This window comes from Capra hircus, chromosome 24 (assembly GCF_001704415.2).
Source record: "Capra hircus breed San Clemente chromosome 24, ASM170441v1, whole genome shotgun sequence".
NCBI classification, from domain to species: domain Eukaryota; kingdom Metazoa; phylum Chordata; class Mammalia; order Artiodactyla; family Bovidae; genus Capra; species Capra hircus.
In genome coordinates, this window is record NC_030831.1 from 177,105 (window position 1) to 301,450 (window position 124,346).

General features: G+C 47.1%; 1 protein-coding gene and 1 pseudogene across 1 annotated transcript; both read left to right on the plus strand.

Annotated features, from left to right (window-relative positions):
- On the plus strand, nucleotides 25,985-27,399 carry LOC102183025 (annotated as a pseudogene).
- Nucleotides 45,057-121,589, plus strand: PARD6G (par-6 family cell polarity regulator gamma). Its single transcript, XM_018039768.1, has 3 exons — nucleotides 45,057-45,375; nucleotides 85,517-85,739; nucleotides 118,740-121,589. The coding sequence occupies exons 1-3, from the start codon at nucleotides 45,304-45,306 to the stop codon at nucleotides 119,558-119,560; spliced, it is 1,116 nt and encodes a 371-aa protein (XP_017895257.1). The 5' UTR covers nucleotides 45,057-45,303; the 3' UTR covers nucleotides 119,561-121,589.

A 124,346-nucleotide genomic window follows, 5' to 3' on the forward strand; every position in this document is an offset into this window, starting at 1 on the left:
TTGCTGTTTGTGTTTTGTTCCTCTTATACATATATTTTCTCATACATATATATTTTCATTGATTTTCTTATTATTTTTTTGTGATTTTAATATACTTTTAGTATTTATGTATCACTTAGCCATCATATTAAAAAGAAGAGACATTACTTTGCCAACAAAGGCCCATCTAGTCAAAGCTATGGTTTTTCCTGTAGTCATGTATGGGTGTGAGAGCCGGACTATAAACAAATCTGAGCACCAAAGAATTGATGCTTTTGAACTATAGTGTTGGAGAAGACTCTTGAGAGTCACTTGCACTGCAAGGAGATCCAACTAATCCATCCTAAAGAAGATCAGTCCTGAACATTCATTGGAAGGACTGATGCTGAAGTTGAAACTCTAATATTTTGGCCACCTGATGCAAAGAACTGACTCATTTGAAAAGACCCTGATGCTGGGAAAGATTGAAGGTGGGAGGAGAAGGGGACAACAGAGGATGAGCTGGTTGGATGGCATCACCGATTCAATGGACATTAGTTTCAGTAAACTCTAGGAGCTGGTGATGGACAGGGAGGCCTGGCATGCTTCAGAACATGGGGTTGCAAAGAATCAGATACAACTGAGCGACTGAACCGAACCATTTTTTTAATCCAATGTTCCTTATTAATTTTTAGCTGTAACTGTAGAGTTTGCAAAATAAATATCTGCCTAATACAATCTGTCATTAAATAAAGTATATACTTTCATATGCAAAATGTTGAGATCCTGAAAATAAAATACTCCTATTTGGACAATCTTATCTTTTGTTTTGTATTATTGCTTTACACTTACTTTTTTAAAATTAATTTTTATGAGAATACAGTTGATTTCCAATGTTATATAGCTTCTGCTACACAGTAGAGTGAATCAGTGATGCATAAGCATACTTTGACTCTTTGTAAGATTATATTTCCATATAGATTATTGCAAAGTATTGAGGAGGGTTCCTGTGCTCTACAGTAGGTTCTTAGTTAGTTAGTTAATGAAGCCGTTCATTTGTGTCCAACTCTTTGCGACCCCATGGACTGTAGCCTACCAGGCTCCTCTGTCCATGGGATTTTCCAGCAAGAGTACTAGAGTGGATTTCCTTTTCCTTCTTCACACAGTAGATTCTTACTAGCTATCTACTTAGGCAGGTTAGTTTGTACATTTCAACCCCAGTCTCTTAGTTTACCCCTCCCTTCCATCTTTCCCTCTTTGTAACTTCAAGTTTGTTTGCAACGTGTGTGATTCTATTTTTGCTTTGTTCCAGTTCCAATTCAGTTGCTCAGTCATGTCCTACTCTTTGCAACCCCATGAATCACAGCACACGAGGTCTCCCTGTCCCTCACCAGTTCCCAGAGTTAACCCAAACCCATGTCCAGTCAGTCGGTGGTGCCATCCAACCATCTCATCCTCTGTCGTCCCCTTCTCCTCCTGCCCTCAATCTTTCCCAGCATCAGGGTCTTTTCAAATGAGTCAGCTCTTCGCATGAGGTGGCCAAAGTATTGGAGTTTCAGCTTCAGCATCAGTCTATCCAATGAATATTCAGGAGTGATTTCCTTTAGGATGGACTGATTGGATCTCCTTGCAGTCCAAGGGACTCTCAAGAGGCTTCTCCAACACCACAGTTCAAAAACATCAATTCTTCGACACTCAGCTTTCTTTATAGTCCAACTCTCACAACCATACATGACGACTGGAAAAACCATAGCCTTGACTAGGTGGACCTTTGTTGGCAAAGTAATGTCTCTGCTTTTTAATATGCTAAGTTGGTCGTATTTTCTTCCAAGAGTAAGTCTCTTATTTTCATGGCTGCAATCACCATCTGCAGTGATTTTGGAACCCCAAAAAATAAAGTCTGACACTGTTTCCACTGTTTTCCCATCTTTTTCCCATGAAGTGAAGGAGCCAGAAGACATGATCTTAGCTTTCTGAATGTTGAGCTTTAAGCCAACTTTTTCACACTCCTCTTTCACTTCCATCAAGATGCTCTTTAGTTCTTCTTCACTTTCTGCCATAAGGATGGTGTCATTTGCATATCTGAGGTTATTGATAATCTTCCCGGCAATCTTAATTCCAGATTGTGCTTCTTCCAGCCCAGCGTTTCTCATGATGTACTCTGCATATAAGTTAAATAATCAGGGTGACAATATACAGCCTTGACATACTCCTTTTCCTATTTGGAACCAGTCTGTTTTTCCATGTCCTGTTCTAACTGTTGCTTTCTGACCTGCATATATGTTTCTCAAGAGGCAGGTCAGGTGGTCTGGTATTCCCATCTCTTTCAGAATATTCCACAGTTTATTGTGATCCACACAGTCAAAAGCTTTGGCATAGTTGATAAATCAAAAACAGATGTTTTTCTGGAACTCTCTTGCTTTCTCGATGACTCAACGAATGTTGGCATTTTGATTTCTGGTTCCTCTGGCTTTTCTAAAACCAGCTTGAACATCTGGAAGTTCACAGTTCACATATTATTGAAGCCTGGCTTGGAGAATTTTGATCCTTACTTTACTAGCACATGAGACGTCTGAGATGAGTGCAATTGTGCAGTAGTTAGAGCATTCTTTGGCATTGCATTTCTTTGGGATTGGAATGAAAACTGACCTTTCCAGTCCTGTGGCCACTGTGGAGTTTTCCATATATGTTGGCATACTGAATGCAGCACTTTTGCAGCATCATCTTTCAGGATCTGAAAGAGCTCAACTGGAATTTCATCACCTCCCGTAGCTTTGTTCATACTGATGCTTCCTAAGGCCCACTTGACTTCGCATTCCAGGATGTTTGGCTCTAGGTGAGTAATGACACCATCGTAATTATCTGGGTCATGAAGATCTTTTTTATATAGTTCTTCTGTGTGTTCTTGCCACCTTTTCTTAATATCTTCTGCTTCTGTTAGGTCCATACCATTTCTGTCCTTTATTGAGCCCATCTTTGCATGAAATGCTCCCTTGGTATCTCTAATTTTCTTGAAGAGATTTCTAGTCTTTCCCATTCTACTCTTTTTCGCTGTTTCTTTGCACTGATCACTGAGGAAGGCTTTCAAGTCCCCTTGTTATTCTTTGGAACTTTGCATTCAAATGGGTATAGCTTTCCTTCTCTCCTTTGCTTTTTGCTTCTCTTCTTTTCACAGCTATTTTTAAGAGCTCTTCTGACAGCCATTTTCCTTTTTTTGCATTTCTTTTTCTTGGGGATGGTCTTGATTCCTGTCTCCTGTACAGTGTCATGAACCTTTGTCCATAGTTCATCAGGCATCCTGTCTATCAGATCTAGTCCCTTAAATCTATTTCTCACTTCCACTGTATAATCGTAAAGGATTTGATTTAGGTCATATTTGGGTCATACCTGAATGGTTTAGTGGTTTTCCATGCTTTCTTCAATTTAAGTCTGAATTTGGCAATAAAGAGTTCATGATCTGAGCCACAGTCAGCTCCTGGTCTTGTTTTTGCTGACTCTATAGAGCTTCTCCATCTTTGGCTGCAAAGACTATAATCAATCTGATTTCAGTGTTGACCATCTGGTGATGTCCATGTGTAGAGTCTTCTCTTGTGTTGTTGGAAGAGGGTGTTTGCTATGACCAGTGCATTCTCTTGGCAAAACTCTATGAGCCTTTGCCCTGCTTCATTCTGTACTCCAAGGCCAAATTTGCTGTTACTCCAGGTGTTTCTTGACTTCCTACTTTTGCATTCCAGTCCCCTATAATGAAAAGGACATCTTTTTTAGTGTTAGTTCTAAAAGGTCTTGTAGGTCTTCATAGAACCATTGAACTTTAGCTTCTTCAGCATTACTGGTCATGGCATAGACTTGGATTACCATGATATTGAATGGATTGCCTTGGAAATGAACAGAGATCATTGTGTCATTTTTGAGATTGCATCCAAGTTCTGCATTTTGGACTCTTGTTGACGATGATGGCTACTCCATTTCTTCTAAGGGAATCTTGCCCATGGTAGTAGATATAATGGTCATCTCAGTTAAATTCCCCCATTCTAGTCCATTTTAGTTTGCTGATACCTAAAATGTCAACGTTCACTCTTACCATCTGCTGTTTAACCACTTCCAATTTGCCTTGATTCAAGGACTTAACATATCAGGTTCCTATGTAATATTGCTCTTTACAGCTTCAGACCTTACTTCCATCACCAGTCACTTCCATACCTGAGTGTTGTTGTTGCTTTGGCTCTGTCTCTTCATTTTTTCTGGAGTTGCATCTCCACTGATCTCCAGTAGCATATTGGGCACCTACTGACCTAAGTCGACCAAAATCAAACTAAAATTATTAAAATAGATAGTCATGGCTCCTCATCGCTTTTTGGAATTGAGCCACTTTACAGCCCCAGAAACCTTTCAAGGAAGGGATAAGAGAGTCTTCCTCCGTGATCAATGAAAAGAAATAGAGGAAAACAACAGAATGGAAAGACTAGAGATCTCCACATTAATTACATCAAAGTTAAAAAAAATAATAATAAAAATTAAAATTAAAAAAAAAGAAAATTAGAGATACCAAGGGAACATTTCATGCAAAGATGGGCTCGATAAAGGACAGAAATGGTATGGACCTAACAGAAGCAGAAGATAGTAAGAAGAGGTGTCAAGAATACACAGAAGAACAGTACAAAAAACAGCTTCATGACCTAGATAATCACGATGGTGTGATCACTCACTGAGAGCCAGACATCCTGGAATGTGAAGTCAAGTGGGCCTTGGAAAGCATCACTACAAACAAAGCTAGTGGAGGTGATGAAAACCCAGTTGAGCTATTTCAAATCCAAAAAGATGATGCTGTGAAAGTGCTGCACTCAATATGCCAGCAAATTTGGAAAACTCTCCGTTGGCCACAGGACTGGAAGAGGGCAGTTTCATTCCAATCCCAAAGAAGAAAAATGTCAAATCACACTCAAACTACCACACAATTGCACTCATCTCACACGCTAGTAAAGTAATGCTCAAATTCTCCAAGCCAAGCTTCAGCAGTACATGAAACGTGAACTTCCAGATATTCAAGCTGGTTTTAGTAAAGGCAGAGGAACCAGAGATCAAATTGCCAACATCCACTGGATCATGGAAAAAGCAAGAGAGTTCCAGAAAAACATATATTTCTGCTTTATTGACTATGCCAAAGCCTTTGACTGTGGAAAATTCTGAAAGAGATGGGAATCCCAGACCACCTGACCTGCCTCTTGAGAAACATATATGCAGGTCAGGAAGCAACAGTTAGAACTGGACATGGAACAACAGACTGGTTCCAAATAGGAAAATGAGTACGTCAAGGCTATATACTGTCAACCTGCTTATTTAACTTCTATGCAGAGTAAATCATGAGAAACGCTGGGCTGGAAGAAGCACAAGCTGGAAATAAGATTGCCAGGAGAAATATCAGTAACCTCAGATATGCAGATGACACCACCCTTATGGCAGAAAGTGAAGAGAAACTAAAAAGCCTCTTGATGAAAGTGAAGGAGGAGAGTGAAAAAGTTCGCTTAAAGCTCAACATTCAGAAAACGAATATCATAGCATCTGGTCCCATCACTTCATGGCAAATAGATGGAGAAACAGTGGAAACAGTGTCAGACTTTATTTTTTGGGGCTCCAAAATCACTGCAGATGGTGATTGCAGCCACGAAATTAAAAGACGCTTACTTCTTGGAAGAAAAGCTATAATAAACCTAGACAGCATATTAAAAAGCAGAGACATTACTTTGCCACCTAAGGTCCATCTAGTCAAGGCTATGGTTTTTCCAGTGGTCATGTATGGATGTGAGAGTTGGACTGTGAAGAAAGCTGAGCGCCGAAGAATTGATGTTTTTGAACTGTGGTGTTGGAGAAGACTCTTGAGAGTCCCTTGGACTGCAAGGAGATCCAACCAGTCCATTCTAAAGGAGATCAGCCCTGGGATTTCTTTGGAGGGAATGATGCTGAAACTGAAACTCCAGTACTTTGGCCACCTCATGCGAGGAGATGACTCATTGGAAAAATTCTGATGCTGGGAGGAATTAGGGGCAGGAGGAGAAGGGGACGACAGAGGATGAGATGGCTGGATGGCATCACTGACTCGATGAAAATGAGTCTGAGTGAACTCCGGGAGCTGGTGATGGACAGGGAGGCCTGGCGTGCTGCGATTCATGGGGTCGCAAAGAGTCAGAAACGACTGAGCTACTGAACTAGACTGAAAGAAGGACTTGCAACAATAGCCAGAATTTTTGTTTGCAATATTTATCCCACCCTCCCAAGAGGGACACAATGATTTTATCAATGTAAATGCATTTGGGTAAGGAAATAATCATAATTTTCTAAAACTACTGGACACTTTATTTTGAGGGCTCCAAAAACACGGCAGATGGAGAATGCAGCCATGAAATTAAAAGACACTTACTCCTTTGAAGGAAAGTTATGACCAACCTAGATAGATATTAAAAAGCAGAGACATTACCCTGCCAACAAAGTCCATCTAGTCAAGGCTATGGTTTTTCTAGTAGTCATGTATGGATATGAAATTTGTACTATAAAGAAACTAGAACACTGAAGAATTGATGGTTCTGAACTGTGGTGTTAGAGAAGACTCTTGAGAGTCCTTTGGACTGCAAGGAAATCCCACCAGTCAATCCTAAAGGAAATCAATCCTGAATATTCATTGGAAGGACTGATGCTGAAGCTGAAACTCCAGTACTTTGCTTATCTGGTGTGAAGAGCTGACCATTGGAAAAGACCCTGATGGGAAAGTTTGAAGGCGGGAGTAGAAGGGGACAACATAGGATGAGTTGGTTGGATGGAATCACTGACTTGATGGACATGAGTTTGAGTAAGCTCTGGGTTGGTGATGAACAGAGAAGCCTGTTGTGCTTCAATCCTTGGGGTCACAAAGAGTTGGACACAACTGATCCACTGAACTGAACTGAACAGTGGTTGTGAAATGACATTGATTCCAAGAGACCCAAATTGTCACTGTGGTCATCAGTCAAAGCAGAACCTTATGGGGGTCAACTTATCAACAACTTTAGCTCAGGTTCACCTCATAGTGAGTCCAGGGTGTTCCTGAGCTCATTCTATAGCTATTTTCCAAGTTCCAAAATGTATAATTAGAATAGATATTCTTAGCAGTTGGCAGCACCCCAACATAGGTTCCCTAAACTGTGGAGTGGTGTTATGGTGAGAAAGTCCAAATGGAAGCCATTAAAACTGACCATTTCCTGGAAAATTTTACAGTAACACTACTTTCCTGGAGGTACAGAGATGGATGCTCTCTGGGTGCATGCATTTGTGCTGAGTCACTTCATTTGTATCCTACTCTTTGAGACCCTTCTGAACTCAATAGGAGGCCTGACAGCCTTGTTACAACTTGAGAGAAAAGCGGAGTTCCATGCATCAAAACGAGACAAGGCCTGACTCCCGTGTTGAAACTCGATAAGAATCCCGAGATGCCTGTCGCAACTGGAGAGGAACCCTGAGTTTCCCACTTCAACTCAAGATGAGGCCCTATTCCCCTGCAGCGACTCAAGAGGAATCCTGAGGTGCCCCTCGAAACTTGAAAGGAGGCCTGACTTCCCTGAGGCAACATGAGAGGTTCCCTGAGGTCCCTGTCGCAACTGGAGAGGAACCCAAAGCTTCCCGAATCAACTCAAGAAACAACACGAGATTCCCCCCTCAATGCGAGATGAGACCCAATTCCCCTGCAGTGATTCAAGAAAAATCCCGCGCTTCCCCTCACAACTTGAAAGGAGACTTGGCTTCCCTGAGGCAACACAAGAGGTTCCCTAGGAGCCCCGTTGCAACTCAAGAGGAACCACAAGCTTCCCGCCGCAACTTGAGAAAAAACACGAGATTCCCCCCTCAACGAGAGATGAGGCCCTGTTCCCCAGCTGCACCTTGAGAGCAATCCTGAGTTCCCTCTCGAAACTTAAAAGGAGGTTGGACTCCTTTTATGCAACTCAAGAGGTTTCACGAGATACACATTGCAACTGGAGAGGAAACCCGAATTTCCCGCCACAACTTGAAAAGAGCCCCATGTTCCCCAACTCATCTCAAGATGAAGGCCAATTCCCCTGCTTCAACTCGAGAGGAATAAAGACTTTCCCCTCGAACGTCAGGAGGAGGTCTGTCTCACCTATTGAAACTCAAGGGGAACCCCATGGTTCGTGCCACAATGACAGGACACTGGGTTCCCCCTCAAATCGAGGTAAGGCCTGACTCCCCTGCACTGACTCGAATGGAACAATGAGTAACATGAAAGAAGGTCTGACTCTCGTGTTGCACCTCTATATAAAAAGCCTAAATACCCGACCTGAACTCGACAGGCAGCCTCAAACCCCTTTAAAAACTCAAGAGAAAAGCGGAGTTCCATGCCTCAACACGAGACGAGGACTGACTCCCCTGTTGAAACTCGGTAAGAACCTCAAGATCTCTGTCACAACTGGAGAGGAACCCTGAGTTTCCTGCCTCAACTCGACATGAGGCCCTATTCCCCTGCAGCACCTCGAGAGCAATCCTGAGGTGCCCATCACAACTGGAAAGGAGGCCTGACTTCCCTGAGGCACCACGAGAGGTTCCCTGAGGTCCCCGTCACAACTCAAGAGGAACCCCAATATTCTCGCCACAACTTGAGAAACACCACGAGATTCCCCTCACAAATCAAGATGAGGCCCAATTCCCCTGCAGTGACTCAAGACCAATCCCGCGCTCCCCCTCGCAGCTTGAAAGGAGACTTGACTTCCCTGAGGCAACACCAGAGGTTCCCTGAGGTCCCCATCACAACTCAAGAGGAACTACAGCTTCCTGCCGCAACTCCAGAAAAACCACGAGATTTCCCCCCTCAGTGCGAGACGAGGTCTTTTTCTCATGCAGTGCCTAGAAAGCAATCCCAAGTTCCCTCTCAAAACTCGAAAGGAGGCTTGACTCCCTTTATGCAACTCAAAAGCTTCCCCAAGATACCCGTCGCAACTCAATAGGAACCCCGAGTTTCCCGCCAAAACTTGAAAAGAGTCCCATGTTCCCCACCTCATCTCGAGATGAGGGCTGATTCCCCTGCTTCAGTTTGAGAGGAATCCCGACTTTCCCCTCGAATATCAAGAAGCCCCTCTCACGTATTGAAAATCGAGAGGAACCCCGTGTTTCCTGCCACAAGATGAAAGGACACTGTGTACCCATTCAACTTGAGATAAGGCCTGATTCCCCTGCACCAACTCTATGGAACCCCGACTGTCCCCTCACACACGAACGGAAGTCTGACTCCCCTGTTGCACCTCTTGAAAAAGCCCAATCTCCCCACCCCCTCCGCCCAACCTGAACTCAACAGGAGGCCAAACACCCATTTCACAACTCCAGAGGAAAGCGGAGTTCCATGCCTCAACACGAGACGAGGACTGACTCCCCTGTTGAAACTCGGTAGGAACCCTGAGATCCATGTCGCAACCAGAAAGGAACCCTGAGTTTCCCGCCTCAACTCGAGATGAGGCCCCACTGTCCTGCAGCCAGAGGTAACACAAGAGGTTCCCTGTGGCCCCCGTCGCAAATTGAGAGGAACCATAAGCTCCCGCCGCGACTCGTGAAAAAACACGAGACTCTCCCCTCAACGCGAGACCCATTTCCCCTGCAACGACTCCAGAGCAATCCTGAGTTCCGATTCAAAACTTGAAAGCAGGCTTGACTCCCTTTATGCAATTCAAGAGGTTCCCCGAAATACCTATCAAATCTCGAGAGAAACCCTGAGTTCCCTGCAAAAACTCGAGAAGAGCCCCGTGTTCCTCACCTCATCTGGAGATGAAGGTCGACTCCCCTGCTTCAACTCGAAAGGAATCCCGACTTTCCCCTCACACCTCAAGAAGAGGCCTGTCTCACCTATTGAAACTCTAGAAGAACCTCACAGTTCCTGCCACAATTCGAAAGGACACCGAGTTCCCCCTCAACTCGAGATAAGGCCTGATTCCACTTCACCGACTCAAATGGGACCCCGAGTATCCTCTCAAAAAATGAAGGGAGGTCTGACTCTCCTGTTGCAACTCTAGAAAAAACCCAAGTTCCCCACCTGAACTCTACAGGAGGCCTGAAAAACCCTTTTACAAATCGAGAGGAAAGTGGGGTTCCATGCCTCAACACAAGACAAGGCCTGACTCCCCTGTTGAAACTCGATAGGAACCCGAAGATGCCTTTTGCAACTGGAGAGGAACCCTGAGTTCCTGACAACTCCAGATGAGGCCCTATTCCCCTGCAGCAACTCGAAAGGAATCCGAGGTGTGCCCTTGCAACTTAGAAGGAGGCCTGACTTCCCAGAGGCAACACGAGAGGGTCCCTGAGATCCACATCACAATTAGAGAGGAACACAAGCTTCCCACCGCAAGTCGAGAAACACCACGAGATTACCCTCTCAATGAGAGATGAGGTCCAATTCCCCTGCAGTTACAGGAGAGAAATCATACACTCACCCTCGCCACACAAAAGGAGACTTGACTTCCCTGAGTCAACACGAGGTTCCCTGAGGTCCCCATCTCAACTTGAGAGAAACCCCAAGCTTCCCTCCACAACTTGACAAAAGACAACAGATTCCCCGCCTTAATGCGAGATGAGGCCCTTTTCCCCTGCAGCGCCTTGAGAGCAATCCTGGTTCCCTCTCAAAACTCGAAAGGAGGCTTGAGTCCCTTTTTGCACCTCAAGAGGTTCCCCGAATACTTATCACAACTCAAGTGGAACATGGATTTTGTGCAACAACTCGAGAAGTGCCCCATGTTCCCCATCTCATCTCGAGGTGAAAGCCAATTCCCCTGCTTCGACTCAAGAGGAATCCCAACTTTCCCCTCGCACCTGAAGAGGAGGCTTGTCTCACCAATTGAAACTCGAGAGGAACCCCACGGTTTCTGCCACAAGTAGAAAGGACACTGAGTTCCCCCTCAACTTGAGATAATGCCTGATTCCATGTCATCGAGTTGAATGTAACCCCAAGTATCCCCTCACAACACAAGGGAGGTCTGACTCCCGTGTTGCAGCTCCAGAAAAATCCCAAGTTCCCCACCTCAACCCCTCAGGAGGCCTGACACCCCTTTTACACCCTGAACGGAAAGTGGAGTTCCATGCCTCAACACAAGACGAAGCCTGACTCCCCTGTTGAAACTTGATAGGAACCCAAAGATCCCTGGAGAGGAACCCTGAGTTTCCTGCCTCAACCTGAGATGAGGCCCTATTCCCCTGCATCGACTCAAGAGGAATCCCGAGGTGCCCCTCGCATCTTGAAAGGAGGCCTGGCTTCCCTGAAGTAACACGAGAGGTTCGCTGAAGTCCCTGTCACAACTCGAGAGGAACCCAAAGCTTCCCGCTTCAACTAGAGAAACACTATGAGACTGCCCCCTCAAAGAGAGATGAGCCCTGATTCCCCTGCAGTAACTCAAGAGCAATCACAAACTCCCCCTTCCAACTTGAAAGGAGACTGGATATCCCTGAGGCAACACAAGAGGTTCCCTGAGGTCCTCTTCGCAACTCAAGAGGAACCACAAGCTTCCCGCTGCAACCCAAGAAAACCCAGGAGATTCCCCCCTCAATGCTAGATGAGGCCCATTTCCCCTGCAGTGCCCCAAGAGCAATTTTGATTCCCATGAAACTCAAAAGGAGGTTTGACTCCCCTTATGCACCTCAAGAGCTTCCCCGAGATGTGTCACAACTCAAAGGAATCCCGAGTTTCCCATCACAACTCGAGAAGAGCCCTGTGTTCCCCACCTCATCTCGGGTTGAGGACTGATTTCCCTGCTTCAACTTGAGAGGAATCCCGACTTTATCCTTGGACCTCAAGAGGAGGCTTGTCTCACCTACTGCAACGTGAGAGGGACCCCGAGTTTCCTGACACCAGTTGCAAGGACACACAGTTGCCCTTCAACCCCAGATAAGGCCTGATTCTCCTGTAGTGACTCAAATGGAACCCCGAGATTGCCCTCACAACATGAAGGGAGGTTTGACTCCCCAGTTGCTCCTCTAGAGAGAGCCCAAGTTCCCAATCTTAACATGACAAGAGGCCTGACACCCCTTTAAAAAAAGGACAGGAATGCGGAGGTCAATGTCTCAACACAAGACGAGGCCTGACTCCCCTGTTGAAACTTGATAGGAACCCCGAGATCCCTGTCGCAACTGGAGAGGAACCGGGAGTTTCCCACGTCAACTCAGAATGAGGCCCTATTCCCCTGCAGCGACTCAAGAGGAATCCTGAAGTGCCCTTTGCAACACGAAAGCAGGCCTGACTCCACTGTGTCAATACAAGAGGTTCCCTGAGGTCCCCATCGCACTTCGAGAGGAACCCCGATTTCCCACCGCAACTCGAGAAAAACCACAAGATTCCTCCTCAACCAAACATGAGGCCCAATTCCCCTGAAGTGGCTCAAGAGCAATCCCGAGTTCCCTCTTGAAACTGAAAGCAGGCTTGACTTCCTTTATCCAACTCCAGAGATTACCTGAAATACCCATCACAACTTGAGAGCAACCCTGAGCTTCCAGCCGCAACTCGAGAAGAGCCCCGTGTTCCCCGCCTCATCTTGAGATGAGGGCGGATTCCCCAGCTTCGACTCAAGAGGAATGCTGACTTTCCCCTCACTCCTCAAGAGGAGGCCTGTCTCACATTTTTCAATGTGGGAGGAACACCAAATTTTCTTCCTCAAGTCGAAAGAACACCGAGTTTCCCCCCAACTCGAATAAAGGCCTGATTTCCCTGCCGCAAGTCCTATGGAACACTGAGTTTCCCCACACAACATGAAGGGAGATCTGACTCCCCTGCTGCACCTATTTTAAAAATCCCTTGTTCCCCGCCTCAACTCAACAGGAGGCCTGACACCCCTTTCTCAACTTGAGAGGAAAATGGAGTTCCATGCCTAAACACAAGATGAGGCCTGACTCCCCAGTTGAAACTCCATAGGAACCCCGAGATCCCTGTCACAACTGGAGAAGAACCCTGATTTCCCCACTTCAGCTCGAGAGGAGGCCCTATTTCCCTCAGTGACTCGAAAGGAACCAGAGGTGCCCCTTGCAACTCTAGAAGATGCCTGACCCCACTGTCGCAACATGAGAGGTTCCCTGAGGTCCCTGTCGCAACTCGAGAAAGACCACGAAGGTTACCTGCTCCACATGAGAGGAGGCCCATTTGCCCTGCAGCACCTTGAGAGCAGTTCTGAGTTCCCTCTCAAAACTGAAAAGGAGGCTTTACTCCCTTTATGCAACTTCAGAGGTTCCCCGAGATATCCATCACAACTCGAGAGGAACCCCGAGTTTCCTGCTGAATCTCGAAAGGAATCCTGAGTTTCCTGAACAACTCTAGAAAAGCCCTGATTTCCCACCTCTTCTCGAGATGAGGCCCGATTCCCCTGCAGTGACTCAAGAGCAATCCCGGGTTCCCCCTCCCAACTCGAAAGGCTTGACCCCCTTTATGCAACTCCAGAGGTTTCCTGAGGTTCCCGCCACAACTCGAGAAAAACCACGAGATTCCCCCCTCAAAGTGAGTTGACTTCTTTTCCCCTACAGCGCCTCAAGAGCAATCTCGACTTTCACCTTGCACCTCAAGAGGAGGCCTGTCTCAACAACTGCAACTCGAGAGGAATCCCGAGGTTCCTGCCACAAGTCAAAAGGACACCAAGTACCCCCTCAACTCAAGATAAGGCCTGATTTCCCTACAGTGGGGACTCCAATGGAACCCTGAGATTTCCCTAACAACAGGAAGGGAGTTCTGACTCCCCTGTTGCACCTCTAGAAAAAGCCCATGTTCCCCGACTCAACTTAACAGGAGGCATGACCCCTTTTACAATTTGAAGGAAAGTGGAGTTCCATGCCTCAACACAAGATGAGGCCTGACTCCTGTGTTGAAACTTGATAGGAACCCCAAGATCCCTGATGCAACTGGAGAGGCAACCTGAGTTTCCAGCCTCACTCGAGATTAGGTCCTATGACCCTGTAGTGACTGGAGAGGAATCCTAAGCTGCCCCTCACACCTCGAAAAGAGGTCTGACTTCCATGAGGCAACACGAGAGGTGCACTGAGGTTCCCATTGCAAAAACAGAGGAATGCCAAACTTCCTGCCTCAACTTGAGAAAAAACACGAGATTTCCCCCTCAATACAAGACGAGGCCCTTTTCCCCTGCAGCCCCTCGAGAGCAATCACAAGTTCCCTCTCGCAACTTGAAAGGAGGCTTGACTCCCTTTATGCCACCTCAAAGGTTCCTCAAAATACCCACAGCAACTCGAGATGGATCCTGTGTTGCCTGCCACAACTCAAAAAGAACCCTGTGTTCTGCTCCTCATCTTGAGATGAGGGCTGATTCGCCTGCTTCGACTTGAGAAGAATCCCAACTTTACCCTTGCACCTCAAGAGGAGGTCTGTCTCACCTGTTACAACATGAGAGGAACACCAAGCTTCCTGCCACCTCTAGAAAAAGACCTGTTCCCCGCCTCAACTCAACAGGAGCCCGGACACGCCTTTTACAACTCGAGAGAAAAGCATAGTTCTCTGCCTCAACACAAGATGAGGCCTTACTCCTCTGTTGCAACTCAATAGGAACCCCGAGATCCCTGTCACAGCTGAGCCCTGAGTTTCCCACCTTAAAACGAGATGAGGCCCTATTCCCCTACAGTGACTCACAAGGAATCCCGAGGAGCCCCTTGCAATTTGAAAGGAGGTGTGACTCCTCTCTGGAAACACCAGGTGTTCCCTAAGGTCCCCAACACAACTCAAGAGGAATCGCGAGCTTCCCACCACAATTCGAGAAAAACCACGAGATTCTCCCTTCCCCTGCAGTGCCTCAAGAGCAATCCCGAGTTCCCTCTCACAACTTGAAAGGAGGTTTGACTTCCTTTATGCAACTCCAGAGGTTTCCTGAGATACCTGTCACAACTCACGTGGAATTCCGTGTTTCCCGCCGCAACTTGAGAAGAGCCCTGTGTTCCCCACCTCATCTCTAGATGAAGGCTGATTGCCCTGCTTCAACTCGAGAGTAATCCCGAGTTTCCCTTCGCACCTCAAAAGGAGGCCTGTCTCAACTCTTGAAATGTGAGAGGAACCCCGAGGTCCCTGACGCAAGTCCAAAGAACACCAAGTTGCCCCTCAACTCAAGATAAAGCCTGATTCCCTGGCAGCAACAGGAATGGAACCCCGAGTTCCCCCTCACAACATGAAGAGAGGTCTGCCTCCCCTGTTGCACCTCTAGAATAAGCCCGACTTCCCCCCCCCCACCCCACTCAACTCAGCAGGAGTCCTGACACCCCTTTTACAACTTGAGAGGAAAGCGGAGTTCCATGCCTCAACACGAGACGAGGCCTGATTCCCCTGTTGAAACTCCATAGGAACCCTGAGATCCCTGTCTCAATGGAGAGGAACCCTGAGTTTCCTGCTTCAACTCAAGATGAGGACCTATTCCCCTTCAAAGACTAGAGAGGAATCCCGAGGTACCCCTCACAACTCGAAAGGGGCCTGACAACCCTGAGGCATCATGAGAGGTTTCCTTAGGTCCCTGTCACAACTTGAGAGGAACCCCCACATTAGCCCCGCAACTCAAAAGAGCCCCTTGTTCACCACCTCATCTTGAGATGAGGGCCCATTCCCCTGATTTGAATCTAGAGGAATCCCAAATTTCCCCTCACACCTCAAGAGGAGGCCTGTCTCACCTATTGAAACTCGAGAGGAACCCCAAGGTCCCTGCCACAAGTCGAAAGGACACAGAGTTCCCCTTAAACTCTAATAAGGCCTGATTCCCCTTAAGCAACTCGAATGGAACATTGAGTTTCCCCTGACAACACGAAAGGAGGTCTCACTCCCCTGTTGAAACTCAATAGGAACTCCGAAATCCCTCTCACAACTGGAGAGGAACCCTGAGTGTCCCGCAACAACTCGAAATGAGGCCTATTCCCCTGAAGCGACTTGAGAGGAATCCTGCGGTGCCCCTTGCAATTCCAAAGGAGGTCTGACTCCACTGTGGCCACATGAGAGGTTCCCTGAGGTCCCAGTCACAACTCAAGAGGAACCGCGAGCTTCCCACCACAACAGGAGAAAAACCACAAGATGCCCATGCAACGCGAGATGAAGCCTGATTCCCCTGCAGTGACTCATGTGTAATCCCACACTCCTTGCAAATTGAAAGGAGGCTTGACTCCCTTTACACAACTCCAGAAGTTCCCCGAGATACCCGTCGCAACTCAACAGGAACCCCAAGTTTCACACTGCAACACAGAAGAGCCCCATGTTCCCCACCTAATCTCAAGATGAGGGATGATTACCCTGTTCTGACTGGAGAGGAATCGCGACTTTCCCCTCACACCTCAGGAGGAGGTCTGTCTCACCTATTGCAACTTGAGAGGTACCCAGAGGTTCCTGCCACAGGTCGAAATGACACCAAGTTCCCCCTCAACTCGAGATGAGGCCCGATTTCCCTGCAGTGACTCGAGAGCAATCCCGCGTTCTGTCTCGCAACTCGAAAGGAGGGGTGACTCCCTTAATGCACCTCGAGAGGTTCCCCGAGATACTCATCGCAACTCAAGAGGAACACTGAGTTTCCCGCCTCAACTTAGAAGAGCCCCATGTTACCCACCTCATCGCAAGATAAGGGCCGATTCCCCCGCATCAACCCCAGAGGAATTTTGAATTTCCCCTTGGACCTCAAGAGGAGGACTATCTCACCTTTACAACTCAAGAGGAATCCCGAGGTTCCCGTCAAAACTCCAAAGGAGGCCTGACTCCCCTAAGGCAACAGAAGTGGTTCACTGACATCCCCATTGCAACTCGAGAGGAACCCTGAGATACCTGTCACAATTCGAGAGGAATCCCGAATTTCCCACCTCACTCGAGATGAGGCTGGATTCCCCTGCAGCGACTCGAGAGTGATTGCAAGTTCCCCCTCGCTACTCAAAAGGAGGCTTGACTCCCTTTGGCAACTCAGGAGGTTCTCCGAGATTACTGTCACAACTCAAGAGGAACCCCAAGTTTCCTGCCACAACTCTAGAAGAACCTTGTGGTCCACACTTCATCTCAAGATGAGGGCTGATTCCCCTGCTTTAACTTGAGAGGAATCCTGACTTCCCATGGCACCACAAGAGGAGACCTGTCTCACCTATGGCAACTCTAGAGGATCCCCAAGTTCCCCATCACAATGCAAGTAAAGCTCCAAGTTTCCCACCACAACTCCAGAAGAACCCCACGATCCCCGCCTCAATTCGAGATGTGGCCCAATTCTCGAGTTCTCCCTCATAGCTAGAAAGGAGGCCTGACTACCCTGAGGCAACATGAGAGGTTCCTGATGTCCCCGTTGAAACTGGAGTGGAACCCCGAGCTTCCCATCATATCTCAAGAAAAACCACGAGATTCTCCCCTCAATGTGAGATGCATCTCAATTCCCCTGCAGTGACTCGAGAGCAATCACGAGTTCCCCCTCCCAACTCAAAAGGACCCTTGACTTGCTTTTGGCAACTCGAGAGGTTCCCCAAGATTCCCATTGCAACTCAAGAGGAACCCCGAGTTTTCAGCCACAAGTCGAGAAGAATCCTGTGTTCCCCACCTCATCTTGAATGAGGGCCGATTCCCCTGCTTCAACTCGAGAGGAACCCTGACTTCCCCCTCACACCACAAGAGAAGGCCTGTCTCACCTAAGGCAACTCCAGAAGATCCCCGAGTTCCCCGTCGAACTCAAGAGAAACCCCGAGTTTCCCGCCAGAACTCAAGATGAATCCCAAGTTCCCCACGTCAGTTTCAGATGTGGCCCAATTCCCCTGCACTGACTTGAGAGTAACCCCGAGTACGCCATCCCAATTCAACAAGGACCCCAAGACCATAATGCAACTGCAGAGGATTCCCAAGAGGAACTTCAGTTTAGTTCAGTTCAGTTCAGTCACTCAGTCGGGTCCGACTTTTTGCGACCCCACGAATCGCAGAACGCCAGGCCTCCCTGTCCATCACCAACTCCCGGAGTTCACTCAAACTCACGTCCATCGAGTCAGTGATGCCAGCCAGCCATCTCATCCTCTGTCATCCCCTTCTCCTCCTGCCCCCAGTCCTTCCCAGAATCAGGGTATTTTCCAGTGAGTCAACTCTTCCCATGAGGTGGCCAAAGTACTGGAGTTTCAGCTTTAGCATCATTCCTTCCAAAGAAATCTCAGGGCTGATCTCATTCAGAATTGACTGGTTGGATCTCCTTGCAGTCCAAGGGACCCCCAAGACTCTTCTCCAACACCACAGTTCAAAAGCATGGATTTTTCAAAACTCAGCTTTCTTCACAGTCCAACTCTCACATCCATACGTGACCACTGGAAAAACGATAACCTTGACTGGATGGACATTTGTTGGCAAGGTAATGTCACTGCTTTTCAATATGCTATCAAGGTTGGTCATAACTTTCCTTCCAAGGAGTAAGCGTCTTTTAATTTCATGGCTGTAGTCAATATCTGCCATGATTTTGGAGCCCAAAATAAAATAAAGTATGACACTGTTTCCACTGTTTCCCCATCTATTTGCCATGAAGTGATGGGACCAGATGCCATGATATTCGTTTTCTGAATGTTGAGCTTTAAGCCAACTTTTTCACTCTCCACTTTCACTTTCATCAAGAGGCTATTTAGTTCCTCCTCACTTGCTGCTGTTATAGGAGACTGGTATGCAAAAGTAGGAAGTCAAGAAACACCTGGAGTAACAGACAAATTTGGCCTTGGAATGCAGAATGAAGCAGGGCAAAGACTAATAGAGTTTTGCCAAGAAAATGCACTGGTCATAGCAAACACCCTCTTCCAACAACACAAGAGAAGACTCTACACATGCACATCACCAGATGATCAACACCGAAATCAGACTGATTATATTCTTTGCAGCCAAAGATGGAAAAGCTCTATACAGTCAACAAAAACAAGACCAGGAGATGACTGTGGCTCAGATCATCAACTCTTTATTACCAAATTCAGACTCAAATTGAGGAAAGTAGGGAAAACCGCTAGACCATTCAGGTATGACCTAAATCAAATCCCTTATGGTTATACAGTGGAAGTGAGAAATAGATTTAAGGGCCTAGATCTGATAGATAGAGTGCCTGATGAACTATGGAATGAGGTTCGTGACATTGTACAGGAGACAGGGATCAAGACCATCCCCATGGAAAAGAAATGCAAAAAACCAAAATGGCTGTCTGGGGAGGCCTTACAAATAGCTGTGAAAAGAAGAGAGGCGAAAAGCAAAGGAGAAAAGGAAAGATATAAGCATCTGAATGCAGAGTTCCAAAGAATAGCAAGAAGAGATAAGAAAGCCTTCCTCAGTGATCAATGCAAAGAAATTGAGGACAAGAAAAGAATGGGAAAGACTAGAGATCTCTTCAAGGAAATTAGAGATACCAAGGGAACATTTCATGCAAAGATGGGCTCGATAAAGGAAAGAAATGGTATGGACCTAACAGAAGCAGAGGATAGTAAGAAGAGGTGGCAAGAATACACAGAAGAACTGTACAAAAAACATCTCCACAACCCAGATAATCATGATGGTGTAATCACTCATCTAGAGCCAGACATCCTGGAATGTGAAGTCAAGTAGGCCTTGGAAAGCATCACTACGAACAAAGCTAGTGGAGGTGATGGAATTCCAGTGGAGCTATTTCAAATCCTGAAAGATGATGCTGTGAAAGTGCTGCACTCAATATGCCAGCACATTTGGAAAACTCAGCAGTGGCCACAGGACTGGAAAATGTCAGTTTTCATTCCAATCCCAAAGAAAGGCAACGCCAAAGAATGCTCAAACTACTGCACAATTGCACTCATCTCACATGCTAGTAAAGTAGTGCTCAAAATTCTCCAAGCCAGGCTTCAGCAATACGTGAACCGTGAACTTCCTGATGTTCAAGCTGGTTTTAGAAAAGGCAGGAGAACCAGAGATCAAATTGCCAACATCTACTGGATCATGGAAAAAGCAAGAGAGTTCCAGAAAAACATCCATTTCTGCTTTATTGACTATGCCAAAGCCCTTGACATTGTGGACGACTATAAACTATGGAAAATTCTGAGAGAGATGGGAATACCAGACCACCTGACCTGTCTCTTGAGAAATCTATATGCAGCTCAAGAAGCAACAGTTAGAACTGGACATGGAACAACAGACTGGTTCCAAATAGGAACGGGAGTATGTCAAGGCTGTATGTTATCACCCTGCTTATTTAACTTATGTGCAGAGTACATCATGAGAAACGCTGAGCTAGAAGAAACACAAGCTGGAATCAAGATTGCCAGGAGAAATATCAATAACCTCAGATATGCAGATGACACCACCCTTATGGCAGAAAGTGAAAAGGAACTAAAAAGCCTCTTGATGAAAGTGAAAGTGGAGAGTGACACAGTTGGCTTAAAGCTCAACATTCAGAAAACGAAGATCGTGGCATCTGGTCCCATCACTTCCTGAGAAATAGATGGGGAAACAGTGGAAACAGTGTCAGACTTTATTTTGGGGGGGCTCCAAAATCACTGCAGATGGTGATTGCAACCATGACATTAAAAGACGTTTACTCCTTGGAAGAAAAGTTATGACCAACCTAGATAGCATATTCAAAAGCAGAGACATTACTTTGCCACCTAAGGTCCATCTAGTCAAGGCTATGGTTTTTCCAGTAGTCATGTATGGATGTGAGAATTAGACTGTGAAGAAGGCTGAGCGCCGAAGAATTGATGCTTTTGAACTGTGGTGTTGGAGAAGACTCTTGAGAGTCTCTTGGACTGCAAGGAGATCCAACCAGTCCATTCTGAAGGAGATCAGCCCTGGGATTTCTTTGGAAGGAATGATGCTAAAGCTGAAACTCCAGTACTTTGGCCACATCATGTGAAGAGTTGACTCATTGGAAAAGACTCTGATGCTGGGAGGGATTGGGGGAAGGAGGAGAAGGGGATGACAGAGGATGAGATGGCTGGATGGCATCACGGACTCGATGGACGTGAGTCTGAGTGAACTCCGGGAGTTGGTGATGGACAGGGAGGCCTGGCGTGCTGCGATTCATGGGGGTCACAAAGAGTCGGACCCGACTGAGTGACTGAACTCACTTTCTGCCATAAGGGTGGTGTCATCTGCATATCTTGGTCTTGAAGATATTTTTTGTGCAGTTCTTCTGTATATTCTTGCCATCTCTTCTTAAAATCTTCTGCTTCTGTTCAGTTCAGTCGTGTCTGACTCTTTACGACCCCATGAATCACAGCACACCAGGCCTCCCTATCCATCGCCATTTCCCGGAGTTCACTCAGACTCACGTCCATCGAGTCCGTGATGCCATCCAGCCATCTCATCCTCTGTCGTCCCCTTCTCCTCCTGCCCCCAATCCCTCACAGCATCAGAGTCTTTTCCAATGAGTCAACTCTGTATGAGGTGGCCAAAGTACTGGAGCTTCAGCTTTAGCATCATTCCTTCCAAAGAAATCCCAGGGCTGATCTCCTTCAGAATGGATTAGTTGGATATCCCTGCAGTCGAACACCACAGTTCAAAAGCATCAATTCTTCGGCGCTCAGCCTTCTTCACAGTCCAACTCTCACATCCATACATGACCACAGGAAAAACCATAGCCTTGACTAGACTGACCTTAGTCGGCATAGTAATGTCTCTGCTTTTGAATATGCTATCTAGGTTGGTCATAACTTTCCTTCCAAGGAGTAAGCGTCTTTTAATTTCATGGCTGCAGTCACCATCTGCAGTGATTTTGGAGCCCCCCAAAATAAAGTCTGACACTGTTTCCACTGTTTCCCCATCTTCTGTTAGGTCCATACCATTTCTGTCCTTTATCGAGCATATCTTTGCATGAAATGTTCCCTTGGTGTCTCTAATTTTCTTGAAAAGATCTCAAGTCTTTCCCATTCTGTTGTTTTCCTCTATTTCTTTGCATTGATCGCTGAGGAAGGCTTTCTTTTCTCTTCTTGCTATTCTTTGAAATTCCAGATGCTTATATCTTTCCTTTTCTCCTTTGCTTTTTGCTTCTCTTCTTTTCATAGCTATTTGTAAGGCCTCCCCAGCCAGCCAGCCAACTAGTAGGGGTATAAACTGGATGGCTCTTTTTGACTGCGTATGTGCTGTGAGAGGTACAGTGAGAGTCTGGTTGTTAGGGACAATACTCATCTGGGGAGTGAGGAAGGCTAAGGTGCAGATACCCATCTAATTGACAGGTAGACATAAGTAAGCATCTGCCTCACAAAGAAAAGGCCTTGATGAGGGTGGCACCTTCTGTTACAGCACAGGACACCAAAAGGCTGCACAGCAGCCTGCACATAACAGATAACTGAACACTAGCGAAAGCTTTCCTCCCCATCTTTTGTGCTGGAGGCCAACTCCAGCAGCCAGGGATTCAACCTGAAGAGGTGAACAGTGTCAGTGATGAGACAGCCTCTCATTTTTCTTTTGGACTGCCTGTTTATTCCAAGTTTAAGATTCTCTTTTATACTTTTACAAAAACATTAGGCCAGAGGTTTGACATTTTCAGATCCCCCTCTGGCAGACTTATTATCTCCATAAATCATTGTTGCTCTTCAGAGTTCCTGCTTCAGTGATTCTCTTGGAATCAGCCTTATCATCTATTATCTACCTCTTCTATGTGTCCTATAGTTAACTTGTGATTACATTGTAACTCATGCAACATTCTTCAGTTTATTTCTTATCTTTCTAAATCCTGTTTGACCCTAAAGTCCTGAGCTCACTATCTCTTAAAAAGGCTTCTAGCTATCATTTCAGTTCAGTCACTCAGTCGTGTCTGACTCTTTGCGACCCCATGAATCGCAGCACGCCAGGCCTCCCTGTCCATCACCAACTCCCGGAATTCACTCAGATTCACGTCCATCGAGTCCGTGATGCCATCCAGCCATCTCATCCTCTGTCATCCCCTTCTCCTCCTGCCCCCAATCCCTCGCAGCATCAGAGTCTTTTCCAATGAGTCAACTCTTCACACGAGGTGGCCAAAGTACTGGAGTTTCAGCTTTAGCATCATTCCTTCCAAAGAAATCCCAGGGCTGATCTCCTTTAGAATGGACTGGTTGGATCTCCTTGCAGTCCAAGAGACTCTCAAGAGTCTTCTCCAACACCACAGTTCAAAAGCATCAGTTCTTCAGTGCTCAGCTTTCTTCACAGTCCAACTCTCACATCCATACATAACCACTGGAAAAACCATAGCCTTGACTAGACAGATCTTTGTTGGCAAAGTAATGTCTCTGCTTTTGAATATACTATCTAGGTTGGTCATAACTTTTCTTCCAAGGAGTAAGCGTCTCTTAATTTCATGGCTGCAGTCACCATCTGCAGTGATTTTGGAGCCCAAAAAAATAAAGTCTGACACTGTTTCCACTGTTTCCCCATCTATTTCCCATGAAGTGATGGGACCAGATGCCATGATCTTCGTTTTCTGAATGTTGAGCTTTAAGCGAACTTTTTCACTCTTCTCTTTCACTCTCATCAAGAGGCTTTTTAGTTCCTTTTCACTTTCTGCCATAAGGGTGGTGTCATCTGTATATCTGAGGTTATTGATATTTCTCCTGGCAATCTTGATTCCAGCTTGTGTTTCTTCCAGCTCAGCGTTTCTCATGATGTACTTTGCATAGAAGTTAAATAAGCAGGGTGACAACATACAGCCTTGACGCACTCCTTTTCCTATTTGGAACCAGTCTGTTGTTCCATGTCCAGTTCTAACCATTGCTTCCTGACCTGCATATAGATTTCTCAGGCAAGTCAGGTGGTCTGGTATTCCGATCTCTTTCAGAATTTTCCACAGTTTATTGTGATCCACACAGTCAAAGGCTTTAGCATAGTCAAGAAAGCAGAAATAGATGTTTTTCTGGAACTCTCTTGCTTTTTCCATGATCCAGTGGGTGTTGGCAATTTGATCTCTCGTTCCTCTGCCTTTTTGAAAACCAGCTTGAACATCAGGAAGTTCACGGTTCACGTATTGCTGAAGCCTGGCTTGGAGAATTTTGAGCATTACTTTTCTAGCGTGTGAGATGAGTGCAATTGTGCAGTAGTTTGAGCATTCTTTGGCATTGCCTTTCTTTGGGATTGGAATGAAAAGTGACCTTTTCCAGTCCTGTGGCCACTGCTGAGTTTTCCAAATGTGCTGGCATATTGAGTGCAGCACTTTCACAGCATCATCTTTCAGGATTTGAAATAGCTCCACTGGAATTCCATCACCTCCACTAGCTTTGTTCGTAGTGATGCTTTCCAAGGCCCACTTGACTTCGCATTCCAGGATGTCTGGCTCTAGGTGAGTGACCATACCATCATGATTATCCTGGTCTTAAAGCTCTTTTATGTACAGTTCTTCTGTGTATTCTTGCCACCTCTTCTTAATATCTTCTGCTTCTGTTAGGTCCATACAATTTCTGTCCTTTATTGAGCCCATCTTTGCATGAAATGTTCCCTTGGTATCTCTAATTTTCTTGAAGAGATCTCTAGTCTTTCCCATTCTGTTGTTTTCCTCTATTTCTATAAATGATTACAGCCAAGTGTTAATCTCCTGGTTGTACATCATGGAGCATCTGACCTTTAATCCAAAGACTAGTTATTGATTTAAGCTTTGGAAACAATCTTAGAGTGTCCTTTTGAATAACTTAATTAAAACTTTTAGCAATATAACATAACAAGGAACTATCTCAGAAGTGAGTCTTAGTAAGCACACACCTTAATTAACAAAACTAGAACTTAATACTTAGTGACACATAATTTTTTCTTTTTTTTTTTTTGCAGAACTCATTGTGAGGGCATTAACGATGTAGCCATGTAAGGCTTTAACCCATCAAATAAAACTAAGGACTGTCAGAGAACTGGGAAAAGCCAAGCAGCCATCTTAGATTTCCCATAGCCCTGGCTGTTGATTTTCAGTTGTTGTTTATCTATTTTTAATTTCCTGATTTAAGAGCAGACTATCACCACGTTTTAAAGATATCAAGATAGTAAAAGTCTAACCATGAGGGGTTATTTTTTACAGAATTTAAGTTTTTCCATCAGCTTAAACTCATTTAGGTAAACTTAATTAAATTTATTTTAAATTTAGTCAGTCCTAACCATGCACAAAACTTTTTCAGGGTCCACCTTCCACAAACCATTTAATCACTTTCTGTAACAGCTACCTGTAAATCAGACTTACTTTCTTTTCCCTTTATAAAATGTAATTTTATTTTTTACATTTTCTTTATTAAAAACATACATCCTACTTTCTTATTAGATTACCAAACAAACATTAATACTAGATATTTAACACTGAATATTTCCCAGTTCACTTGAATCTGAAATTTATTTAGATTAATTTTTCTTGTATTTAGAATTGTTTAATTTGTAAGGGCTTACTTTTCTTTAGGCCAATTAAATTATAACTCGTTTACAACTTCAATGATATTATCAGAAAAAAGATACATAGTGAGACATACATAAATCCAGACAGACTGATTGACTGAGATCTTATTGTTTTTTGCTTGAGATTTAAAATATATCTTTGGGTCCCAGGAAAGGTCCATCTAGTCAAGGCTATGGTTTTTCCAGTGGTCATGTATGGATGTGAGAGTTGGACTGTGAAGAAAGCTGAGCACTGAAGAATTGATGCTTTTGAACTGTGGTGTTGGGAGAAGACTCTTGAGAGTCCCTTGGACTGCAAGGAGATCCAACCAGTCCATTCTGAAGGAGATCAGCCCTGGGATTTCTTTGGAAGGAATGATGCTAAAGCTGAAACTCCAAAAATAATAAATAAAAAAAGACAAAAAATAAAATAAAATAAAATAAAATAATAAAGCTGAAACTCCAGCACTTTGGCCACCTCATGTGAAGAGGTGACTCATTGGAAAAGACTTTGATGCTGGGAGGGATTGGGGGCAGGAGGAGAAGGGGATGACAGAGGATGAGATGGCTGGATGGCATCACTGACTCGATGGACGTGAGTCTGAGTGAACTCTTAGAGTTGGTGATGGACCAGGAGGCCTGGTGTGTTGCAATTCATGGGGTCGCAAAGAATCGGACACAACTGAGCTACTGAACTGAACTGAACTGAACTGAACTTGGGCCCCAGCCAAGATGTCTGACATGGAGGGTGATTTCACATGCAATGAGGAGGAGGACTACGACCTGGAATACTCTAAAGATAGTAATTCTGAGCCAAATGTGGGTTGGGAAAATCAGTACTATAATTCCAAAGCATTAAAAGAAGATGACCCAAAAGCAGCATTAAGCAGTTTCCAAAAGATTTTGGAACTTGAAGGTGAAAAAGGAGAATGGGGATTTAAACACTGAAACAAATGATTAACTTCAAGTTGACAAACTTTCCAGAAATGATGAACAGATATAAACAACTATTGACCTATATTCAGAGTGCTGTCACAAGAAATTATTCTGAAAAATCCATTAATTCTATTCTTGATTATATCTCTACTTCTAAGCAGAATTCTGGTTTTTTATGTCAGATGAATTTACTGCAGGAATTCTATGAAACAACACTGGAAGCTTTGAAAGATGCTAAGAATGACAGACTGTGGTTTAAGACAGACACAAAACTGGGGAAATTATATTTAGAATGAGAGGAATATGGAAAGCTTCAAAAAAATTTTATGCCAGTTACATCAGTCCTGCCAGACTGATGATGGAGAAGATGACTTGAAAAAAGGCACACAGTTATTAGAAATATATGCTTTGGAAATTCAAACATACACGGCACAGAAATAACAAAAAACTTAAAGCACTCTATGAACAGTCACTTCACATCAAGTCTGCCATCCCTCATCCATCGATCATGAGAGTTATCAGAGAATGTGGTGGTAAAATGCACTTGAGAGAAAGTGAATTCGAAAAAGTACATGCTGATTTTTTTGAAGTCGTTAAGAATTATGATGAATTGGGAAGTCCAAGATGAACCACTTGCTTAAAATATTTAGTCTTAGCAAATATGCTAATGAAATTGGGAATAAATCCATTTGATTCACAGGAGGTCAAACCTTACAAAAATGATCCAGAAATTCTAGCAATGATGAATTTAGTAAGTGCCTATCAGAATAATGACATCATTGAATTTGAAAAGATTCTAAAAACAAATCACAGCAACATCATGGATGATCCTTTCATAAGGGAACACATTGAAGAGTTTTTGTGAAATATCAGAACACAAGTGCGTATAAAATTAATTAAGCTTTACACAAGAATACGTATTCCTTCATTTCTAAGGAGCTAAACATAGATGTAGCTGATGTGGACAGCCTGCTGGTGCGGTGCATATTGGATGACACTGTACATGGCCAAACTGATCAAGTCAACCAACGCCTTGAACTGGATCATCAGAAGAGGCGTGGTGCCCGATATATTGCACTAGATACATGGACCAACCAACTAAATTCTCTCAACCAGGCTGTAGTCAGTAAACTGGTTTAACAGAGAACAAGCTTTTACAGACATGCTTAAGGCAACAGTGCAGAGATGTAACCCTTGAAAGAACTGGGAATGGCAAAACTGCTGTCGGCTGATGTGTCCTGAAAGCTATGGAGCCGTGGCAGAAGGGCTTTTTTTGATCAACTGGTTTGTGTTTTGCTGCTGCATTAACCCAAAAGGGGGGGAAAAAAACAGCTTTAATCTCCAGAAGAAAACCAAAATGCCATGGGATTTATGCTGTATTGACATCTTGCCCTAAAACATACGACATCATAGTAATTTGTCATGGGCAACATGACCAGAGAGATTTTTGTCATGATTTTAAATACACTGACATGCTACTGTTGGTTAAATTTAAACATGTTTTACCTGCAGAAATTCTCTCGCAAATAACCTGCAATAACTTGAAATGCATACCCTTTTGAACACTTTCTTTTCTCATGTATAAATTAAAATGTTTGCTGCATTTTGCAAAAATAAAATAAAATATATCTTTGACCCCTTTTTTTCTTCGCTTGAAGTTTTAATTTGCCCAAGGCTGAGGTCTCAGGCAAAGCTGGCTGTGTATTTCAAGGATATGGCAAGGGTTAACTTCAAGCTTTCCCCTGGGCAGGTCTTTTTACAAGTCCATTGTTTTTAATTGCATATGCAAAAAGAATTGGTTTTGCAGTTTCCAAAAAGAAAAATTTCTCTCACTCTGTTTAATCAGCAATCACACACTCACAATCATCAGAGGCTATCACAATGCTTTCCCTACCCTGAGTCCCCAGGTCTCCCAATCTGTTGCTCCCTTCCTGGGAGCCCAAGGAGGTGATCAGTCTCTTCTTCCACCCGCTGGGGTAGGTTCCTGCCTGGGGATTGGCCCTAGGGCCTTACCTTATCCTGTGGCCATTCCTGGTGAGTGGGTCCATCCCTCCAATGAGTACAGTTGGGGCCTGGCCGTCTGGAGAGTCGGAAAGCCGGTTCAAAAGAGAACCCGGAATACCGTCAGGTGGCGCGCCTCCTCCTTCGTCTCCGGGTTCCTTCACTCCAGCCTGGCCGAATCACCAGTGTGGTGCCTCAAGGGGCTGGTGTGGTTGGAATCTTGCTGGGGCCTCAAGAAATGTTGCAGAAACCAGTAATCAAGAAACCAAGCACCACACTTGGAGAGTTGGAGAACTCAGGTTTATTATGCCAGCGGGCCCAGAGGAGTTAACACTCCACGCTCTGAGCCCGGAACAAAGGGATTACAGAGCTTTAATAGACAGACTGTAGTGGGCAACACTAGCTGTTAATAGGCTGGTTTAAACTAAGGAAAGGGTGTGTGAGATAAACTCCAGTTCCTAGTATTGCAAATACCCACTTTCTGAGACTACGTGATCCAGACTTTTCAAGGGGCAAGGTGAGTTACAGAGGCAGAAGGAGGTAAAATTTTAACTTTTCCTCTTCAGGAGGAGAAGGGTATGACAGAGGATAAGATGGTTGGATGGCATTGCGAATTCTATGGACATGAGTTTGAGCAAGCTCCAGCAGTTGGTGGTGGACAGGAAAGCCCAACGTGCTGCAGTCCATGGCGTTGCAAAGAATCAGACACATCTGAGTGACTGAACTGAATGGAACTGGACAGCAAAGAGATCAAACCAGTCAATCCTAAAGGAAATCAACCCTGAATATTCATTGGAAGGACTGATGCTGAAGCCAAAGCTCCAATACTTTGGCATCAGATTTGAAGAGCTGACTCATTGAAAAAGACCCTGACGTGGGGAAGATTGAGGTAGGAAGAGAAGGGGGCAAGATGGTTGGATGACATCACCAACTCAATGGACATGAGTTTGTGCAAACTCTTGGATTTAGTGAAGGACAGGGAAGCCTAGTGTGCTGCAGTCCATGGGGTTGCAAAGAATAGATGCAACTTAGCCACTGAACAACAATAAAAATGAAATTACCAAAGAAAAAAAAATTGGGGAGTGAAGAAATGCTGCCATCTTGTAGCCGTTCACTGTAACAGCAACTTTAAGGTGTGTTTGTGGCTCAGTCATGTCTGATTCTTTGCAACCCCATTGATTGTAGACTGCCAGGCTCCTGTGTCCATGGAATTTCTCAGGCAAGAATACTGGAGTGGGTACACATTCTCTTCTCCAGGGGATCTTCCCGACCTGAGGATCGAACCCAGGCCTCCTGCACTGCAGGCAGCTTCTTTGCCATCTGAACCACTAGGGAAGCCCTTAAAAGGTGTGCTGATGGGCATTTAATGTTCACACAGCCTGTGGGGCTGTAAGTAAAACTCACCTGCCCTCAAGAAATGTCATAGGCATGGTCATCAATTTTTAAAAATCCAATACACAGCAGAAGTTCAAGAAGCCAATTTCAAAAGATATATTTCACTCACACCCTTTTAAAAAATCACATGAAAAGAAAGATGTCAGCATTGCTAAATATTAGAGAAATGCAAACTAAAGCTACACCGAGGTATCACCATAGAGTAGTCAGAATGGCCACTGGCAGAAACCCTACAAAGGATAAATGCTGGAGACAGTATGGAGAAAAAGGAACCCTCCCACACTGATGCTGGCTATGCAAATTGCAAACAGCCACTCTGGAGGACAGAGTGGCGCTTTCTCAAACAATGAAAAGGCCAGTGAAATTAGAATACTCCCTAACACCACACACAAAATTAAACTCCCAACAGTTTAAAAATCTAAACCTAAGGATGGGAACTATAAAACTCCTGAGGAAAATATAGGGAGATGTAAACCACAGCAAGTTCTTTTGGGATCTACTTCTTACAATAATCAAAACAAAACAAGAATAAACAAGCTGTGCCTAATTAATCTTAACAGCATTAATCTACACAGCAGAGGAAATCCTAAAATAAATTCATTTCTTCTTCTCCAGAAAATAATTTAGGATGCACTGTAAATATAACCACAAACTGAGTCAAATATTACAGTAATGCTTTCTTATTATCCAGACAAAACATATCTTGGAGATGTTTTCTTAGGAAACGTATATATATATATATATATTCTTAGGAAATATATATATATATATATATATGTAACAGATATTCAACCATAAAAGAGTCACCCACTTGATTTTCTCCTAACCCCCACCTTTACAGATTAAAGTCTTGGTGACCAGTGACTATTTAATAAATACATTTAAGAAATTGTTGGCAGAGATGGCTCTTTTAAACAATAAATTGTAGTTATATCTCTGAACATAATTTACCTACAAAAAACACTTTAAGTATAGGGAAAGATTGCTTCTGTTTCCCTCAGCTGCAGGGATGACTGCAGTGGGGCGCAGTTTCCCCTCACGTATCACCCTGGGCAGGCCTAACCCTCGGTCGCTCACTGGAGCTCAGCTGCAGGGCTGGCCCAAGGAGCCTCTTCTGTCGAGGGGGATTCAGACTCGTGCTCCCCTAAGAGCCCACAGCACGTGGAGCTAGGAGTGCTCACTGCAGCCCCCAGGCTACATGGTCTCCTGAGCAGCTACTGTGGGAACAGAGGCAGTGCAGGCCTACACTCCATATCAGTTCGATTTGCCAACTCTGATTTGTGTCCTGAACTGCTTTTCTTTTCTTCTTCTTCTTTCAGAAAGCTATTTTTCTGGTTTTATTTATATTTGTGTCACAGTGTGGTTTTCGGGATCTTAGTTCCCTGACCACATTGGTGCCCCCTTGCAGGGGAGGCCGGGGAAAAACCACAAGGGAACTCCCTGGAACTGCTGTTCTTGGGGTGGTTCTGCTGTGTTTGTCTTTCACCCTTTAATTTTACATAATAACCATTAGAACCAGTTTTTAGTTGAAGACAAAAGGATGATTTTTCACTGGGAATTAGCCAGTTATTTCACAAATCCCTTGGAAATTCAAACATTGGTGGGTATTCCTATTTGCAAACAGTTATTATACAAGACCAAATGCCATGTTACATGGTTAGATGAGCAGAATCCACTTGCATACAACAACTTGCACCTGGAAGGACCCAGAAATCCCAGGCCTCACTTTGTCCCATGCCCTGCACCCACCAAGGCTGGGGGCACATGGAGAGAAAGGTTTGCCCTGCGCATCCTGTTCTAGGACCACCGGTCCAGGATCCAGGCAGCTGCCATCAGTCAGCCAGCACACGCAATGGAAATTCACATCCAGTGGAAAGGACAGACAGAGAAACAGAAAATGACAATGTGGTGTGGCACGTGCTACGAGAGGAGACATTCAGGGGAACAACTCAGACAACAGGAGGGCCAAGGGGGTGTGCAGGGCCGGCCAGACCAGGGTGGAGCTGTAGAGGCTCGAGGAGGTGGACACAAAGGTTTCCTTGAACAGCACAGGGGTCGGTGTGACCAGGAAACAACCAGCAGGGGATGCTGAGGAGCTGCCCAGGCACCAGGAAGTGATGGTGGCTGGCCCAGCTCAAGACAAACAGCCAGCACCTTGGGTCACCCAGGCCTGCTCTGGCCTTCTGTTTCCCTGGACACAGACTACCGAGACAGCTCTGGGCAAAACTGTATCTTCACCCACCTCCACTCACTCCCTCCTCACCCACCTCAGGTCTTGCTGAGCCCAGAGCACCAGGGATGCCCACCGTCCTCCCAGTTGAAGCCCACCAGCCAGCCCTTCGAGGTCCTGCCAACACACTCACATGGGTGGTCACGAGATGCAACTGGAGTCCAAATCGCACAACCACTCATTTCACCTTGAGTTACTAGGAAACACTTTACCCATGAATCATACTTTGCATTTGTACTTCCATGCATTTCTGGTCCTTTACAAAACACATTTTCTTACGGACTTTTACACTGAAGTGTCTTTTGCAAAGCAACCATTCAGTTATAACATTTATTTTGGTACAGTTTTTTTATGTGCATAGATGTGTAAAGAGGGCCATGTTTAAAATGAGCTGCTTAGTTTTCCATTTGTTTGAAGTCTGAGGCACCTGAGGGTGAGCTCGCCTGGTGTTTAGGATTGTTTTCTTAGAGTACTGTTTTCCCACTTTCATCTCCAGACACAAGGGAGATGACAAAACAGGTCCGCAAGCTAAAAAATGTCTTCAGGAATCTTCAAACCCAGCTTCTTCCAGGAGTTCAAGGTTAGGGACCAGGACAGTGAGAGGGTGTGTGGGGTAGGAAACAGCAAGTCACCAAAACCAAGTGTCTGTGACCAGCCCACCTTCAGTCAGGAGCACCACCTGGAGCTGGTCTCTGCATGGGCCAGCCCTTGTGCTGAGACGGGGGGAGCAGCTGACCCCAGAAACCACCAGCTAAGTGCTTGTGAGACCAACTGTCAGCCCCGAGCTAAGGTTAAACCGTAACTACGTTTACCTGCATATTTACTGTTACAGGCAGTATGCTCAGTACCCTGAGTGACTGTATTCTCCCCTATTCTATTTCCTATAAACCCACTTTATGAAGGTACAATTGACATACAGAAAGCTGAGTTTGGGGAAAGGTTACATCCATGAAGCCATGACCACAGTCTACACCATAAACATTTATTTGTAATTACCAGTATCATCATCATTTATGTGTACGGTAAGAATACTTAAAATAGGATCCATCCTATCATAAATTTTAAGTACACGGTGCAGTATTGTGAAGTACAGGGGCCATATTTCACAGCCAACCTCCAGGACTTATTCATCTGGCGTCACTGAAATTTGTGCCCTTGCACCAGCACCTCCCAACTTCTCAGGGACTCAGGAGGGTGAAGTATTGCCTTGGGCCTTTATAGCTGGGATTGTAGCAGCAGAGACTTGGTGTCTTCCTGCTCTGTCCAGACCTACTTGAGGTCGGTAAATGCTCTGCTTCCGACCCCAGCCCCTTGCTCACACACTGTGGTATAGAGCCCCGAGTTTGGACCCCACGCCCACCCATTCACTAGCAACAGAAGCCCTTGCTCCCTGGACCACTCTGCTCCTCTTTTCTGGTCTTCTCTCCCCCTAACAGGCCCCTCCTTGCTTTCCACCAGAGAAGGAGCTGGTGGAGAAAAGGGAAGCCATCAAGCTACAACAATAGGTGTTTCCTGGCGTGAGGGGCTGCTCTGTGTGTCCTGTGGGGTCACACGTTAATCTTCATGACAACCTCATGAGGGGAGTTCCCATCACTACGTCCACTTCACGGATGAGGGCCTGAGGAGGGGCAGTGCAGGAATAGAGCACCCTCACACACAATGAGACCCAGACATCCTTAACCTGTGGCTCACCTGGCTTCAGCCACTGCATCCTCGCATTCTTGGAGACTCTGCTAGGTCCTTTCCACAAATCCCCTCAAGACTTATAGGCTTTTAACTAATCTATATGGGCAAGTTACTTCAAGTTTTCCTGAAAAACAACCCCAAGCAGGTTTCTACCCAGCTATGAGCACATGGGTGGCTACAACCGGTGCACATAGCACAGCTGAGAGGAGCTACCCCACATCCGAGGTCAGGGGCAGAAGCCAGGAGGACCTCATGCCCGAGGGACGGTGGCCAAGAGGAGTTACCCAACGTCCGAGGTCAGGGGCAGCAGCCAAGAGTGCCAGTCTGCGATGGCACAGGAACAGCCGAGAGGAGCTACCCCAGTCCGAGGTCAGGGGCGGCGGCTGGGAGGAGCAACCCCACGTCCAAGGAGCAGTGGCTGCACGAGCGCAGGAGGGCCTAGAGGAGCTATTCCACGTTCAAGGTCAGGAGGGGCGGGGGTGAGGAGATACCCCTCATCCAAGGTAAGAGAAACCCAAAAGACGGTAGGTGTTGCAAGAGGGCGTCAGAGGGCAGACACACTGAAACCATAATCACAGAAAACTAATCAATCTAATCACTCTAGGACCACAGCCTTGTCTAACTCAATGAAACTAAGCCATGCCCTGTGGGGCCACCCAAGATGGGTGGGTCATGGTGGAGAGGTCTGACAGAAGGTGGTCCACTGGAGAAGGGAATGGCAAACCACTTCAGTATTCTTGCCTTGAGAACCCCATGAACAGTATGAAAAGGCAAAATGATAGGATACTGAAAGAGGAACTCCCCAGGTCAGTAGGTGCCCAATATGCTCCCAATCAGTGGAGAAATAACTCCACAAGAATGAAGGGATGGAGCCAAAGCAAAAACAATACCCAGCTGTGGATGTGACTGGTGATAGAAGCAAGGTCCGATGCTGTAAAGAGCAATATTGCAAAGGAACCTGGAATGTCAGGTCCATGAATCAAGGCAAATTGAAAGTGGTCAAACAAGAGATGGCAAGCGTGAATATCGACATTCTAGGAATCAGTGAACTAAAATGGACTGGAATGGGTGAATTTAACTCAGATGACCATTATATCTACTACTGCAGACAGGAATCCCTTAGAAGAAATGGAGTAGCCATCATGGTCAACAGAGTCCGAAATGCAGTACTTGGATGCAGTCTCTAAAATGACAGAATGATCTCTATTCGTTTCCAAGGCAAACCATTCAATATCACAGTAATCCGAGTCTATGCCCCAACCGGTAATGCTGAAGAAGCTGAAGGTGAACGGTTCTGTCACGCGAGTGTACGTTCCTCGATTCTTTGTCTCGTCACAACAAAGATTTGGAGTGACAGACATTAAAGCCCCCTCGGCGTGTCACAGCTCTCAGGTCTTGGATAGACCATGTTATAGCTCTCAGGGCTCGAATGGACCGTGTTATAGCTCTTAGACAAATCAGTGCTACAGCTCAGCGTTACAGCTCTATTTTATTTAGAAGATAGCAGGAAAATCCATCTTTCAGGTGTGAGCACGTCGATCTAAAGAGACGAGGAGAAGAGCGCCCCAGCGCGCTGGAGAGAGAGAGAGAGCTGGCTCTGGCTCTTCTATTTATATGCTTATCTCTCCCTGGGCCTGTCCTATGTAAATTGGGCCAGCCAGGAGTGTTGTTTCTTTTACCTGAGGTGCTCACTCCGGTCCTCGGACCTTCTTTTCTTTCATTTTCGCGGGCTTTTCCCTTCCTTGTCTGTAGCCACCGCCATTTTGGACTCCTTTTCCCTGTTCTACCTACCGAAAGGTTCTGTGAAGACCTACGAGAACTTTTAGAACTAATACCCCAAAACGATGTCCTTTTCATTATAGGGGACTGGAATGCAAAAGTAGGAAGTCAAGAAACACCTGGAGTAACAGGCAAATTTGGCCTTGGAATGCGGAATGAAGCAGGGAAAAGACTAATAGAGATTTGCCAAGAAAATGAACTGGTCATAGCAAACACCCTCTTCCAACAACACAAGAGAAGACTCTACACATTGCACATCACCAGATGGTCAACAATGAAATCAGATTGATTATATTCTTTGCAGCCAAAGATGGGGAAACTCTATACAGGCAACAAAAACAAGACCAGGAGCTGACTGTGACTCAGATCATGAACTCCTTATTACCAAATTCAGACTTAAGTAGAAGAAAGCAGGGAAAACCTCTAGACCATTCAGGTATGACCTAAATCAAATCCCTTATGATTATACAGTAGAAGTGAGAAATAGATTTAAGGGATGAGATCTGATAGATAGAGTGCCTGATGAACTATGGACTGAGGTTCGTGACATTGTACAAGAGACAGGGATTAAGACCATCCCCATGGAAAAGAAATGCAAAAAAGCAAAATGGCTGTCTGGGGAGGCCTTACAAATAGCTGTGAAAAGAAGAGAAGCAAAAAGCAAAGGAGGAAAGGAAAGATATAAGCATCTGAATGCAGAGTTTCAAAGAATAGCAAGAAGAGATAAGAAAGTCTTCCTCAGCAATCAATGCAAAGAAATAGAGGACAAGAACAGACTGGGAAAGACTAGAGATCTTTCAAGAAAATTAGAGATAACAAGGGAACATTTCATGCAAAGATGGGCTCAATAAAGGACAGAAATGGTATGGACCTAACAGAAGCAGAAGATATTAAGAAGAGGTGGCAAGAATATACAGAAGAACTGTACAAAAAAGAGCTTCACAACCCAGATAATCACGATGGTGTGATCGCTCACCTAGAGCCAGACATCCTGGAATGTGAAGTCAAGTGGGCCTTAGAAAGCATCACTACGAACAAAGCTAGTGGAGGTGATGGAATTCCAGTTGAGCTATTTCAAATCCTGAAAGATGATGCTGTGAAAGTGCTGCATGCAATATGCCAGCAAATTCGGAAAACTCCGCAGTGGCCACAGGACAGGAAAATGTCCGTTTTCATTCCAATCCCAAAGAAAGGCAATGCCAAAGAATGCTCAAACTACTGCACAATTGCACTCATCTCACACGCTAGTAAAGTAATGCTCAAAATTCTCCAAGCCAGGCTTCAGCAATACACGAACCGTGAACTTCCAGATTTTCAAGCTGGTTTTCAAAAAGGCAGAGGAACCAGAGATCAAATTGCCAACACCCACTGGATCATGGAAAAAGCAAGAGAGTTCCAGAAAAACACCTATTTCTGCTTTATTGACTATGCCAAATCCCTTGACTGTGTGGATCACAATAAACTGTGGAAAATTCTGAGAGAGATGGGAATACCAGACCACCTGACTTGCCTCTTGAGAAATCTGTATGCAGGTCAGGAAGCAACAGTTCGAACTGGACATGGAACAACAGACTGGTTCCAAATAGGAAAAGGAGTATGTTAAGACTGTATATTGTCACCCTGCTTATTTAACTTCTATGCAGAGTACATCATGAGAAACGCTGGGCTGGAAGAAACACAAGCTAGAATCAAGATTACCGGGAGAAATATCAATAACCTCAGATATGCAGATGACACGACCCTTATGGCAGAAAGTGAAGAGGAACTAAAAAGCCTCTTGATGAGAGTGAAAGAGGAGAGTGAAAAAGTTGGCTTAAAGCTCAACATTCAGATAATGAAGATCATGGCTTCTGGTCCCATCACTTCATGGGAAATAGATGAGGAAACAGTGGAAACAGTGTCAGACTTTATTTTTCTGGGCTCCAAAATCACTGCAGATGGTGACTGCAGCCATGAAATTAAAAGATGCTTACTCATGGAAGAAAAGCTATGACCAACCTAGATAGCATATCCAAAAGCAGAGACATTACTTTGCCAACAAAGTTCTGTCTAGTCAAAGCTATGGTTTTTCCTGTGGTCCTGTGTGGATGTGAGAGTTGGACTGTGAAGAGAGCTGAGTGCTGAAGAATGGACGCTTTTGAACTGTGGTGTTGGAGAAGACTCTTGAGAGCCCCTTGGACTGCAAGGATATCCAACCAGTCCATTCTGAAGGAGATCAGCCCTTGGATTTCTTTGGAGGGAATAATGCTAAAGCTGAAGCTCCAGTACTTTGGCCACTTCAGGCAAACAGTTGACTCATTGGAAAAGACCCTGATGCTAGGAGGGATTGGGGGCAGGAGGAGAAGGGGACGACAGAGGATGAGATGGCTGCATGGCATCACTGACTCGATGGACATGAGTCTGAGTGAACTCCGGGAGTTGGTGATGGACAGGGAGGCCTGGCGTGCTGCGATTCATGGGGTCGCAAAGAGTCGGACACGACTGAGAGAATGAACTGAACTGAACTGATGAGCACATGGAAAACTGAGGACAGACGGGAGAGCCCAGGTCCCAGCAGACAGGAAACAGCTGCTTTCACTGGAAAAGCAGAGGCAGACCTTGGGACTGGACAAGAGGAAGTGGGCCTGGGAAGGAGGGGCCGTGATACCCCCTCACAGCCCCGTCCTCCACTCAAGCACAAGTCCTCAGCAGTGTGCTGGCGCTGCAGTCAATACACTGAAGATGACATGCCCTGTGGGCCAAGGCCAAGTGCCAGCCAACATCCACAGAAGCGAAGAAAAATGTAAAACAAAGAGCTGTGCTCTGAGTTTTTGAGATTGAACTGTGATGGGCAACAGCAGCATCACCCCTCTCTAGCACGTGTCTGTGCCCAGAGTAGCCTTTTCCAAGGGCAATTGTTGACATTTGTGAAACACTGTTGTTGTTGTTGTTGTTGTTGTTCAGTTGCTCAGTCGTGTCCAACTCTTTGTGACCCCATAGACTGCAGCATGCCAGGCCTCCCTGTCCCTCACCACCTCCCGGAATTTGTCCAAGTTCATGTTCATTGCATCTGTGATACTGTCCAGCCATGTCATCCTTTGCCGTCCTCTTCTCCTGCCCTTAATCTTTCCCAGCATCAGCGACTTCTCTAGTGAGTCGTCTGTTCGCATCAGAGGACCAAAATCCTGGAGCTTCACCTTCAGCATCAGTCCTTCCAGTGAATATCCAGTGCTGATCTCCCTTAAGATTGATTTGTTTGCTCTCCTTGCTCTCCAGGGGACTTTCAGGAATCTTCTCCAGCCTTCTTCGAACCACGGTTCAAAGGCATCAATTCTTTGGTGTTCTGCCTACTTTTCGGTCCAGCTTTCACACCCATACATGACCACTGGGAAGACTGTAACCTTGACTATATGAACCTTTGGCGACAGAGTAACGCCTCTATTTTTCAACACACTGTGTAGGTTTGTCATCACTTTCCTGCCAAGAAGCAATCATCTTCTGATTTCATGGCTGCAGTCACTGTCCACAGTGATTTGAGGAAGCTGAGAATCATAGAACTCAAGTTCCCAGAAAGGAGCATGACCTGTCTACTGGTTTTAAGTTGTTTCAGAAGGTCAGCACTGCTGGCCAGGCCCCAGCTTCACACAGAGGGTCAAGAATCGGGCAGGATCCTTTTGCAAAGCTGCCCCACTAAGCTTCCACTCTAACAAGGTCTTGATTACAGAAATGTATACTCATGCAGATGTTTTCACAATGCAGAAAATAATGGAGAGGAAGTCAAAACTCCCTGTGATTCCATCCCAAGAGATACTTGCCACTAACCTATGGATCCATGTCCTCTCCGCCTCGCGCTGACCTCTCTGACCTGGACTTTGGTCTGGGATGAACATCACATCCCACACTACCCCTAGATGTCCAGGGCGGAGCTGGCAACACACTGAGGGTCGAGGTGGGGGTGTCTGGCTGGAAGAGCCATCTGAAGAGGCACACTCTGAAGGGCCTGGGCTGCAGACTTGGTGTGAGTCTGTGTCCTTGTCAGACCTCTGTTTATCAGCTGACCCCAGAGCCATGTGACTAAAGGGTCCTCCACAGAGCAGCCACGACCTCACTTCTAACTGGCCCAGTCTGTCTCTTTCTACCCCAAACTCCACATTGTGTATTACCAGTGAGACCAAGACCAAGCCTGCTAGCACCAAGCCCATCAGCACCCCCTGACTTTTCAGACCCTGCTCCACAGCAGAGGGGAGGGCAGGGAATTGGGGGGTTAAACAGGCCCTTGATTTCCAACTCCTGAGGCCAGGCCACCAGGTCATTCACAAACACTGGACAACAGAATGTCCTTGAGCCTCACCAAGCTACAGGAGAGGCTCTTCCCTGACTCGTGGGCAGAGAGAGCGATGGGCTGTCCTCCTTCTCTGCAGGCCGGCATTACCACATGCCTAGGCTTCTCCCCCTTGGCATTGCTGACATTCTGGACTGAACTGCTCTGTGTAGGGCTGTCCTGGGCACTGAGTGTCCCGGCAGGGAGGGCCACATGGTTCTGCTCTGGAGCCCCACACTTGCCGCCCTGCTCTGGTCAGCCCAGGGCACCCACAGGCAGGACTCACCAGGCACTCTGGAGTCGGGGGTGGGACTGGAGTCTCTTCTCCAGTGCAGTTGGAATCCAAAAATCCTAACTGCTGATTCAGTAACTCATGTGAGGTTGACATTTCTCCTCTCTGTTATCAGGGTCTTAAAAACAATGTATCTCTTTTCATTATTAAATCCCCTTTCATTCTGATGAAACACCTTTGGTCTTCAAATACCTAGAAGTTTTGGGGTTTTTAAGATATTCTTTTTTCCACTTATTTATTTGGCTGTGCTGGTTCTTAGATGCAGCATGCAGGACCTTTAGTTGCAGGATACTATCTCTGGGTTACAGCCTGTGGGATCTAGTTCCCTGACTAGGGATCAAACCTGGGCCCCCGCACAGGACCACAGGACCACCAGAGAAGTCCCTGGAGGTTAAGACTTTGTCTACTGCTACTTCCATCTTGGATGCTGATGACTGTGAGGCATACCCAGGACTTTGGGGAAACCTATTCCCTGGGTCTGTGGCACATTTCCCTCGACACTGGGGAGACGGGGTACCAGTTTCAGATGGACTATTTGAAGCCATAGACATGAGGAGGACTGCACCCTTACACCTGCCCGTTTTCCTTCTTGGTCTCTGTCTGTAACTAGTCTGTAGCCGTGTACACATAGGGAGTGTGCACCTCTGCAGCTGGGCCTTCTGTGCAGACACACCTCTGCTGGGCGGTGCACACTCCCAACACCCTCTCCACGAGACCCAGCTGTGGCTCAGGGAAGGTGCAGCCACTCTGACTGACAGACCTCTTTAAAGACTTCAGAGTGGGGCCACATGGTGTCCTTTTGCTGCCAGGATACGGCCACGAAGTGGGTGAGGGAAGAGCCGCGGTGCCCACCTCACAAATAGAGAAGGCCGAGGCTCAGCTGAGAGGACAGTCCAAGCTTGCCTAGACCCAGGCCCCTCGTGGGTGCCTGCAGGATGCACGACTGAAGTAAAAGGCCTCCCCATGTTCCCAGCCCTCTGCTGAGGGCCTTATTTAATTGCACTCACAGCTCTGGACACCTCACTGAGGCAGCCAGCTCAGTGATAATTAACAGAACCGCATCTTATGTCGGGATTGTGAGGCAAGCGTGTACCTTGCGTCTGCCAGCCGCAGACAGCCTCCCAGTGAGGCCTCCCAAGGCTCCATGACCCCACGGGCCAGTCAGGTCAGGATGCACGGGGAGGTTTTCAATCAAGCTTCTGGACTTTGAAGAGATTTTCCCATTGGAAGACTTTGCTAGGCAAGTTGATTGTCTACACTGAACCCACCCACAGGCTTGAAGACCTCAAGGACCTTGTTCAAGTCTCAGCTGGATGCTCAGCCTCCACACACAACCAGCCAGTGTTCCCAGCCTTTCCTCCTGCTGACCACACCAACCGACAAGAGCCTGCAACAGAGGAGAGGAGAGGAGAGGAGAAGAGAGGAGAGGAGAGGAGAGGAGAGGAGAGGAGAGGAGAGGAGAGGAGAGGAGAGGAGAGGAGAAGAGTGGAGAGGAGAGGAGAGGAGAAGAGTGGAGAGGAGAGGAGAGGAGAGGAGAGGAGAGGAGAGGAGAGGAGAGGAGAGAAGAGTGGAGAGGAGAGGAGAGGAGAGACAGGCAGGAAAGGCTGCAGAAGGCCGGGGGTCGCTGACAGCACTGAGCAGACACGCGGCGGGGCTCTGACCATAGGCCACCAGCGTGGCAGAGGTGACCGCTGCTCCACCAAGTCCTGTGGCCTCAGCCTCCTCTCTCCCCCACCCAGAGAGCGGCTCATCTACCCTCAGCCTCTTTCCCTCCTTCTCAGAACGTTTGGGCAGGAGCACCCTGTGAGCATGCCCGGAGCTGCTCCTACCCCCGGGAGACAAGCGGCAGCAGCAACCCGGGACTGTCCTGGGGGCCGAAAACCTGCATTCAGCTTAGGAAACTTCCCTTTGAGAGAAAGTCAGCACTTCTGTACACAGTTTGCTCTGCTACTTCCCCAGTGTGTATCTTTGACATTTTTTGGTTCTACCTGGAATGTATGAGACTTCGTGTAGAAGGCAGGTTGATCCCAGTCCTTTCTAGCTATCAGAACAACGCTGGGGCTCAGTGTGCTGTCTGGAATAGTCTCCTCTTGACTCTGCGGAAATCTCTCAGCATTTCTTCTGTCTGCCTGCTTACTCCACTTGTTCTGGAACTCAAGTTCTGGCCAGCCTGCTGTTTCTCTTAAGAGCAGGGACTGTAAATCACTGCCTCTCTGATCATAGTCCCTGGCATCCAACAGCATATTTATTAAAAGGAAATAAAAATTAAATTTTAAGTACTACAATTTTGCAATCTGTATTGAAGAGGTTAGAGATATGTGTGCTTTATGGCCTAGTATTTTCATTTTTAGGAGTTGATTCTAATGAAATCAGAAATAAGTAAATTCAAGAAACAGACGATTATATAATACCTAAACATTGGAAACATTCTAAATATCCAATAATGAAATGATTAAAATTACACCTGTATTCAAATATTAAAAACAATATTTTCTAAGAACATTTAATGAAAACACTTTTTATATAACATGAGGTTAAAAAAAGATCAAAATTTTTAAGATATATCAATATATATGCAGAAAAAGAAATAAAGATAAAATATACCAAAAGGTAATAGAATTGATTGCTAAGTAGTATGAGTGATTTTAACTTTTTCTATTTTGTGTTTGAATTCTCCAGATTTATTTCACAGTGAGTTTATGGGCTTGCCTGATGGCTCTGTGGGTAAAGAAAGAAAGTGAAGTTGCTCAGTGGTGTCCAACTCTTTGCAACCCCATGGACTGTAGCCTACCAGGCTCTTCCATCCGTGGAATTTTCCAGGCAAGAGTACTGGAGTGGGTTCCCATTTCCTTCTCCAGGGGATCTTCCTGACCCAGGGTTCGAACCCGGGTCCCCTGCATTGCAGGCAGACGCTTTACTATCTGAGCTACCAGGGAAGCCCCAGTGGGTAAAGAATCTGCCTACAATGCAGGAGACAATGGAGACGCAGTTAGATCCCTGGAGTGGGAAGATCCTCTGGAGGAGCACATGGCAACCCACTTCAGTATTCTTGCCTGGAGAATCTCACGGACAGAGAAGCCTGGCAGGCTACAGTCCATAGGACTGCAAAGAGTTGGACATAACTGAAGCAACTTAGCACAGCACAGTGCATTTTAACAAAGGTACAGTAGTTAATTTCACATTCTAGTTCCTGTCATTTTATTTTGTGAATGCTGATCAATGCAGTATTCACATATATTAGATCTTCATGTCGGCATACCACCATTTTCATTATAAAGGTTCATTGTATGCACGTGTTCCAAAAAATAGAGCCTTTTACTTAAATATCATGTAAGAGATTCCAAAGTCTTGTGAAGAGTTCATCACAACTGAGAAAACTTAACAGGAGTAAGGAATAACATTATCCTTAAAAAAAAATTTTTGTCCATCTGATTTTTTTTTTAAGTCCTCTCATCTGCGGTATCTCATTTCCATTAAATAGGGTAATGTCTTTGTCCCTAAAGCCACATAATCTTAAATTAAGAACCCCATTTTCTCTCTTTCACTGTTATTTTAAATTTCATCCTTTCTATGTCACTTTGTTGTAGTTGTATCTCCTTTACCATTTTTGACTGGATATTACTTAATGAACAAATCTGAAAGTCCTAAAATAGGTGTGTTTTATCTCATTCACGTTTACAGGCATGCAGATTATATATACTCTCAGTTCCTATTTATTTCACGTTGTGTTTTCTGTCTGTGGAACTGCTTTCTGGCTGCAGGGGCTCTGCACTGCCGTCTGCAGCTCCTTCTGCTGCACATGCACCTTTAGCTGCTCAGCAGCATGTGGGACCTTGGCTGCCTGGCCAAGGATAGAAACCCTGTCCCCTGCACTGGAAGGTAAATTCTTAACCACTGGGCCACCAGGTAAGTCCCTATCTAAAGAATTTTATAAGTATCTCACAATATGTTTGCATTAGTTTCGCACTCTATATATACATAGAATGTTCTGAAAATTTGGAGAGGCTATATTTTTGTTCTAATTCTGTTTTTGATTACATTTAAAACCATAAATTTTACTAATACACCCCTCTGTATGTATAATTAGCACGTTTGTATTTCTTCTTCCTTTTTCTCCTATGAATTCAACTAAGAAAAAGTGATATATAATCTACTGAATTGGGTTGTAAATTTGTGTAGCACGCTTCACAGGACTCTTGAAGCACCTACTGGTCCTGTGTTCTTGGCTTCATCAGAGATTCCTCAAGAGTGAGGATTTCGGTTTCCGCAGCCCCGCTTCCAAGAGCGCTCTAGACAGGAAGCACCCACGACATTGCTCACACCTGACGATGTCTTCCGTTTCTCGCTTCTGCCAGCCCTGGCAGAAGTCTTCCTTCTCATCAGACAGGCCTATAGGTGCTTCTGACCCTTCCGAACCCTTTACCTTTGGCCTGTGCTAGACTACGCCTTAGAATGTTGCCTCCGTGCAGAACCTCTGCCCAAACCATCTACCACCTGGCAGCTCTAACGGACAGATGGACCCAAGGGGGTCAGGCTTCCGTGAGTCCAGTATCACCCAAGACAACGTTAAAAATCAGCCAAAACAGACCCCTTTCCTGGACGACGGGAGGAGGCTAACAAAATCTTGGCGGAAGCGAGCAAGGGAGGAAAAGTGTGGACGTCCCGGGCGAGTCAACCGGGCTTCTCTCCCCGGCTCTTGATTTTGCGGACGGGAGTGAACACCCACCCCGGAGCGGCGTCCTCGGGGGCGGGCCCGTGGGCGGGGCTCGGGGCGGGGACTGGCCGGGGGCTGGCCGACGAGCCCTGGGTGGGGCGTCGGGTGAGTCCTCGGGACGGGGGGCGTGTCCTCCAGGCTCGGAGGGAGGGTCCTCAGGGCGCGAGGCTGGGCCTTGAGGCTCGTGGGGCCAGTCCCCGGGATGTGAGCCGGGTTTTCTCAGCGCCGGGCCAGTCCTTAGGGAACCGGATTAGCGGCGGGTCTACAGGGCGCCGAGCGGGACGTGGGCCCTTGGGGCTCGTGGGGCGGGTCCTCGGGGCTCCGGGCGGGTCCTCGGGGGACGGGTGCTCTGGGCCCGGGGCGGGGACTGGCGGCGGGTATTCTGGGCGCTGGGCAGGGATTGGTGGCGGATCCTCCGGGCTCGGGGCGGGACGTGGGTTCTAGGGTATCGGGGGGCGGGTCCTTGGGGCGGCGCGCGCCGCCGTACCCCGCTCCTCCCGCGCGCGGCCCCTGGAGTGCCCAAGGCGCGCGGCCAGCCCTGCTCGGGCCGCTGCACTCGAGCTGCCCCGCGGCCGAGCGAGCGCGGGCAGGGGCCGGGGCCGGGGCCGGGGCCGGGGCCGGGGCCGGGGCCACGGCGGCGGGTGGCGCACCCAGGGTCCTTCTGCAGTCCCCATAGCGAAGAGCGAGGGCGAAGCCAAGGCTAAGCGGGGCCGGAACCATGAACCGGAGTTTCCACAAGTCTCAGACCCTGCGCTTCTACGACTGCAGCGCGGTGGAAGTCAAGAGCAAGGTGAGCCGGGGGCCGGCAGTCTGTGCACCCCCCCCCAACGCCCCACGAATGAATGGGCACCCCGAAGGGGACTGGGCGGCGCGAGAGGGGCCGGCGCCGACCACAACTTCGGAGCGCGGCGCGCGTCCGTGAGATGCGCCGGGGTCCCTCAGTCCTTCCCGCCCCTGCGCGCGCACAAAGCCCGGCAGCCCGGTAAGGTTCGGCTCGAGCCCCGGCGCTCGGAGGGCCGCGCGGCCGCCGGACCCTTTGCGAGAGTGGCTCTTTTGTTCCACAAGCCGGCGGCAATCCGGCGCACCGCGCGGTGGAGGGGCGATGTTTCCGGGGCGACCCGGGGGCTGATCGGATTCGGGGCCCTGGAGGGGCCTTGGGGGCCCGGGTCGGGGAAGGGCCCTGGCTGCGCCGCCTCCTTCGCAGCGGAGAAGCCTCGGAACCGGCGAGGGGGAGACACGCAGCGGGTCCTCGATCCCCGGACCGGACCCCCAGTCCCCAGCACGGCCCTGCATACCAGCCCCTCAGCCTCCCGACGCGCCCCAGGCCCAGATTCCCCGGGCGCGCCGGACCAGCGGCCCCTCCCGCTGCCCGCGCCCGGGCCCGAGCGTGCCCGAACTTGCGGGTGGCTGTGCGCTTTGGATAATTGGCTGATAGGATCTGGCGCTTCTGCCCGTTGCGGGGGCGGCACCTTCGCGGCAGAAGCTTTTGTCTGCGAGGGTCTCAGGGGTGGACCTTGCCGCAGATGAAGAGCAGCAGTTGTTCAGGGTCCTGAAGGAGGGGGCCTCGGGCTTACTGCTGCCTGGGATCGGCTTTCGCCCCTTCTCTGCGCCCCCCCCGCTCGGCTCGGTCAGGCAAGGAGGAGAACCTGAGTGGTGGCAGAGGGGTCAGACCCGAGGGTGGGCTCTGACCTCCAAATCTGTGCACACTTGGTCGCCGGCGTGTGTGTCCTGGTTCGCTCTCTGGGAAGACTAACCCGATGGCCCCTGTCTGGGCTGCCCGTACCAATCAAGGTGGGGTCCTTTGACATAGGATTTGCAAGGCTTCCTCCGAGGATGGGGGTTCTCTGCAGGAGTCCCACAGAATGAGTTGTGGGATTTCATCACATCTTGTTGGGCAGTCTATTTATGAACCCTCATATCTAATTACCTCCAATGCTAATTCTGTGACCCTGGCCCAGCACTCATCTCTTTTTAGCCCCAGAACTCCCCACACCCCCAAATCAAAAGTGACCTCTGTGAGTTGTGTGGGGGGAAGGAACCAACAAGCCTGAGTGGGAGCACCAAATAACTGACGTTTCTTCAACTCAGTGGGAATGTGGCTTCTTAGAACTCATTGTCCCCTGACAATAGCCACTGAGCACCCATGGTGTTTCACTTTAACTATTTATTTTGAGATCATCATAGATTAACAGGCAGTTGTGAGAAAGAACACAGAGGCTTCCCCACAGGTACCGTCTTGTATCACAGTGTCACATCCAGGGCCTTGCGGTGTTTTCAGGTCACAGTTTGTCATGCGTGCGTTCCTGAGGCAGTCTCCACGAGGACCACTTCCATCGCGAGGGGACCTCCTGGCAGCCTTTCACCCCTGCAAGGTGGCTGTTTGGTTCTAAGTGATGAATACCCCAGGCTGTTCATGAATCTCACTGGCCGAATGCCCTGGGCTCTGCAGCCATGATGGCAGACAGCTGCCTGACCAGATGCAACTCCGGAGGGCTAGCCCTGGAGGAAATGCCTTCACCAGCCTTTATCCTGCAGTCGTGCACTCTGGACACGGTGGACCCCTGAGGCCTGAAGAGTAAGAGTCTGCCTTTGCCTCTCCCAGAGAACTGGGGGCCATAGGTGTTCTGGTGGCCCAGTGGGTTACCTCAGGCTGCCCCTCCTCCTTGACCCCCAGTGAAGAAGGAGGGCTGCCCCATGGCCCGAGCCTGGGTTCAAGTTCAGATGCAGTGACTGCTCCACCAGGGGTGAGTGGCAGAGAGGCAAAGTTTTTTTTGAATTTGGGAGCAGTCCTGGAGGGCCACACCAGGCTGGGCCCTGCTGGGCTGGCTGGTTATACACACAACACCACCGCCCCAGGCCCTTTTGGATAAGGTGGTTTGTCTTACTGTCTGTCCAGTGGGGCCACATGGCTCCCCCTTCTGTACCACTCTCTCACCCACCCACGGAGTCCATCTCTGCAGGGAGCCTTATTCCAGCTGCTCTTGTCAAAATATGGGAGGCAAACCATTATGACAGTGATGTTTTTATCCAATCTAAATGGTTCACCATAACACCTGGGTTTGCATGTGAAGAAAAATCGTGCCAAAATCCAGCCAGTTCTACCACCCAACCTTGTGAGCTTTCAGACAAGTCATTTAACTTTTCTGAGCCTTAGTTATTTCATCTGTACAATGGTCATTGAACCTATTCTGGTAGCCCGACAGGATCAAATGAGGCAATGAACAGGAAAGCACCTGTAAACTGCAGGGCACCCACAGTTGTAAGAGCTAAGCCTTGCAGATCAAGACTCTGTGGCATTTCAGGATATCAGGTCTGAAAATTGCCTCTGATCCTCTCAGAATTGTTGGTGTTAGCCCTCTGCCACAGCTGGTCAATTCCCAAAAACTTGAGACAGAGAAACTGTCTAGATCTGATGGCTCTCCCCCATCAGATAGCCCCTAACTCTACCCAGCATTTCTGTCAAATACCTGTGATTTGTCTGTTCCTCTCCCAGCCAGCTGCATGCACTTCTGACTCCCCAGTTCTGGTAACGGGGCTGCCATTTCACATTCAATCTGACTTTTTCCTCTCTTCCCAGAAGACCTACAGTGGGAAGGGGCTATGCAGATGTCTGGGGAGAATGTCTCAGGCCAAGGGGAGCTGTCTTGGCCCTTCAGAGGGATAGCAGGAAGTCCAGTGCTGGAGAGGAGTCTACAGGGGCCAAGTAGTTGGAGTTGACTGGCTGTGTGAGGGGAAGACAGAAGGCCACACAGGGCCATTTTGAGCTCTGTAGTAGCTTTCACTATGTGACTGTCTCATCAGCCCCACCAGCATCTGCATGTGCCTGGAAAGTCTAAAGGAACACAGCTTCCTCATCTCCGCAGTGCGCTCTACACTGCGCCCACCCCCACCCCCGCCTGGAGACCCCTGCCTTAAGTGAGGTCCATGGCGTCCCAGCTTCCTTAGCAGGCAGGTCTCTTCTGTCTTCTCTTTGGCCTCTGGGGCCCTGGTTATGTGGCTTCCCGCACCTGAAGTGTTTTCTCCAAGAATCAGCGGTATCCTGACATTCCTCCTGCCAAGCCTCCTGACGTCTTTGCAGGCAGAGCATTCTCCATCCCACGTCCCTTCCCCACGTTTCCCTCGTTTTGTGGCCTTGGTACTGGTGATGGGGGCCCAGGGCTATGTGACTCACCTGTGGCCTCTGGTGTCCATTGTGTGGGGGGAGAATAACACCACTAAAGGTTTTAATCCAGTTTTGGCTGTTTGGTTTAGATACTGAAAAGTGAAAGTCACTCAGTCTGACTCTGAGACCCCATATTCTCCAGACCAGAATACTAGAGCGGATAGCCTTTCCCTTCTCCAGGGGATCTTCCCAACCCAGGGATCAAACCCAGATCTCCTGCGTTGCAGGCAGATTCTTTACCAGCTGAGCCACAAGGGAAGCCCAAGAATACTGGAGTGGGTAGGCTATCCCTTTTTCAGCATATCTTCCCAACCCAGGGATTGTACCGGAGTCTCCTGCATTGCAGGAGGATTCTTTAACCAACCAAGCTATCAGGGAAGCCGTACTGATGGAGGCTTTTCTGGATTTTAAACAAATACGCTATCATTGTGGAAGATGTGGAAACCACAACAGGCACAAAGGAGGTAATTCTCGCATTCTAAGCATGGTCGAATGTCCCTCTGGCCCTTTATGTGCATCTGTGCATGCAGATGTCTTCGTTTGACAGAATCAGGTCGTATTTTATAGGTGTATTTCTCAGTAGCCTTCAACGTTCCACTTTCAACTTAACAGTGAAGTGTTGTGTTTCCTTATGTCATTAATATTTTCAGAAGACATGTTTTTGAAATGACTACATAGTATTTCATCTTATATGTGAACCATAATTAACCTAACCAATATCCTATTTGGGTTATTTTCCATTTTTTTAGAGTAAACAATGTTGTGAATAACAACTTTGCATTTAAACATTTATATAAACAGTACATATAGAATGTATATCATATAAAGTATATGAAGCATGTCAGGGATTGGAGAAGGAAATGGCAGCCCACTCCAGTACTATTGCTTGGAAAATCCCATGGACAGGGGAGTCTGGTGGGCTACAGTCCATGGGGTCACAAAGAGTCGGACACGACTGAGCACGCCAAGTTTATAAAGATATTGATTCTCTTACTTCATTGCAGGACTTTTATTATTTCTTTAGGACAGATTCTTAGAAATGAAATTACTAAGTGAAACGTATGCAAATTTTTAAGACTTTGTATACATATTGCTGGATTTTCTTCCAGAAAGTCTCTTCTATAAATGTGTACACCCTGCTTCATGTCTATCCCCTCCCTCCCTCTGGTATACCCTCCAGTACTGGGTATTTTCTTATTCTTTTAAAATTAGATAAGTGAAACACTACCCCACTGTTTTAATTTGTAGTCTTGGGTTATTGGTGAATAGAATATTCTTATATGTGTTAGGTATCTCTATGTGTATTTTTAGCTGCCATATTCTTTCCTGCGTTCTTTTGTCAGTGATCTTATTTTTCACTGTTATGGACCTGCTCATCCACAGGAGATTTTCCAATCAGTGCAGATGCTGCTAGGTGTCGGTGCACCCTGTGGTCCCAGATCTTGTTTCTGCCTGGCCATGCCCTTCCATCTGGGGCTGGAGCGGAGGCCACGCCCTCCCCACGCGCTGGCTGGGCACTTGCCTCCTGCGGGCCAGTTAAGAACCGCCTGACACAGTTTGACTCACCTCTGTGTGTGGCTACACCCTTTTAAGATTCTGGTTTTGTTGTATCATGCACGTCTGTGTTTAAACAGGTTCGGTGACTTGATTTGGGAAGTTGCATCCAGAGGAGACTGTCATCAGAGACCCAGGTGGGGAGTGTCATCTGGTGGGCATGGATGGTGGTGCTGCCCACACCCTGTGAGCAGCAGAAAGCCCCTGTGGACCTTCCTGGGGGCACCCAGTTAGCAGAGGTTCCTGCCATTTCCTGGGACTTGTGACATTTCAAATAGAGGGGTCTTCCAATTTTAGGGCAGGGAAGGCATGTCAGGGATTGGCAGATGCAACCATTCAAGTTGCCTTGAGGAGTCAGAAGGTTAGGGTCAGGATTAGGGTTAGGGTTAGGGTTAGGGTCACGGTCAGGGTTAGGGTTAGGGCCACTGTTTGTGAATCAGCAGAAAGAGAGCGGCATCTTGCCCCTTTCCTTCAGAGGGGCCTCCTGGACTTTTAGAGGCAAGCAAGGAGGGAGCCCGGAGTGACATCAGAGGTCGCTGAAACGGACCTCGGGGGCCAGGGAGGAGCAGCACAGTTAGCGTCCAGCGGGCTGCTCACCTGCTCACTGCTCCGCACGTCCTCTCACAGGTTGCTCCTACTGTGAGCCTGAGGAGCAACGAGAGGTGCTGCACACCTTCCAAGCCCAAACATACCCAACCCTCCTCTGAGGCGCCCCTGAACACAGGGTCCAGGCTGGACACTGCCCTCTGCGAACAGGTTGCATCCAGAAGTATTTCTTTATACATATATATATACAGGCGTCCCAATTGGCACTAGTGGTAAAGAACCACGTGCCAGTGCCAGATACATCAGAGACGTGGGTTTGATCCCTGGGCTGGGAAGATCTTCTGGTGGAGGGCATGGCAACGCACTCTAGTATTCTTGCCTGGAGAATCCCACGGACAGAGGAGCCTGGCAGGCTATAGTCCATAGGGTCGCAGAGAGTTGGACATGACTGAAGCAACTTAATGTGTGTGTGTGTGTGTGTGTGTGTGTGTGTGTGTATACACATATATAACATATATATGTTATATATACAAACATATATAATACATACACATATATAATACATATACACGTATAATATATACACATATGTAATATATATATGTTTTTTTAATTTTCCTACACCAGGTGTGTTAATTGCACTGTGAAAGATCTTTTAGTTATAACGTGTGGGATCTAGTTCCCTAATCAAGGACTGAACCCGAGCCCCCGCCACTGGAAGCACGGAGTCTTAGCCACTGCACCATGAGAGAAGTCCCAGAAGCATTAAGATAAGTTTAACCACATATATATATTCATAGATACATTTTAGTTGCAAATGATAATTCATTACTCCCCATCACAACCTTGCCAGATAGGTTCTGTTACCACCCCCATTATACACTGAAAAGTCTGGGGGCTTCTACTCAGCTGGCCCCAGTCGAAGAACTCGGGCTGTTCGGCTCCAGACTCCAGTCTCCACCATGCACTGTCTGTGGCCCTAGTGAAGGAGGGTTCCTGCCCTGCCTCCTCCGACAAGCCCTCAAGCCCGGTCCAGATACTGACACAGGTAACCCCACGTAGAATGAAACAGACCCCTTGGGCTCTCTGGGTCCAGAGTTTGGAAGAGTTAGGCCTAGTGCTCTGAGGAAGGAAGTTCTATTTTGCTTCCGTCCCTGCAGCAGGTTTTAGCTGTGTGGCCTCAAGGGAAGTACACTCTCCAGTAGTTATTCTTAAAAGTCTACCATCCATTCATGTATTCACTTACTGAGCACCTACTGTATGCGAGGCATGGGGTTCATGCTGGGGTACAGAGGTAACCAAGATAGCCACTATCCCCAGCTTAAAAGCAAATGGCCCAACGAAGGTCCAGTTGTGTGTAGGCAGACTGGAGTGGGTGGGTGTGGGGGTCCTTTATCCTGATGCCCAAAGTATCGCCAGAGCCACAGGGTCGCAGCTGGAGGCTGAGGTCTCCAATCCCCCTGCCACCCGCCCGCACAGCAGGAGTAGTCGTGGTGCTCGAGCCTCTAGGAGCTGCTCTCAGCTTCTCTGGAACCAGCAGCGGCGGCACCTGCGCGGGCCGCTTGGAGCCGAGGCAGAGCGCCCTCTCCCCTCCTTGCTTCCAGGAGCAGCTAGACTCCTCCGGTCTCCAGTTTTCCTCGCCCGGGGACTCTAGTTCTCTCCCAGCCCTGCATTTCTCAGTAGTATGCTCCAAGGAAAGATTCAGTATCTAAAGTGACCAGCAGGGCTTTGCATGAAGTAGGTGCCCAGTAAATGCCACTCGAGTTAACTTCAGATGAGGAACAGGTTTTCCAGCTAGCTACTAGTGCAGGAGACAGTGAAGAACAGGGGAGCCTGGCATGCTACAGCCCATGGGGCCTCAAAGAGGCGGACACGACTTAGAAACTGAACAACAATGGCTAGTTCAGCAGTGGTCTTTTAGGGTACTTTAGAAAGGAACTGCTTTTTGAGGAAGGTGACCAAAGCTGGAATCACTAATTGACTTAGCCCCAGGGCATCTCTGAGAGGGCTCAGGGGCCTTGTCCCCTCCCCACTAGTGCGTGGAGGGAAGGGAAAGAAGTGGTACAAGATGAGCTAAACAAAAAAGAGAAGCTTTGGAAGTCCAAAGGAAGCGGATTTCAAAGGCCACGTTGGGGGCTTCCTTGGTGACTCAGGCGGAAAAGAATCTGCCTGCCGATGCATCAGACACAGGCTTGATCTCTGGTCCAGGGAGATCCCTCAGGCCAGAGAAACTAAGCTCGTGTGCCACAACTACCGATCCTGCACCCTAGAGCCCGGGAGCCGCAACCAGAGAGGCCCCTGCAGTAATCAGCCGCGCCCCACAGCCAGAGAGTAGCCCCAACTCAAGAGAGCTCACGCAGAAATGAAGACCCAGCACAGCCAATTAAATAAATAAAATTATTTTTTTTTAAATCCACATTGATAGTGTCACCTAATTTCCTTAGTTGACAGCTTCGGGGGCTCAGGGCACCTCCTCAGAGCCAGCCCTACACATCTCCCTGCGTGGTGCTCACACCCCTTCCCTGGAGACGGCGCCAGCCTTCTCTGCCTCCTTCAGAGCCACCAGGCTGCCCTGTTACCCACAGGACTGGGTGGGGCAGGACTGGGCACTCACTGTTACAGCTGGGGCATCAGTGACCTTTGAAACCTTTCCCCATCCCCTCATTCAGTGTGCCTCTGGTTCCTGGGCTCCAGGAGGTGTGTCCCACACCCCACCGTCCAGCTCTCCGATTTCCAAAGGCTGTGTTCCTTTGGGGCTCTGTGAAGATGCTTGTTGGCAGAGGAGACAAGGGAATGGCTCCTTTCACCATCCCCAGCCAGAGCATCTGCTCTATATTTTGGGGAAAGTGTGTAGCATTTTACTTGTTGCTGCCAAGTCGCTTCAGTTGTGTCCAACTGTGTGCGACCCCATAGATGGGGGTCCATAGATGGCAGCCAGGCTCCGCCATCCCTGGGATTCTCCAGGCAAGAACACTGGAGTGGGTTGCCATTTCCTTCTCCAATGCATGAAAGTGAAAGTGAAGTCACTCAGTCATGTCCGACTCTTTGTGACCCCATGGACTGCAGCCCACCAGGCTCCTCCGTCCATGGGATTTTCCAGGCAAGAATACTGGAGTGGGATGCCATTGCCTTCTCTGAATTTTACTTGAGGAAAGTAAAAAAAAAAAAATGTTGCTGCTTAATGAGTTCAAAAACCACCTGGACCCTTCTGCACTGCCCATCCCTGTTAATTCTTCCTTTGTCAGCCTCCCCGTGTCCACAGGCTGCCCTTGCACGTGATCCTCTCCTGCAGTTCAGTTCAGTTCAGTCGCTCAGTCCTGTCCTACTCTTTGTGACCCCATGGACTGCAGCACCCCAGACCTCCCTGTCCATCACCAACTCCCGGAGTCCACCCAAACCCGTGTCCATTGAGTTGGTGATGCCATCCAACCATCTCATCCTCTGTCATCCCCTTCTCCTCCTGCCTTCAATCTTTGCCAGCATCAGGGTCTTTTCAAATGAGTCAGCTCTTTGCATCAGGTGCCCAAAGTATTGGAGTTTCAGCTTCAACATCAGTCCTTCCAATGAATAGTCAGGACAGATCTCCTTTACGATGAACTGGTGGATCTCCTTGAAGTCCAAGGGACTCTCAAAGAGTCTTCTCCAACACCACAGTTCAAAACCATCAATTCTTCAGTGCTCAGCTTTCTTTATAGTCCAACTCTCACATCCATACATGACCACTGGAAAAACCATAGCCTTGACTAGATGGACCTTTGTTGGCAAAGTAATGTCTCTGCTTTTTAATATGCTGTCTAGGTTGGTCATAACTTTCCTTCCAAGGAGTAAACATCTTTTAATTTCACGGCTGCAGTCACCATCTGCAGTGATTTTGGAGCCCCCAAAAATAAAGTCTGCCACTGTTTCCACTGTTTCTCCATCTATTTGCCATGAAAGTGAAGTCGCTCAGTCGTGTCTGACTCTTTGTGACCCCATGGACTGTAGCCTACCAGGCTCCTCTGTCCATGGAATTTTCCAGGCAATAGTACTGGAGTGGATTACCATTTCCTTCTCCAGAGGATCTTCCCGACCCAGAGGATCGAACCCAGGTCTCCCGCATTGTAGACAGACGCTTTACCGTCTGAGCCACCAGGGAAGTTTGCCATGAAGTGATGGCTAATAGTGTTTTGCCAAGAGAACACACTGGTCATATCAAACACTCTCTTCCAACAACACAAAAGAAGACTCTACACATGGACATCACCAGATGGCCAACACCAAAATCAGATTGATTATATTCTTTGCAGCCAAAGATGGAGAAGCTCTATACAGTCAGCAAAAACAAGACGGGGAGCTGACTGTGGCTCAGGTCATGAACTCCTTGTTTCCAAATTCAGACTAAAATTGAAAAAAGTGGGGAAAACCACTAGACCATTCAGGTATGACCTAAATCAAATCCCTTATGATTATACAGTGGAAGTGAGAAATAGATTTAAGGGACTAGATCTGATAGACAGAGTGCCTGATGAACTATGCACGGAGGTTCGTGACATTGTACAGGGGACAGGAATCAAGACCATCCTCAAGAAAAAGATCCTTTCCTGCACTTGCCCAGAAAGCTCTGCCGTGCCTCGAGGCTGAGACTGCTGCCTTTCAGGGACCTGTTCACATGTGACACTGGAGTCATTCCTGAGTGGAGTTCAGTGTGTGTGACAGTGTGTGTGTGTGTGTATTAGTGGCTCAGTTGTGTCTGACTCTGCAACCCTATGGACTGTAGCTCACTCACCAGGCTCCTCTGCCCATGGGATTCTCCAGGCAAGATACTGGAGTGGGTAGCCATTTCCTTCACCAGGGGTCTTCCTAACCCAAGGATCGAACCCCGGTCTCCTACACTGCAGATGGCTTCTTTACCATCTGAGCCAGCAGGGAAGCTGTGCGTGACAGTAAAGCACACTAATCTCAGGCGTGCGATCTGATGAAATGTTACATGTTTGCACACCTGGTGAACACTGTGCACATCACAGTAAGTGTGCAACATTCCAGCGTTTGAGAAGGTCCCTCCGTGTCAGCACCCACCCCCAGTGTAACCGCCGTCAGGGCTTTGTCACCAGGGTGAGCACGCTGGTGCTCAGACTCAATGTCACGGTGCACTGTGCGTCCAGAGGGTCCATCCGTGTTGTGTGTATCTGGAGATCGGGTTTTTTTAATGGATTCAGAGTATTCCTTATGCATCTGTCTGTATGGATGGAGATTCAGGGGCCCAAAGCCTCCTGTGAGCTCCTCTTCAGCACACTTGTGGATTCCACTAGCGGTTCTCAATGCTGCCGTGAGCTGGCAGGGCGTAACCCTGGTCAGCCTCCTCCCAGCCCAGTGTGCTGTCCCGGAGCCCTGTACAGACCCCAGCCCTGGACTTGAGTGGACCGGGGTGGAGCAGCTGCTGTCAGAGGTCTGAGGGTTCAGGAGTTCCTGAAGGCCTTGAACCACAGCTTATTAATTGTCAATTAATAAATCAAGTCAGGGATCTGTTTACCGAGTTGAAAGGCTTTCCTAGCCCTTCCTTTAATTCTGCTCTGTGGCTCACAGCTTTCAGGCCATCCTGTGCATTCTGTTACCTGCTGTAGCCCTCTCGGGGGGCTGAGACACCGGGTGGACAGGGTCGGGCCTGGCGCTGCTCAGTGGGTCCAGGACAGCACGTGCCGCAGTGTCTTCGATGAAAGTGAACCGCTGTCCTTTTCAAAGTTGTCTGACTTTCACGTGTGAAATGAAGACCCCCACAGCAGCCTTGATGGTGGTGGGCTGTGGGGCCACGCGCTTCGGTGGCCTTCACTTGGGGTTTGCCTGTGTCGTCCTGCGGCTTCCCACTCGCACACCTGAGGGTGTTGGTGAGTCACGTCCTTTGCCTTTGGGAATTTCTCTGCTGCTCCTAAAAGTCCTGCCTAGTGATCGGGTATGTTTATTTTCCGCTTCATCACGTCAGTGTGTCTGTCGAAAGCTGAACTGTGTGTCCATCGGTGTGCAGAGCTTCTCTCTCTGCACTTTTGCTCCCGAGACAGGACACGGGGGACTGAGGCACAGGCCCAGAAAGCCCTCAGATGGCGTCTCCTGGGAGGTGTGCTGTTGTGCATGGGCCTGGGTAAGGGCCATGGAAGCAAGCCACACCGGCCGCTAAAGCCGGCGTCTACGCGGCCAGCTGTGCCTGAGGAACTGGGAGACTACGGTGCTGCTCGCATCCTGTTTTGTGTGGCTCAGGGGCCTGAGCCACTGGCTCCCCGCCCACACGTCATGACCTTGCTTCCCTCACCGGTCTGGAATAATAACGGGGTGTTGCTATGTGACCAAACAAATACTCTGCCTGGAGTGTGGCCCCTCTCATGGAGGAGGAGCCCCTGGCTCCGGCAGCAGCTGCAGGGATGAGCAGGGCCCCCAACCTTCACAGGAACGCGCTCCTTTTGCCGGAAGGTGATGCCGAGGCTCCACAGGTCGGAATGCTCTTGTGAGAAATGGTGTGTTGGGGCAGCTGCACTCCACCCTCAGGAGAGGATCTGCCCTGGAGCAGCTTTGTCCCTGTTCAGCTGGAGCTGGAGTCACTGCGCTCCCCCGCCCCAAACTGGGAACAGTTTCCCAGGAATGTGGCCCACTGCTTGTCAGTGGTGAGCTGAGGGTCCAGGAGGGGCTGGGGAGGGAGGGAGAGCGACACACGGAAGCCTCTGCACCAGGCAGGTGTTGCCTATCTCCTCACAATGCCTCTTCTCCACCCACCCGGTCACAGCCATTCATCAGAGGAGGGTCAGCACCTGGCCCTGGAGAGTAAGCCAACGTGCGCTGTTGAGGTTGCCCTGTGGTTCTTCCTGGAGAGAATTCTGGGGGGCCACAGTCTCTGGGCTCCCTCCCTGTCCTAGGAGCTCGGTCCAGCCTGGTAGGAGCAGTTGCCGCCCGGTCACATCACCTGAGTCCTTTTCTCTTCTTGGGGTTACCACGTCCCTTCTTAGAGCATCGGCTCTGTGCCAGCCCTTTACGGGGCACTCAGCTCAGGTGCTTCGTGATGCTCATGACACCATACCTGTGGGCTGCAGAGAGGATGCTCATGACCCCCATACCTCTGGGGTCTGGACCAGGCTGCTAACTCGCCCCAAACAAGGCCCCAGCAACCCTGCATTGCTCCACCATCCTGCTTCTCACCTAGTTCTTGTTATCCCCTGATTCCACCTCGTGGAAAACAGACAACACCTACCTGGTCCAGACTGCTCTGCAGCCACAGCATGTATCGCGCTCTCTCTCTCCCCAGCCCCTCCAGGACCTGGCTCAGGGCTGCACTGCCTCTTCAGTATTCTTCCCGTGTCCTGGGAATCCCCCTCTCTGAGGCCTCCCCATGCGCTTTGGCCTGTGTGCAGTCTGCTGGGGGCAGAAGGGGTGCTGCAGGCAGAGCCCCCTCTGCAGCTGTGCTCAGAGTGTCAGCGGTGACCGAGCAGAGGCCCCTTGGGCTGCAAGGCTGGGGTGGGCAGCTTCTGCTCAGCTCAGCTCTGAGTCCCCATCTAGAGATCGGAGTTAAGGTCATGCTCCTGAGCACCACTTTTCTCTCACAGAGTAATAAAAAAGTGGTTTCCTTGTGGGGGAAAAAAAAAAAAAAACTGAAAAATAACTGCCAGTGATGGAAGGGACAGGGCCTAAAAAAGTCATGACTTGTATCAGAAATTAGGAAGGTGGCTTAATTGAAGAGGGGTGTGCTCCTGTAGGGCCATGCTTCCTGCTCTGTCTTATAAACCACACGGGCAGAGGTCTCAGTGTGGTGCTTGCAAGTCTGGGTGCTTGAGAAGGGCTCTGGCAGCCCTGTGGTGCATGTGGAAGCCTGGTGTGCCCTGTACACCTTCCCCACGTGCACTTGGCCAAGAAGAGCAAAAGCTCTGGAACAAGGTGATCGAGCGCAAGCTGCTGTTCAATGGACTCTCACTCAGAACAGGACACGGATTTGATTCAGGACTCACAACAGCCCTCTGGGGAATATATTGTGTCCTTCTTTTACAAAGGAGGAAATATGCTTGGAGAAGTTTAAATGATCCAGAGTCACCAGCCAGTTCAAGGTGAGTCAGGAGCTTGAACCGAGGTCTCCATCCAGGACCTTGCCTCTTGATGCCTCTGCCTTCTGTCTGCTAAGGCACCACTGACCCAGGCAGCGTCCCCCTCAGCCCATCCCATCCCTGGACACTGCCTCTTTTCCAGGCACTTCTCCTGAGCTCAGGTGCAGATGTGACCTTGCTTCCCTACTCGGGCTGGGGCTCCAGGCCTCTGCCTGAGTGCATTTCTGCATTTCTGTTCTGGGGAAGTGCTATGAAGGAGAGGCGGATGAGCAGCCTGGCACTGACCTCCGCACCTGGCCCAGGTGGGCCCTCCAGCCCGCCAGCCCCACCTCGACAGCAGGCTCCCTGCACCTTTTCCGCAGCGTCTAGAGCAGCCGGATCTGGTCTGCGCTATTCCGCCCGCCACGGGTGCCAAGTCGCTTCAGCGTATCCAGTCCTTTGCAGCTCTGTAGACTGTGACCCACCAGGCTCCTCTGTCCATGGAATTGTCCTGGCAAGAATACTGGAGTGGGTTGCCATGCCCTCCTCAAGGGGATCTTGAGTAACACTGAATTACTTTTCTTGATAAGTTTGTAAGAGAATACCAGGTATTAATTTAATACTGAATATTTCCCAGTTCAAGTGAACCTGAAGTTCACTTAACTTCTCTTGTATTTAGAATTGTTTGATTTGTAAGCACTTACTTTTCTTCAAGCCAATTAAATAGAGCTCATTTACAAATTAACCATGGCAGTATTCTCCAAAGACATATACAGAGACATACATATACCCAGACAGACACGAGAGATTTAGCTTCATTTTCTAAACTTAGTCATGAATCAGCTATCACAATGTAAAATTCACTAATTTATAGTGAATAAGTAAAAATTGGAATAAATAAAAATTTTGGAATAAATTTGGAATTTGGAATATATTGGAATTGGAATAAATAAACATTTTGAAGGCTTCTCCTGCCCACCATGGCCAGCTTTGTCCACGCTGCCAGCTGGCCTGGGCGTCCGCTTTCCGTGGAATTCCCACACCCACCGCTGGCGCTCCTTAGACCTCGTCTAGACCCTCTGCAGTGTCAGCCTCAGGTCCTTTCTTTGCTAGCAGCCTTGTGCCTGTGCACAGCTGTTGAAACTTCTGGGTCTCAGCTTCCTGGTCTGTAAAATGGGAACAGCGACACCTGTGGGGTGCTGTGAGGCGAGCTTGGCCCGGACCACACCTTCTCTCCCACCGTCGCGACCACAGCCGTGTGCCGAGATCTCTCTGCTCCCTTCTCGGCCCTGCCCCACTCCTACATTGAGCAGTCCTGGGTCCACAGGTGGAGAGCACACGCAGGGCTCACACAGCCCCCGGCAGCTGCTTGGCAGCCTCACGCAGGAGCCGCTGCTTGTCTGAGCAGTTCTGCAGGTGCTGACGGCTACGCCATCACTGCTCCAGATTGAAGTGGGTGGACGGGGCACAGCAAAGGGCCAGGCTCGGCTGTCCGCTCCACCCCGTCTGACTCACAGGTCTGTGGCCTGATTTTAAACTGTCCCGACGTGTCCGCCCCGGAGGTCACCCCCTGGCAGGTCCCACGCTCTGACAGATGCCTCGTGAGGTTGGCAGCCTGTGCTGCCCGATCGTCCCATAAATGGACGTCTCTCCATGGTTTTCTACACGGCATGCGTGTGCGCGCGTGCTCCCTGGCCCTGTCCTGAAGTGGCCCTGACGTGTTCGTGCTCCTTCACGGTTGGATGTGTTATGTTGATTGTGATTCCAGGACCCACCTCCATGAAAAGCAAGCAGGACGTGAGGCATCACAGCCCACGGGGCTGCCCTGTGGCCTCTGGCGCGCAGTGAGGTCCTGCCCCCCTGGTCCCGGGCCGTGATGTGGGGTGCACTCTGGCCCTCTCTTCATCTGATTCCTGCTTTCCTGATACACTCAGTTTAAACCAGGGCCTACGTCTGTCATACAGCGTCTTTGTGTACTTTTCTCAGTTTGTCCTTACACATTTGCACATGCAACCGAAACATCTCAACATTGGGCTCTCAAACCGTCAGCCTTGTGAAGACACTCAACACTAGCCCAGGGCCATACTGGGTACTCAGTTCAGTTCAGTCGCTCAGTCGTGTCTGACTCTTTGCGACCCCATGAATCGCAGCATGCCAGGCCTCCCTGTCCATCACCATCTCCCGGAGTTCACTCAGACTCACGTTCATCGAGTCAGTGATGGCATCCAGCCATCTCATCCTCGGTCGTCCCCTTCTCCTCCTGCCCCCAATCCCTCCCAGCATCAGAGTCTTTCCCAATGAGTCAACTCTTCGCACGAGGTGGCCAAAGTACTGGAGTTTCAGCTTTAGCATCGTTCCTTCCAAAGAAATCCCAGGGTTGATCTCCTTCAGAATGGACTGGTTGGATCTCCTTGCAGTCCAAAGGACTCTCAAGAGTCTTCTCCAACACCGCAGTTCAAAAGCATCAATTCTTCGGCGCTCAGCCTTCTTCACAGTCCAACTCTCACATCCATACATGACCACAGGAAAAACCATAACCTTGACTAGACGGACCTTAGTCGGCAAAGTAATGTCTCTGCTTGTGAATATACTGTCTAGGTTGGTCGTAACTTTTCTTCCAAGGAGTAGACGTCTTTTAATTTCATGGCTGCAATCACCATCTGCCATGATTTTGGAGCCCCCCAAAATAAAGTCTGACACTGTTTCCACTGTTTCCCCATCTATTTCCCATGAAGTGATGGGACCAGATGCCATGATCTTCGTTTTCTGAATGTTGAGCTTTAAGCCAACTTTTTCACTTTCCTCTTTCACTTTCATCAAGAAGCTCTTTAGTTCCTGTTCACTTTCTGCCATAAGGGTGGTGTCATCTGCATATCTGAGGTTATTGGTATTTCTCCCGGCAATCTTGATTCCAGCTTCTGTTTCTTCCAGTCCAGCGTTTCTCATGATGTACTCTGCATATAAGTTAAATAAGCAGGGTGACAATATACAGCCTTGACGCACTCCTTTTCCTATTGGGCATTCAGTGCAATCTTAATGAATGAATGAATGGGTACTAAAAACTAGCCCATTACAGTAACTAGCAAGGTGCTTACTGGGATGTTCATGACACAGCTTTTTAGACTTTAGTGTGCACCTGAGTCCCTGGGGATCTTGTTAGACCGCAGATTCTGAGTCCCTAGGCCTGGGGCCTAAGGTCATGCGTCTCCAGCAGGTTCCAGGTGTTGCTGGCATTGCTGGTTCAAGGAACACACCTTGAGCAGGAGTTGGAACGTGGCACAGGCAGGAGTCCAGGCCTGGGGCTGGGCCTTGCTGCTTTGTTCTGTGTTCAGCCCGAGTACAATATTTTTCTATCTGATTGGGTCACATTGGAGACTTACCCTTGGGTTGTGTTTTCTCTCACTTTCCATATTGTAAAGGCTTCCTTGAGTCCTTCAACCCTTTCTAATACAGCACTTCTGTTGGCTTCATCCTGGCAGCAAGTTTAATCTGTTTGATGAGCTTTTACAGTTTCCACTTTTCACCTTTGTGCATATTTTGATGATGATTTTCCATCAAAATCTACCTGTGCTTCTGATGTCCTGTGATTGCTTTCACCTGAGAGGCCTGAGGTGGCACCTTGGTATGGGTGGGGCTTCAGGGTGGGGCCTCGGTGGGTGGGGCCTTGTGGGGGCGGGGCCTCTGCTGCAGGGTCCGGAGTGCTTGGCTGGGTTTCTGTCTGCAGTGAGGAGCTTGGAAAGATGAGTAATGTGTGGGTTTCCTTTTAACTTTGCGTTGTAAGACAGACTTTAATTACAAGGGGTCGGTCGTCTGTGAAAGAACACAGTAGCTCCCTAGATGCCCTGAGTATGTTCATGATAAACACAACATTTCACAACAGGAGAACAAGCTGAGGAATCCTGGGTGCTTCAGCCCCAGGCTCCTGCCAGGGAGCAGTCGGTGGATATTGGAATGTCTAGGATCCTCCTTGGTCCCTCAAGACTGGGGCAGTTTCAGGATCACTGGAAGAGTCTAGCCCTGAAGGATTTTCCAAGGAAAGTACTGCTATCGTAGTAACAAAATGTCTCTTGTGGCACTTACAAAACAGGAGCCAGATGACTTGACCTTTCTCATGTTCAGGAGCATCTGCAAGTCCAAGATACATACCTACCTCCTGGGACTATAAACATCCAGCAAAAGAATGTTTTTCAAGTATAGCAGATAAGTGAAAAAAATCAGAGTAGACCAGTGTGGACAGCGTGCTGCTTGTCAGAGAAGAGGGTAAGGGGACACAGGTCACAGATACTGCTCTCACGAGCACGAGATGCCTTTTGAAGGAACAGAGGAGTGAAATCATTGGTTCCTGTGGAGACTGTTCATTGAATACCTTTTGAATTTTGAGCTGTGTGGTTCTATTCCATTCACACCATAAAGAAAAATATACCAGGCTCTATGATCCTAATTTTTCTTTAAAAAAAAAAAAAAAAAGCATGTTGGAGAAGGTTGAGGAGTGTCCTCTGCCCCATGCAGAGCTTTAGTCACTGGGCCTGCCCAGGTGGGGCTGGGACGGCTGCAGGACAGTGAGCCCTGGGCTCCCAGGGCACCTCAGTGTCACACCACGCACTGGACCTGGATTTCCCTCCTTTTTTTCTGTCCGTCGTGAATCTTGCTGCTTTCTCCAGAGTGACTGCGCTCACGGGCACGAGTAGTCAGCTCTGTGGACTGCCTCCAAGGTGAAGACTACCATGAGCTGTGTACGCAGGAGGGAAAAGAATGCTGTTGTGTTTTTTTAAGAGTATTTTAAGGAAATGATGAAGGAGGATAGAAATTCAGAGTTGCAGATATTTGTCCCTAAAGTTCAGTTCCCCCTTTTTTATGAAAACTAACCTGAAAGGGTGGAGAAGGCAATGGCACCCCAATCCAGTACTCTTGCCTGGAAAATCCCATGGATGGAGGAGCCTGGTGGGCTGCAGTCCATGGGGTGGCGAAGAGTTGAACACGACTGAGCGACTTCACTTTTCACTTTCATACATTAGAGAAGGAAATGGCAACCCACTCCAGTGTTCTTGCCTGGAGAATCCCAGGGACGGGAGAGCCTGGTGGGCTGCCATCTATGAGGTTGCACAGAGTCGGACATGACTGAAGGGACTTAGCAGCAGCAGCAGCAGCGGCAACCTGAAAGGGGAGGTAAGCTGGGGGTTGGGGGTGATTGAGTCAGATACGGTGGCAGAAAGTAACCAGAAACATCTCTGGATATCAGTTACCTATATCAGGGATCGAGGAGGGGGCAGCTTGAAAGCTACAAGAACGTGGTGTGCTTCCTGCCCCCCAAAAGCTGTCAGAGACACAGCACCATGTGCACTGTCACCTCCCACAGCCTCTCCCCAGGTGATGGAAACAGTGGCCCTGGGGCCACCAAGGGACACCGCATGGGGTCAGGTGTAGGAGCGCTCCCCAGACAGAAAGACAACAGCATGAAGGCCCGAGGTGAGAAGACAGTACTATTTATAATCTTCCTCTCCCTCTTTTGATGTTAGATCAGCAGGAGGGTGCTTTACTCAGACTAGGTTTCTTTGGGAATGATATTCCAGTATTAAGCCAGAAGTGCATCTTAATCATCAAAAATATGCTAGAGTTTTTAAGTGAAAGTAGCCAAGTGACTTTAAGATGAAACCTGGGGACCATGATTTCAGTTGTAAAAAGAATGAGCTTTTTGGTTGGTTTGAAGTGGCAGTAGCTTAGTGCTGCAGACGGAACACAGGACCAGAGTCGGGAGATGGGTCTGTTTCCAACCTGGAATCCATCAGCTCGACAGCTCTGGGCAGATCTCTCTCCAATCCCCTCAGCATAGGAGTTCAGAAGTGCACTTCTGGGGGGAACTTATGGTTTAGTTGTGGGCATGAAGACAGCCAGTAAGACTTGCTGCTGCTGCTAAGTCACTTCAGTCGTGTCCGACTCTGTGCGACCCCATAGATGGCAGCCCATCAGGCTCTGCTGTCCCTGGGATTCTCCAGACAAGAACACTGGAGTGGGTTGCCATTTCCTTCTCCAATGTGTGAAAGTGAAAAGTGAAAGGGAAGTTGCTCAGTCGTGTCCAACTCTTCGGGACCCCATGGACTGCAGCCCATCAGGCTCCTCCGTCCATGGGATTTTCCAGGCAAGAGTACTGGAGTGGGGTGCCATCGCCTTCTCCGAGTAAGACTTGCAGTGCACACCAAATGAGCCCGGCATGTGCCGAATTAAATATGTTTCCATACAAAAGGGATTTGTTTAAACATATGGATAACTGTAGAGAGAACTCCTCAGGTCTCAAGAAAAAGAAAATTTTACATTTTTAACCTGGAAAGTAAGAGATAATTATGGTAGTGGTAATGAATGAACCATAGAGTGACGTGACTTTGGATGATGAAAATACATTTGTATTGTCAGAGACCTGTGGCTCCAAAAGCATCATTCATATAAAGTTTTAGCTTCTACATGGGACAAGAGGGCCTGAGGGCCTTTTGCCGTTTGGGGTCAGGGTGGAGATGGGCATGTGAAGGAGGCAAGTCCTACCCTGTTCAGAGTGCCTGCCCTCTGTCTTCCCTACCAGTTCAACACTGTTGGACCAATTCAAACTGGAAAAGCTTGCCCTTCCAGCTTAGATGAAGTCTCACATCCTGTTCTCCTCTGCAAGGCCCAGCAGTAATGGGAGTGGGGGTTTCCCTGAGTTCTTAATACATCTTCATCATCTAAACTGATGTGTGCTGACGGGGGATGCCGGACCCTTAGTCTCTTAGTGTTTTCCATCTGCCTGGAGCGAAAGCAGGAGCCTCCATGTGCACCAACCAGTCTGCCACCACCTTCTGGAGTTTCCATATTTCTCAACACAAACTTCCAAAAAGCCTTCAGTTGGCTGTTAAAATAATTATTCTTAGGCTTCTCTGTTTGGAGAAGGCGATGGCACCCCACTCCAGTACTCTTGCCTGGAAAATCCCATGGACAGAGGAGCCTGGTGGACTGCAGTCCATGGGGTCGCGAAGAGTCGGACATGACTGAGCAACTTCCCTTTCACTTTTCACTTTCACACACTGGAGAAGGAAATGGCAACCCACTCCAGTCTTCTTGCCTGGAGAATCCCAGGGACAGGGAAGCCTGGTGGTCTATGGTGTCGCACAGAGTCGGACACGACTGAAGCGACTTAGCAGCAGCAGCAGCAGCAGGCTTCTCTGTTGGCTCAGTGGTAAAGAATCTGCCTGTCAATGCAGGAGATGTGGGTTCCATCCCTAATCCAGGAAGATCCCACATGCTGCAGAGCAACTAAGCCCATGCCCCACAATTACTGAAGCCCGAGAGACCAAGAGCCCGTACTCCCCAACAAGAGAAGCCACCGCAACGAGAAGCCCATGCACCACAGCTAGAGAGCAGCCCCTGCTCGCTGCAACTAGAGAGAAACCCGAACAGCAACGAAGACGCTGCACAGCCAAAAATAAACAACTAAATAATTTTTTAAAATTATTCTTTGAAGTGAAAGGTAAAACGCCCTATAAACTACAATTCATATGAAATAAAATTCATATCTTTGAAGTATAAATTCAGTAGGGTCTAGTATTTTCAGAGTTGTGCAGTCATTGCCATTATTTAATTTTAGAACATGTTCTTCAGCCTAAAAAGAAACCCCATACCCATTAGCAGCCGTTCTCAATTACTTACTACTTCTAGTCCCTAGAAACCACTACTCTACTCTCTTTATGAATTTGCCTGTTCTGTATATCTCATATAAATAGGATCATATAACATATGACCTGACCTGTCTCATGTCTTTCATTAAGATAATGTTTTCAAGGTTCAGATTTGTCATACTTCTCTCCTTGTCATGGGTGAATAATATTCAGGAGTAAGAGCATGTGTGGCTTTTGGTTTATCCATTCATCAGCTGAGGAGTTTTCACTCTGTGGCTATCCTGAATAACGCTGTTATGTACGAGTTTTTCTGTAGACCTTTGTGTTCCTTTATCTTGGGTACATACCTAGGGATGAAATTTCTGGGCTATATGGCAGTTCTTTGTTCCACATTTTTAGGAGCTGCCAAACTGATCACCACAATAGAGACATGTTTTATATCCCTACAAAAACGTATGAGAGAGTCCAGATTCCCCCACATTCTTACCAACACATTGTCGCTTCTGTCTCTTTTTTTCCGCATCAGATGGCACAGAGGATCTTACTTCCCTGACCAGGGATTGAACCCATGCTCCCTGCAGTGGAAGCGTAACATCTTGACCACTGGAGAGCCTGGGAAGGCCCTGTCCCCTATCTCTTTGATCGTAGTCATGCCAGTGGATGACACGGTGGCTTACTACAGTTTTGATTTGTGTTTTCCTAATGACTAATCATGTTGAACATCTTTTCATTTATTTATTGGCCATGTGTATATCTTCTTTGGAGAAAGGTCTATCTAGTCCTTTGCCCATTTTTAATAAGGTTGTTTGTTGTCATTGAGTTTTAAGGGTTCTTTATATATTTTTGGTGCAAGTCCATTATATATCTAACTTGATAATTTTCCTCCCATTCTGTAGATTATCTTTTCACTTTCCTGATGCACAGAAGTTTTCAGTTTTGATGAAGGCCAATTTATCTAATTTTTTTCTTTTGTTTCGCATGCTTAGTATCATATTGAAGAAATTATTGCCTAACCAAAGTAATGAATGTAATCCTATGTATTCTTCTAAGAGGTTTATAATTTTAGTTCTCATATTTATGTCTAGGATCCAGTTTTAGTTTCAGTCCAGTTCAGTCGCTCAGTCATGTCCGACTCTTTGCGACCCCATAAATCGCAGCACCCCAGGCCTCCCTGTCCATCACCAACTCTCGGAGTTCACTCAGACTCATGTCCATCAAGTCGGTGATGCCATCCAGCCATCTCATCCTCTGTCGTCCCCTTCTCCTCCTGCCCCCAATCCCCCTCAGCATCAGAGTCTTTTCCAATGAGTCAACTCTTCGCATGAGGTGGCCAAAGTACTGGAGTTTCAGCTTTAGCATCAGTCCTTCCAAAGAAATCCCAGGACTGATCTCCTTTAGGATGGACTGGTTGGATCTCCTTGCAGTCCAAAGGACTCTCAAGAGTCTTTTCCAACACCACAGTTCAAAAGCATCAATTCTTCAGCGCTCAGCTTTCTTCAGAGTCCAAATCTCACATCCATGCATGACTACTGGAAAAACCATAGCCTTGACTAGATGGACCTTTGTTGGCAAAGTAATATCTCTGCTTTTCAATATGCTATCTAGGTTGGTCATAACTTTCCTTCCAAGAAGTAAGCGTCTTTTAATTTCATGGCTGCAATCACCATCTGCCATGATTTTGGAGCCCCCCAAAATAAAGTCTGACACTGTTTCCACTGTTTCCCCATCTATTTCCCATGAAGTGATGGGACCAGATGCCATGATCTTCGTTTTCTGAATGTTGAGCTTTAAGCCAACTTTTTCACTGTCCACTTTCACTTTCATCAAGAGGCTTTTTAGTTCCTCTTCACTTTCTGCCATAAGGGTGGTGTCATCTGCATATCTGAGGTTATTGATATTTCTCCCAGCAATCTTGATTTCAGCTTGTGCTTCTTCCAGTCCAGCGTTTCTCATGATGTACTCTGCATAGAAGTTAAATAAGCAGGGTGACAATATACAGTCTTGACATACTCCTTTTCCTATTTGGAACCAGTCTGTTGTTCCATGTCCAGTTCTAACTGTTGCTTCCTGACCTGCACATAGGTTTCTCAAGAGGCACATCAGGTGATCTGGTATTCCCATCTCTTTCAGAATTTTCCACAGTTTATTGTGATCCACACAGTCAAAGGCTTTGGCATAGTCAACAAAGCAGAAATAGATGTTTTTCTGGAACTCTCTTGCTTTTTCTATAATCCAGCGGATGTTGGCAATTTGATCTCTGGTTCCTCTGCCTTTTCTAAAACCAGCTTGAACATCAGGAAGTTCACAGTTCACATATTGCTGAAGCCTGGCTTGGAGAATTTTGAGCATTACTTTGCTAGCATGTGAGATGAGTGCAATGGTACGGTAGTTTGAGAATTCTTTGCATTGCCTTTCTTTGGGATTGGAATGAAAACAGACCTTTTCCAGTCCTGTGGCCAATGGAGAGTTTTCCAAATTTGCTGGCATTTTGAGTGCAGCACTTTCACAGCATTATCTTTCAGGATTTGAAATAGCTCAACTGAAATTCCATCACCTCCACTAGCTTTGTTCGTAGTGATGCTTTCTAAGGCCCACTTGACTTCACATTCCAGGATGTCTGGCTCTAGGTGAGTGATCACACCATCATAATTGTCTTGGTCAGGAAGCTCTTTTTTGTACAGTTCTTCTATATATTCTTGCCACCTCTTCTTAATATCTTCTGCTTCTGTTAGGTCCAGACCATTTCTGTCCTTTATCGAGCCCCATCTTTGCATGAAATGTTCCCTTGGTATCTCTAATTTTCTCGAAGAGATCTCTAGTCTTTCTCGTTCTGTTGTTTTCCTCTATTTCTTTGCATTGATCGCTGAAGAAGGCTTTCTTATCTCTCTTTGCTATTCTTTTGAACTCTGCATTCAGATGCTTATATCTTTCCTTTTGTCCTTTGCTTTGCTTTTCTCTTCTTTTCACAGCTATTTGTAAGGCATTTCTTTTCCATGAGGATGGTCTTGATCCTTGTCTCCTGTACAATGTCACGAACCTCTGTCCATAGTTCATCAGGCACTCTATCTATCAGATCTAGTCCCTTAAATCTACTTCTGAAGTAGGAGTCCAACTTCATTGCTTTGCCTGTGAGTATCAAATTCCCACACCATTTGTTGAAAAGATTACTCTATGCCGCCATTCAGTAGTCTTAGAATTCTTCCCCAAATCAATTGATCACAAATGTAAGGGTTATTTTCCTGGACTCCCAATTTTATTCTATTGATTATATGTCTACTTTTATGCCAGCAGTACACTGTAAGTTTTGAAATTCAGAAACATGAATCCCTGCTGTTATTCTTTTTCAAGAATCTTATGGATTTTCTGGGTCCCTTGCATTTCCATATAAATTTTAGGGACAGCTTGCCAATTATTGTAAAAAGGCAGCTACGATTTAGATAGGGCTAGAAATGGTTCTGTATTAACAGTCTTCCAGTTCATAAACATTGAATCTTTTTTCCCTTCCTTCCTTCCTTCCCTCGTTCCTTTCATGCCATAAGTAACCATCTGCTTCCTGAAGATGTCTGCCAATAACTTTGAGAAAAATACTTAGCAAAATGCGAACTCATCAGAGAATTATAGGTAATATATTAGAAATGAAGAACAAGATGTCTACTGTTCCAAAAAAGTCTTACTTTATGAATTAAAGACTGTTTATTTTGTCCTTTTTACATGTCTGTATATGTGCTCACACTATTCAGGTCTTCTTTAATTTTTCAACAATACTCTGTACACTGTAGTTTTCAGTATATGAGTCTTTCACTTCTTTTGTTACATTTATTCCTAAATATTTTAATCTTTTCTGATGCTATTATAAATGAAATTTTCTTAATTTCATTTTCAGTTGCTCATTGCTAGTGTACAGTAATAAAATTTATATTCATATGTTGATACTGTTTCCAGCAATCATACTGAACTCATCTATTAGGTCTAATAAGTAATTATTGCAGATTCCTTAGAGCTTTCTACATATAAGAATGTATCATTTGGGGATAGACATATTTTTAATTCTTCCTTTTCAACCCAGATGTCTTTTATTTTTTCCCTAGGTGCCCTGGGTAGAACCTGTAGCACAATGTTAAACAGTAGTTGTTAGAATGGAAATTCTTTCCTTGTTCCACATCTCAGGGTGAAAATCTCTGTCGTTAACCATTAAGCACAAGGTGTTGTGACCTTCCTTGTGGCTCAGATGGTAAACAATCTGCCTGTAGTGCAGAAGACCCAGGTTTGATCCCTGGGTCCGGAAGATCCCCTGGAGAAGGGAATGACTACCCATTCCAATATTCTTGCCTGGAGAATTTCATGGACAAAGGAGCCTGGTGGGCTACAGTCCATGGGTTGCAAAAGGTCAGACATGACTGAGCAACTAACACACTTTCAGGGTTCATTTGGAAACAGCAAAAAATTGCAATTTGAGCATGCAATCTATGGCAAACCACAGGCATGTTCACAGAACAAAGGAAAGGAATCTGCTTTTATGGGGAAAATGGGGAAGTTGCAGGGTCTGTTCTAAGTGAAAGCTCATTGGAGGAAGGTAGAAGTTCAGACTGGTGATGGCTTCTCATTGGTTGAGCTGTGATGTTTCTCATTGGCAGGACTGTTGCTGAGCAAGGAGAAATTCTTCCTTTGGGATAGTAATGTAGTCACTTCCTGTTTGGGAGTGCAAGGTATGCTTCTTCCTATGGGGTGTGCACATGAAGATCAGTGTGTGCAAATGATGGTGAGTGGTAATGCATGAGAGCTCCCTCTGCAGGTCATTCCCGACTCTAATTTTAGCTGAGGTCTCCTTTATTAATTTCCAGAGGTTACCTATGGATTTTCGTAGAAGCCCTCTATCAGGGTGGAGAAGTCCCCTTATATTCCTAATTCACTGAGTATTTTAGATCATTAAAATGTGTTAGATTTTGCCAAATGCTGTTTCTGCATCTACTGAGATGATCATGTGGCTTTGTTCTTTATTACTATTATATACTACATGATGTTCAGGTTTTAAACTAATCTTGCATCCCTGTGATAAATCTCACTGGTCATAATGTATTGTTCTTTTTGTATAGTTCTTTACTGGATATGGCCTACTAGTATTTTGTTGAGAATCTCTGAGTCTCTATTCACAATGGATATTAGTTTGTAGTTTTCCTGTAATGTCTTTTTCTGGCTTTCACAGGGTAATACTTCAAAGAATAAGCTGGAAAATGTTCCTTCTCTTTTGCGTTTTAGATTTGTGAAGAATTGGTGTTATTTATGTAAATGTTTACTAGAATTCACTAGTGAAGTCATATGGACATGGGCTTTTCTTTGTGGGCAGTTTCAAAATTACTAATTAAATATCTTGTAATAAGTTTAATCAGGTTGTCTGTTTCTTGTTGAGTCAGTTTTGGTAATCTGTGTATTTCTAGGAATCTATCCTTTTCACCTTGGTTATCAAATTTGTTGACATACAGTTATTAGTAGCATTCATTTGTCATACTTTTAAAAAGAAAACTTTTAATTTTAGAACAACTCTAGATTTATAGAAAAGTTGAGAAAACAGTACAGAGAATTTCCATATGTATACCACATCGAGTTTCCTCTGTTATTACCATCTAATGTTAATAAAATCTAATGGTACATGTGTTATAATAGGTCTGTAAATATTGTACATTTCAATGGAATGCATATTTATTTTTCCTTCAGTTCAGTTCAGTTGCTCAGTCGTGTCCGACTCTTTGCGACCCCATGAATCGCAGCACGCCAGGCCTCCCTGTCCATCACCAACTCCCGGAGTTCACTCAGACTCACGTCCATCGAGTCAGTGATGCCATCCAGCCATCTCATCCTTGGTCGTCCCCTTCTCCTCCTGCCCCCAATCCCTGCCAGCATCAGAGTCTTTTCCAATGAGTCAACTCTTCGCATGAGGTTCTCATCTAATACTCTTTTTAGCTTTGTGTTTCAAAATCCTGTACAGGATACATTATATTTGTTGTGATATCTCCTTAGGTTCCTCTTGACCATGAGAATTATGCTCTGTTTTGTACTACCTCTATAAGTTGAATGTTGAATTTAATCCATATGTTGAACCCTTAATCCCCAGTTTGATGGCATTTGGGAGTTAATTAGGGTTACATTACAGTCATGAGGGTGGGGACCTCGTGATGCAATTAATGTCCAGAGGAAAAGACACAAAAGTGCTCCATCACGTGAGGACACACAGTATGAAGGCAGCCATCAGCAAATCAGGAAAAGAGCTCTCACCAGATACCGAATCTGCCAACACCTTGACCTTGGACTTTCCAGCCTCAAGAACTGTGAGAAAAAAAATTCTTGTCTAAACTAGCCAGTCCATGGTATTTTGTTATAGCGGCTCAAGAGGGACCTGAGCAGTTTTAAGGAGTGTTGGTCACTTCTTAAAAATCCACTGTCTTTTGTGGATTGTCCTTCAGTGAGATTTGCCTGTTGGGCTTCGCATTACTGTACAGAGAGTACTGGTTTGGAGAGGAAGACCGCAGAGGTAAAGTGCCATTTTCATCACATCTTATCAAGAGTGCACACTGTCAACATGGCCCATTACTGTTGCTGTTGACCTTGATGACACAGCTGGGAATGTTTGCCCCATTTCTCCACTTATCCTTTCTCTCACTTTCCATACAGTATTTGGGATGAGCTCTGGGTTATGTTCTATCTCCTTGAAGGTGTGTGTCTACATCAATTACTTGGAGTTCTTCTGCATGATAGATCTGTCTATTCTCTCCCAATTACTGTTCAGCCATTTATTATGTCATTATGGACATGTAGACATTTATTTTGTACATTGAGTTTAATCCAGTACCACTACTGATTTTGTTGCTCATATTATACCAGCTTCAGCAATTTGGAGCTTTTTCAGTTGGTTTGTATTTCTCTTTGACATATCCCCATGCTTAGGTATTTTGTTTTTAGCACTTTCCTACTGTCTGGTATTATAAAATTTCCCAGGCTTATCTTGTGTATTCTGTATACCATTTCTAGAGTCAGTCAATTCTTCAAGGAGTTTCTCGGGTGTTAGGTATGATTGTTACTACTGGGATGCTTATGATCCTTCTTTTTTTAATATAAATTTATTTATTTTAATTGGAGGCTAATTACTTTACAATATTATATTGGTTTTGCTGTACATCAATCCTTCTTAATCCCTTAAGCTCAATAGTAATGTTTCCTCTTTCATTCCTGATTTTAGTACTCTAAATCTTTTCTTCTTGACCCCTCCCACCTAAAATTGGTCAATTTTGTTGATCTTTGATCTTTTCAAAAACCTATTTTTGCTTTTGTTATTTTCTGTATTTTTTCTATTCTCTATCACATTCTGTTCTAATCTTTATAATTTCTTACTTTCTACTTGCATTGGATTACTTTTGTGCTTTTTTAGTTTCTAATGGTGGTAGTTTTCAAAACTATGGTTTTTCCAATAGTCATGTATAGATGTGAGAGTTGGACTATAAAGAAAGCTGAGCACTGATGAATTGATGCTTTTGAACTATGGTGTAGGAGAAGACTCTTGAGAGTCCCTTGGACTATAGGGAGATCAAGCACATCAATCCTCAAAGAAATCAGTCCTGAATATTCATTGGAAGGACTGATGCTGAAGCTGAAACTTCAGTACTCAGCCACCTGATGCAAAGAATTGACTCATTTGAAAAAAACCCTGATGCTGGGAAATTGAATGCAGGAGGAGAAGGGGACAATAGAGGATGAGATGGTTGGATGGCTTCACTGACTTGATGGACATGAATTTGAGCAATCTCTGGGAGATGGTGATGGTCAGAGCAGCCTGGCATGTTGCAGTCCATGAGGTTGCAAAGAGCTGGACAGATTGAGCAACTGAAATGAATGGTGGTAGTTTAGGTTATTGTTTTGAGATCTTTTTTTTTTCTTTCACTATGGCTATTTATAACTGTGAATCTCTTTTAAGCACTGTGTTAGCCAAGTCCCATAAATTTTTGTATGGTGTGTTTTCATTTTCTTTAATCTCTTTGTGTTTGCTAATCTCCATTGTGATTTATTCTTTAACACATTGGTTATTTATTGAGTGTGTTGTTTAATTTCATCATATTTGTGAATTTCCCCAATTTCCTCCATTGTTGATTTCTAATTTCATTCCATTGTGGTTGGAATTATACATATTTTGTATTATTTCAGTCCTTTCAAATTTATTAAGGCTTGTTTTAGGGTCTAAAATATGATCTATCTTGGAGAATGTTCCATGTGACAGATTTGCCTAGCTTTTGTTTATTTGGGAATGTCTCATTTTTCCTTCATTTTGGAGGATAGTTTTGCTGGATATAGAATTCTTGGTTGATTTTTTTTTTTCCACCCACAACTTGGAACATGTCATTCTGCAGCATTTTAGCCTCTGTGGTTTCTGATGAGAAGACAATTGTTAATTTATTGAGGATCATTTGTACACAACAAATTGTTATTCTCTTGCTGCCTTCAAGATTTTCTCTTTGACTTTGGGTTTTGGTAGTTTGACTATAATGCATCTAAATGTGGGCCTGAGTTTATCCTACGTATAATTTGTTGAACTTTGGGATATGTAAATTAAACTTTTTCATCAGATCTGGGAAGTTTTTGACCAGTGTCTCTTCAAATATCCTTTAGCCTTTTTTTCTCTCACTCTCCTCTAGGACTTCCAGATGTGTTCCTTGGTATGCTTGATAGTATGGCACAGATAGAACATCGCTAAGACTGTTCGTTTTCCTTCACTTCTTTTTCTTTTCTGCTTCTCAGACTGGATACTCTCAACTGACCTACCTTCAAGTTTGCTGATTCTTTCTCTGCCATGTCTAATCCACTGTTGAGATTAGGGAATTTTTCATTTCAGTTATAATTTTCAACTCTAGAATTTCTATTTGGTTCTTTTCAAACAAAAGATTTTCATCTCTATTATTCTCTATTGGTGAGACATCATTTCATGGTTTCATTTAGCTCTTTGTGTATGGTTTCCTTCAGTTATTTGTAAGTATTTACAATGGTTTATCTAAAAATCTTTGTCTAGTATGTGCAACTTCTGGGCCAGCTCAAGGACAGTTTACATTGAGTGTTTAACTCTGTTTAGGCTTTTTTCACTATTTCTTTGTATATCTCATAATTTTGTTGAAAACTAAATATTTTAAATAATATGATAACTCTGAAAGTCGGATATGATATGATAACTCTGAAAGTCAGACTGTTCCCTCAAAGGTTTGTGGTTACTGCTACTGTTTGTTCAATAACTCTCCTGGGTTAATGCTGTAAAGTGTATTTTTTCCTCATATGTGACCACTGAAGCTCTGCTCACTTAGCTTAATGGTCATCTGATGATTGGACAGAGATATCATTAAATGATTTGAACCAATAAGTCTCCCATCCTTTGGTTTATATGTATGTACTAGGGTACATTTTCAGCACTCCAGCAGTTTACAGCTTGGCTTTAGCCTTCAATTCCTGATTGCACAGAATCTCACAGTCAGCCAGCTATGAGAGATTACAACATTCTCAGGTCTTTCCTGACCATGCCCACAGTCCTGCACATGTATGTGCACTTATATATTTCCAGGAATATATCAGAGCTTATCAAAGCCTGCTTCAGACAACTCATTCCCCAACGTTTCAAAAATGTTCCTCTATTTTTCTATTGTAGTAAAATTTACCATCTTAGCCGTTTTAGGGGTACAGTGTAATGGTATTAATGCATTCACATTGTTGTGCAGTCATCACACTATTATACTCATAACTTCTCATCTTTAAACCCTATGCTCGTTATGGGCTTCCCAGGTGGCACTAGTGGTAAAGAATCTGCCTGCCAGTGTAGGAGCCTCAGGAGACACGGGTTAGATCCCTGGGTCGAGAAGATCCCCCGGAGAAGGGCATGGCAACCCACTCCAGTATTCTTGCCTGGAGAATCCCTGGCAGGCTACAGTCCATAGAGTCGCAAAGAGTCAGGACTGAAGTGACTTAGCATGCATGCATGCATACCCATTAAACAATAACTTCCAGGAGTTCCCTGCAGTCTAGTCATTAGGGCTTTATGCTTCCACTGTAGGAGGCATGGGTTTGGTCCCTGGTTGGGGAATTTTTTGAGGAACCTCCCTACTGTTTTCTACAGTGGATGTATCAGTTTACATCCCTAACAACAGTGCTCTAAAGTTCCCATTTCCTCATATCCTCCCCAACACTTGTTTCCTGTTTTTTGGTAGTCATCCTAACAGGTGAGAATCACCACATTCCTTTTTATTGTCTTTGTCCTAGCTGGTACGTTGACTCAGGTATTTTTGTGGCAATTCCTATGCCCTATGCAGTAATCTTCATACATTACAACCCTGTGAAAAGAATTTTGAGAATTACCTGTATAGTGAAGTGAAGTGAAATTTGCTCAGTCATGTCTGATTCTTTGTGACCCCATGGACTATAGTCCATGGAATTCTCCAGGCCAGAATACTGGAGTGAGTAGCCTTTTCCTTCTCCAGAGGGTCTTCCCAACCCAGGGATTGAACCCAGGTCTCCTGCATTACAGGCAGATTCTTTACCAGCTGAGCCACAAGGGAAGCACGAGAATACTGAAGTGAGTAGCCTATTGCTTCTCCAGGGAATCTTCCCGACCCAGGAATTGAACTGGGGTTTCCTGCATTCCAGGCGGATTCTTTACCAAGTGAGCTATCAGGGAAGCCAATATATTTTGAAGTTTACATCTAAGTTTTCTTGTAATAAATGTAGTTGATTACCCCAAGGACTATAGCCTACCGAGCTCTTCCATCCATGGGATTTTCCAGGCAAGAATACTGGAGTGGGTTGCCCTTTCCATCTCTGGAAGATCTTCCTGACCCAGGGGTTGAACCCAGGTCTCCTGTATTGTAGGCAGACACTTTACCATCTGAGTCACCAGGGAAGTCCCTAATAATGTAGTTACAAAAGATAATTTCCAGAGATTTCCCTGGTGGTCCAGTGGATAAGACTCAGAGCTCTCAATGCAGGGGACCTGTGTTCAATCCCTGATCAGGGAACAAGATCCCACATGCGGCAACAAAGACTGAGCGTGCTACAGCTAAGACCCAACATAGCCAAATAAATAAAGATTTTTTAAAAAAAAAGATAATTTCTATCACATTGTAAAAATTCCATTTAAAAATGAAACTTGTACTATATAATCTTTATTCATTAAACAATTGCTGCTGATTGTTTTTAACAAATGTCCTGAGGAAAGGGCTTTTCCCAACAAGTGAGTTCTGACTCAAGCCAAATAGAGACAAACCCTGTGAACAGGGCTTTTCTAGGGACCTGTGAAACAGGTTTAATGATGACAGCTCTGTGCATATGGGGCTCTGAGGTGAGCTCCAAACCAGTTCTGCCCCCTGTAAAACTATTAGGCTGCTGGTTTTCAAAGCTGACGAACAGAGCACAGGAAGTTAAAACACCGTAAAGCTTGCCACTCTGAGATTCAGATGCTTTTCTGGAATAAACACACCTTGCATTGTTGCTTGCAAACCTTTGATTAATTTCCAGAATTCTCAAAAAGTTGGATTTTTTTACTCTCTTTGCCAGTGCTCTCATTGCTTTTATGGAGGAGCAGATTTGTGCTGATCATTACTCCACTGTTTTAGACGTACTTCAAGGTTAACTTTTAGGACAGCAAATAACTTATGTTTCCCAAGTTCTTAGCTTTATTGGGTTTCTACCACTCGTTTTGCCTCTTTGCTTCTTGGCCAAGGAAAGGCTTCTCAGTGAAAAAGAACTTTATCAGAAACATAGTTTACTCAATAGCATATTATGTTTGTAGCAACTGAGTCCTAGGTATTGTTCATTCAACAAGCATTTGTCAGAAGTATCCCTTCTTCCTGAAGGAAAAGCGTGTCAAAATAGATAAGATAGATAAATCTTTGTTTTGAAATTATAATGGTCATTTTATTACTTAATATTTTAAAGGAAATAAAAGTGAGTTTCATTTAAAGACTGATTCACTTTTGCTTACTGACTTCCTTATTTCATTTGAGATAACTAAAAATTTTAAAGAAGTGAACTCCACCCTCCCCTGCCATTTTTACTATTCTATTGTAGGAATAACAGGTATGGTCAGCTGTAAAATTCAATAAATATTAATGCTTGATTCTTTCTTTTTATTTACGTATTTTCAAAATGGTAGGTTGGGACTTCCCTGATGGTACAGTGGATAAGAATCCATCTGCCATTGCAAGGCACATGGGTTTAATCCCTGGTCCAGGCAGACTCCACATGCCACAGAATAATTGAGCCTGTACACCACGACTACTGAACACATACTGTCAACAAGAGAAGCCACTGCAATGAGAAGCCCACACACCACAACACAGAGTAACCCCCACTCACAGCAACTAGAGAAAGCCTGCACAGTAACGAAGACCCAGTACAGCCATAATTGGAAAAAAAAAAAAATAGTAGGTCGGTTCCTAGGAAACTTCCAGAAATTATCATCCTTATCAATGATAAACACACAAATGATCCACTGTTGGGAGATTATTCAAACTAGTTCCTGAGTCCTTTTGATATGACCCTAATAGTCTTTGATCATTCCTTGCCTCTTAGAAGGATGAGATTCATAGGTTCATGCAAATTTCTTGACTCATATCTAGAATTAGCCAGTTTGATAAGGAAACCTAGATCTTTTTTGAAAAATTGTGTTAAATACACAGAACAAAATACACAAAGCTAGTGGAGGTGATGGAATTCCAGCTGAGCTATTTCAAATCCTAAAAGATGATCCTGTGAAAGTGCTGCACTCAATATGCCAGCAAATTTGGGAAACAGCAGTGGCCACAGCCCTGGAAAAGGTGTTTTCATTCCAATCCCAAAGAAAGGCAATGCCAAAGAATGCTCAAACTACTGCACAATTGCACTTATCTCACACACTAGTAAAATAATGCTCAAAATTCTCCAAACCAGGCTTTAACAGTATGTGAACCATGAACTTCCAGGTGTTTAAACTGGTTTTAGAAAAGGCAGAGGAACCAGAGATCAAATTGCCAACATCCACTGGATCATGGAAAAAGCAAGAGAGTTCCACAGAAACATCTATTTCTGCTTTATTGACTATGCCAAAGCCTTTGACTTGTGGATCACAACAAACTGTGGAAAATTCTGAAAGAGATGGGAATACCAGACCACCTGACCTGCCTCTTGAGAAATCTGTATGCAGGTCAGGAAGCAACAGTTCGAACTGGACATGGAACAACAGACTGGTCCCAAATTGGGAAAGGAGTACATCAAGGCTATATATTGTCACCCTGCTTATTTAACTTGTATGCAGAGTACATCATGAGAAATGCTGGGCTGGAAGAAACACAAGCTGGAATCAAGATTGCTGGGAGAAATATCAATCACCTCAGATATGCAGATGACACCAACCCTAAGGCATAAAGCAAAGAAGAACTAAAGAGCCTCTTGATGAAAGTGAAAGAGGAAAGTGAAAAAGTTGGCTTAAAGCTCAACATTCAGAAAACGAAGATCATGGCATCTGGTCCCATCACTTCATGGGAAATAGATGGGTAACAGTGACAGACTTTATGTTCTTGGGCTCCAAAAGAACTGCAGATGGTGACTGCAGCCATGAAATTAAAAGACGCATACTCCTTGAAAGAAAAGTTATGATCAACCTAGACAGCGTATTAAAGAGCAGAGATATTACTTTGCCAACAAAGGTCCATCTAATCAAGGCTATGGTTTTTCCACTAGTCTTGTATGGATGTGAGAGTTGGACTATAAAGAAAGCTAGAGTGCCAAAGAATTGATGCTTTTGAACTGTGGTGTTGGAGAAGACTTTTGAGAGTCCCTTGGACTGCAAGGAGATCCAACCAGTCCATCTGAAAGGAAATCAGTCCTGAATATTCTTTGGAAGGACTGATGCTGAAGCTGAAACTTCAGTGCTTTGGCCACCTGATGCGAAGAGATGACTCATTTGAAAAGACCCTGATGCTGGGAAAGATTGAAGGCAGGAGGAGAAGGGGACGACAGAGGATGAGATGGTTGGATGGCATCACTGACTCAATGGACATGAGTTTGAGTAAACTCAGGAGTTGGTGATGGTCAGGGAGGCCAGGCATGCTGCAGTCCATAGGGTCACAAAGAGTCAGACACGACTGAATGACTGAACTGAACTGGAGTTGATTTAAAGTATGGGCATGTGGAGTGTGTGTAGGTTACATTCAAATATTGCAGCATTTTATGTAAGGGACTTGACCTTCTTAGGATTCTGCTGGAATAAAGGTAGGACTGTCCTCACCACTTTTCAAAGCCTTTTTACTCTGTGGATATTGTCCTCTGATGAATAAAATTAAGTTTTTAAGAATTCTAGTGTCTTTTTTAATTTTGTTACCTGTGCCTTTGGTGTCATATCAAGAAATCATCACCAAACCCGGTGTCCTGAAACTTTCGCCCTATGTTTTTGCTCAAGAATTTTACAGTTGTATGTGTTATATTTAGGCCATGGATACATTTTGAGTTAATTTTTTATAATGGTGTTAGGGAAGGGTCCAACTTCAATATGACAAAATTATTTTATTTTTTAATTTTATATTTTTACTTTCCCGTTAGATCAGATCAGACAAGTTTCTTCTAAATGAAGGAATTAGCTGGCACAATTCATTGCCATATAATTCTTGGTATAATTACCAGAAATTGAAAAAGTTAATGGCTTTAATGACTGGGCAATAAATCTTCCAAGTCACATATTTTCCAAATCTGTTTTCAGCAAACTTGAATGTGGTCCTAATTGAATTGTCGTCTAATAGACTGTTTGAAATAATTCTAATCATAGGCTGCTCTATGGATATTTCTGGCCAAGACTTGGTGAGACTCACAGGCTGAGCTGTGCCTTCAGAGCTCTCACTGCTGTCTCCTCCTGTCACATGAAAGGCCTCTCAGTACCAACACCATGACAATGAGAAGCAGCAGAAGAATCACTGCTACCCGTGCCATATTTAGCAATCAGGACTTCTCATTAAACTAAAGTTTTTTAAATGTTTCCTTTGGAAGGCTAATAATCATTTGTCAAATCTTATAACTATGTTCCAATTTGATTTAATAATTGCAAAGACAATCTAGAAACTTTTTTACTGTAAAAATCTATTTTTTTTACATTACTTGATTTATAAATGTGATAAAATACACATGCATAAAATTTACTATCTCAGCCACTTTTTAGCGTATAGTTTGAGGTGAAGTGAAGTGAAGTGAAAGTCACCCAGTCACGTCAACTCTCTGCAACCCCATGGACTGTAGTCGGCCAGGCCCCTCTGTCCATGGAATTCTCCAGGCAAGAATACTGGAGTGGGTAGCCTTTCCCTTCTCCAGGGGATCTTCCCAACCCAAGGACAGAACCCAGGTCTCCTGCATTGCAAGTGGATTCTTTACCAGCCGAGCCACCAGGGAAACCCAGTGTAGTTTAGTAGTGTTAATTACATTCACATTGTTGTGCATCTACTCCAGAACACTTCCATTTTTCAAAACTAAAACTCTATACCCAATAGAAACAACTTTGAAATATTTTCACAAAGAGAGACTTACGGCCTCAAGAGTAATGTTTAACTTCAATTTATCTAATTTTGTTGTAGAGGAGAGTGATAGGGTAACCAAGCATAAATTATTAGGATAAAATATCAGGATTAAATTCTCCTGGAGCAGTGCAATGGAAACCAGAGATCAAAGAGAAGAAAACCACCTTGTTGGATTTTTTGATTATTATACAAGAGCTCGTTCATTCTATTTTAAAATGTATGTTGGTAGTATCAAATGATGATGACATTTAGATTTCATTGACTATATTTTTAAAATCATATGATAAAATATTTATTTTTAAATAAAATATTTATAGCATGCTGGAAATTAGGGCTTCCCTGGTGGCTCAAACAGTAAAGAATCCACCTGCAATGCGGGAGACCTGAGTTCAATCCCTGGGTTACGAAGATCCCCTGGAGGAGGGCATGGCAACCCACTCCAGTATTCTTGCCTGGAGAATCCCTGGTACAGAGAAGTATGGCAGGCTACAGTCCATGGGGTCACAAAGAGTCAGACACGGCTGAGTGACTAAGCACAGCACAGCTGGAAATTATATTCGTTGCAACTATTTATTTTCATTATGAAAAATTTAGATGCCAACTTAAAGGTGTATTATCCCTTTTATACTGGTAGGTTTTTCCAAAATTTTTGACAGGATATGTCACATGTGAAGACCGCTGCATTAGGAGAGAGGGATCCCTATGGAATACTGAACCAAAATTGAAATTCACTGGAGAATCACGTCCTAATGTGTTCAGCGTCTCACTGTGGACTGTGTCTCCACAGCAGGACTCATGAAAGGGTAGCCGCTGAGCTTCACCCTTTTGTCTGTTACATTATTCCATAATCAACCTGTAAAACAGCTACCAATTTCAAGGAAAGTTTTAAGAAAAACTTGCATTACTGTGCCTGGCCTAGGTTAGGAAGTAAGTTACACAACTGTATCAAAAGTCTATCTTTCCCTCCCAGCACCACAGAGTAAAAGACAGATGGGAGGAGAGGTTTACAAATCATGTATCTGATAATGAATTATATGCATATATATATAGAGAGAGAGAGAAATCTATACATATGTAGAGAGAGAGAAAAAGTGAAAGCACAGCAGTGGTTGCAGGGTCAGGGAGCCAGGAAATGGTAGTTACCACTTGATGGGAGCAGAGTTTTAGTTTTACAAGATAAAGAGTGAAGGCGGATGATAGTGCCCTTGGTTGTACAGCAGTGTGAAAGTACTTAATGCCACCAAACTGTATCCTTAAGAATGGTTAAGATGGTGAATTTTATGTATATTTTGCCACAATAAAAAAAGTTCGAAAAAAATGCTTTTATCATCTCACATTTCACACTCCTTTTTGCCCAGCTTTGGAGCTCATGCAGCAAGTGAAGCATAGGCAACATGCAGCTGGATTGACAAAGCCAGCCTCTTCATCCAACACGAACCAGACTTGCTTTCTGTCAGGAAAAACTCAGAACTCATCTGCATTTCAAATCAACATGCATTTTGAGGAAAAGTACTAAAAGAACTATGAAACAAATTGAATTTCATCTGAGATTAATATCAAGTGCAGTCAAGACTATAACACTGCAGAACTAACCTATCTCATACACGCTGCTTCTCATTACTTAAATATGTGGCCTAAGGCTAGGAGTAGGGAGGGGGGACAAGGTGTCTGATGTCCCTTTAAGGGAAGGGAGTGTGTTGTGTCCAGTTTGGGGGAATATTTGACTGAGGTAAAAGTCAAAAATAGTCTTACTGGTTTCATTAGATATGATTAAACTCTTCTTGTGTATTTAGTGAAAATGAGGCAAGTGTTGATAAAAACTAATTGCTCTGGAAATTAGCATATGTGAGATAGCAAACAGGAAAGATGATGGGGACTCTTATTGAAATAAACATCATGATGTGACTGGATAACTGATTATGAAAGAAATCACATTAAACTTGTGTTGTCTGCTTGATCTCGTGTCTTGAAAAGTTTTGCCAGCCTAGGATGTCTCCCTGTGTGTAAGAGGGGGTGTGCCTTGCTCCCCGGCGGCCTGGCAGCCTGCTCATGTGTGCGTGCTTAGAGAAGATATTGAGAAGTAACAGGGAGAGGGCAAGGGGATGGAGAAGAACACACCCCTGGACCTCAGCGTGTGGAGCAGGCTTTAGTTTCATTAGCCACTGAAGGTGGATTTTCCCAAACTTGAAGTTTTTTTTATTTCAGGGGCAATGAAGAATGGTGTTTTCCTTTGCTTTTTAAAAGGGAAATGAGATCTGAGACTGTTTCTCAGGGATCTGTGTAAGTTGAGGTCTGGAGATATTCCCTTTAAGTCAGTGGTTTTATCTGAGTGATTCCCAGACCAGCAGCATCAGCTCCTCCTGGGCACTTGTGAAAAACACACATTCTTGGGCTGCATTCCAAAGCAGCCAGTTCCAGAACTCGGGGGTCCTCCATGACTGATGCCTCCCCAAATTTTAGAGCCGCTCACACCTGCATGGTTTGAGTTGCATTGCCCTTGTAGTTGACATAATGTCTAGGTGATGTAACTATTAGTTTTATGTAAACATTAGACATTTCATTTTTGTGTGTTTTGGAACCAATGTAATTAGTTTTCAGTTATATAGAAGAGCACAAAGTCTGTCCTGCCTGATGAATAAAGTTCCCTTTTGCCAAGTGAGGAACAACAGTGTGTCCTAAGCCAGCAGCCTCAGGCCAAACAAACAGGCGGTGTCCTCAGATCGCTGGACAGGTCAGCCTGCGGGAGGTGACCCAGGGTACGCCTAGCAGGTGGCCTGGAGGTCTGCAGGCAACACTGTGGGCATTTGAGCCAGAGCCAAGGGCTGACAGGAAAGAGGTGGGCCCGGCTGTTTCCCAGAGCAGGGCAGCGAGCTGCATCTTTTTTAAAGGGACCTGCTCTGTCTTTTTAGCCAGAACCCATGCTCCTGTCTCCCAGAGGTTTGTGAAGCATGGTTTTCACCAGGTTTTCTTCTTTCAATTTTGCTGCACTTCTGATCCTTTTGAAGTGCAGCCATTTGGTGTTTTTAAAATGCAAATCATATCCAGTCATTTCCTTCCTTAATATTAAAACTGCCCAGGACTTCCCATTCCCCTTAGGGGAGAGTTCAGAAGTTGCAGCTGGCCTTTGTTTCACTCATGCCTCTGAGTGTCTGATGGATGTCCTGGGCTGTGCAGTGTGGCCCAACCTGGGGATGCTCCGGGGTCCCCAGTGAGGAGGGACCCCCACCCTACAGCCTGAGCTGCGCACCTCTCCTGGGGTCCGCAGGACAGGGGTCCATGCGCATGAACTCTTCCCCCATGCTTCCGCCTCCCTTCTCTCGGGGCTCCACGAGGACTGGGGTGCCGATGCAGCCATGTCCAGGCCTCCGGGAGGCCCGGTCATGATGCCTCATCTCCGATGCCCGTCCCTACTGTTCACGCACCGCTATCTGTTTCCTCCTAGTTTGGAGCCGAGTTCCGAAGGTTCTCTCTGGACCGCCAGAAGCCTGGGAGGTTCGAAGACTTCTACAAGCTCGTCGTGCACACCCACCACATCGCCAACACCGAGGTGACCATTGGCTATGCGGACGTGCATGGCGACCTGCTGCCCATCAACAACGATGACAACTTCTGCAAAGCCGTCTCCAGCGCAAACCCCTTGCTCAGGGTTTTCATCCAGAAACGAGGTACTCAAGAGGCTGAGCCCATGCTCCTGCTTGGCGCTCATTTAAAAAATAAATACACTTTCCAGTTTCATCTGTCATTTCAGAACCATGTTATTCTGATTTCTTTTTTTAATTTATTTTTTAACTGGAGGAAAATTGCTTTACAGTGCTGTGTGGTTCCTGCTGTACAACAAAACAAATTATGTATATATCCCCTCCGCCCATCCCACTTACTCTGTTTTCTGGCCTTTGATAAGAGACTAAAGAAATTAAGATCTGTTTGGTCAACATTAATTTCTTAGAAAATATTCTTAACAATATTTAAACTGCATTTTCCACCTGAAATTGTGTTGACTCGTGATTTTTAAATACTGAGGAAAAATGACATCTTTTAACCGTAGTCGTTAGCCAGTAACCCAAGAATTAAAGTAAAGGTTGTTAGTATATGTTTTCCACTGTCTTTTTAGGGTTGGGAAAAAATGTAAGCTTTAGATTATAACTTTGGTTGGTTTTTAGCTCTGAAGGCCTGTAACAGCAGTATAACTTCATGTGAAAATAAATCGCTACCATGGGTTAATGATTGAGGCGGGGGCACTCCGGTGGATTTAGTCCTCAGAGCTGCACATTAGACTTGTTTTCTTGTCTCTGGACTTGGGAGAACCTTGACAATTCTGAATACCGTCCTGAAGAGAAGGACACTAGCAGGGGAGGCCTGGCGTGGGGAAAGGGCGCTTTCCAATTCCCCTGTGGCGACTGTCCCTCCCTCCCCGAGGGGTCTCTGCGCTGCCCTGGGGGAGCAGTGTGTGGAAGGGGCCCTGCTCACAGTGTTCTCTGCTGGGACGCCACCGCCTGGGGAGGAGGGAGACTGGCCTTAGTCCCTGGGGCTGTGGGCTCTTCCCGCCGGAAGCAGCAGCAGTGTGAGGGCGGGCCGGAAGCGGAGCCCAGAGCTGCCAGCACGAGGCCGGGGCCTGGTTCTCTCTCCTCCACCTGAGTCCCTGCTTGACTGACAGTGTTCTTACATCGCTCGCCACCAGTCGTCCTGTGGCGAGGGGGCCACACAAGCAGAGCGCGCTGAGCATCGGCCAGGGCCTCCTGTGTGCGGGTGGAGGGGACGTGGAGGACGGGACGTGGAGGAGGGCCCTCAGGGGGGCCGCTGACCTCACCTCGATCTGGTTCTCTGGCACCAGATCAGAAGTGCTGCATCTGCAGCCCTGGCTGAGCCGGGGTGTCCTGCTGCTGGTCCCGAAAAGTCAACACAGCTGCCACTTCCTCACGGTGACGGGGGTGGGGCGGGCGCGGGCGCTCCCGTGCAGTCGCCGGGGCTTCGGGCCCTCCACGGCCCCTCCTTCTGTGGCTACACCTGCACCCACTGCCCCGCACGTCTGGGTGCCTGTTCTCCTGCGACCCTCTCAGCCAGGCCTGATCTCGATCAGCCTGCATCGCCGCCATCCTCTCGTCTCTTTGTTCTGGCTTCTCAGTGTTGTATCGTCAGTTGCTCCCAGGGCTGGTGTGTTGTCCAGATCCCACGTCCACAGCTCTGCCGGCCATCCCAGGTTGTGGCGTCGTCTCCCGAGGTGCAGAAAGTGAGGCGTGGGTGTGAGCCGTGCGCATGTGTGAGAAACGGGTCTCTGTGCCCCTGGCACGTGCAGTGGGGTGGGAGGCACTACGGGCGCCCTCGTGACACACCTGTGACGTCGGCTCACCAGGGGAGGCGGGACGCTGCCCGCGGGGCCGCACACAAGGCTGTGCTGATCAGGCGTGCGGGCTCAGGCCCCGCGTCCTGTCCTTTGTATTTTCTCTTTTTCCCTGGCCTCACAGAAGTGGCCCAAAGAATAACCAGCTGCCTCAGGGCTCTAACCCTCTTGTAAGCATTTCGAGCATCCGGGCTTTGCCTCCAGCCGCTGCCTTTCTGTTCCGTGACCGCAGGGGCGCCCTCACCCCAGCCCTCAGCACTCTCTCAGGGACCCTGACTTCAGGGGGTGCTCACCCCCGCCCCCAACACTCTCTCAGGGACCCTGACTTCAGGGGGTGCTCACCTCCGCCCTCCCCCACTCTCTCAGGGTCCCTGACTTCAGGGGGCGCTCACCCCCGCTCCCCCACCAGGACTCTCTCAGGGACCCTGACTTCAGGGGGCGCTCACCCCCGCCCCCAGCACTCTCAGGGACCCTGACTTCAGGGGGTGCTCACCTCTGCCCCCCCACCACTCTCTCAGGGACCCTGACAGCAGGGGGCGCTCACCCCCGCCCCCTCAGGACTCTCTCAGGGACCCTGAATGCAGGGGGCACTCACCCCCGCCCCCTCAGGACTCTCTCAGGGACCCTGACTTCAGGGGGCGCTCACCCCTACCCCCAGCACTCTCTCAGGGACCCTGACTTCAGGGGGCGCTCACCCCCGCCCCCCCAGGACTCTCTCAGGGACCCTGACTTCAGGGGGCACTCACCCTCGCCCCCAGCGCTATCTAAGGGACCCTGACTGCAGGGGGTGCTCACCCCTGCCACCCAGCACTCTCTCAGGGACCCTGACTTCAGGGGGTGCTCACCCCTGCCACCCAGCACTCTCTCAGGGACCCTGAATGCAGGGGGGACTCACCCCCACCCCACCCCCACCACTCTCTCCGGGACCCTGACAGCAGGGGCGCTCACCCCTGCCGCCCAGCACTCTATCACCGCCCGGAGGCCCCTGAGCCTACCATTCTCACCGGTTCTGTGGGGGAGCCCACCTCGGGTTGTTGTCAGGCTTCAAGAGGAGAATGTTTCCGCTGTGTAGGAAGCCTGGCCCCTCGATCCTGTCGCTGTCGTTGGGAGAGGCAGGGGCAGCTGCGCTTCTCCGGACGGCAGGCGGGAAGCAGCACCACCCTGATGCCCCCCGTGCTCTGGAAAGGCCCACCAGCCCTGTGACGGGGCTGTCCTTCCTGGGGGTGGACTGGCCTGAGAGTCCTGGAGGGAACACTCCAACCCCACGTCCTTTCCCACAGCAGGGGCTCTGAGCTTTTGGTCACAGAAATGCTATTTCTGTGATTTTACTGTAACCACACCCACTCGGTCATCTACTTCATAACTTTCTGTACATTGATGGTGGATGAACAGATAAACGAAATGCGAGGTATCTGCCCACTAAGGTATTATTCAGCCATCAGAAGGAGTAAAGCGCTCTGGGGTCCAGCCTGCAGTACAGATAGGAAGCAAGGCCTCGCGGATGAAGCCGGCCTGTGTTGTACGGCTCCAGCCCGATCCACGCGTCGTGTGTGGGTTCTGTTTGTGACCAGTCTATCTGTAGCGGCGCTTTCACGGCTGTCTGCAGATGCGCACAGGTTGCCAACGCACGTTCCCGCCAAGCAGGGCAGGCGCTGCTCCGCCTGCCTGTTTCAGCTCACACTGTGAACTAGCTGTGTGCTTTTCACCGTCTATTTAGTGCCATTTTCCACATTTTTCTTTTTTTAATGTATTCAAATACATATAACATAAAATTTAGCAGTGTAGGGGCTTCCCAGTTGACTGAGTGGTAAAGAATCCACCTGCCAATCCCATAGACAGAGGAGCCTGGTGGGCTGCCGTCTATGGGGTCGCACAGAGTCGAACATGACTGAAGCGACTTAGCAGTAGCAGCAGCAGTAGCAATGCAGGAGACACAGGTTGGATCCCGGATCCAGGAAGATCCCACATGCTGCAGAGTCCTCAAGTCCATGTGCCTAGAACCCGGGGGCCACAACCAGAGAAGCCACCACGATGAGTCTGTGCACCACGACGAGAGAGTAGCCCCCCATCTCCACAACTAGAGGAAAGCCAGCACAGCCATGGAGACTCAGCACAGCCAAATAAACAAATAAAATTATGAAAAGAATAGCATTGGGACCATTCAAGTGTTCAGCTCTCTGGCATTAAACATGCTCCTGCTGTCGTGCAGCAGCCACAACCATCCGCCCCTGTAACTTCATCTCATAAAACTGAATCACTCTGCCTGTTAAACACTGACTCCCCATTTCCCCTCCCTCAAACCTGGCAACCACCACTTTTTGCCTCTATGATTTTGACAACTCTGAGTACCTCATATAAGTGATATTAGACAGTATTTGTCCTTTTGTACTGGCTTGTTTCAGTGACTGAGCAAAATGTCCTCCAAGCTTCATCCATGCTGCAACCTATGTCACGATTTGCTCTTCCTTTAAGGCTGAGTAATAGTACCTTCTGTGGCTACCACGTTTTGCTTTTCCACTATTCCATTGATGAACACGGGGGTTTCTTCCACGTTAAGCTATTGTGAATAATGCTGCTGTGAGCATGAGAGACAAAAAGCTCTTTGAGACCCTACTTTCAATTCCTGAGTATGAACCTAGAAGGTCACATGGTAACTGTATTTTTTTGTTTTTCTGAGGAAGCCCCATACTGTTTTCCACAGTGGCTGTTCCATTTTACATTCCCACCAACAGGGAACAGGGGTTCCGGTTTCTCCACACGCACACTGACACCTGTTTTCTGGTTTGGGGGTAGTAGCCATCCTGATGGATATGAGCTGGTAGCTCACTAGTTTTGATTAGTGTTTCCCATCATTAGTGATGTTGAGCATCTTTTCACTTGCTTGATCATCATTCATATGCCTTCTTTGGAGAGATATCTATTCAAGTCTTTTGCTCATTTTGCACTGGATGGTTTGTTTCTGGTTGTAGAGTTTTGGTTCTCTATTTATCTGGATATTAATCCCTCATTCAGACACATTATTTGCAAATATGTTTCCCTGTTCTGAGCGTTGTCTTTTACTCAGTAGAACGTGTCTTTTCTAAGATATAAATGTACCTTTGGGCCGCATCTTAGTGGTGACATCCTGGACATTTAGTTGCAGCACGTGACTCTTATTTGTGGCACCTGGGATCTAGCTTACTGACCAGGGATCAAACCCAGCGCCCCCCCCCCCCGCCCCCATAGCCTTCACATCGGCAGGTTCCTTTCCTTCTGCATTTACTACCCTTACCCTCTTCTGCCCAGGGCTGTCCACTGTTACAAGCTGTGCAGGTGTTCCCCTTGGATGGGTAAGAGATATCGCTGTACCTTTCACTCTAACGCTTTGCCCACTTAAGAATAACAGCAGTCCCCAGAATGAAGTACTCACAGTGGAGGAATCCAAATCTGGTCAAAATCTGCTCCCTCCCGGCACACTCCCCCCCCCCACACACACACACACTCCTGTCCTCCCTGGTCCTGTGAGAACAGCTGGAGACTGGCCCAAGGCGGAGGGAATGCAGGAGGAGACCAGCAAAGGCACTGGGAGTGTCTCTATTTTCAGCAGAATAAACAGGAAGTACAGACACTCACTTGTCACCACTTACCCGCAAAATAAACCCTCCCAGTACTAGCGACCCCTGTGTTCTTATCATCTATGGGATGGGCCTGTACCCCTCTGGCCCCAGACCAAGACCAGAGGAGGGGCCCTAATGGAATCTCAGTTGCTCTCTGCCCCCAGGGTAAGGGGCCTCCCACAGTGCCAGCGGAGGCTTGATGACTTAAGTATACCAAAAGATCTCCAGCATAATTAGAGGACTCTCAACTGTTTACTTTTAAAATAAACATAAATGTGGGTCATTTGCAAGTGTCTGTTAACTGTTCTTGGCATTCTGACATTCTTTTGGGTTCCTAGAATGAGGAAGATACATTTTAAAAACTTTTTTGGTTATTAGAAACTGCATAATTGGGGGTAGGGTAGGGAGGTAAGGGTATTTGCTTGTGATGTCACTTAAGTGAGTTGCCAGAAAAAGTAATTAAGGGATGTTCTTCAAAATAAGTCCGTTGTGAATTTGGTTACAGATACTGGCAGAATCTATAATTTCTGCTTTATAAATGCTTTTCTTGGATTCTGCATTAAGTAGCAGGAGGTGTGTTTGGTTTTGGAGTTAGGGGTTCACTGCTGAGCAGAAAGCACTCAGTGGGTGTAACATTTTAAGTGGCCACAACTGAATTTCTGTATTTTTTTCCGTATTTTATTCTGTTTCCTAAGATACTGCCTAAGGTTTTGAGGCTGTGTGTTGAGGGCAGGGTAAGGATGTAATTTCACTGAATTCACTTCCTCTCTGGGCCCACACTTTTCAGAACAGGCGTAGAACCTGCAGGTAAACATCCTCTGCTATGGGAGATGTGTCACAAGACACATTGGCTTTTTTGTCACTGATTTCTGGACGTTTACATGTTTGGAAATTTCCTTTTATTTTCTAATTATAAAAAAGGACAAAAATTCTCCCACTGCTCTACCATGGGAACATGCAGAAAACAAAACGCCTGAACCCCGTGTTCACCCTGGAGTGGGAGTGGATGTGGGAGAGAATGTGCTGACACAGCTCATTAAAAAGCAAACAGAGCCCGAGCCACGCACCATCCAGAAGCGTCCGGGGCTTGTCGTGGGGAGGCTGGCCACTCTGCAGCCGCCATCGGACAGCCAGGGCCGCCCCATCTCCTGGACGCGCTCCCTCCATCCGTGTCACTGCAGCGTCTCCTCCAGCTGGGCCTTTGGGAGGGAGGGGAGACACAGCTGGCTGATCCTGTTCTCTGACCACCCCACAGACACCTTGTGTATAAACAGTGAGCGTTTACACAGATGGAATTGGAATCTACTCCTTCCTTATTTACTTGCTAGTCAGATATACTTTTCAATGTTTTCAAGCCCATAGTATATTAATAATTTGGATTCTTTTAAAATCTTTACACATCACAAACATATCCTAGGTCATTAAATCCTTTGTAAAACATTTGTTTTAAAAAATGTTTTGTTTTGCTTTTTTCTGGCACATCCGTGGTGGTCCAGTATAAGAATCCATCTTCCAATGTAGGGGACACAGGTTCGATACCTGGTCCAGGAAGACCCCACATGCCACAGGCAACTAACGCCCGTGTGACACAGCTTCTGAGCCTGTGCCCTTGAGCCTGCGAGCCACAGCTTCTGAGCCCCTGGGCTGCAGCTACTGAAGTCCGAGCACCTCGAGCCTGCACTCCGCAAGAGACGCCACCATAACCAGAAGTCTGTGCAGCAGCGAAGAGCAGCCCCAGCTTGCCACAGCTAGAGAAAGCCCTTGCACAGCAACAAAGGCCCAGGTCAACCAAAAATTAATTAACTTAAAAAGAAACGTTTAAAAAATTTTTTTACAATTATAACATATTTGTAAAAGAAAATTCAAACAACACGAAAATAACTCCAGCACTCTGAGGTGACCACTGTTAAGTAGTTTGGTGAGGCGCCTCCAGACCCCTTGGTGTAGATACAACTCATTGGATACAGTTTTATATAAACAGGGTCATAATACACATACTACAGAGATCATTTTAGTCTAGCATCACATTTTTGACTCCTTGTAGATTATATTGTATTTACCATCTTTTTAACAGACATAGCAATTGTATGAATGTAACAAACTGTGACTAATCCCATATTAATCTAAACTGTTCCATTTTTCACTATAGTAAACTGTTGTACCTTTCATAAACATGTCAGATTCAGGATTAATTGGTAGAAATGTTCTTGCTGGATTAAAAGGCATGTTTTTAACTAAAGTGTATTTATGCCAGTAGGCCTCTCTTTAGCCGGGCATTAAAATGACCCATTAAAATTTGAATTGGGTCTTTTAAAACACACCTTTGAAGACTGTTCTTATGTGGCATGAAAACTCACGAGCTTTGCATTGACCCTCCTGAACACTGCAGTGAGGCCAGCAAGGGTCTCGCAGCGCTGTGGGGTGAGGGGCTGCCCTTGGCTAGGACAGCACCCCTGGGGCCACCGGGAACTCCGAGTCCAGCCTGCCCCCACCCTCCGAGTTCAGGGAGCCCCTCCCCGCCAGGTGTGCCGGGGGACCTTCAGGACGGGGCTCCAGGGGAGAGGCCGTGCAGGCGGCACTGTGCCTGCTGAAGCAGCGTGCCTCCACAGGGGCCGGAGGGCCACGGGGCTGAATGTGGCCACAGTGTCGTTTTCCTGTCTGGTCCGAGCGGGTCATTTGCCGCAATTAACACATGTATTTAAGCTGGTTCTCCGTGAGCATTAGCTCAAGGATTTCCAGTCTGATGGGAAATAAGGCCCCAAAACAGAAGCACGGTTGGAGCTTTCTTTTCATGTTTGAGCTGATAATCCTGGTTGTCAAGCTGCCAGTGTGAGTAGGATTTCTCTTTGTAAAAATCTGTCTAAACACAAAGCAGCAGACTCCTCTGATAACATAACAGGGCTGTGTTTCAGTTTCCAGAGTGGGTTAGGGTTCTGTGCCATTGCCCATTTTTAGGAGGGAGAGATTCTTTGGCCTTCTGGAACAGCCCTGCCTATAGACTGCGACTGCACCACCAGCCTCCTCCGTGTGCCTGGCGCTGGGGCACCTCCCACGGAGGCAGAGCCCCGGCGCCCACCTAGCATTCAGACCGGTGAATATGGCCATTCCTTTCTGGACTTTCTGAGTCTCCAGCGCTGTGGCGAGCAGGTTGGTCCTGTTTGCCCTTTGGGGGGTGGGTTGCGGGGCCACTGCAACTCCAGAGAGGGGCCAGGTCCTGCAGGCTGTGCAGGTTGTGCCAAGGCTGATGCAGAACCATGGGAAGGTTTAAGCGGATGCTCTGTGAACTGGTGGAGTGTCCTTGTTTATAAAGTGGCTGGTTAAAACAGGGATTTCCCTGGTAGTACAGTGGATAAGAATCTGCCTGCCAACACAGGAGACGTGGGCTTGATCCCTGGTCCAGGAAGATCCCACGTGTCATGGACCAGCTAAGCCCAAGAGCCACGACTGCTGAGCCTTGTGTCACAACTACTGCAGCACGAGCGCCCTAGAACTCACGTGCGGCAGCTACTGTGCCCACGCACCTAGGGCCTGTGCTCCGCAACGAGAGAAGCCATCCCAGCGAGAAGTCCCTGCACCGAAACGAAGCGCAGCCTCTGCTTGACTCAGCAAGAAAAAAGCCAAGCAAAACAGCAAAGACCCAGGGCAGAACAGTGGCTGGTTAAAACATCTTTTGTTTGGATGAGAAATAGTTAATCAGTATTCATCTTAAATGTTTAAAGATCTTAAGCATTTTGTATTTGATACATTTTTACTGGAAAAAAAAGCTCCAGGATACTGGAAACTTAAATCTTCTTTCTTACCCATCTAGTCTACACCTGCCTGTGTTCTCACGGTCAGTGAGCTGAGGAAGCTGTTTTCATTCCTGTTAGTAATCGCTTTGAATCCAATTAAATGCCACTGCATTTGGAGGGAAATCTTTTGGGGTGAAAATGAAGACAGCTGGAGGAGAAGCTGCACTTGGTGGGGGCTCTCCACAGGCGCCCCCCGGGAGAAGACTGTGCCCTGGAGCAGCTCCTGTGAAAGCGCCCCACACAGAAACACTAAGGGTGCTCTTGAGATAGGCCATTTCTGTTTAAAGGGCTTCTCATGGCAGAGGACAGCTGTGGAGACTGGAGGCAGGTGGAAATCCAGGGGGTGTGTCTTCAGCCCAGCCACCCACGGTGATGCAGCCTCAGTGGGGCTCACCAGTGGGGAGGAGGGAACCTCTGTGAACAGGCAGCAGCCGAGGAAAGGAAGCCCTGCTTTCAAAGAGTGGCCCCAAGCCCGGGATGAAGCCACCCTGTGCCGCCTTCCTCCAGGCCCGAGCTCACAGCTCTGGAGATGCTCGCTTGCTCCTTTTTACCTTTTCCTTCTCCTTCCTTCCCAAACTCCAGCCTGGCTCCCAGCACTGCAGACTGTTTCTCAGCCTTCTGCCTGTCTTGCCCCCTCCTCTTTCTCTCTGGCTGCACTGGGCCAGGCTGGCTCCCTGCCCATAACTCCCTCCTGGTTCCACAGCTTAGAGGCAGGACTGGCCCCTGACGCACCGCCTGGCCCCGCAGCAACCTCGGGGATCCTCGTCACATTCATATTACAGTGCATCAAGGCGCCTCTCGTGGGTATCTCACACTGTGCCTTGTGTATGTTTGTGTCGTTGCCCAGCTCCATCGCAGCCTGCTTGTTTCCCTTTAACGTCCATTCCTGCCTAAGATCCATCGCTGTTACCTACCCGCTCAGGGAGCCCTTGGAAGTAGCTCCCATCTGGTCTGGGGATCACCAGCATCAGTGCCCCAGGGAGGGGAAGGCCTTGTGAGACGCTTGTTCCAGTTGCAGCCAGGATCCCCGGGGTGAAGGTCAGAGCTGATCCTCCAGCGCCTCGTGTTCATGGCCCCAGAATGCACCTATCCCTTCTACTCTCATAACAAATGCTCATTTAACAGTTTGCTGTTGACCAAGGACTTTCCAGCTATCATGTGACTCTCACAACAAACCAGGCTGTAAGATTGTTCTCATTTTGTGCATGATGAAACTAAAGCTTCAGAAAAGGTCAAAGCTTCCAAACATAATTCTCAACTGAAGTTGTTTGGAATCTATTTATAATAGTCCCTGGTGAGGGCTTATCTGGCACCTTTCAACAAAGGATGTACAGAGGTGACATCCAGGCGTTTCACTGTGATGGGTGTGATTTGTGACTGTCAGCAGTCAGAGGAAGCCCCAGCCTTGGGAGCTGGAACCAAGGTGGGCCCCCACCTCACGACCATGTTGGCTTCCTGTCGCCAGGAGAACCCTTATTTAGAATACAGTCAACTGCAGTGGGACCTCAGCACAAGGTGCTTATCATGGGAATGGTTTACCTGTGCTGGTTTGGAGTCCAGAGATTAACATTTCCATCGTGAACTTTTCTCTTTTCCAGAGACGTAAGCAAGATTTGGATTTCCTCTTGCATAGTGATCTGTCTTCCTGTTTTTGCCCTTTTCTCTGTACTTTCCACTCTCTCCGGTGGGAAAGTGATTTCAGCCCGGAGCTGCGTCTCCGTTAGACTCCACCTGCACCCGGGGTCTCATAAACCCGAGCTATCTTGTAGCATTTAACAGGTGCAGGTGGACATTAGGGCGATACTGACGGTTGGCACTGGAGATGCTCACTCCTGCATTGTCTTCTGTGGGGACACCAGGGCAGGCCATGCCCCCGGCCTGCCCACCACACTTCCCATCCCATGAGAACCACTGAGGGAGGGAGGTGCCCTGAAGAGCTGCGCCTTGTCGGCCTGCAGAGGAGAGAGAGTCCTGACACTACCCACATCGAAGGCTGTTTCACTGTGAGAAAGCATGGGCAATACCACGCTGACCATTTTACCCGTTTCTGAGCGTGTGGGTCAGGGGCACTCAGCACATTCACAGTGATGTGCAAACACCACCCACCTCCTAAATCTTTTCGTCTCCCAGCTGGAACTGCACCCATTAAAAATAGTGTGTTTTAGTGAGTTAAATCAAATGCCAAAAAGTACCTCTATCGATGTAAGTATTAATCCTATAAAATGCCCATGGGGCACACTTATAGCTGATAAACATCTACAGTCTTGTTAGAATTTCTAATCCAAGGTGAGGGATTACACTTTTTCAAACAGTAAATCACTTAGGAAATAACTGTCACTTGCTAGTGGAGTCCCTGCAGAGATCCCATGCCTTCCTGGGGGCTGTCTGTGGCCGACCCTTCCCCTGGTTCCCATGCACTGACTGCCGTGGCCTAGAGGCCGGCAGTGGGAGCTGTGCTTCTTGGGCTTCAGCTGCGTGTGGAGTCTCAGCACCTCCGGACACGTAAGGGCATCAGCAGTGACTCAGAGGGTCAAGCGCCCTAACTGGTCTTCCTCTTGCCGGGACCTCAGTGAGCTGGCAAGTGCAATCTGTGTCATGACGTGTGTTTGCCTGTTGGGAGTAGAGTCCCCTGAGACACCAGGGCCCCTCAGCCAACAGCTGCGCCACCTGTCTGCCTCCCTGCAAACCTGCCTCCCTCCACCTCCCAGACTCAGGAGAGGGAAGCCAGGTGGGAGCCGAGCCCGCATGGCTCCCGCCTGTGGCTAATAAGCCTTTGGCCTTGGAGCCACCCTAGTCTCTTTAAGCATCTTTTAGTGGATGAAATTTCTTCGTGCAGTTGACACTGAAAACACCAGATGCATGTTTCTGATGCTCAGGACCATCAGAGGGCAGAATCTGAGACTGAGGTTTAGATTTAGTGTTTGTCAGCGTGAAGAAGAGAACCCTTAAACCATCTCTCCAGCAGCTTTCTGGCGGCCCTCATTGTCGAGGTGCGTGGGCACACTTAACTAGCGCACACTGACGGATCTCCTGTGCCGGCAGAATCAGTGGGATCGCCGAAATTCAGAAGGACCCTGCACTCGGTGCAGCAGCTCCCTGGGCTTTGCATGAGGAGGTTTCCAGATCCGGAGGTCCTGGGTCCTCCTCAGGCCCCTTGGGAGATCCCTGCCGACCACCCTCTGTCGTGAGATGCTTCTGAAACTAAAATACATCCTCCTCACCTTTGCTACTTTTTAAGTCCTCATCCACTGGTGCCACAGACCAGTTAACATCGTGTGCTGTGAGCTGCTGGCGTCGCTCTGCAGACACTCTCTGCCAGGCCCCGTGGTAACTGGCAGGGGTCCTGGCATCCCGAGGATGGGGGTGAAGAGCGCTGCAGAGACTGTGTGTGCTTCACCAGGAGCCAGGTGTAAGGTCCAGATCTGTTGTTGCAGCGGGAACTCAATGAGCCCTGTTTCCTGCGAAAGGAGGTGGTTTTGTCGTGTGGGCTGCAGGGGCCGGGGAAGACTCCCGGGGTTGCGGAGCCTCACAGGCAAGCCTCGCATCTTTGAGTCCATGGAGGACTGAGGGGGATGACCTGTCCCTCCTTTACAAAGGACAAACCTGAGTCCCAGAAAGGTCGTGTGGCTTCGCAGAGGTTCGGGTGTCTCCTCCCACAGCTGGAGCTGCGAGTGAAGGAGGCTGCGGCTCTCTGGGGCAGTCAGCAGAGGAGCTGGGCGCTTGCACAAGCCTGGCCCACAGGCTGAAGTTTCCATGGGCCTAAAGGCGGCATCAGAAAGTGTCCCTGGACAGACCACAAATTCCTCTGGAACGCAAGAAGGATGCGCACTGTGGTTCCTGGCTGCCGTGGTTTTTCCGTCTTGGATGCCCCTGCTGTCCAGCCCCTCTGCTGACCTGGCTTGTTGCCGGGGTACCAGGCAGCTCTTCAGAAACAGCAGGAAGATAACCTATTCAGCTCTTAAAATCTGGGTCCTCAAGATGTACTGAGGAGAAAACACAGGGTGCAGAATTGTATGCACACGATGTTACACTGAGCAGGGGGTGACAGTCTGTGTTCATACCTGCTCGTATTTGCACAGACAGACTCCGGGGTGATTGATAAATGAGCAAAAGTCATAGCCTCGGGTGGGGATGGGGAGCAGCTAAGGCCATGGGGTTTGCTTCTGGGGTGATGACAGTGCTCTGGAATTAGGCGACAGTGATGGTTGCACAGCTGAGTGCACCGTTATCGAGGGCCACGTCAAACATGGCTCAGCCAGCAGTGAAAGCAGGTTCTTGAAGCAGGTGTTTCACTTGACTTTGAGCCTCTGCCACGTATGTAACACGAGCTGGTCTTCGACCCTGCTCTGGATTCTGGGACTGAGGGCCCCGTGAAGTTGTCTTCTGCAGAGTCTTCAGGGTGTGTGGGCTAGAGGGCCCGGGGGCGGGCTGGCCTGAGTGTGTGCAGGGTCCTGGATCTGCTTGCGGGCGTTCGTCCTCAGAGGCTGCTGGCGAGGCGCCCAGGTGGCGTCGGCGGACTTTGCCGTGGGCTCAAGGAACAGACATCTGCCTGTTGGCACCACGCAGTGCCCAGCAGCCTCTGCTGAGAGAGGGCTGCTGCCGTGTGTGGGCACTCAGCTGGCGGGCGCTGTGAGGCTCACAGTGCCTGGAGGGTGCAGAGCCGGGCCAGCTGAGGGCAGGGGCGAGGGCCTGTACCCCCCGCCCAGCCGCACTCTGGCACATCCGTGCCCTCCTCTGCTGTCGGGCCCAGTCGTGGGAATTGCTGAAGGAGGTCTGCTCTAAGTATGGGCTTTTCTGCCAACAGTTATTTTCAGCTGTTTGAATTATAGTTGTCCCCTCTGGTAACCGCTGTAGCGTCCTGTAAATACAGGCTGAATCACAGCCCCAGGCAGGAAGGGTGGACACGTGGATGGCTCCACTCCTCCTGGTGGGGCCGGCGACCCCTGAGGCTTTAAGTGGCCACTCGGAGGCAAAGGAGCCATCGAATGTGGCCCTTTCTCTCTGATTCAGTCCTGATACTCTTCCCACACCATCTGCTCTGCAGCTGAACCAGGAGCCCATCATGAGCTGGTGGCAACCCACCGGCTCCAACGTGGGTTGGAAAGCTGGCTTTTCAGAAGTGTCCAACCCCGTTCTGCCCCTGGCAATCCCATCCTGCTCCTCAGACAGACCCCTAAGAGGCCCGTGTTTTCCTTGGAAATTAAAGGTTCATGTTTCATTTCATCTGACCTCTTGCCTATTTCATAAAAACGATTAAATCTGAGAGGGTGGGAGATGGGGACAGCTCTTCCTGGGATTAATGTCCATGAAGTGGGGGGCCTGAATCTGGCTTAGCCCCCAACACAGTGTGCTGGGGCTGGTGAGATGAGACCGAGGGTCTTTCATGACTGTTAGTCTTGGGGTGTGGTGTCTCGACCACGAGCCAGCACAGCAGCCCCAGCTGGAGGTGAGGGTGGAGGAGGTGAGGGCAGAGGGCAGGGCTGGCATCGGGGCCCCTGGTTCCAAGCTTCTGAAAATGTGCCTCTTGAGAGAGACATCAGCTCCATCTCCTGATGCTTCGTGAAGTGATGGATCCACAGGGCAGCTGCTCACAGCCTGCTCCCCGGTTGCTGAGCTGGAGCTGTGGATTAACCACACTGTAGGAGGGCATGGTGCTGAGTCTTCAGCTGAGCTTCTTGTCTGAGGTCAGCACCTCAGGCGCGGAGGTAGGAGGCTCCGGACAAGACCTGCCTGGGGACCCGGGGAGTGGGAGCGGGGCACTCATCAGGGCCCCACCGTTAGCCCTTCTGCAGTGACGCTGAGGCCTGTGACCCGCGGAGGGCAGGACACAGTCCTGGCAAGGAAGGACTGTTCTCCCATGACGGCCGGGGGGCGGGAGGCATGTTGCTGCAGGTTGGGGCGTGCGCGCCTAGCTGAGAAAGATGACTTCACTCTGCCCTGGCCTCACATGTGTCTGAGGCGGCAGCCCCGAGACACACCTGAGTGATTTCAGATCCCGGAGTAACCGAGTAAAAATGTTCCCCTCTAGTCAACAATATGACGGCAGCCCTCCTGCCAGGCCCTCCCCGTGGGCTAGGCCGTGGGCACAAGGCCGGGAGGCTTGGCAAGAAGTCCTCCCACATGGGCTTGAGGCGGGAACGGCGAGTTCCGATTGGTGCTTTGTGATCCGTCCCCCTTTGTGGCTTCTGCAAAAATGTAAGAAATTGGGCGGTTGGCTCTGTGTTTCCCTTGACTCGGCATGTTCTTTATTAACCATCTGCCCAGGCTGGGTTGTCCTCCTCCCTCTTCTTCCCAAGAGGAGGAGCGAATGGCCTGCAACCTTCAGGCTGTTTGGAGTTGACATGGCCCCCCAGGTGGGAGGGGGCTGGGGCCGAGGAAGGAGAGAGCACGCCCTCCTGTCAGCCTCTGCAGCTTGGCTTGGGGGACGACATTCAAGGAGGCCATGCTGGATGCCCCGAACTGTGTTCCCTGCCCCTTCCGTCTTAGATCCACGCCCTCTTGCAGCAGCAGAGAACTGGCCCCCAGCCGCTCCCCTGTACCTGGTCTACACTGCAGGCCCTGGCGTCAGCGCCAGGAGTGTCCCCAGAGGAGCCGTCCTCCTCTATCTTCCAGGCTGATCCTCACCACAGACCCAACCCCTCCTCTCCTCCCAAAGCCCCTCCTCCAGGAACCCGCTTAGGAGTTCCTGTTCTCTGACCAGAAAGACATCACGGTGTGTTGCTGGGGCTCGTGGGCGGTTGGGGTCACTGGATTTAAAGATGTGGCCTGCAGCAACATCACAGAAGCGGGCCTGGGGTGGCTCACCATGCGTGCTGACCCAAAGCTCAGCAGCCTCACTTCCAGGAAGAACCCACGAGAGGCACGAAGAGCGGGGGCCTGTGGGGGGTCCCCACATAGAGCAGTTGGGGGGTCACATGGGTACGGAGGCCTGTCCCTGCACTGTGCACTAGACACTGCAGAGTGACAGAGGCCTGCCCCACACGGACGGCGCTCAAGATGCAGAAAACGAGAAGAGCTGGCGTGAGCCGCGCACATGCAGCACAGACCGAACTGCCCCAGAGCCGCACCTCGAAGCCCTAACCCCAACGTGAGGCTCTTCAGGAGGCAGTTAAGGTTAAATGAGGTCACGGGAGGGGGCCTGTGTCCTTCTAGGAAGAAGAGGAGCCACCAGGGTACCCCCTCCACTGTGAGGAGGCCTCGCAAGAATCCACACGCAGCACCAAGTGCAGCTCCAGCCCCAGGATGAACAATAAACTACCTGCGGTGCTTTGCTCAGCAGCTCCACCTGGCAAGCTAACACAGCGCCCCATTCCACTCAAAACATGAAGTGTTACTGAGTGGATTTTCTGCATTTGTGTCGCGATGGTTAATCGTACATGTCAGCTTGACTGCCGTGAGTGACGCCAGAGAGGCTGTGTCTGTGCTCATGTCTCCAGGAGAGATGGGCCTCTGAACCGGGGACTGGCTCTCCACCACCCCACCGGCCAGAGGACCAAATGAGGACAAAGGTGAAGCAGAGGGCCCTCTCTTCTGGGGCTAGAGGGTCTGCCCTCAGACACGGGGACGCCCGGCCTCCATAAACAGCACCACGAATCTCCTCTCCTGTCTGTGTCCACATGTGCTATCAGCTCCGTGTCTCTGGAGAACCTTCCTACACAGACACATGGGCACAAAACAGCCTGGAGAACCCCTGCCGCACAGACCCGTGTTAGGCTCATAGAACAGCCTAGGAGGTTTGCACGAGACATTTACTAGGGAAGAGCAGGACGGTCGGGGCATTTTCTCTCTGTTTTGTGTATTCAATCCACTTGATCCAATCCATTTAGTGTCGGCTCCCAACAGGTGCCGAGCACTTTCTCTGTACATTGACTGAATGAACAAGCCAACAGGAGGGAGTGAGTCTTCCTGACGCTGTCTTCACTCCTGCCACCTCTGGAGCAGTGTGCAGGCGAGCACCAGGGTCCTGTATCTAGTGGCATCTGCATCTAGCCTCAGAGGGAGGTTCCCTGGGCCTCAGGGGCCCTGAGGACCGAGGAGGAAGGACCTTTCTTAGCCAGCTCGGCCTCCAGGAAAGGGTGATCCCAGCTGACGTGGCCTCTCCAGGCCTCAGGAAAGTCACCCTAGTGGCTCCTGGCCCCCTGACCTGCCTGGGTCTGTGGGCCTAAGGCTGGACCCTGAGCACCTGGAGTGGGTTGGAGAGGGCAGTTCAGACTTCCTGGCTCCATGCGCCTTTGCTTTCTTGCTCTGGAGCCCTGGGGAGGTTGAGGGGTGGCTCAGAAGGAGCAAACTGCTCCCTGGGCTACGGTGACCTAGCTGGGCCTCAGCCTGGCTTCTTCCTGAAGCCATAAAGCGTCACTGGTCATTGACCTCCGAGGTCCTACCAGCAATCTAGACCCTGAGTCTCGGTGGAGAATCCTGGGTGCTGCCCAGAACTGGCCATGCAGGACCTAGCACTGCTCACAGTGGGCTTTGACAGCATCTCAGCCGACTCTTTGGGGGAGCGGATCAAACATCTCGCAGAACTTGGGCATGGCTTCCTCTTGGCAGAGAAAAGTGTTTCAGAGTTGACTTTATTTTCACTTTGAGGTGCTTTCAAGATTCATCTGCTTGAGGAAATTTTTAACAGAAAACACGGATGATGGTCTGAGTCTTGTCTTCCTGGTAAACTTGTTCAGCCTCCTGGCATGCATCACCCTCACGAGGCTGGGAAACTGGGAGGAAACGCCATGCCTAACTTTTCAAATTAGGACTCTGTGCATTGTGTGGTTGCATTGCTCATATTCTCATCATGCTGGTTCCAGCAACTTCTATTAACACATGGTATTTTGTATTGGGCCTCTTCTGCAGGGCAGACAGAAAAGAGCTCCTAAGACCAGCTCCCCCACACACGGTGTTATTTATGTTTCTGTTTTTTAGAACCAGGGCCATAGCTACTTTTGTTTGCTGCTTTACTTAGAAATGCACGGGGACATGACCCTGGGTTAGGCGATGGCTTCCTAAATATAATGCCAAAAGCACACCCAACAGAAGGGAAAATATCTGGAACTCACCAAAATGTGAAACTTGTGTGTGTCAGGGGGCACTATCAAGGAAATGGAAGCCAACAGAACAGAGTATTTTCAAGTCATATCTTATATTTGTATCTAGAATAGCCGTCTATGGGGTCGCACAGAGTCAGACACGACTGAAGCGACTTAGCAGCAGCAGCAGCAGCAGAATAGAAAGAAAATTCTCACCAATGACAAAAAGGCAAAGGATCTGAACAGACATTTCTCCAGAGAAGATATTCAGATGCCAATAAGCACATGAAAAGATGAAGACAACGAGAAACAAATGTGGAAAAACTAGAGCCTTCAGGCCCTGCTGATAGGAATATAAAATAGCATAGCCACCATGGAAAATAGTTCAGCGATTCCTCAAAAAGCTGAAATTATGGTTACCACATGACCCAGCAATGTCACTCCTAGCCATCTACCCAAGAGAAATGAGCACATGTGTCCACACAAGAACATTCACACAGCACAGTTCACAAAGGCCCAACGTGGAAACAAGCTGAGTGTCCATCAAGGATGCATGAATTTTAAAAACGTGGTCCATCTGCACAGAGGAATATTATTCAGCTGTAGATAAGAAATGAACTTGAAAATATAATGCTCACTGAAAGATGTCAGACATAGAAGGCCACATACTGTATGCGACCACTTATATGAAGTGTCCAGACTATAGAGACAGACAGTAGATGAGCATTGGCTTGGGGCTGGAGGGAGGAGGTTGCTTTGAATGGTGGTGTTTTTTTCTGGGGTAATGAAAATGCTCTGGAATTAGATAGTGGTGGTATTTCCACAACACTGTGAATTTACTAAACACCCCAGGATTATACATTTTTTAAGTGGTTTAAATGGTGAATTTTGTGTTATGTGAATGTTATCTCAAGAAAGCACACAACAGTTTTTAAGGCAAATGCTCAGGGAAGGAACACGGGCTGGTGAAACACGCAGCTGGGTGGTGCCACTTGGCGCTCTGTGCTGACACCCCTCCATGGACTTGGGCAGGTGTGGGGGCCTTCAAGCTCCTCTCTGAGATTTTGCAGGGGAGGAGGGTGGTGTGGAAATACCCTCCTGGGGTGGGGATACCTTCTAGCTGCGTCCATGCTCACCTGCTCGAGGGGTTCACAGGGGAGCAGGCAGACACGGCCTGAGACAGTTCTCACGGGAAGAAGATACACAGACAGTGGTGACCGAGCAGTGGGTTATGGCTTTGGGGTCTTTCCAAGGAAAATTTAAACTCTATCCTGCTGATTCCTTCCTTGTGTCTCCTTGCGCCTCCTTGTGTGTCAGGGAGTGATCTAAAGAATTCTATGTCCAAGTTACCGAAAACAGTACCCAAGGGAAAACTAGAACAGTTCACCCTCTATATCCGCGGTCTCACGTCCACGGATTCGGTTGAACTGAGGACTGAAGAGGATGCGGATGCAGAACCCACAGACGTGGAGGGCCGGCGGCACTGGGCCATTTAAGAGGCCTGAGCCCTCAGACACCCAGGAATGACTTACTTTGTTTTGCTTTGTTTTTCGTCAAAAGAAAGCCTGTTGTCAAGCGCCCAGCCTTTCTGAAGCTCACATGAGAGGAGTTTACTTTGAAAGAACATGTTTTAGATTGAGAGGGAAGCCGGGCTGGAGGACTGGTGAGCTTGTTAGGGAGCGGTGCTCCAGCCTCCCCGCCACAACCACTGCCGTACGAGTTGGAGGTGCCCCTTCCCACCTTCCCAGCTCTCGACGGGCACCTGTGCCCCGCCTGTTTTCAGGTCTCGGGTTGTCTGCACACCTAGCTGACGGGTGTGTCTCAGCCCACCTGCCTGCGGCTGATGCTCACCTGAGCACCCCAGGGCAGCTTCCAGGCCCGTCACCTGCTTGGCAGATGTAGGACCCGGGGTGCTACTCTGCCATGAGGTGGTTATAAGTGAATACTTCTAATAATAAGGGACCAAAGATTCTTAGGTTTACCAAAAAGGGTGGATCCACAGGTGTGATTATAAGGAAGCTTTGTCACTCAGTCAGCTTTTGGGGTTGGGGGAGGCTGCTGGCCATCCCACAACCCAACCTATGTGGGAGGCAGAGAGGCTAGGAAGCTGGTTAGTCCCTGGCCCCAATGTAGGTGGAGGCCACTGCCTGAGACCTGCTGACCACCATCTGCAGTTTGGTCAACCGAGAGCCAGCCTCGGGGTTGACAGAGCCCGTCCTGCTGAAGTTGCAGGGGGATGGGCGGGGGCAGGCAGGCAACTAGCATCTCTCGTGGAAGGAGGGGAAAAAAAAGAAAAATCAAGCAACTGGGAGCACACAAGACACCTCTGTGCCGGTTAAAACAGATGTTGTCACCTGAGAAGCTCAAGCCCCAGAAGCCGACTCTAGTTCATGGACACAGTTCAAGGCCCCCGCCCGCCCCGGGACATGGAGCTCACAGCCACTGAGAAGGCCACACCCCGGGAGCCCTGTGAAGGGCCCTCAGCCCTGCTTCCAGGTGCTCTCCTTCCAGGCTCCTGACACCGGTCTGCGGGGGTCTCTGCAGATGGCACAGACAGTGGACCTGCCTCCCTTCGTCCCCAAGATGGCCCAGTGACCCAGGGCTACCAGGGCTTCCCTGCTGGGATGATTAGCAGAGACGCTTAGACACGTGCTGAGTGTCCATGCCAAGCCCCCCAGAGCCTGTGCACCCCCTGCTAGAACAGCTGTGTCTGCCGTCGGGAGGTGCCACACCCTAAAGCAGCCCCTTCTTCCCAGAAAGTATTGCAATGCAGGTTTACCTCTAGGAAGGGTCCTAGGACCACAGCTCCAAGAGGGGCCCTGACTGGCCTGAGCCCAACCCCAGCCCCACCCAAGATCTTGGTTCCAGAACCAGCTGAACCATTGCAGGGCAGGAAAGGACAGACGACCACAGACTGGCAGGTGCCAGGCTCGCTTTCGGCTCCCGAGCCATGCATTCCTTGATCCTTAGAGCAGTTTACTGCTGGGAGGTCTTTAGGACTCACTGCCCTACGCCTGACTCTGCACTTATTTTGAATCATTTCTTTAAAATCCTCTTTAAACTTCCTTTGATTCTGGAACCAGCCCTGATAAAAGCAACCATGATGCCAGACCAACGCCTGGCACACGATCAGTGTGTGGCCCTCAGGTGCCCCTGGAGCCGGCCCACCATGCTTCCTCCCACAGGGGCTCAGCAAGCCCAGGGGCTGCACTCTTGGGGGAGATAGGGGCTAACAGGACGGCTTCCTTTGAGGAAAACAGGGGGTGGGGTGGTGGGGGCCAAGACGAAGCATCTGGAAGTGGCATCTGAATCCCTGCAGCCCAGCGAATCAAATGAGCTGGGAGTGGAGAGAGCTGAGTGCCTGGCGTTGGGGTGGGGGGGACCCTCCAGGGAGTTCTGATCACTGCAGGAACTGAGTTTATCAGCGGCACTGAGGGAAAACAGTCTAAGGAGACAGGTCTTGAGGCTTCAGGACAAAGCTTGTGAGGAAAGAAAACTGCAAGAGTTTCAGATGCCTTTGCAATATGTGGCACATTTTGTTTTTCAGCTTATGTGTCAGACTTTAAATGTTGATGCTTCCAGTGTCTCTAAGAATAGACTCGTTCTGACTTGTGTTTGATCCAGCAGCGCAGCGCTTCCGGGAGGTTTGCATGTCTGCTTAATCATGGGCAGGGGAGCTGCTTGGCCTTAGCTACCCTGGACAAGCTCAGACTGGAGGCAGTATTTGCATGCAGATGGGTGATGGCTAATCAAAGGCCCCATGTGAGCTTCTTAACCCTTGCGGCACGCGTCCCTGAACGGTAGAGGGCCATTCTCCGCCGCTCCCCCTCCCCTCCGTGCCCCTCCGCCGTCTCATTTCTGCGTCTGGAATCCCTTTCACTTGTAGAATTCCACACAGAAGCCAGCAGTCTGCTCGCACCACTTCCTGTGCTGTGGGTCTGGGTGCTCCTCCGGTGACCATGCAGCAGTCACGGGGGCTCTCCTGTGATCCCGACAGCGATCAGACTCATTCCTGAGCTCTTCCTTCTCTCCATGACGCAAACTCTGCTAGGAGCAAAGAAGACCGCCCCAGCTTGTGTCTGAAGAAACTGAGTCAGCAGCACAAGACGGAGGACAGCGGACCTGGCTTATTGGACGGCAGGCGGGGCGCCTGGAGAGGCCTTCTCCTCCCCGCAGGCCTAGCCCAATCGGCAGGAAAAGCTGAGGACACCCCGCTGAGCACCAGGGCAGGGGCTTTCTGTCCGGCAGGCAGAATGCACCTTGGTTTCTACATTTGTCTGGAGCTTCCCAGCTTGAGCAGTTACAAGAACGGAGGGGAGTTTGGCCTGTAGGCGTGAGGTGTCTGGGTGCTGAGGTCCGGCATAGCCTGGCCAAGGCCACGCCACCTGCCTCCCGCATTTTATTCGAGGGCTTTCCATTGTCTCATTGATCTGTGTCTGTTTTGTGCCAGTACCATATGGTTTTGATTAGTATAGCTTTATAATAGCCTGGACTCAGGGAGCATGTTACCTTCAGCTCTTTTCTTCTCAAGATTGTTTTGACTATTCAGGTTTTCTGTGTTTCCATACGTATTTTTAAATTACTTGTTCTAGTTCTATTGGAAGTCTCATGGGTATTTTGACAGGGATTGCATTACTTCTGTAGATTGCCTTGAGCAGTATGGTTATTTTCACAGTATTATGATGACTCTTCCAATCAACAGCGTATGTTTCCTTCTATCTGTGTCATCATCAACTTCTTCTGTTAGTGTCTCCTAGTTTTCCAAGCACAGGTCTTTACCTCCTTGGATATATTCCTATGTAATTTATTCTTTTCTGATATGACTATAAATGAGACTGTTTGCTTAACTTCTCTTTCTGATAGTTCATTCTCAATATATAGAAATGAAACAGATTTTGAATGCTCATTTTGTATGCTGCAACCTTACTGAATTAATTGATGAGCTCTAGTAGGTTTTTTTATGGCATCTTTAGGATTTTCTATGTATAGGATCATGTTATCTTTAAATAGTGACAGTTTTATTTCTTTCCAATTTGGATTCCTCTTTTTGCTTTTTCCTGTCTGCTCCGGTTAGGACATCTAGTACAATGTTGAATATAACTGGTGAAAGTTGGTGACCTCGTTTTCTTCCTCATCTTAGGGAAAGTGGTTTGAGCATTTCACTGTTGAGTATGATGTTAGGTGTGGGCTTATCCTATATGACCTTTCTTCAGTTCAGTTCAATCGCTCAGTCGTGTCCGACTCTCTGCAACCCCATGGACTGTAGTATGCCAGGCCTCCCAACATCACCAACTCCCAGAGTTTACCCAAACTCATGTCCACGGAGTTGGTGACGCCATCCAACCATCTCATCCTCTATCGTCCCCTTCTGCCTTCAATCTTTCCCAACATCAGCGTCATTCAAATGAGTCAGCTCTTTGCATCAAGTAGCCAAAGTATTAGAGTTTCAGCTTCAACATCAGTTCTTCCAATGAACATTCAGGACTGATATCCTTTAGGATGGACTGGTTGGATTTCCTTGCAGTCCAAGAGACTCTCAAGAGTCTTCTCCAACACCACAGTTCAAAAGCATCAATTCTTCGGCACTCAACTTTCTTTATAGTCCAACTCTCACATCCATACAAGACTACTGGAAAAACCATAGCCTTAACTAGATGGACCTTTGTTGGCAAAGTAATGTCTCTGCTTTTGAATGTGCTGTCTAGGTTGATCATACCTTTTCTTTCAAGGAGGAAGTGTCTTTTAATTTCATGGCTTCAGTCACCATTTGCACTGATTTTGGAGACCCCCAAAATAAAGTCTGACACTATTTCCACTGTTTCTCCATCTATTTGCCATGAAGTGATGGGACTGGATGCCATGATCTTTGTTTTCTGAATGTTGAGCTTTAAGCCAACTTTTTCACTCTCCTCTTTCACTTTCATCAAGAAGCTCTTTAGTTCTTCTTCACTTTCTGCCATAAGGGTGGTGTCATCTGCCTGTCTGAGGTTATTGATATTTCTCCCAGCAATCTTGATTCCAGCTTGCACTTCATCCATCCCAGCATTTCTCATGATGTATTCTGCATATAAATTAAATAAGCATGGTGCCAATATTCAGCCTTGACATACTCCTTTTCCTATTTAGAACCAGTCCATTGTTCCATGTCCAGTTCTAACTGTTGCTTCCTGACCTGCATACAGATTTCTCAAGAGGCAGATCAGGTGGCCTGGTATTCCCATCTCTTTCAGAATTTTCCATAGTTTATTGTGATCCACACAATCAAAGGCTTTGGCATAGTCAATAAAGCATGTCCGACTCTTTATAGCAGAAATAGATGTGTTTCTGGAACTCTCTTGCTTTTTTGAGATCCAACAGATGTTGGCAATTCGATCTCTGTTTCCTCTGCTTTTTCTAAAACTAGCTTCAACATCTGAAAGTTCACGATTCACATATTGTTCAAGCCTGGCTTGGAGAATTTTGAGCATTACTTTGCTAGTGTCTGAGATGAGTGCAATTGTGCAGTAGTTTGAGCATTCTTTGGCATTGCCTTTCTTTGGGATTGGAATGAAAACGGACCTTTTCCAGTCCTGTGGCCACTGCTGAGTTTTCCAAATTTGCTGACATATTAAGTGCAGCACTTTCACAGTGTCATCTTTTAGGATTTGAAATAGCTCCACTGGAATTCCATCACCTCCACTAGCTTTGTTCGTAGTGATGCTTCCTAAGGCCCACTTGACTTCACATTCCAGGATGTCTGGCTCTAGATGAGTGATCACACCATCGTGATTATCTGGGTCGTGAAGACTTTTTTTGTACAGTTCTGTGTATTCTTGCCACCTCTTAATATCTTCTGCTTCTGTTATGACCATACCATTTCTGTCTTTTATCGAGCCCATCTTTGCATGAAATGTTCCCTTGGCATCTCTAATTTTCTTGAAGAGATCTCTAGTCTTTCCCATTCTGTTGTTTGCCTCTATGTCTTTGCACTGATCACTGAGGAAGGCTTTCTTATCTCTTCTTGCTATTCTTTGGAACTCTGCATTCAAATGGATATATCTTTCCTTTTCTCCTTTGCTTTTCACTTCTTTTCACAGCTATTTGTAAGGCCTCCTCAGACAGCCATTTTGCTTTTTTGCATTTTTTTTCTTGGGGATGGTCTTGCTCCCTATCTCCTGTACAATGTTATGAACCTCTGTCCATAGTTCATCAGGCACTCTATCAGATCTAGTCCCTTAAATCTATTTCTCACTTCCACTGAATAATCATTAGGGATTTGATTTAGGTCATACCTGAATGGTCTAGTGGTATTCCCTAGTTTCTTGAATTTCAGTCTGAATTTGGCAAAAAGGAGTTCATGATCTGAGCCACAGTCAGCTCCCAGTCTTGTTTTTGCTGACAGTATAGAGCTTCTCCATCTGTGGCTGCAAAGAATATAATCAATCTGATTTCAGTGTTGACCATCTGGTGACGTCCATGTGTAGAGTCTTCTCTTGTGTTGTTGGAAGATGGTGTTTGCTATGACCAGTACGTTCTCTTGGCAAAATTCTGTTAGCCTTTGACCAGCTTTGTTTTGTACTCCAAGGCCAAATTTGCCTGTTACTCCAGGTGTTTCTTGACTTCCTACTTTTGCATTCCAGTCCCCTATAATGAAAAGGACATCTATTTTGGGTGTTAATTCTAGAAGGTCTTGTAGGTCTTCATAGAACCATTCAACTTCAGCTTACTGGTTGAGGCATGGACTTGGATTACCATGATATTGAATGATTTGCCTTGGAAACGAACAGCGATCATTCTGTCATTTTTGAGATTGCATCCAAGTACTGCATTTCAGACTCTCTTGTTGACCATGATGGCTCCTCCATCTCTAAGGGATTCTTGCCCACAGTAGTAGATATAATGGTCATCTGAGTTAAATTCACCCATTCCAGTCCATTTTAGTTCGCTGATTCCTAAAATGCCGACATTCACTCTTGCCATCTATTTGACCACTTCCAATTTGCCTTGATTCATGGACCTAACATTCCTATGCAATATTGCTCTTTACAGCATTGGACCTTGCTTCCATCACCAGTCACATCCACAGCCTTGTCTAATGCAGTGAAACTATGAGCCATGCCATGTAGGGCCACCCAAGACAGACGGGTCATGATGGAGAGTTCTGACAAAATGTGGTCCACTGGAGAAAGGAATGGCAAACCGCTTCAGTATTCCTGCCTTCAGAAGCCCACGAAGTGTATGAAAAGGCAAAAAGATAGGACATTGAAAGATGAACTCTCCAGGTCAGCAGGTGCCCAGTATGCTACTGGAGATCAGTGGAGAAATAACTCCAAAAGAATGAAGAGATGGAGCCAAAGCAAAAACAACACCCAGTTGTGGATGTGACTGGTGATGGAAATAAGCTCCAACCTTTCTTATGTTTAGGTATGTTCCCTCCCTACCCACTGTGGAGAATTTTTATCATAAATAGATGTTGAATTCTGTCAAAAGCTTTTTCTGCATCTATTGAGATGATCCTGTGATTTTTATCTTTCAAATTTATGAAAATGCTATATCACATTGATTGATCTGTGAGTGTGAAACCATACTTGCTTCCCTGGGATGAATCCTGTGTAATCGTGGTATATGATCTTTTTAATATATTGTTGGATTCAGTGTGCTAACATTTTGTTGGGAATATTTGTGTCTATGCTCATCAGAGATATTGGCCTATAATTTTCTTTTTTGATAGCTTTTTCTCGATGAGTCTTGCTAAAAATTTATCAATTTTATTTATCTTTTCAAAGGACCAGCTCCTAGTTTTATCCGTTCTATTTTTTAAGCCTCTATTTTATTTATTTCTGCTGATCTTTATGATTTATTTCCTTCTACTAACTTTGGGTTTTGTTTGTTCTTTTTTCTAGTTCCCTTGTGTGAAAGGTTAGATTGTCTGAGATGTTTCTTGTTTCCTTAGGTAGGCTTGTATTACTGTAAACTTCTCTCTTACGTTTGCTGTGTCCCATAGATTTTGGATCAGTGTGTTTTTGTTTTCATTTGCCTCCAAATATTTTTTTATTTCATCTTACTAAAGATGCATTGGTTCTTTAGTAGTATATTGTTTAGCCTCTACATGCTTTTGTCTTTTGCAGTGTTTTTTGTTGTTGTTGTTGTTCTTGAGTTGGTTTTGTAGTCTCATAGCATAGTGGTAAGGAAATGGCAACCCACTCCAGTGTTCTTGCCTGGAGAATCCCAGGGATGGGGGAGCCTGGTGGGCTGCCGTCTATGGGGTCACACAGGGTCGGACACGACTGAAGCGACTCAGCAGCAGCAGCATAGTGGTTGGAAAAAATGCTTGACGTGATTTAAATGTTTTAAAATTTACCAAGACTTGGCTTATGGCCCAGCATGTGATCTATCCATGTGCACTTGAAAAGAATGCATATTCTGATGCTTTGGGGCAGAATTCTATAAGTCCATGTAATCTAATCTTATCCTAAGACCAGTTTCCTTAATGATTTTCTGTCTGATCTGTTTATGCTGTTGTTGCTTCGTTTCTCAGCTGTGTCTGACTCTTTGCAACTCCATAGACTGCAGCGTGCCAGGCTCCTCTGTCCATGGGACTTCCCAGGCAGGAATGCTGGAGTGGGTTGACGTTTCCTTCTCCAGGAGGTCTTCCCAACCCAGGAACTAAACCCACATTTCCTGCACTGGCAGGCGGATTCTCTGCCATTGAGCCACCAGGGAAGCCCTCGATGTTAGTGGGATGCTAAAGACCCTCACTGTCACTGTGCCGCTGCCGGCCTCCCCCATCATGTCTGTTAATATTCGCTCTCTGTATTTAGGTGCTACTGCTTTGAGAATGTATATATCTGCAACTATTATATCTTTTTACTTGGGCGATACCTGATCATTGCTGAACGTCGTTCTTTGTTACTTGTTACCGTCTACCTTAACATCTACTTTGTCTAGTATTCTTATCTTGGCTTTATTTCCATTTCCGTTTGCATGGAATAAATTTTGTCTATACCCTTTCAATCTGTGTTTTTAGATATGAAGTGAGCTTCCTGCAGCATGTACATGGCTCTTGTTTTTGTAGGCATTCAGCCATTCTTTTGATTGGAGGATTTAGTCCATTTACATTGAAAGTAATTATTAATAGGTACATAATTATTGTCATTTTAGTTCATTTTGAGTTGTTTTGTAGCTCTTTTTTGATCCTTTCTTCTTTTGTTCCCTTGTCTTTTGATAGTATCTTTAGTGTTATGTTTGGAAAACTTTCTCTTTTGTTTGTATTATAGGTTTTTGGTTTGTGGTTACCATGAGGGATGATAAGTTGTTGATCTTGCAATTCCAAACACATTTAAACAACTGCAGTTTTACTCCCCTCCCCCCACAATTACCATTTGACATCACATTTTACATACTTTTTGTTTTTCTATCCCTTAACTACCTATTGCAGATACAGATGATGTACTAATTTTGTCTTTTAACTTCCCTACTACCATTGTATGTGGTAGGTTCACTATCTTTCCTCTATATGTGGTTTTACTGCTGAGCTTTTTTCCTTTTGTAGTTTTCATGTTTCTAGTTGTAGTCTTTCCTAGTTTGCTTAAAGAAGTCATTTTAACATTTCTTGTAAGGCTGGTTTCATGGTGCTGAACTCTTTTAGCTTTGGCCTAGCTATAAAACTTTTGATCTCATCAGATCTGAATGAGAACCTTGCCAAGTAGAATATTCTTGGTTGTAGGTTTTTCCCTTTCATCACTTTAAATATATGGTGCCACTCCCTTCTGGCTTGCAGGGTTTCTGCTGAAAAGTCCCTTGTGTGTTGCCTTTGTTTTTGCCTTTAGTATTAATGCTGCCATTAATATTCTCTGCCATGAATATACTCTTTATCTTAATTTCTGCCATTTTAATTACAAATTATCTTGGTGTGGTCCTCTTTGGATTGATCCTGCATGGGCTTTCTACTTCCTGGACCTGGATGTCTGCTTCCTTTCCCAGGTTAGGGACGTTTTCAGCTAGTATATCCTAAATGTATTTTCAGCCCCTTTTTCTATTTCTGGGACCCCTCTGATGCAAATGTTAGTACAGTTGATATTATCCTAGAGACCTCTTAAACTACCCTCACTTTATTTTTCTGTTCAGCTTGCACTACTCTGATTTCCACTGCTCTGTCTACCAGCTCGCTGATCCAGACCTGTATCATTTAATCTGCTGTTGATTCCTTCTAGTGTATTTTCATTTTAGTTATTGTATGTCTCTGATCATTCTTTATATTTCCTTGCTCTTTGTTTAAAACTTCTAACTTTCCAATCTGCTCACCCATTCTTCTCCCAAGTTCTCTGATTACTTTGATGAGCATTACCATAAGCCTACCATGAGTTTTACCATGGTAAAACCAGTTTACCTTGCTCAGTTTACCATGAGCAAAATGAGTTTACCATTTACCAGGTAAACTGCTTATCTCTATTTCTCTTGGTTCTTCTGGGTTTTGTTTTTTTCTCATTTGGAATCTGTTCCTCTATTGCCTCATTTTGCCTAATTTGCTGTTTTTATTTCTGTGTATCTCATATGTTGGTTACATTCCTGATCTTAGAGAAGCAGCCTTTTTTAGGAGATATCATATGTTCCTCACAGCACACACCTCTTTGGTCACCAGAGCTATATACTGCATGAGGGCTTGTGAGCCCTTCTGTTACAGCAGGATGGCCCTATGGGCAGTCTGGTAGGTGCAGCTGGCCCCGTCTGCCGGTTTGCCAGACTCTATTCTGGGTGGAGGCTGCTGGCCTCCAGGTGGCAGAGCCAGGTCACAGGGCATCTGGCTGCAGAGCCCTGCCTGCCTGAGGTCTAGTGCTCACTGTTGGGTGGAGCCTGGCTCCAGGGTGGATGGCTGCAAAACCAGATTTCCTGGATCTAGTGTTGGCCTGTTGGTGGGTAGTTTCTTCAGTATCCCAAAGCTGATACTGGCCTGCTGGTGAGTGGGACTTTCTCCTTGGGCAGCTGGCTGAGGATTCTAAGGTATCTCAGAGCTGCTGTTGGCTTTAAGGTGGGTGATTCTGGGCACTGGGGGTCCATGGGTTAGTTCTGGCTCACTGGTGGTTGAAGCCAGGTCCTGAGGCCTCTCACTGAAAGGCCATTGGGGTTTCATAGCAGGTTTCATCCCACTGTTAGCAGTGGAGGCGAGGGGGGGTGGGGGGCAGGCGGTTGACAGTTGGATCCTGAGATATCCTGAGACTGTGGCCAGCTTGTTGATGGCCTGAGAGCTGATAAGGCAAGCTGCAGTAATCCCATGGCCAGTGTCCACCCACTGGCAGGTGAAGCTGGGTCCTGGAGTCTCTGGTTGTGGTGTTCCTGGGGCTGATGTCTGTCTGCTGGTGGCCAGGGCTCAGGGGGCTCTGAGGCTCATTGGTGAGCAAAGTTGGGTCCTGGAGTCTCTAACTGCAGTGTTCCTAGGGGAACACTGGATGTAGCTCCAGTGTGTGGTGCCAGGGCCTTCTGGTGGAGAAGGTGTTTGCAGGAGTGGCTGTGGACTCAGGGGTTCTTTAGGCAACCTTCATGCTGGTATGTGGGGCTGTGTCCCTGCCCAGCTCCCAGTGCTGGTGCCTTCAGACTGTTGGGCAGGGGATGGGCTGGGTCCTGAAGCTAATAAACTAGAGGGAGAAGTCAAAGTTGGCACTTTCTAGTGCTAGAGTCCACGTGACAGGATGAGTTTCCCTAAATGGCTGCCACCAGCATCTGTGTCCCTACGGTGATCTGCAGTCACCTTCTACCTACCCAGGAGACTCTCTGAGATCCACAGGTGGGTCTACCCCAGCCTCCTTTCATATTGCTGCTTCTGGGTTCTGGAGCATGTAAAATTACATTGTGTCTTAATTAAGCTTGATTATATTGTCACCTTGGGTCTCTTTGACTTCTTCTTACTTAGAGTTCATTGAGCATGGGCATTTACATTTGCACATTTCATCACATTTGGGAGTTTTTAGCCATTATTTCTTCAAATAGTCCCTCCACCCTTTTCTCTTCTCCTGCTGCTGCTGCTTGCTGCTGCTAAGTCGCATCAGTCGTGTCCGACTCTGTGGGACCCCATAAACGGCAGCCCACCAGGTCCCTCCATCCCTGGGATTCTCCAGGCAAGAACACTGGAGTGGGTTGCCATTTCCTTCTCCAGTGCATGAAAGTGAAATCCCTCAGTTGTGTCCGACTCTTAGTGACTCCATCGACTATAGCCTACCAGGCTCCTCTGTCCATAGGATTCTCCAGGCAAAAGTACTGGAGTAGGTTACCACTGCCTTCTCCACTTCTCCTTCTGAGACTCTCACAGACTACATGTCAGTTTGCTTAATGGTGTCCAGGTGACTGCGTAGGCTCTGTTCACTTTTCTTTAATCTTTTGTTGTTTTTCCTCAGAAAGGATAATTTCTACTGTCCTGTCTTCAAGTTCACTAATTCCTTCTTCTGCCTGCTCAAATCTGCCTTGGAATCCCCCCTTCACTACTTTCCATTATTGTAATTTCATCTCCAGAATTTCAGTTTAGTTTCCTTTTAGGTTTTCTGTCTCTCTACTGATATTTCCATTTTGTTCACACATTGTTTTCTTGACTTGCCCTATATCTTTTTGTTTTTAATCATGTCTTAGGCCATTGTTTTAAAGTCTTTGTCTAGTAAATCTGCCATCAGGTTGTTTCAGGGACCGTTTCTATTATGATTTTCCTTTGAGTGGGGGCACACTCTTGTTTCTTTGTAGGCTTTGTGATTCTCTGTTGTTGTTGAACAATGAGGATTCATAATGTGGTAGCTCTGGAAATTAGATTGTACCCCTTCTCCAGGATTTGCTACGGTTTTTTCTTTTTCTTTTTTTTTTTAATTGTTGCAGACTGTCTTTGTGCTGAGTATCAGCATTAAAGTGTGAACTTAAGGTCTTCTAAGGTCCTTTCTGAGCCTTTCCCTGACCATGCACAGTCACTTTCTAACTCTCCCTATATAGAGAGCTGTTTTTAATGTCCTGGATTTTAAGCTTTGGCTCCCAAAATGGGAAAAGGTGAAAAATGAAGGGAGAGAAAGGGTGCCAGTCCTCTCACTCTCTGGGATGTTCCTTCAGGTGGAAGGGGAGGGGCTTGGAACAACACAGGGAGGTGCAGCAATAGCCACCCACCCATCTACACCTTTGTGACGAGAAGGATCAATCAGTAGTCAGAGCAGATACCTGATGTTTGGAGGACAGGTCCCACAAACTGCTCCAGGATCAGTGCACAGCTGCCTGCCAGGGTGCTGGGGTGGACTGGGTAGTTGCTACTGTGCTAAGAGTTCAAATTACCCAGAATTGACTGCCATTAGCATCCAGCTTTTCCCTTGGAAGTTGAGCCTTCAACAGACTCTCAAGTTCCAAATTAGTTACATCAGACAGACTCTGCCCCTGCAGTTGTTGTCCAGGTGGGGGGCCATTCCTGGTGTCCCTGCTCCACTGTCACTGCAGAATCCAGTCAGGCACATTTAAACCTTGCATCTATTGTTAATTGTCTTAACCTTTCAACCACTCTCTTGGTTGCCTATAGAGCTGAATTTAGGGAGGTGACTGTGCTTGATCTTGGCATCCAACATTTGCCTGGTAAATATTGTTGGGCCAGTTTGGCTGATGGCAGGATTGCTGTGGGTTCATCAAAACCACTAGTGAAGCTATTGCAGTAGCCTGCATGTCATCCAAGAAGCTGACGTGTGACAAAATGAATTGATGATTCAGCTCCAAGGCATGTGTGGGAGCTTTGTGTTTTAGTTAGTTCTTTACACCATTTGATTTGCTCACCCTCTCAGACTTCCTGGGGTCACACATCAGAGAGGTGTTGGGAGGCAAGCTGCAGAAAGTCAGGACTTACTTGACGCTCTGAGTGTTCAGTGTAGCCTAACTTGTGCTTTCCCCACTGCCCCCGATCTGTGTTCTCACTGTCCTCTCTGTGCTTTTCCAGAAGAGGCTGAGCACTGCAGCTTCGGGGCGGGCTCGCTGTCCAGGCGGCGACGCCCACTGGCCCTGCGGGAGGACGGCCCCCGCCGGCGCACACACCTGCACATCGGCCTGCCGCACGACTTCCGCCCTGTGTCCTCCATCATCGACGTGGACATCGTCCCCGAGACGCACCGCCGCGTGAGGCTGTACCGGCATGGCTGCCAGAAGCCGCTGGGCTTCTACATTCGCGACGGCACGAGCGTGCGTGTGGCCCCGCAGGGGCTGGAAAAGGTGCCCGGCGTCTTCATCTCCCGCATGGTGCCTGGCGGCCTTGCGGAGAGCACCGGGCTGCTGGCCGTGGATGACGAGGTCCTGGAGGTGAACGGGATCGAGGTGGCCGGGAAGACACTGGACCAGGTCACGGACATGATGATCGCCAACAGCCACAACCTCATCGTGACGGTCAAGCCCGCCAACCAGAGGAACAACGTGGTGCGGGGCAGCCGAGCCTCAGGCAGCTCCGGCCGCTCCTCGGACAGCATAGCCAGCCGCCACAGCCTGCCCGCGGCCCACGTCCTGCAAAACTTGCCCCCGGACGAGATGGAGAGCGACGAGGAGGCCGACGTGGTCCTCGAGGGCGTGCTGGAGCCCCGGCTGGCACCCAGGCCACCTCCAGGCAGCCTCGCGCGCGTCAACGGCGCGGGCCTGGCACCCGGCGTCCATAGCCCTGGGCGGGAAGGCAGCGTCCAGAGGCTTCTCAGCTCCCTCCGCTCTGACCCCCGCCACAGCCTGGCCCTGCCCCCAGGAGGGGTGGAGGAGCACGGGCCGGCAGTCACCCTGTAGGCCCAGGCACCAGACAGCTCAGTTTACCAAGGAGAAAGAAATACTTCTAAAATTTTATTCCAATTTTAAAATAAGAAAAAATTGTATACTTCACTCCTCCTATTTGTTGTTTTTACTTATCCCTCCCTTTTCATCCATAACCCTATTCTTTCTTTCAAATCATGAATAGAAAAAAACTTTATAGAGTTTCTCCGTAGAACATAAAATACACACACATGCACAGTATACTAGCCCAGGTGCAGGGTCCAGCACCTTTGTGAAGTGGTAGAAATGACCTAAGTGCAAAAAATATTTCATTTTTAAATTTTAAAAACATAATTTTTTAAAATGAAGCCTTTAAATTACTTTTGTATTGGGTTGGCCAAAAATCTCATTCAGGTTTTTCTGTAAGATGCTATGAGAAAGCCCAAAGAAACATTTTGGCCAAACCAGTAAATAGTCATCATGTTTTCACTGTGCTTCCTGCCGACTTGCACTCATCCTGCTGAGAGACTAGAAGGCTGTGAAGACAGAATGTGGCCAGAAGGCAGAGACTGGAATTTAAGAGCAAGTGCACCCAAACCTGTACTAAGCATGACTGCAGAGGACGAATTTCAGAATTTCACAGTTTGTAGTCCTGTCTCAAATAGCCAAGTGGGGGTTGAACTCCCACACCTCGCTTGGAAGAGAGAACCCATGTGAAATGGTCATGGTGGTCATGGCGGGGGACTCACCCTGTGGGCAACTTTGTGAGACCTTTTAAGGTGAATTTAACTTTGGAAGAGAGTGGAAGGTGCAGCTCACCATCTGTGATCAAAAGCCATTATCTCCTCTGAGATAAACACCAGGCTGTTCCTGGGACTGTGACTCTGAGCGTGGTTATGACGTGTTTCAGTGAGGAACGGTGGCCAAGCCAGGCACACGTCACTCGGGCCTCTGACAGGTCTCAGCCATTCGGATGTATGCGTTCTGCATCTTTGCTTTTATATAACAAGTCACATGAAATGTAAAGATTTTTAACACAGAGTAAATTCATTATCACTTCCCTTTGATATTTGACCAATATTTACATATTTAGTAATCTTAAAGGTTTATTCATGTTTCATCCAAATTTTATATGAAGTGTATTTTTTGGTTGAACCCAGTGTTGAGGAGAAAATGTTACACTTCTCCTTTGAAAACTGAACTTTCACCCAAAAAAGTTTCCATGTAAATACAGGTAGATGTATTTTTTTTGTAGGTTGCCCTTTGGGAAACTATGCAGCTGCTTCTCCTGTGGTCTAGCACCCCCTGCTGGTCAGTGGCAGAACTGACTTTATGGATGTCAGTTTGATAACAGATGTCAGCATATCACAATGTTTTTATTTCTCCTGAATAGCGTATCACAATGTTTTTATTTCTCCTGAATTCATTAAGTGAAAAGAAAATTATTTTTCTCTTGGAAACTATTTATTGGACATAAATAGCTTTTACTTAGTAGCTGTGGTCTCCTGCACCTTTGTTTTTGTTATTTGTATGCCAGGATCACTTGTCTGTTTTGGTCCTAAAATACAGGGAAGACCAAGGATGCTCCCCTTCTGAGGTCTAGGACCCCCAAGTTTATGGGCTCCAATGAACTGTATGAGCATTTTGGGGCCCCAGGAGTAGGAAGTATTTCTTTTACTATGACAAGTGTTATAGAACCAAAACTCTAAGGCAAAGTTTCTATCACTAAGTTATTGCTGGTCACTGAATATCTTCTCAAAAAATAAGGTGTGTTACCAAGAAGGAAAGTTATATTTCTTACCATATCTTAAGTTGTTAAACAAATGTGAATAATTTTTTAAAGGAAAAAAAGGCTTATGCTGAGATTTGTGTGCTATTGTTCATAATTTTAGGAGTTACAAATTGTCTTGAGCAGCTGCTTGAGTGTATTTTTCTACCCAAGTCTATATTTCTACAATTTTCTTCTTAAAAAAAAGAAAAAGACAAAAAAAACTATGTTGTATACACATGAAAGTTTTCTTGGTTTTTATATATCAAAGAATAAAAACTCCTTCTTTGCTTTTAATATTTTCCAGCTGGTTCTAAATATCGGAGACCATGTGTGTTAATGATCAGCAGAGATAAACTTACCCTCAGGATGAAATGCCTCTAATGTTTACCAAGTGCCTCTCGTGTGCCAGGTTTGTTCTCTTGATGCTCATACATTCTTCACAGGCAAGCAGCAGTAGCCCCATTTTACAGAGGGAAAAATGGGCTCAGACTGAAGTAGGCAGTAGGGCATTTCAAATGACAAACTCCACTCATATTTGACCGGAGGTGGTTGTGTTTAGGTCCAGGACCTTCTTTGGAAGTCAATATGAAACAGCTTTTCTGAAAAACTAACCATGCAGCTTTTTGAAAACACACCCTGGTTTGAAAATTTTCCAATAACACTTATACATTCAGTACTGTCAATGATAAATACATCAAGATCCATTCATGCAGTAAATTACAAATGTCAAGATGACGGCAGCAAGCACCAACAATTCCTGGAAGAAATAGCACATATGCTTTGCCAGCATGAGGCACTGCACGACACCCTCCCTGACACACTGAGCTACAGACAGCCCTTTCCATTGGGAGGGAACACCAGCAGCGCTTCTAGAGTGACCCCACGCCTGTGAGGGGCAGCTGGGGAGGCAGGTACTGAGGCTGGATCCGTGCTCTGAGCTGACTCAGGGGTGGGGTCAGAGATGCAGGGGGACATACCTGGCTGACCAGCTGGGGAGTGCAGGCCACGTGACCTGGTAGTGACGCATGTTGCCAGCCCCAGAGCCTGCAGCACCTCGGGAGAACCAGCCTTGCAGCCAACAAGGAGACCCTATCCACCAATCAGTGGTTATGTAGCATCTCAGTTTTACAGAGCAGCCAAAGACTGGCAGTGGCGTCTTGCAGTGAGTCACAAAGATGTCTGGAAAATGCTGGTACTAAGATCCTAACTTAACATCAGGTAACCTTCAAAAAGTGTTTCCTGACAGGCAGAAATACTATTCAGTGATTAACTTTTTCTTCCAACACCACACCTACTCCTTTCTGCCTCTGACGTCAACTTGCTACATATTTCTTATCCCAAAGACCTCCCAGGTCAACACACAAGTTCCTTTTCCATGTTTCCTCATTTATCTTATTTTCTTCAGGATCTTCATAAAAAGATAACTTTCAGGGATTGAGAACTTTGCTTTACCAGACAATTTCCTAAGCAGTGGTCCCCTCTCCAGGAAATAAGCACTGTTTTCCACATTCCCTTTCCCAGGGAGCTTTGTAAGGAAACATTTCTTGAGTTGAACCTTCTTGACCCCAAGCTAGTGTTCTGGGGAAAGAGCTCTCTCCACACAAGTGTTGCTTCTAGTGGATTCTGTCAAGCATGCCCACATGTGTTTCATGGCAAACCGAGGGTCTGTGTTATTGCTCCAGAACCAAATCACAGTCTTCATACAAGCCCACCCACATGAACTGAATATAAACTGAAGCAACTACCAGGGAAACACTGCAAATTCCACCCAGAGTGGAATATTACTACACACACACACACACAATGGAATATTACTACACACACACACACAATGGAATATTACTACACACACACACAATGGGATATTACTACATACACACACAATGGGATATTAGTACACACACACACACAATGGAATATTACTACACACACATAATGGGATATTACTATGCACACACACAATGGAATTTTACTACGCATACACAAAATGGGGTATTACTACACACACACACAATGGAATATTACTACCCACACACACAATGGGATATTACTACACACACACACAATGGGATATTACTACACACACACACAATGGGATATTACTACACACACACACAATGGGATATTACTACACACACACACAATGGGATATTACTACATACACACACAATGGGATATTACTACACACACACACAATGGGATATTACAACACACACACATAATGGGATATTACTATGCATACACACAATGGAATATTACTACCCACACACACAATGGGATATTACTACCCACACACACAATGGGATATTACTACATACACACACAATGGGATATTAGTACACACACACACAATGGAATATTACAACACACACACATAATGGGATATTACTATGCACACACACAATGGAATATTACTACGCATACACAAAATGAGATATTACTACACACACACAATGGGATATTACTACATACACACACTACGGGATATTACTACACACACACACTATGGGATATTACTACATACACACACTACGGGATATTACTACACACACACACTATGGGATATTACTATATACACGCACACACACACAATGGGATATTATAACTCCACACAATGGGAATTATAATCATTACTTTGTAATAATTTTACTATACACACACAATGGAACATTATTACACACACACACACAATGGGATATCACTACACATACACACACAATGGAATATTACTACACACACACAATGGACTATTATTACACACACACACAATGGGATATTACTATACATACACACAATGGGATATTACTACAGCCACAATGGAATATTACTGTACACACACACACGGGATATTACTACACACACACAATGTAATATTACTGCACACACACACAGTCATAAGAAAAAAAGGAGTCAATGCCATTTGCAGCAACGTGGGAGGACCTAGAAAGTACACTTAGTGAAATAAATCAGATGGAGAAAGACAAATACTATAATGATATTTATTTCTAGAATATAAAACTAATGAATATATATATATATCAAAACCAAAAC

Coding starts and splice junctions, on each gene's coding strand:
- PARD6G (XM_018039768.1), top strand. CDS start 45,304: ATGAACCGGAGTTTCCACAAGTCTCAGACCCTGCGCTTCTACGACTGC. Junction 45,376..85,516: donor CGGTGGAAGTCAAGAGCAAG/GTGAGCCGGGGG, acceptor GTTTCCTCCTAG/TTTGGAGCCGAGTTCCGAAG. Junction 85,740..118,739: donor GGTTTTCATCCAGAAACGAG/GTACTCAAGAGG, acceptor GTGCTTTTCCAG/AAGAGGCTGAGCACTGCAGC.